Raw genomic sequence first — 131,368 nt, 5'->3', positions numbered from 1 at the left:
TTACATTATCCTGCAGTCTTTGATCGCTATTCATGTGTCTGCGCTAAGTAATCTTCCCCTCTAATCTCATTCACAGATATAAATAAACAAGTAATGCTCTAAATGAGAGAGAGCACACGAGTGAACATCCAGAGGATTATGGTAATTTGTAGATAAATAGAGGTGTTCAAAAAATGTGACTATTTATTAAGAAAGTTACTTCTTTAAAAAAAAAAAATCTGTTTTCACTCCATGAACCCAGAGAACTTAATCAGTAAATTGTATTTCACTTGAATAGTCTGCACGAGTGAAATATGAAGTGATGATCTTTTTTGGTTGATTTAGACAGCAAATACTGTTTTAAGCATTGGTGAACATTTGTTGTTTAACAAAGAATTCTCCATAAAAGTGAAATTCCCCTGGGAATTACTTGATACATGATATAGATACTTCAGTATCTGCTCACAGTTGATTAACAATGTATAAATAAAAGCCCAAAACAATAAATACCGTTCAAATCAACATGCCCAAATTGCCGATTGATTTTTAGGACATCGCTCCTTTTTTCTCATCTCTTCTAACTTGACATTTGGAAAGTCAGAAATCAATTATGTCTCCTTCCCAAATGAAAGGAGGAAAAAACTAGTATATGACTTTAAAGTCAGCCCAGCTCGCCTTTGACACGGCACATTACAAAGGGAAAGGAAAATCACACTGCATACCTGATCCATAAAAAAAGCCTTTGAAATGGATTGCTGGGTGGGATCCAGTCTGGCACAAGTCATGGCATTGATGGCACAGCCCCTGGGCGCAGGGATACTTGGCCTGGACAAGATGGTTGCTGGGCCCATATCAGTGGGCACTAGCCCATCCTCTGGGAGCTCCTAAGCCATGCCGTCTGAAGAAGAACTGATGGGGTTGGCAGCGCATATGGGCATGCTACGGGTTTTATTTCAGTCAAAAACAGCCCCGATGTTATCGCCTTCAGTCACCAGCACAGCAGCATCAGCGAGGCTGACCGAGATGATTGAGCTTCACAGGAGAAAAAAAAAAACCCTGCAAATTAACTTCAAAACAAAAATTTGCTTTTGTTCCATCTGCACTGTTTCTTTAGTTGTACACCGTGTATACATCCCAGGTGCTCAAATCTAATTTGCAAACCACCACCATTTATATCTTCCACATTGTGTTGAGGTGACAATTTGTTCCAGCTAATTGGAAATTTTGCGTTGGCCTTCCTTGCACAAAACATCAGCCAATCACAAATGACACTGATATGATAAGCATGGATTCTGTTAGCCTCCACTGTTTTTCAAGGTAAGACAGGAAGTTGACAGCTGCAACAGTTTTCAGTAATAGTTAGTTGATAACCATCCACGGGGTAATGAAACTTCCACCTTTGATGAGAAGTTGAAAAGAGAGTGTTTCACTGTTGGCTTGGCAGAACATTAGACATGGCTGCAGGCAGGCGGGAGCAGGCAAGGGATCGAGCTGTTTTAATAGGGCTCATCCAAAGGTGACGAGAGTACTGCATGCACTGAACTGAAGGTGTGAGCCGGGGCTGCCAGTACATATCTTTTGTCTTTCATTATCTTTATTTCCTTATTATTTTAAATGGCCGGTGTGTGTGTGTGTTTTTTTTCTTCACTAGAAGCTTTTTTGATATCCATTTAGATTGGAGCTTCATTAAAAAACCTCAGACAATGGAGTGACTTCTAATTAAGAAGCGCCGCATCTGGCCCCTGGCACCCTATCCCGTTGTTCCATCTATTTTGCTGGGGAGAATTCATTTGTTTCTTAATTAAGAAAAACACCAATAGCGTGAAAAATCTGCTTATGGTACCTGAATCCTAATTAGTTAAATAGTGAGGGGAAGGGGAAAACACATTCCAGTAGCCCTAGAAATGAACTCAGAGCTGATAAAAATGAACTAACTAGCCTTGCATAAATCGAAGCTGGGGAGAAAGTGTACCATCATTATGGCTAAGACAATATGCAAACTATCTTCAAAGAAATCAAATTGCCAGAATGTTTTCATTTGCATGTATTAACCATTAACATAATGAGGAGAAGTGACATTGGACCCGGATTGTGTGTCTGTTCGGATTGATAACTCTGCTGCATCTGCAAATAGTCTCCTCTGCAAAATTATGCTAGCAGTCAAATCAGTGTTGAACTGTGGCGGGAGAGGGAGAGTGATGGAGAGAGTGAGAGAAAGACAGAAACACACGGAGAGAGAGAGGGAGAGAGAGAGGAGAGAGAGTGGAGAGAGAGTGGAGGCTTTTGCTTTTTTCCGTTTTATCAGGGAGCTCTGTGCAAACCTGCTGCAGTGTTGAATCGGAGCCATCATCCTCTGACAGCTATCCTTAAACAGGAAGGGGCCGCGAGTCATTGTCTCTAAGGCTCTGCGGAAAGCTGCTGCGTGTGTATTTGTGTGTGTTTTCATGTGTGTGTGTGTGTTTGGGACAGGGGGACGCAGGGGGGTGTGCCCATGTGGCTGCTAGCTGGAGATGGACCTCGAGTGGGGCACACTTCACACTCCTCGCCCTCCCCCTCCTCGTACATATCGGACACATGCACACACACGCCTGCACACAGACTCATGCATACATGTGTCACCCCCCCCCCCCACACACACACACACACACACACACACACACACACACACACACATCTGAGTGCTTCCAGGATACCAAAGGCTCACTTATCTGTTCCGTAAAGACTCACCATGGCCCACATTGGCAAGTTGGCGGGCAACCAGCCAAATCCACTGTGTGTTCTCCTACTGCAGGCGTCATGCAAAACACTGAACTGTCTTCAATATTCAAAATAATTTTTCCAACATGCTACTTCCCAGGATCAGCCTCTTAGGTCAAATTATTCAATTAAGTGTCTGTTTATTACTGATACCAAAGCTGGGTGGCTGGTCTACTTATCACCTTTTTTGCAGATTGGTGTTCTCGCAGAATACCACCATAAAGATTGCCTTGGCTGTAATTAAAATGGCACAGAGACAAATTTGGCACAGGGCTAAGACACGGGGAAATGAAGGAGGTAGGGGGAAATTGCAAGGGCTACATTCTGTCATCCAATGAAAAAGTTGAAGCTGTAAAGCAGCAAAATTATTCTCAGCGTGCTACTGTACACCACTAAGGAGCAGGTATATGAAAAGAAAAATGCAACCTTGTGTTGGACCATAGTGCATTTATGTGCAGAAAATGGTCAGGAAACAGGGGCTTTTCTTTGTGGTTCTGACTGAAGCAAGTAAACAGGAGTCAGTGATGGTTTGTGTGGCAGAGCGGATGCTGTTTCGACGTCCTAAACGCCAGCCGGGCTCGCATCCATCCACAGGCCTGTGTGTTTGATGAGCTATTGGCAGGCTATGGGGACACGTGTTCCCGTGCCTCGTGGCAAACATACCTTTCACCGTCTTTGACTCCACAAGCCTGTGTGACTTCTCAGGGAAAAAATATGAAAGAAATCAAAGCGCCAATAAGCTGAGGGTGTTAAGCCAGAGAGAAAAAAAGAAAAGAAAGACCTGAGCGACTTTGGATTTTGACAGAATCTTCATGCGCTCTCTGACAAAAATTTGCATTGTTATCACAGATAACTGGTGATGTTTTTACTTGGTTGTACATTTTTGTGAAATATGTAAAATGTAAACCGAGCCTCTAACGATTCCCTTAATGACGCGGATCTTGCTTTTTTCCTCCGAATCGCGTCTTAGCGGGCTTCTCAGTGCAGGATGTCTGATATCTGAATATTAAAAGGGAGTTTCAAGCTCATCTGCAAATGTGATTTGCACATATCACACTTCTGCAGTCGTCAAGCTGCTTCATCGCCAAGCTTCTGAGCAAAGAAGGCTGGGGAGGGGAGGGAGAAAAAAGAAAAAGAAAGATGCACATATGGGTTGCTATTGATGTATTCCATTTCTGACCTAATTTAAATCCCTGCCAACAAGCTCATATGCATACTGTACATTTGCTAAATTACAGAGTGTAAACCTTGCCTTCTCACAGAGACAGGTGTAAACATCAATGTTGTCATAATGCACCACCAGTAAATATGATAATTGCGCCATGCTGCAATAGAGCACAAAATAATTTGGACATCATTTTGATGCCTGAGGGGCCCAGGGGAATGCCCTGCAGAACGAAGGTGGCCCATTGACATGCTATACACGCCAAGATATAATTATGGCTGCCTGTCTTTGTTCCTCCCAAAGCTTCCTCTCAGTGCACTAGTAATTTGCTTGTGATATTTTGGTATTCTTTACGATTGAGTTATTCTCTGTGGACCTGAGTATTACTAGGGTGTAAATGAAGACGCAGAGAAGCTGCTCCGCTGCCAAATCAAGTTCAGAAACTGAAAGTGTAATACCTTAACAGCAAAGTTGATGCTGGTTGTAATAAGTTATTTTGTAAAGCCAGATTTGAAAATGTGTGTAGGATCCTGACACATGACGACTCCTGTTCCTTACGATTTTTGGTGTCATCTCTTGCTATCTGTGTGGGACATTGCTGATAATAAGGGGCAATGCCAGAATATCTTTAGGGTATGCAGTGTGTCGAGCTGCGGTTTGTTGTCATGATAATCCCCTCATTTGTAATGTCGGGATCAGCAGGTTATGGCTCTCCACTTGCCTGCCATGTCAAGACTTGGGACTGGCGAGGTGGATTGTCATTTCTGAAGCAATATTTTGACAGCGCCTTCACTTTACTTGCATGCTGCGGCTCAAAGGTCAGAGCTGTGCCACTTCCATTTACTGTGTGTGAACACTCAATCCCTGAGGAGTGGAGCTCTCTATATCTCCCCCTGCAGTCTCTCTCTCTGACACACATGCACATAGTCTTTCTCTCTGCCTCTCACTATTTAACTCACTTGTTTTAGGAGATTGATGTCAAGGCTAGGCCCACACAGGGCTTTATAGTGGGCCTAAAGCTCCCAAATTGAAGGGCAATTACAACTTATAAACCTTTATAATAGAGTAAATGGGAAAAGGCAGCTCTGCTCAGTTTAGCTCACTGTGATGCCTGATTTCCCTTCCTGCCATCACTCCAATTAGACTATCGCAAAGACAGCCACCTCTTCCTCAGTCACTGCTGTTCTTACTTGCCTCGTATCACAAATACTGCTTGGTATTTTTTAAAAACATAGTCTGGTATGATTGTTACAACTGCACAATGTCTCAATGGTGTAGCTGTCATCCATTTTCCTGTGTGCTTAGTGCCACTCCTCAGACACCGAGGCAGGTTATGTCAACCAAATAAGGCACTTGTCAGTAATACAAAAAGACATTGTTGCTGGTCCATTGTTACCTGCTCTGCCAGCTATCATATAGAAGTGATGGAGTGACGGTGTTTTGGAGCGGAGTGCAGCTCCAGAGCCCCAGGGGTATTATGGGTGTAAATCTCCCTCACACAGTTCTGCTCCAGGCCAGGGAGAGCATCATCATTAGCCAGAGCAGATGGAGGGGCTTCAGCACTGTTTTCCTCTCTCTTCTGTGGAACTATACTGCTGGAATCTGGTTTTATACAATGCGAGTGGATCTGAGCAACAGCCGAGCTTAGACAATGAATGATGAAATCCACATGAAATCAGATGAAAGCTACAGTGCACACATAAGAAGGCAGTCTGATTCATCATTTATTTGTGAAGTGATGATAGTGGAGGTTTGCTTAAGTACTGTGTGTGCTCACACAGTAAGTCTGTGTTCTTTTGTTTGGGTGGCAGGAAAATATCATGCAAGCTAGGCTTTGACTAATAATGAAGGCTGATAGTGACATTAGAGCTGAAATGATCGGTCGATGAATTGATTTGTCCATTTACAGAAAATGTATGTAACTATTTTTGTAAATAGCAAATTGTATTAAGTAATTTCTCAGGTTAAAATGTCAGACATTTTATGGTTCTGAATTCCCAACTGTGAGGATTTGCCAGCTTTACTTGTCTTACATTACAGTAAATTTAATATCTTTTCGTTTTGGTCAAACAAAACCAGTAATTTGGAGACGTCACCTTGGCAGTGGTTGCACTGCTTACTGGATATATCTGAATCAATATTTCTGATGAAACAGCTTACGTTTGTGCTTATTTTCAATATTTTTAAATACATATTTTTTAACATTACCGCCAAATTTGTATTCTTTTTATGGCAGTGAACATCTGTGAAGATACACAAACTAATCTAAGTGTTTTTTTTTGGAGTAAGCTGCTTTTGATGACACAAGCTCTCTATATTCAATAGTGTGTGAACTCAACAAATTAATGACAAAATCAGTGAAGCTGCCTAAAATTGCAGGTTGTCAAGGGATTTATACAGTGGACTGGAACATATGATTTCATAAAAAGGCAATATCAACTCGATATATCAGTTTAAGCCAGATTCCAAGCAGCTAATCAGTGCAATCATTTATCAATGAGGAGTATTTATCTCCAGCAGCCACTAGCTCCCCATTGATGCAGCAGTATTTCACAGTGTGCTAGAAGCCTACTATCCAGTGTGTGTGTGTGTGTGTGTGTGTGTGTGTATGTGTGTGTGTGTACGTGCACGTGCATGCATGTGTGTGTGTGTGTGTGTGTGTGTGTGTGTGTGTGTGCATGTGCTGTCTGAAGCACTGGCAGAATTCTAATCTTCCAGCAAGAAGCTTCACATGGCCAGATCAAGAATTAGGAGGGAGGCTGATGGGGGGAGGAGGGGGGGGAGTAAGAAAAAAAGCCCATCTTGGTCTGTGTTTTAAAGGACAGTGCTTTGAATGTCATTTGACAATTTCCTTTTAATTAGAACTAATTTACAGAAAGATGCCCACCAGCTAATCTTTACAGGATAATTAACTTCTATTTTCTTTACTTTTAATTAAAAAGTGGAAAAGATTTAGCTGATCCATAAAGAATTGTTCTTTTGAAATGTTCATCAGACTTCACACTTCTTTTGGCATTGGTAATATTTAGATCCTATCTGCTGCTCACAGTCTCCACTGAATTATTGCAATGATTTTCTCCCCCTTATCCGAGGTATTAAGAAGTGGAACTATCAATAGTAGAAATAGGAACCAGAGGAAAATTAGAATTGAATTAATGAAGAATTTATTGCAAAAGGAATCCCCCATCCTTCATAATACTGGAATGAAATTGACATCTTAGATATATCCATTTCATAGAAATTCCTTGATGGGAAAATATTGTTTTATCTACATTATTTGATACAGTAATCATTTTTCTTTTTCTGAAGGCTCCCCATTAAATTCTTTGAAATGACGCTCCACTAAAAGCTAATTGTTGCAGAAGCAGTTTTAAAGTTTACAATAATGCTATTTCAGCCCCCACAGACTTGCAGGCCACTGAATTTTATGAATGCGATGATTTTCAGGCTAAACAACAGCATCTTATTAGGCACTTAAGACACAGTGAAGTGCCTGGTGCCACTACAGGATGAAAACTCTCTCAGCGTCATCAGAGCTGGTGGAGAAAAGTATTTTCTTGCCACTATTAGCACCTTCCAACAGACTTTACTTAGTGGAGATAAAGTGAGCCAATATGAGGTGAGCGTGCTGTAGACAGAGACTCCACTTGTCTGCAGACGAGCCAATGGCTGAAGATGGATGCCCCCACTTAACCATGATAGCTCCCTGGAGGAGCCTCAGTCAATGGCTTCATTAAAAGTGAACGTTCTAGTGAAAAGCTCGCTTATAAACCAGTAATTAAGACCACACATATTTTACCTGCTTTGTTTCAGCTGTCACATCCAGTGTACAGGCACATGGTTAACTTTTATTTCCTTATAAGTAAGCGAATGACACTAATAAATCATTCAGCCAGAGGACAAGCAAGTGTGTAACAGGAAACTTGAGATGCTTAAATACAGCAGGCTGAGCATTTTAACAGCATTTTAATCTCCTTGTTGCCTCTGCAAAGCAAATGTAACTCTGGAAGTGAGGTATTAGCTAAGCCCATATTACTTGAAGGACAAGCTTTGTGACTTTTATGGACCAAACATTGTACCAGTGTCCACTTGGACATGTGTCTGTGTCTCTGTAAACTCCAGAGAGGCAAGTAGAGGCAGCAGAGTGAAGCAGGACCCAGCTAACTCCACAGAGAAACTGGCTGGCATCTGCTGAAGCCCTCGGGCACACTCAGAGGTGCCTCCAGCATTTTAATGGCATAGTCAAATGCCAGCATGTTTTCATGCCATTCCAATTCAAATTCATTGGATAAAGAAGTAAGAGTGTGTTATTCCCCTTCAACAGTCCAGACAGAAACACTGGGCGCAACAACACAGAACTTAGCAACTCTGCAAACATGCTGGGATCCAACGTTGAGTCTGATTGGAATAAGATACTCAACTAAAATTATGTTAACAGTATTTGAGAAATGTGAACAAAAATAAATCTGTGTTTTAGAGGAATAAAATTATCCTGCATCTGGATAACTTTCACAAGCCGTCATGAGGAATGTGGAGAAAGCAATATTGACAACATTACATTTTCCCAGCCCATGGGTGTGTCTCAGTCTCACTGCGCGAAGCATAAATGTACAGTAATGTAAACTTAGTGGGCCATCTAAATGCATGATGTCATCAGATTGCATTTAGATGCCTTGTCATCTCTCGCACCGCAGCCTCACAGAACAGCGTGTATGTTCATATATGTGTGTGTGTGTGTGTGTGTGTGTTTTGCAAGGATGTGAATACATTTATTCATCTCTGCCCTCCCTCTTTTTCACCGCAATTTCCAGAAGAGCGTTGCTGCTGCGTTCTCAAGCAGTTTGTTGACTGTTGATTGTAAGTGCCCGAATTTAGGAAGGCAGCCATTTCTAATCACGAGAATTACATTGCTTAGCAACCGGAAAATCAAGTTAAACAATACGATTGCTTATTCTTGGTCACAGACTGCAGCTCTGAGAACACATCAGTCTCCACTGAAGCTATTCCACGCTCCTCCCAGCACACACACACACACACACACACTTACACACAAGCAGCCATTCACAGACAATATACAAAATGGTAATTTACTTTTGACTTGTGTTACAGCATTAGATCCACATTTAGTTTGATCACAGTGTACAACTTGGAAAAAGGCTTTTTTCTTGGTAACATTTACGCAGTATGAAAAAAGATGTTTGAAATGAAAAATTCCTTTGAGGGTTCCTGTAGCATATTAAGCTATTAAGAGTTGCCTAAATGGTATCCATTTCATTACAGTGATCAAGGATTGAATTAGAGGCTTGAGCCCTGTAACATATACACTAAGTCTCCTCCAAGGCTGAGGGAGCCCTCTGCTTCCCAAAGGTCATTAGAGCTGAGGAGAGAGTATGGCCCCCAGTCTCTCCTTGCCTCCCTCCACCTTCCCCTTCTTCTCCTCCTCTTCTCTCTCAGTCCTCCCAACCCTTCCTGCAAGATGAGCTGAATTGTTTTTGGTTTCTTTTATCACAGCGTGTGTTTATCCTTTTTTTTTTTCCTCCAGCTGTGGAGGTAAACACATGAACGTGTGCCTAAGCCTACCTGGCACCCAGCATACAGCTACTTACAACTTGAGACAAAGTCTGTATTTCTGTATTTCCTTCCACGCAGAAGTTTGAAGAGTCCTGCGGAGTATGTGTGTGTTCACCTGGAAGTGAGGAAGGCCCAATATCAGTGTTGGCACAAAGGGCCAGTCACAGGGAGTCGAGTTGGCAGGGGTTGAGCTGTGTGGCCCTGTTGGATTTTAGGGCTGCATTATGCATTCATGTTTAGTCTCAGGTGCTACGTTTTATCCCCAGGCCAGCTTGGACACATTTTCAATGGACCTTTTGGATGAAAAACTGTATAGGTGGGAGCAAAAATGATTTCCATGCTTATAGAGATCTGCCGCTTTGTTCTGTCAGATTCAATTACCTCACCTCTAATTAGGGAGCTATAGAGGAGGCTGGGTTTGTGATCCACACATCACACTGTGGAGCCTGCTGATAATGTGAGGTATCGCTATCACAGCCCGGCCACAAGCTCCCCACATTGCAGACGGCTGAAAAAGCATGCCATGAAATTAGCAGTTACTCATACAGTTTTGCACATACACACATATTTGTTTAGAGCTCTTCTTTTTTTTTTTTAACCATGAGTTTCTGAGGCGAGGTTGGCTCGTCTGTATGTTTTTTTCCACTTTCTGTTTTAGTCCACTGAGGAACAGACACATGTACAGAGTGTTTTCCTGAAAGATATGCTCATTCCACCACCTTTGTCCGTACGCCTCTCTTCTCCGCTCCCCTTCCTCCGTGACTCATTAATCCTCTGTCCATCATATGGTCTCAGAGTATCACCCCATTTTATAGACTCAGTGGGGGCATTACCATATCCCTCTCCGGAGCTCCACTCCGCATGGCCGATCCCTATCAGACAGAGGCCACGCCATGAACAAAAGAGCTACTGTGATCAAGCCTGCATTCAGCTACCAATGTCTCTATTAGCATTGGCTGCTCCTGCCTGCTGCTCCTGCTGCATGACTGTTTGAACAGGGCTGAGATTTCTCTCTCTAGTCGGCAGAGGAAGACTCTGATGAATGTGGATGATACAGTTCAGGGCGGAGGGTGTGGATGACAGGGCTGTGGGGGTGCAGGGATACCTGAACACTGACCCTGATTGAGAGGAAGTTCAGACAGGGTGCAGCTTCCTGAAACATCCTTTTAGAATTGAGCCGATACGAGTCTTTGTGCAGGGATGATTTTAGCAAACCAAGCCTTTCTCTCGGAAGCAAGGCTCATGAATTAGCACAAAGTCTGACCAGAACAGCTGTCAGACTTGAGGGTTAAGTTGAATATTGTAGGGCTGCACCTAATAATTATTCTCTTTATTAATGTGATGATTATTCTTCATGATTCATTGTCAAGCTGAGTCATTCCCAACCTATATGCCTTGGGACCCCTTAAAATGAAGATTATGGCTCATCGAAAGACATGAATTCTGAGCAAGGTTGATTTTTCCTTCTCAGATTGTTTCATCTGAAGGGCTCTTAGAGACCTTAAGGTATCCAGAATTTCACAAGGAAAAAGGAGCAAAAATCTGAGAAAAGTCATAATTTTAAACATGAGAAAATAATTATGCAATAGAAACATTTCTATGCAAATAAGGAAATCAGTTCAAGCCATTTTGTTAATTGGTTAATGAATTCAACACTAAAATATTTTGATTTTGCTAGTTTTTAAGATTTTCGTTAAGTTTTTTGTTCAGAAATTGGGTTAAAGAAATGTAACTGATGGATGGTTTGCAAGCTTAGATATGTATTTCAAACTTCAAAAGGGCGGCCATTTAATGGGGACTTGGTTTTTCTTTGCATGGAGCAAAGCAGGGTTTCTAGATTTTACTGCAAGGTTTCCAAAGGGTCTCCCGAAGATATACAGTTACAGCAGTTCTTCTGTGTGTTTAGATCACCTCTCGTGTAAAACTCCTTTCTTTTTCCAGAATTTTTGCCTCTCTTGTAATCAGCACGCCATTTTAAAGCAGACTGTGTTGTTTTCTGTGGCGACATGAAATGCGGACGCTCTCTCCGCAGTGTCATTGGCCATCTGAACTCTAGAGGAGGCTTGATAAGAGGGTGAAGCAGCAGACATTCCTCCGGCCCAATTCGTCAGCAGACCCTATAGAAATGCACCAACAAGCCCGGGTCACACAGTGAATGTGACAGGATTTTAAACAGTACACAACTAAATATAGCAGGAACGCCACTATCAGAAAATGAGTTAGGAGTGTGGTGCTAGTCGTTTAGAAAGTCATTATTCTTATCATTGCTGTCTCTGAAATAATTTCAGGTCTCTCCATGCAATGAATACTGTATAATAAACTAAACATGTGAGAATGTGCACAAACTTTGGTAATCTACGCAGACCCCAAGAAGTAACCATCAGACCCCCTTTAATGTCTCTGACTGGGTGGAGTATTTCATTTTTCCATATTCAGTAAGGCTTCCAGTATCCCTATCAGTCTGAAAATGCTCCATTTAGTCACTATCTGTTAGAGTGGGGAAGTGAGATGCCCTTATTGTGAGTCTATTAAACCTCAATTCTATCTCATCTTATCTACCTAATCTTTGTGTCTTATTGACCATGAAGTTTATCTTTAATCTCCCTTTACCCTTATTATCACACAACACTGTAGGTCTATTTTCTATGGTGCAATAATGCTGCTGTATTTGCCGGGAACAGAGAAAGAATCGTTTAGTTGTACACACAGTTCTTATTCAGCTGTGTAATGGAATGTGTACAGAGTGTGTGTATAGAAATGTATTTCCCTGCTTTCTTTCACACTGTCTTCAATTGCCTTGGCAGGAGCTTTTAACGCCAGTCATACAATCTCCCCTTGATACTGCGATATTTATCTCTCAGTATCATCTTAAGCGATGGTAGACTCATCGAGTCACTTCACGCCTCACTTCACTCCTTGGCGAATCAGCAGAAGGCATCAGATAAGATCATAAAACTGTATCCTAATTTAAAAGAAGCACTCTGCCTCCGCAGTGTCTATTAGAGATCTGTGTGCTAATTCTTTTCATGTCCGGGGCTCCTGCAGATGTAGGCCTCTACAAAGGAGTAATTTATAAGACTAATGAAAAGAGCAAGCAGTTTGTGGACATCAGGGGGGTCTTTTATGAGGCTCAGTGCAGGAAGAAAGAGAAACAGGAGAGGCACACCAGCTCCACTTTCCGAACTGAAATTATTGCTTTATTAAAGCTGAGGGGCTCACTCTTGCTACAATAGAACAAACACATTGAAAGGTGTCGAGAGGATATCAGTGCACTCTGTTTGAGCTCCACGATGATGCACAAGAAGCTGCAACATAGCGCATGTGTGACGGGCAGAAACGGAGACAGCATCCACATCTAGCAGGCAGTGATGGCAGCACTTTTGATGTGATTGTTCAGTTTAAACACAGCCCAAGAAGAATGATTCTTGTTTTTTTTTTTTTTCATGAAATGCAGGTTTCTCGCTTAGAGTGTATTATTTCATATATAAATCAACCTTAAACTTGAAGTGTTCCATCACTTCTTTGCTGTGTTAATTCATGTGCAGACATTGGAGACATGTTTTGGTTTGGAGAGGTGTGCAAGATGCACATTATCTTAATAACATTCAAATGCCGGGTGAGATGTTTTTCAGAACTAATACAATTCAGGTAGCAGTACAGTAATTCCATCAACGCCCTTGATTGAAGCAAAATGGTAATATGCAAATACCAAAAAAGATGTACAGCTACAAGCAAAACTCAGAAATCATTTAGATTTAAAGAAATAATATTGCACAGAGGGGGGAAAACATTAATCACACGGAAAAGTGTCTCCTTTAAGATTGCACTGCTGTATTACCCGGAGGCATGGAATGTAAATGGAAAATCAACATTGTACCCGGTGATAAGGCTAACAAATTAATAAAAGTATTTTCTTTCCTCCTCCCATGCTGATGCCTGTATGAAAAGTCTGGAAAGGGACTTTTTTTTTCCCTCCCTCCATCTGTGTGAGGTTTTGTTTTGCAGGTAGCGGGATTAAAATCAACCCTAACCTTGGTTGTATGTCAGCTTTTTTTTCAGAAAGTACACGGTCTTAAAGCACTTTTCAATAGCTATAATGGAAAGACCCTTTGAAATATTATAGTAAATTAATATTCTATAGTGGCATTGCTTAATCCTTGTATATACTGAATGTCTGAACATGGAGAGTATAGACAGTACAGTGCTGTGCAGCGCTTTGACTTGCATCTTGTATTTGTAGTATCTCAACAAAAGAAACAAAGAGAGAAGGTTTTATTTCAGAGCCTGAAGGATGTGATGAAACTGCTGAACATCTCCCTTGTGTGCGTGTATGTGTGTGTGTGTGTGTATGTGTGTGTGTGTGTGTGTGTTCCCTCAGGTCCTCTGGAGGATGGCCTGGAGGAAGAGGAGGAGGAGTGCATCTCCGAGGAGAACGAGCTCTTGGCCAAAGACGAGTTCTCGGTGGAAGAGAACTTCTCAGCCGAGTTTGAGACTGAGAACATGAGCTGTGAAGACATGGAGTACTTCTGCAACAAAGGTGAGCATCATTTACTTATTTTAAACCAAAACTTTAAAAGCTGTTCTCCACGTGGAGTGTACAGTGCTCTTTTTAATACCTAATATGAGACAATATGTTAAGCCACCCTCGTGCCAAGCATCAAAATAAGTTAAACTCCTGCCAATGCCGTCTAATAAAATTCCTCAACATGTTCAAATCAAACCTGGCAGAACTTGTATCCATATGAGAATTTCTCCCGCATCACTGCCTGCAGTTGAAGGTATCCATTTTGATATTTGATCCCAGCAATCCACCCAAGAGCAGTGGTTTGATCTGAGAGAGAGATGGCATCGGCAACACTGGCTCTCCCTGTGTGATAGTGCTGTGAAGGTGTGCTACCGTACACCAATGCACTGGAGAGCATAGCACTTCCCTTTGAGTCGGCGCTAAAGCTCTGTGAACACTCAGCAGCACCTGCTACTGCTCGGAGGTCCAGCACTATAAAGCGCCTTAGCAACGCCAAATGCGCCCAAGTCCTCTTTGAACTCCAATTCAATTAGATTGCTTCTTTGTATGTTTGTTTCATTTCGGTCACACCTTGCCATCACAGGAGCTAATTTGTGGTCTGCTCCAGGTTACAGTGTGAAGATGACAGACTTGTCCCGCCTCCCTCCCCCTACTCCCCCCCTACCCCCACCTCTTCCTACCCCCCAGTCGCGTGGCTTTCACTACCCCAGGTGTCCCCACTCTTACTGGCGCACGGATGCCATAAATTTGACTTTTTAATGAAGAACCAATGCTTTGAATGTCTGCCTCTTCCTTTTCCTTTCAAAGAGAAAATTGTTTAGAATTATTTCTTCACACTTCTAAACTGATGTGCCTCGTGGGATTACATTATTGAAGAAAAATAAATCTTTCATGTTTCAGGTAGGCTATGCCCCAGTAATCGTATCAATAATGTTTTCCTTTTGTTCTCCGGGAAAAGTTGAACGGCACAATTGTTCGGAAATTGCAATTACCAGCGACGCCTCGTTTGCTTTACCCTTTGTCTCCTTCATAATGTGTCCTTACACAAACTTCAAAGTAGAATTTATGGTCTTGTAATAACCCAGTAGCTATGAAATAGATGGTGCGGTACATATTGGTGGCTGCAGCTAGAAAAAAGTACAACTTCTGAAAATCTTCAAAGAACCTTGTCAGAGCCGTTTGATATTTCCATTGTTTTGGATAAAACCATATGAGGAACTGGGCCTCAAATCTCCTCTCCATGTTTATGAATAAAGTCAACACTAAATAGCAATCCCAAATGTCAAATACTACTTTTTGGGGACACTGGTAATCTGTTCCTTGGCATACACAAGCCTTACTAGTCAGATTTTTTTCTTTGCTATCTAAGCTTACAGTAGCTAAGTCTCCCATTGCCTCTTAAGACCCGAATGATGTACTATCCAAATTTCTTTTTTCCTAATGGCAAGTTGTGCGCAACCATCAGGTGTAGCCATTTTCCTCATGATCCCCTCCTCAATTAGATCTATTTAAAACTAATGTCGGCATGGCTTAAATTTACCCCACTTATGTGAAACTGCCGTGAATTAAACAGGACGCAATCCTGGCGGCATTAAATGGTTTAAGTGTGTTATTCCTCGACTATAGGAGGAAAAAGAGAGCCCCCTTGATTAACTAAACCCCCTCAAATGTGATGGCGTGCTGTAATTAGCCCTGTGCGGACTTGAACGTGGGTTTTAAAGCAGCCACTCATCCCATGGCCTTTATCTTCTGCTGCTTCCCGGAGAATAAGGTCTCCCGTGTAAGGTTCCTCCACTGAGCAGTGACTCTCTGGTCTTAGCTTAGCCTTGTATCTGTGTAGTCACTCTCTGAAATGGGCTTGTCAGGGGGACCTAAAACCTCCATTAAAAGTTTCAGTCTATAATAGGTATTAAAAAGCTGTAGGAACACAAAGAGGAGTACCAATTTTCATTAACATATGAAGCACTTATTAACTTTGATCAGAGTGCGGTGAAGTAGCAAAGCCGCTTAAAGGCGCAAAGGTCAAGAAGTTGAATGCCACCAAAGACTCAGTCATTTGCCTTACCCTTGCAGAAAAAGGACTCCCCAGATAAGTGCATGGAGCACCTTAGTGTCCCATCTTGGTCTGAGGCTTGGGAACCTCTAAAATGGGTGATGGTTGACTCCATAACCTGTTTAGTTAATGGTGTCTTGGCTCTCAAAGGTTTTTGATGCTTTCACAGAGGTGTTTTGTATGATGCTGGTGATGCCACATACGAAGTCCTGTTTTGCCTATAAACTCTCTGTGAGGGCAAACTGTCAGTATAATGCACTTTTCAGACAAAATGGAGATGTGACATATATCAACACACTGTCCTCCAAAGCCCCAGCTGTATTATCTACAGCAGCGGCTTCTAACCTAATTAACAGCTGTTATTGAAGAGCAACATTGCTCTCATCACTAGTTGCATATGTGCATGTGACAAGTGACAAGGTCAACAATAACATGATGACATGATTCCTGTCCTTGTGCTCTACATTTTTTAGAAGCCTAAAAGACAAAATTCTCCAGTGAGACATAAGAAATCAATTAGATAAATGTGTATAAATAAAGTTAAGTTTGTGTAGCAGAGCAATATTTTCCTTTCTGTCACCTTCCGTGTGATCCTGTCAGGTACTGAACTCGTGCAGCTCTTTACTTACATTTATTTCACTTATTAGACAAGTTTAGCTACTAGTTACTTTGCAGGTTCAGATTTTGAATACAAAACATATGACCAGTGAAAGATAGATAATACATTTTTACAAATTCAGCTACCTGACTGCACATTATGTAGTTAAAATTAGCTCCACTTAGACCAAATTCAGCATTAAAATACTGCTTACATGTCAAGGCATAAATCAAAACAGTACAGTAATATAGCATATACACTATTATTTACAGCTGCAGCACTTATGCAGCATAAAATGCACCCCGTCAGGGACACTTAACATAATGTTACGAAAAAACACACATGGGTGTGAAATTAAGCAACTTGGTAGAATAGTAGAGCCCCAGAAAGAAGGAACACTGTGTCAATAAACATGGAATTAGAGGCGGTCTGCCAACCTATTGAGAAAAAAAGCCACATATCTAAAGAAATAACCTTGGCTTTTCCTGCGATTAAAATAGAATCTTACCTCAAACAACTTCTCCTGCTCAGTCAATTTCACATTTATGGAGCTCTGCTTGTGAAGAGCCCACAGTGGAAGTCACTGACTTCACAGCAAAGATTTATACTCTATTGACACACCTGGCTCCATAATTGTAAGAAAGATACCTCTTTTATATAAACTGAGTGGCATCTTTTTTACTGAAATTGTGAAATTTCACCTTGCTGTTTTACCCCCTCGTTTATTGTTGGCTATCTGTGAAGTTCAGCACAGGGTGTTGCCACAAGCTGTTCCCTTTGTGTGTTCCAAGTGTTGTGTGATGACAAATGACTTCCTTAGTTAGCTCTGACAGTAAATTTACATGGCATTTCATGTGTCTCATTTCCTCAATGTGAAACACCTTTTAGTGAAGTGATTTTCAGCTCAAACTACCTGATTCTGATACTTTTGAGTGTGTTTATGTGTCAGGATACATCAAGCAGAACAACTGAATGTGAACATTTTGCACTCATCTGCACTGTTGTCCTCAAATTACAAAAAAATGTAGGCAGAAACATTTTATCACAGTGGAAGTGAGGAGTGAAAGCTCAAGACTGCACACGTAGGGCTTAACATAGCAAATAACAAACCCACCTTGACCCTTCATATAACCTCTGAGTGAGTAATTTGACTTGCAGCAGGCAGAGACATACAGTAACAAACAGAAAGTGGCAGAATTAATTATGCCACTCTTTGTGTAACACAGAAGTAATCAGAATCTCCAGCAACACAGGAGGAAGATCTCCTTGGCGCTTTTGCCACAGCTGCCAGTGCCCAGAATGGTAAATGTGGAATTTTAATGCACAGTTGATGCTGGAGAATATGTGGAAATGCTAATTTGTGGTGCGATAAGATGAATCGAGTCATCCCTTTAGCCCCATTTGACTCAGTGGAGGAAATTAATCATTAATGTTTGTTAAGTATGACAATCTAACTGGGCCAGATCTACATGCTCAGAGACTGAGGCAGAGTGAGATAAAGACCCAGGCTGCAGACAGGGAGGAAAACTGCCAGATTCTGTAATGATGGGAATTTATTGGCATTTAAAGAGACAGTGGCAAGGCATTTCACTAATAGCCTCCCTCCATTGGAGTGCTCTGCCTGCCACAAATTGCATGCAATTCAAACCTATTTTTCAGATAGCAGAGAAGTCTTACAGCTATGCTTGACTTTGGTGAAAGAGGTTGCTTCCTGGAATTGACTTTATCTGTTGCAGCATAATCTGCATCAACAACCAAATATGCAATATCAACTGACTAGCACTACCACTGCTGGGGGGATAGCGGGCACCCCCTAATATTACATTCTGAAACTCATTGCCGAGCTCCAATACCAGCAAGATTGTGATGGGTGTAGAAAAGTGGCGGTGGGTTAAAGTCATTGAGCCTCGAATTCGGCAACATATGGAACTGCGCAATCCCATATGAAGACTTAAAAATACTTATACTCCATTTTGCAGAAATTGCGACCTGTCTCTAGTCTCAGTGGTCAGGATTAGAGTGCTCTGAGCTCCTTAAAGTTGAACACAAGAGATTGACATTTTCAAGGGCTTCCTTGGCAGAGACAATGCTAAAAGGGAGAGAAAAAGCCAATATGACTTTGTTGCTACCTTGCTCCAGGAATTGTGTGTGTAAATCGCCTATAAGCTTATTGACCTGAATGCATAGCACGCTGCGTGTGACTGTGATTTGGCTAGAGAGCTGTCCTTTGATAGAGCAGCGATAGGGCTGATTTTAACAGCTCACTGGCTCCTCTTGCATGCCCGCCAACCCTGCACCCAGCACGCCGCCTCGCCTCCCCAGCCCTCCCCGTCCCTTCTGTTCTGTTCAGCCTTCTCTCACAACCTTAAGTATCTCCATTTGATTGCACGGGGAAAGGAACCTATGCCAGGTGTAAATTATGATCTAGGCGATAATGTAGAGGATGATCATTGACAATCTGTCTCCCTTGATAAGACAGCCAAGGGTTTCAATTCAAATGATGAAACAAGGCAGAATTTCCATTACTTTTAGTGGACCTCTGTGAGGTTCCCTTTCTCGCCCCTCATCTCCACAAGTATGAGCACTTCAATCAATCTATTTCTATACCAGAAAGGTCAAAATTCTGATGTAATTTCAAACCGTCAAACTGGTTCTGTATTCCAGGTTTATCACACCATACTGTAAGCAAAGGAGTGCTGCTCCAGCACTTATCCCTCTGCTCTGCTTTTTTCTAATGACATTTGTGCAGGAAACTTCATCAAAGCCCTGTGACATTGTTCCCTGTGAGGTTGCCTGGGCGATTGTGTTTAAAATGCATTGCAAACTGTGTTAGATAGAAGGCAGAAAATCCTTAATCACTGCTTAATTAAGGAATCATCTTGTAGCTTCATTTCCCGGGCTGTAATTAAACACTTCCAATACGTTTCGTTACAGGGCTTAACATGTTCGCCTGAGATCAAGGTAGTGCCTTTAATGTTATCTCGCCAGCTTTTTTTAAACTCCGCTCCATTGGAAGGAACTGTTGATATACCCCTTTGTTATCCTCGTCATAATACGAGCCTAGTATGCTAAAGAGGTTTTCCAGGCCCAACAATAAATAGTGGGGGAATTTAGTTGAGTGGGCTCCTTGATAATATGGGAAGGGAGAGGGAAGAGGGAAGGAATGGGGGGAGAAATCGCCAGCCCAAGCAGACACTTGCATAAGCAAAACTGGGTCATAATGACCTCATGTACTGTAAGTAGGACATTTCTGCAGACTTCCCCTTAGTATCACTTTTTTCTTCATATGCATCTCCTCTTTTAGTGCGAGGCAGAAAGCTGACATCCTTTTGGCAATGTTTGCTACCTTCTTTGAAGTGAGCCATGTCAAAAAAAGCTAAACAAGCATGGTGTGTGTGCTTGATCTGGAGATTAACCTAACTGAGGACGGACGAAGCTGGAGTGAAGTAGTGTGTGTCCTGTGGCAGTTGTCACTGAAAGTATGATAGCTAACACTCTGATATGCTTTTTGGAAGCTGTGGGGGAAAATCAGATACAGCTGTAGTAAACAACCATACGACAACAACACGTATGTATGTCCTGTCATATTTGGTGAGAGGTATTATTTTTATTACAGGCTATGTAAGCCACATCTTAACGATGTATTGTCATTGTCATCCTAATATATTCACATTTAAATCTACACATCCATCCTTTCTTGCCTTTTTGAGTGTTTGAAGTGTAGTAATCCATTGTAGTAATCCAGGCCTGTCCTTGACCATTCACTGTTGGGTTTAAAACATCAAAGGGATGAAAACGATATGGTGACAAAAGTGAGAGAAATGTTCCTCCACAAACTATCAACCACCACTACATGCCCTGAGCAGGTTTGCTCTTACTTGCCTGAGTTTGGAGAGACACTGCAACCACTCTGTCAGCCACACTGGATTTATTCAGAGCACCACACAAGGGGAACCTACTAAGCACTGATTTATGTGCCTATAAACTGTGAGTACAAACTGTGCTTACTGTAGACATGCAAAAATAGAATTTTTTACTGTAAGTGCATCCAAGTGAGCTCAACAAGAGCTCCCGTCAGTGTTACCGCTGTGTGCGTAGAGGTGGAGTCTGTTTAACAAGGTCTTTAAGCACTTACACCTTGGAGAGAGATACCCAAATATCCCTTAGCATGGCCTGTGTGAGCCCAGAGACTGTAAATCAGCCCTACATCCTATAACACACATTCTACCTCGCTCCACAATAGATCAAACGGTAATAAATAGCCACCTCTCTCCCACACATTGCTTTCCTTCCTGTTCCACGGGGCTTCCTCCTGTTCCTGCAAGCACTCATGGGAACTCCTTTTACATAAAAGTATGCAGCTGGACCTGGTGAGCTCACAGCTAATGCACATATACAGAACTATATATATATACAGTTGCACACAGTCACAATGGCTCACATGCCTTCAGAGTGTGACACACTCAGATATTACAGGAAAGGGTTATAAAATTCAATGGTTTTTTTTCTGGGATAATATCCAAAGTCCTAACAATCTACCCTTTGGAAGGGCAGCACAGTCCATAATGCAGCGCTTAATTAAATTAGGCGTCTGACCATTAAAGTTGGACTGAGTGCTGCTCACTTTGTGTCTTGCGTGCTTTATAGAACTTAAGTTTTTTTTTCTGCCTTGCAGGAGAGGAAGATGGCAACCGAGAAGCAGGAGAGTCAGAGATGGACGGGCAGGGCGAGAAGACCAGGCATACTGCCGTGGGGCCAGACGAATGGGATGGTCCAAGTAAGACAAGTCTTCATAACATTTCCCTAGATAGCCTCTTAGTGCCAGCTGACAAACCATTGTAACTAAAGTGAAATACGTGTTAGTTTGACATAAGGGATTGATTTTGGCATTGAATAAAAACAGAGCAACAGGGTATCCGTAGGAACTTCTGGGTCAAAAGTAAGAAAGCATTATGTCTTGTATAGCAACTACAGATGGACAAATGAGTCAGAGGTCTTCATGCTCTATAACAAGCTACATTAACTGAACTGTCCACACTCCACTCAATTAACAGTACATTAAATTACCAACGATAACTCAAAAGCACAGGTTTATCATTTCTTTTTTAAACCAGCTTATAATGCGATGCAGATGTAGCTTTTTTGAAGAGTTTACAATACATTTCTGTATCTTGTTTTGCCCTTTTACTAAAAGTAACTTCATCAAAGTGATGGATAATACATTGAACAAGAACGTTGCACAGCAATTACTGCTCAGCAATAGCCCGCACCCACACTGCTGAACACACAAAATATGATTCCTTTTAATGCATAAAATGACCTCAAGAATTTATTGCAGGTACATGCGTTTGTGAAAAAAAGACAGAGAAAAAAGAGGAAAGAGAGAGGGAGAGAAAAAAGTGGATTTGGGCAAGTTGTGCTTGCTAGCACGAAGCCCCCCGGGGTGTGTATTTTATACTGACAGTGAATCAGTGTTATCGCACCTATCAGATAATGCATTTATCATTAAATTTCACATTTGCATTTAAATCTGGGGAAGGAAATGAGCATTGCTGGCTAAAGATAAGAACGCTGGGACGACAGTAATAAACCATCACTGTGATCAGTCAGGAGACAGGGCTGAGGGGGTCAGCTCAGAACTATGGGGGCCATGACAAAAAGAAGGCATCACATGCGGAAAAAGGCCCTTTTGGGCGAGAAAATGCTGAGCTTAAAAATACTGCTTTGAAAAGGAGGGATGGATGTAGCATGACTAGATGTATGACTGACTGTAATTATCCTTCCCCCTTCTACTTAGCCATCAGAATGAGAATTAGAGGCTCAGAAACACACTGCTGGACAGGCAGCAGAGAGAGAGGAGGGAGCCTTCAGTTTTAGAGGAGTGAAGTGTCTCTTGCATACAGTGAGGATGGCTGAACTGCAGAGGAGGTGATGTGAGAAATGATGCCCATTTCATGTTTTACTAAACCACAGCCCGAGTGGTTCCGAGTTATCAAGTGAAATCCAGTTTGAAGACGTCAGCACTGTGTCCTAATCTCTGCTGTGTTACTAACTGAAAAAAGATGCTGTTGTATATTTGCTGTATACAATCAAGCCAGGTTGATCAAAGAAAAACTAAAGAATCCTGTTTGCTATTGATATGTTACCTCCAGTGTAATTTTCCCAACATCTCTATGATATACCAGCCAATTAGTAAATGACTTACAACCACGCAGTCATGCCCCTCTGTTTTCTCAATGGGCAGCAAAGAGTGGGCAGAAATTAATCTTGGTGCATAATAATGCCATTCACTCTCCCATCATGGCTGCCATGAAAGGTCATTTCCCTTTTTAATTTTTCCCATTGTGCTGGAAAAGTCAGATGGGCATGTTATAATTTGAATAAAGAGGGGAATCAGACAATCAGATAGGAACATTTGAAATGACATGACTTCCTGTTCAAAGCGATTAAAAGCAAATTTATTTAGTTTGAGACTGTCTACCCTTTAATCTCTTTGTAAATGTTCAGATAGTTCAGCATTCAAAAGTTCTTTGTTATTCTTTGGCTTAAGTTTAAGCAGGTGTGATTATGATCACCAACAGATAATTTTTAATCACTGAGCGTGTGCATCTGAATAGGATGTGTAATGGCCGTTACATAAAAAGAGAGTGAAGCCTTTTAATGAGGTGGGCTAACTCGGAACATGCCCACCTGCTTTGGTGATTCTATTGAAGCACCTCCATACCGTTTCCCTTTTGCTGAGTAGCAACAAAAGCCTTTACAATCTACATCCTTTAATTGAACTTTTTTTTGTCCCTGCATTTCATCTCCACTTTAGTAACTCATGTCAAGTGCTGTCCGCGATTGCCCTGTGTTCTCTGATTGTCTTTCTGTCTGGAACAGCAGAGAACCGCACAGAATGACTCACTATTAATCTGATAGCTGCCTCTTCTCTGCTGTTCAGAGTGCTGGGTCTCTGATGTGGAACACCCAGTGAGTTCCCTTTCTCTCCCCTCATCTCTACAAGTATGTCCTTAAGCAAATCGGCACACTGATCTTCTGTCTCATGTTCATTTCTCGTCACGGATGTTTCGCAATCAGCCCCTGATTTGGGAGATAGCGTGTCATGCTATTCTATTCATTTTCATGGACTAGCAGTGATAGGAATCTGACTCTGTCTCTCTCATTCTCTTCCACTTGCTCTCCTCTAGGCTAATTGGGAATGGTGTGCGTTAGCTAGCTAACTCTGCTAATGAACTTGTTCTCAGCCTTATCTAAATGCTTGTTCATGTAAACTACACCCCCTTATGAAAGTCCTGAAAATCCAGGGTTCGTTAAGAGCGATGTAATTATGATCACTGTCATTTCTTCTAAAAGTGTTAAGCCTGTAAAATACCATTTGTTTCAGAGTGGTATACAGTCATACACGTGTTAATCTGCTCTAAGAAACTCCTATAAATTAATCAGCATCTGAAGCAGGAGTAGAGATCTACTATAGAAGCTGCATATATTCTCCATATACATGTCCTCTAATATGGTGAAGTCTGACTACACATATAACAAGTAAACACTACACTTAACCTGAATTTAATGTTTAATGTAGCATGCACACATGCAGATACTCTGCATGCAATTTATTCAGTGTCATTAGCAGTATAGCAGCAGTGTGGTTAATCAAGAACAGACCACAATACAACACAACTTTACTGTCCACCCATGTGGAAATGTGTCTTTAACCACATCTTTGCAGAGTAAAACATAACCATTGTCACTCTACCAATTTTACGCTTCAAATTCAGTTTACTCATCACAGGAGGATATTAGGATAATGTCATTAGGGTTATTTCAACTATAGCTAAGAGACTTAAAATTTTAATCAAAAGACCTGAAAGCCTGTAATACAAACTAATCTGTGGAAGACATGGGTATTGAACAGGCAGCCTAACTTTAATAGTACAATAGTAAGTTGCTGGAATGCTTCTTCAACGCATAGAAAATTAGAGACAACATGTGAATCAACGTTATTGATATTTTGCATTGTATTGAATTGATATTCATTTCAGTCTAAGGTGTTAACATCCTAAATCCCACATTGGTTCAAGAGTAATCTTTAACTTCTTATGCAAAGTAATTGTCTCTGCATTATACACAGAAGTGACATCAGGGTCTAAGATACAAATACACCTAAAATCAGGCACACAGCAAAGGAGGAGATACAAAAGGAGGAGATGAGTGTGACAGAGAGGTAACAGTAGCCATGTGATCACTTTGTCCACAAACGTCTTCTGTTGGCTGTCCCTGACGACCGGCATGGCCCAGCTTGCTCAGCTCCTGCTGCCAGCTGGGCATCGGCCAGGGCGAGGCAGGGGTCAGCTGAAGGAGTGGCCATCTGAGAATCTACCTGACGGTCAGACACATACTGAGCGCAAGCAAAGAGAACCCCTCCACCATCACCTTAAAAACAATATCCATTTTGTCCACCCCCTTCCTTCCCCTTTCAAGACATCAAACACGCACATGCTGAAAACGCAGCTTCACTCAGATGTAAAAACTCTCGAGTCTCATTTTTGACTCCAGCCAACCCAGAAGGGTCTGTGGCCGATCCGTCTTCCTCCAGTCTCCTAAAAAAAAAAGGAAAAGAAAAAACAATAGCCATTTCAGGTTTAATGCACATATGTCATGCTAGGAGAATTGGAGGACCAGATGGCCACGATACTGTGGCAGGTGCCTCAACAAATGTTTGCAGTTGCCCGTGCTGCTATTTATATCGTCGTGAAACACAGACACGCAAATATTTGCAAAAGGACAGTGGGTCCTTTTTGTTTGGAGTCAAAGTGATCATCAATATAAACAGATGGGATTAAACCTTTTGGGCATCAGTCACCTGAACTTTAAATACTCCCTCAGTTCATCTAAAGAGACTTCTTGCTCTAGAGGAAAGACAAGAAAGTGTTGAAATGAAGGTGGAAGTTTTTGAGGTCTTTATTTAGAGGATTCAATTCACCTTCAGTTCTCTTCGATTGTAATCAAACAGTTCATAATGTTCATATTTTTGCATTTTAGTTGCAGAAGCTTTTCAACGTTTGGCTCCAACTGAACTCAAAGTAAACTGACCCAGGACAAATACAGCAAAAAACTTTTACATTTTTGCACAGCGACAGTCCGTTTGAGCACCGTTCAGTCAGGTTGCTCTCAGTAAACAAGGCATTTTCTAACTCAGCACCCAAGTCCATTATAAAGTCAGGGTGTCGTCAAGGAAGGAGGGGCGAGCCGAAATGAGGGAGAGAGACAAACGGAGCACCCAGATGCAGATTAGGCTGCAGAAGATGAGGGTGTAAAAGGGATTTAATGGTAGGATGGATTAGAGAAATCCTTGTAACAATGTTAAATAATTATGGTTCCAGCCGAGATCAAAGCGCCATTGATTGAACCCCTCAAGCCTTCAGCACACAGAGTCTTGGAAAGCAAAGATTGGTAAACTAGTGCTCAGACCACTCCAGCTGCTCCAGTTAAATTGGATTGGAAATATTAGGATATAGATGAATCCTTCAGGAGGCTTTCGCAAAGCTTTTGTCACCGGAAATGTAGCTTGGGAACGGTATGAAAGGTTTGATAGTGTACTGTCTCGACAGAATCATAAGACGAGGGTGTCGCAGCTGTCTCCACTGATACCTAAGCGTTTTAAGTAGACTTATAGACACACTTGACTGTTATATCAGCAAACTGAAAACTTTCAGCGCAGGCTTTCATTCAAGGTTTTATTTTTTTTCCCCTCTCGTCTTGTAATCAAGAAATTTGGACGTGCATCATGGCAATTCTCTCTCAGAAAAGGAAGGTTTTATCTCGCTCCTCCAGGGGTTTATTCAAAGTCTTCTGACAAGTCTCACAAAACATGAATGACACTGAGATTGCTGATACTGATGATGAAAGTCCATCATCAGCTTTTTCTGTGAGTCCTGGGCCCTGAGTGATGTAAAATTAAATTGCAATCAAAGTCCTATGTGTAAACATCGTCCGCCTTTTTTCCAAATATGTTTATTTCTTAAGAGATTGCTGATGAAGCCTTTATACTAAAGTATATCCATCACCTGTGTGCAGAGACAACACCCTCCCCCACAGCCACATGCACACACACACACACACACACACACTTTCACAAATTCACAATGTGTGATTATAATGATGAAATATGCAACAAGAGATTAGACAAATCACTGTACTCCTATGCTGCATCGGCTTGATGCAAATTTAGTCACTGATCCGCTATACTAAGAGGCTTTATGAAGGAACTTCATGGTTGTTAGTTATATAATCTAAAATAGGGCAAAATGCAATCACTGTTCTTATCATCAGAGGAAGATGTCACTATATTCAGTTCTAGTTTTGTGTGGATACGTGGGATATGGCACACGGAGAATGCCCTTAATAAGATAATTCACTTCCAACTATTTTGTCCGCATTTCAACTGAATTTGTGTCCATTTACAAAGCCATCTTTTCACTCTGATTACTATTTCACATAACAAGTCTAAAGAATTCAGAAGAAAACGCGAGCTGTTGCTAAATGGGAAGCTGACTTAAAGCGCGGCTGGTGGTGGTGTTTCTGCCCCCAGGGACTTGACACCCATCGCGTCTTTCTTTAGCTCTCTGAATGTGTTTGTTCTGCAATGCTTACCCTGCTAGGTGCTGTAGCTGCACACGTTTTTCTAAGAGGTATCATTGTAATTGGTTGAATATTTGATGTGTGTATTTAGCATTAACATGGAGACACTCGTGCAAGCAGCACTAGAGGATATAATGCTGGGTAAACTCTGGATTGCTCAACTGAAACTTACTCACATGTGGAAATTGTCATTTCTTTTGGCCTTTTTTAAATAAAACTACAGAGTATATTTGAGTAACTTTGGTTTGTAGTTCTTTTTCATGCATGAATTTGCAAGGCTTTTTTTTGCTAAATCTGGATGCAAGTGCTTCAGATAGTGCTTAGTTTCATATGCATGACTGTTTTACTTTCATTGAGTTTGGTGCGCTCACATTATTACTTGGCCATAGGAATGCACTCAGTCCCATCCAAACCATATCTCCCAAAACCCCAACCACCCACTCTCTCTCTTCTCTCTCTCTCTCTCTCTCGCTCTCTCACACACACACACACACACAGACACACACTCGTATACAGCCTTCACACTGATAGGTATTGATATCAGAACAGTGCCCCTGCCTGTGAAGGCCTCTCATTGGTGATGAACAGCTGGGCCCAGCTTGGCCCGCTGGTCACGCCAATTCCACCTCCCTCTTTTTTCTGTTTAGGGGTGGTGGGGGGCGGGGCCAGCTTGTCAAGTGAATTAAAATACCAAATAATAGTAATAATAATGATAATAAAAAGTTAATAAAAAATGGCATGTTCCTCCCTGATTGTGCGGGTGTTGTGGTATTCAATTATGCAATTTTCATTGGCATATTAATCATCTTTTCAACAAACAAGCCGCCGTTAATTAAAGCAAAGCATGGATAAAGACGTGTTGCCGGATCATCACTCCGTTTATCACCGCGCACAGACCCGCAGTTAAGTAAATTCAGGCTGTGAGATGAATTTCAATGGTCTCCCCGTTTCTTCCGCTGTGTGCTTGTGTGTGTGTGTGTGTGTGCATGTGTGTGTGTAGTTAACCATGTATTTATGCACATTGTGTTAGGAGGTGTGGTTAGTGACGTTTCATGTCAATTTGTGTGGGAAATTGAAATCACACGTTACTAGCAGTGAAGAATTACTTTCATTGTCTAATACAGACCTCCGATTCATGTGGGAGGTTTCTCTTTTTGTTGACCCTTTTTTTCTACACAGGTTTGAATGTTAAATGCTCTTAAATGATCTGATTATAACTGCCGCTGTTCAGATTAGTCAGACTGACTCTGGTTGAATGAATTTTGATTTTTCCTTTGCCTCTCAGCTGCCACTCTCAGTGTGTATAGGGGGCCAGTGGAAGTACATGACATCTCCGTACACACAGGACAGCTTTGCCCATTCTTTTTTTTCTCTGGCGTTTTGTGTCGCCTCTGTGCCTTGCTCATTGGTGAGAGGGGATGGAGATTATTCAGGATCTTGTAAGATATGGGCTTCTCTAATCATAGCTCACTGCCTCTACTGTCATTCACTCACTAAATAGAAATGGGGAAAATGTCTTGGTTACGGGAGCAGCCAGACAGCCATGCAAGTACTTGAGTTCCGCCAGCAGAAAAAGAACTCGAGGCATCTGTAGACATGTCGCTTGTCCCTGTCCCTCATTGTGGAGCAACTTTATCAGCACCAGCCGCTCACCCACTTGCTAAACTGGAGGGCCAGTCGCTTCTTAACTTAAACATAAGATCTTTGTGGTTTGAAGCACTCGGCTGCTCTGCGCCCAATGTGGATCTGAAAGGCAAACACGACTCCAGTGTCGCCGTCACCCATCATAAAATCACACCTCATGGAAAACTTGTTTCTGCTGTGTTAGCGCGAATCTAAATGCACTCAAACAGACTGTTGCACTGGAGCAAGGTCCCCCCCTCCCCAAAAGAAAAAAAGGGGGATGATGGAGAAAGACAGAGAGAGGGAGGGAGGGAGAGAGAGAGAGAGAGAGAGAGGGAGAGTGGGAAAGAGATGGAGATGGAGGAAAGAGGAGGAGTGAGAGAGGGGGAGAGAAAAGTCAAAAACCTCCACATAACAATGCCGGAGAAAAATCAGAACATTTTCCACCGAAAGATGGGCCATTTCCAAATCCTTGTGCCCTATCAGACAAATTAAAGTAAATCAAGCATGAAATGAAGCAGAAGAGCCCGGAGATAAGGCTCCTTTAAGTCGTTTACAGATTAGGACAGAGAGAGAGAGAGAGAGGGAGAGAGGGAGAGGTGCATCTGGTCTCTGGCAGTGAAGGAGGCTAGTTTCTCATTTCACAATAGCAGCCTGTGTATAGGATTACTCTCCCCTGTCACCGACATGAGGAGCAGTGGGGGAATAGACGTCCACAAAATGTGTCTAAATATGTCCCCTCAGAAATGTTTCAAACCAAAAACCTCTCAGTGTTACCCAGATGTGACATGTGATAAACAAACACGTTACATGCAGCGTTTGACCTGGTGCATCATTCTGATTTGTTTGTTATTTCAGTTGCCTCTTCACCTTTTCATATGCTCAAGTGGCTTCATCACTGCGCGGCTTAAAAATTCAAATGAATTCAGGATTGGCTGAGCTGCATCACGTGATTGTACGGCTGTCAGTTCCTATGCGCATGTTAAGCACGCTGCAGATCAGGTTCGGGGGAGGCTGGAAGGGGAGGCGGTGGAGGTGGTGAGGGGGTGTTGTACAAATTATATTCTCAAAATGTGATTTTGTTTTAATGTTGCATCGCTCTGTAACTGGGTTGTTTAATATGTACGTCGTACTTCTATTTTCTGTCTTACATCAACAGATTAATTGCTGTTTTATTTTAGTACTCGCAAATAATCAAAACATAATTATGAAGCGAGTTGCTCATGGAGGAACGATATTTTACAGTGTGCTCACAGACACACAGCCAGGCACACACACACACACACACACACACACACTCCCATCTCATTCATGCATGCATGCGAATGCAAGCAGGAACTAAACACCACCCCTACACACACACACACACGCTTACTTACACACACACAAGCACCCACACAAGGCAAGGGTGCACTGCTCTTTGATGCTGCCCGTCGAGCTCTCACTGGATTTTGTTTCACTCCTTTCGTGTATCTTTTCTGGGAGTGATGAGAGGTGGGCTCGGCTGCGGTGCTCAGCTCGCTCTGAGAGAGACGAGAGCTGGCCCCCGTCGCTGGGTAGCTGCTCTCCAAAGCCGCGAACTTGACCTTCCCGGCCCAAGTCTTAGGTTTAGCTCCTTTATCGCACTATCTCCAGGCATTTAAAAATACTCCTGAAACTCAATGATTTAACCCGCTTTTACGCTGTTCACATCAAAACTGGATGAAAAAAAAGCTTAATCCATCTTATCTGTTGACTGTCAAACTGCTCCGGCTAAAACCTACTCACAAAAGACAACTAGGTCACCCAGGAAAAAACAGAATTCCCCGTTACCCAGGGGAAGTTGCAGCCTGGTAATTGACTTGGGAGGAGATTCAGGAGTACTTTAAAAATAGTGTAGAATTAACTGCAGAATATCAACACTTGGAGGTAGCAATGTTTACTTGTGTTCCTTGCTAAAAACTTGTTTGTTTAGATATTTCACAGTACCGTCATATTAGGATTTTTCCAACCAGTCTCCACCTATATCTCCTTCCAAATATAACTATTTCATGTCATGTTGTGTTTTACACACTTTATTTATGACTCCACTGAACAGACAAAATAGCAACTTCTTTTTGCAGCCAAAGTCTTAGCCTTGTTATCCATCCGTCTCAAATAGGCCTACATGAATTCTCAATGCACATACAATCAATTACTCATTCATCCTGACACACTCAGGTGCAGTAATGTCCTTTTGATGGTTCTGAAATTTTAAGAAAAGCATTTAAAATAATCAGATTCCAGCTGGAGTGTTGTGTCCTCTAGATGTTGTCAGTGATATACGGTGATATCTCTCTGTGAGGACAGTCATTCTTTAAGTTTTGCTGTCTCCCTTTACATGCTATCAATAGAAATTGCAGTGCTTCTCTAAAGATGGATGTCTCAGAGATTGTTGTCAGCAAGCCTGCTGCTGACTTTGCCAGGCTTCTGATGAAACGGGGTGCTTGACAGCTGGTATATTTCAATTGTTCAATGACACCACAACCGTCTCTGTGTTGGTAATGTACTGCAGGACCAAGTTCTTGTGTGTGTGTGTGTGTGTGTGTGTGTGAGTGCGGAGCTGTAGTATTCTAAACTTTCAAATTTTGTATTACTCTAATTGGTTCAAATTCAAAGAGGATCATGGGCATGACAAGATCGTACGTCATCTTTATGTTTTCATATGAACACTGAGTCCAGTACACTTTGTGATTTACATCCACTGCCGATGTTCAATGCCAATGCAGGAAGTAGTGTGAGGCGGACAGTAAGCGTGTGGAGGTCGTGGTAGATAGGCATGTAGTCTGTCTGATTTGTCACACTCCTGCTGCAGACCTGCAAATAAGGTTTGCCTTTTCATTAAAGGAATAGTGTTTGCCCTCTGACGGAGGGTTAGATGAGAAGACTGATACCGTTCTCTTATCTCCCCATTGAATATAAGGCTACAGCCAGCAGCCGGTTACGTTAGCTTAGCACAAAGAGCTAACTCTGTCCAAACAAAAGAACCAGAACATTTAAAGGCAGAACGAGTAGGATTCTCCCAGAACACAGAATACAGAACAATATAGATTCCTATGAAATGAATCCCTCTCAATCATCACTGACGTCCCTCTAGAAGTGTGTGGCAGTGGAGAGACCCAGCCTTCTGCCTACAATTTCTTATTTTGCCATGTTCAGGAAGTTTCTGGGCATCAACCTTTGGGCAGTGGTTGTGCCGCCTGCAGCCAATAGCGACCACATGCCAGATCGTAAGTGCGCATCCAAGAGGAAGCTATGAAAATGGTGGAAACAGTGCAGAAAAAATGCAAATGTAGTGAGAAAGCAGAGAAATCTCGTTCCAAAACAGGTTTGAATCTAGGTTTGGCTTTCGCTCGCTGCTGAGAACGATAAGCCTAACTGTGGTCAGGGGGAGTGTTGATGAGCCAAGGAGGATGGGCCTACTTTGAATGTAACCAACATACTACCTTTAAAGCTCATTGATTAATGTTATATTTTGTTTGTTTAACCCATACAAAAAAAATCAAGTGCAAAAACGTCAGTTCTCCATTTTAAGGATGGAGGAGAACTAGGCTAGGTTACACTGTTTGTTTCCATGCTAAGCTCATGATTTTTAAACCATTAGTATTCAACATAATCTGGCATTTTTGGAAGCATCTAAAGCAACAGGGCTGAAACACATGGATTCCTAGCTGTGTCCCTGCAGTACATTGTTGGGTCCTTCTACAACAACGGGGTGGAAGTCCCTCGTCCAAGGGACCCCAACAACCCCAACCCCCACAACCACCTTGTGTGGGGTGTCACAGCTAAAATGCCCTAATCCCTTTGGCTTGTTTAACTCTTTCCCCCCAAGCCCTCCTCAGCCTGAAAACAAGCCTGACCTGAAGGGGAGAATCCCCCCCCCCATCAAATCATCCCTCCCTCTGTCTCCCCCCTCTTCATATGGCCAAACTCATGTGGTTGCCTGGAAACTTGCTCCCCGCAAACGGTCAACTTTCTCCCCACTGCTCAGGGCCAGAGGCAGCCACATCTAGGCAGGTTAGGTTGGGTTGGAGGGGGGGGGGTTGTGGTTGAGGAGGGCGAGGAGGAGACGAGGTGGCGCTGCTGGTGGTGGGGGTCTTCCACTGTTTTAAAACAACCGCCTTTCTCGGAGATAATAGTGTGGGTTGTGGGTTATAAATGATGCATTTTTCTCACTAGGACCTGATAATAGCGGTTTGGGTAGGGGGGTAGAAAGTTCATCGCTCTCTTATCAAAGCTCTGCGACATTTCTCCTTCAGCTGTAAAATTTCATATCACATATCTGTTTTAAAGATGTGGCACCTTTTGTTGAACCGATACAGTGCATTCCATTTCACCCCATATGCCTCTCTCATGGTATATTAATTTATAGCCCATTTGCTGGCTCTATAACAGGACCTGTCAGTGGAGATGACTGGGATTCAGAAAGACATCTGTGAATTGCCACACACAGGTTATTGAACTTTGAACAGCAGTCATTTATTTGCTTTGATTCAAAGGTACTACTTGATATCAAGAGGGATCATCTGCCGTGTGAAGCTCAAGCATATTTTACCCACTTGTCTCTATTCTTGTCATTCTTTATTTCCCCATAACATCCGCCCTTTGAGTTAATATGCTCAAGATAACTGGTAAAAGGTGAAGTAAACCGTAAGCTCGGTCAGTAATCAGGGTTTTTTTTGCGTGTGCTACAGGCAATTCCTTTTCCTTGAAGTTGGTTCTTTGAACTAGTTAGAGAAGTCAAATTCATGTTGAAAATAGCTTGAGCAGATCCATTGCTTTAACAAATGTTCATCTGCAGTAGCAAGTTGATGATGTCATTTGTCATCTCTGACCATTAGCAGAGACCTTACTCCGGGCCAGAAATTATATTAAGAAAATTCAGGCTTACATGTACATTAATAGAAACATTCATAGTGAAATGTGAATCTATCATTGCATTTCAAAGAACTTAGGGAAAGAATATTTTAGTTGCAGTCTTAAATCAAACCTGCTTGCACATTATAGCATGTGGTGTTTTTTTACCTTTAGAAATATTAAACTTACTAAACACACTTAACACGAACTTTATTCTTTTGTATATCCAAAAGCTTAACCGCCTTAAACATCAGAACAAAGTCATGCTTTGCTGAAGATTTTTCCAATCTTAATGGTAAATAAAAAGGAGACATTGCTTTGTTTAATTATAAAGTATCTAATAATGTTATTTAAGAGTGGAAAGTGGTGGTTCAACTCTAGGGTTTCTGTCTGTCAATAGTCCACACCCATTTATTGTTTAAATCATACCAGGCTGGCACCCTGCCACTGAGAAACTCATTAGTATTCAGTTGTATGCCACTGAAGGGAGAGATGAGGTTCCCTATTCCTCTGCACCATAACAGGAAAGAAAGACAGGACACACATACACACATTAAAAAAACAAAAAAAAAGCCAAACAGATGCCAGCATGGAGCATCTTGGGTGCTATCTGAGGAGGATCTCTCCACACAAAGGGACATTCATTGGTCTGCCAAGTATCTGTGGAGTGCAGGAACAGACCCTAGAGTCTAGCGACAGATGATGATCTTATCGAGGGAGGGGGTAGGGAGTAGGTGGTGGTTGAGGGGGTGTTGGTGGGTGTAGAGGGTGAAGGTGGCGGAGAGGGTTTGGTTGGGATTCGGAGGAGGGGGTACAGCTCTTGAACCACATCATGAGCTCTGTTTTGCCAAGTTTGTGGCATTTGAGAATTGGATGATGAGGAACGTTGAAGAGAGAACACAGGCACTGGGTTTGTTAAGTCTCCTAATAGCCTGTTATGAGCTTTCCTCTTGGTTCACTCTGTCACTCTTATGCAGTTTGATAGGTTAAACACTGTGACTTCTGTATTTGTACAAAATGTATTTTTGATGTGTTTAGGTAATAGAGTTGGGATTTGGGGCTTGTAAGAAATGAAATTATCACTATGGCATCAAAAGTTTTGCAGCCATAATTACAAAAGCCGTCAGTAGCCCAGTTGTGTCAGTACATTTTTGCAATGTTACTAAAGCTGTAAATGCTCATATAGAACATACAGACAATGCACGAAGGGAACTTATTATTCATCCACGGGTGTTTTTGTGGAGATCTTCCACTAGTATCTGCAACAGATGTGACAAGCCATCTGTGAGCCAAGGTCCTCAGGCAACATTTGGTGTGAGATGCACACAACTGGCACCTAAACATGGTGGACCACAAACCACACAAATTGAATCGTACCCCCCTTTTTCTTTTCCTCTTGCTCCTACACCGCCCATTGCCCCCTTTTTTTACTCCAAGCATCCCACCCAAAAAAGAAAGAAAGGGTAAAGGAAAGGAATCAAAATCGTTGGCTGGGGATGGCTTGAGCTGTTTGTCAAGCGGGGCTAAACAGGAACTTGCATCCAAGCGGTTAAAGGCCGTGGGTCTTATCTGAGGACAAACAGAATGCATCAAGCGGTGGCTGTTGCTCTCAGTGATGACGACCAGCTGTGCACCAATGTTTAATTATTTCTCTGTAATGAGCTTACCCACCTTCCACTGCAGCACCAGGAAGACAGCATGCAGCAGCAGGAACACGAGAGGGGAGGCAGAGTGAAAGAAAAGAAATGAGATAACACTATCCAGATTATCTTATTTTTAGGGCTATTCCAAAACTGTGCATGCATTTTCTCGAAAAAATATCACTCAATGTTTAGGCACGTGTTGGATTTGCAGAGATTTTGTACCTACCTTTAACAAAGATGTGGTGAAACAAGTATATTTTTATTATGGTGACATTTAGCTTTTTATCGTTATCAGACTGACCACCACTCCTGAGTATATGATCAGCAAAGTGTTATTTGCAGCGGGTAATAACACAAGCCTGATGTTTCAATCATGTTTATGCATGCAAAGGAGCACATAAGCACACATTTCCATACCAGCATAACAGACAGATACAATAGCGTGCCGCAGATACACGGCTGATATTTACACAGTAGAACAGGGCTGAATAGGTCATTATACCACATACGCAGCAGAAAGTTCAGTGATCACTTCAGCCCATTCAGCATGAACCGAATGCCCTGAATACCTATTAGCCACATGTGTGAACAAATAGGTTAAAAGACACAATGTTAACAACTCATGTAGAGTTTGTTTGAATAATAATACATTACAATTGTTTCCCTGGTTGGGTAATATATATATATAAGTAGCAGCTCATTATCCTGCTAAGGGGTCAGCCCTGCAGTTGGAATAATAATGATGTTCTGTAACTGACCCTGATATTTCACTTTCCAAATATCAGTCAAATGATCAAACAGTCACATAGAGAGAAAGTCATGACACGACTGACATGACTCGGTCCGGATGAAAATGCTCTTTGTGCAAGTTTGTTGAATCTATCATGTCCAGAAAGTTTATCGAATCAGAGAGAACTTGTAGTTACAGATGTCTGAATCATCACACTTCCTCTAACAAGACTTCTTAGGGTTGTCAAGGCAACCAGTCGGAAATGTACAGTTGAGAGCTGCATACTTTCCCTTTGTGACACACACACACACACACACACACACACAGGGAAACATCCTCTTAAGTAAACTATGTCACGGCCTGCCATGGGGTTTATCATAACTATTTGATTAATCACCATCCCGAAAAAGTACACTGAATCTAAGAGATAAGATAGTGGGGGGTGTCAGGGAGGTGAGCACCGGTAGTTCTAACAGTGCTATCCGGTTTCACTGTTAATTAACTGGAGCTCTGCACAGTACTAACAAGGGCCCAGCCTTCCTGGAACAACAGAAATAGTCCTGCCACTAGCTGCTCTCGCCAGCAAGCAAGCCTGCACTGTCTCACAGAGATTATCTCAACACAAGACACCTTTCAAGTAAGGTTAGCGCGCCATGTGTCTGAGGAACACCATCAGATGGATGCTTGCTTGATTTGCTTATCCATTTTGAAACTGCTTGGCTTTAACCTTCACTGCTTACTGTGGGGCTTTGAGGCAATAATGTGATCGCACATGTAGGTTTCAGGGGAAAGGACAATGAATGAATGTCACTGTGATTTGATGTGGAACTTGTGTGCTATATAGAGCACTATGGCTGACTGCTTTTGGTTCCGGTGTGTTTTTAGGAGAGCTGGATGCATTCCTAAAAGATGGCGAGCGTCGGATCCACAGCCGACAGCAGCTCCCGGTGGGGACAACATGGGGACCCTTCGAGGGGAAAATCGAGATGAGCACTGACAGCAATGCACTGGTATGTCCTTGCTTTGGTCAACTACTGTATCATTTTTAATATTTGCGTACCATTCTTTTGTATTAATAATCACATTTGTGAAATGAAATAGTGTAAAACTAAACAGGCTTAAAATGACGAATAATATAAATGAAATATAGGGAGCTGAAGTAACTAAAATCAGGGTTTTCTATGCATTAAAAGTGTGATTTGAGAAATTTTTAACAGTAGAAGGACCAGAACTCATCTTAGCAAATCCTATGCAGTACACTATTCCAGAGTTTTTGGGCCTTAACAGAAGACAGCCTAGCACCCATGGTATTCGACTGCTAGAGGACCTCAGGTTAGGTCAGTGTCAACTTAACAGTTAAGCGATGTAGTTGGGTGTCTGACCATGCAATGCTTAAAACATTCACAGTAACATTTGCAAGTCAATCCTAAAAACTAAAGCAGGTGTAATGTGATTATATCTCTTAGTTGCAGTTGTAGTTAAAAGTACAAAGGTTAAACAAAACCGAATAAAAGAAAGTGAATAGCATTCCAACAATATAAAATGAGACTAAATTAGGACATGTATACCAGTTTTAGTGCTTCTAGTAGTAGGAATTGTTTGAATATTTGCAATGTTCATAAGTTGGTAAAAAAAATAAGAGCAAATTCAAGTTCTGATCAAATGTTATATTAAGATTTTTAACCATAGATTTAATGTTCCATGACACCTGGATTTGGTAGTACCTGATCGGAAATATGTTGCAGGCTGTTTTGTGTGGATTTAGCTGAAGAAGAGTTGATATATGAACTGAACGTATAGCCCCTCTATAAATTATGCTTTTTTTTTTTTTTTTTTAAAGTGTTATTTGGACAGCAAGTGGTCCTTAAAACTTACAGTGAAATGTTTGTTTTGGTCAAACTTTGCCTTGAGCAGCCATTGAGCATTATTACCAGAAAGTCATACATCTAAGGACCATATTAATGGCAATTCCCATGACATTCAAACCCATTGAGGTGGCTCTTTCGGGATCCAACTGGCCCCCAACAGAACCCTTTGAAGTGCATGCATTTAACCATTTAATCTGCATATTTTATGACAAAACACTTTAATTGGTGGATTTTGAGCTCAGTCCAGGCTTCAATTGAATGAAGTCACAATCCATTATTTTTGATGTTACCCTGCACACAGCAGCTTTATATCTCTTGTTTCAAAGATCCCAGCAGAGGCTCGTGTTGACCTGCTGCTCTAGTGGAGTGACAAGTCCTCCACGGGTTTTATATTCCATTCTGCATTGGATTAATTAAGAAAGTCCTATTAAAATTGTAACCAAGCTCACATTCATCCTGTTAAGAAACATAAGGGAAAGTCCACAAGGATTTTTGGACCCCCACCCTCCCAGATTCCTTAGACGCATAACTTTATTAAATCATTTTCGGAGCAGTTTCGACTGTTTTCTAAGCTCCCCTCATGGTTTTGAAGTCATCAGTGGCTTTAAATAACTCAGGCCGTATTATAGCCATGAAATATGGCTTCTCTCAGGGTAAAGCCAGTTATCCTTGGGCGGAAAAGTGATTTGACAGAGCAACACCTCAAGTTGCCTTCCAAAGTAACACACTCCATATATTTCTCCAGCAATCTCTGCATGAATTTCCCTGAAGAGTGTCCAAAACCAACCTTCAGCTGTCCCTCAAATGACCCTCAGACTCACCAAGTGATGTCATATAAAACATCTTTTTGAATAGTTTTTTGCTTTGGTTTTTTAAGTATATACAAACTTTACAAATTCATCACGCTACCTGCTGAACTAGATTCATAAACTGATTGTTGCTCTTGGCAGGAGTGATATGTTCTTAACTAACTGCCCTCTAAGGAATTTATTGCTACTTTCCAGATCTTCCTCGGGTTTTCTATTTTTTTTTTTAAGAAAGCAGGTGCTGGTCATCACCTGTAATAGGCTGCGGAGGGGTTACAGAATATGCCAAACCTCCCTCGCAATTAAAAGCAGTGGAGGAAGATTTGGCATATTGCCTTTAAGGATCTCAACTGTGTCTATTCCCCTGAGGGCCCTTTCAATGCTTTGCTGCTGCCCCCCTCCCCCACCACCCCCTCCTAAGTTTCATCTCTCAAATGGGGTACTGGCTGTTAGCAGCTTCTCACTATCTCTCATTAAAGGCTAGGTCAACCCAACTGGCATGTTTTGTTTTACTGAGCCTCCTTTTTGGGTTCAGTGTAACTTTTTACTTTGTTTCCTAGACACCAAATAAGCCAGAAACTATGCACATCACCAGGGAATTATCTCATTTACAGTAGCGTAGTTTGATTTCTTTCTCCTTTTATTAATCAAACCTCTAGTTATTGAGCTGTTGCCTAGTCTAACATGTAGCCACTGGCAACATCCCTAATATGGTGCTGTATTTATCTCAGTTGTTTCAGTGGGAGGCGAGAGAGTTGTGCAAATCTTCAAACACTGACACATCAAGACAGGAACAAACCCTGATGCCTCACCTGGAGAGGGGAGGAGGGAAAAGTTGAAATAACAAATGTGAGTGTGACGAGGGAAAGAAGAAGAAGAAAAAAGGCCTGGCTAGTTTTGATGCATGTCAGGGCGGCCAGTGCTGCAGAGCAGGGTCAGAAGGCAGTAGAAAGCGTTTGAGGTAGAAATAAAGGCTCGTTGCTTCAAGGGTCTCTATGTGAGCTAGGAGGCACTCTCAGTCATTCTTATGAAGTATGACCTCCACAGACTATTAAATCTCCTTTTACTCTCTGAGATTTTTTGAAACCATGGAGGTGAATGAATTACCCAAAGGCAGCCAGGTATATGGCAGGAGTGACACCTCTCTCCTGCTTGAAACACATGACCCGCTGGTGAGATATTGATATACCCTCTCGGAAATCAAACATATATTATCCCTTCATCCAGACACGTCATTTAAGATATGACTTTTTAGAGGTCAAGCTATTTTTGTCGAGACACCACGTACGGTGCATAGCTCCGTTTCTCAATCCTTGGCATCACGCCCAGAGAGGGACTAAAGTGTAATGACTCCTTAAAGTGGCTTACAGTAAATAATGAAAATACAGTGAATTTAAGAAGCTTTTGCATTAACCTGGACAGGAGCAGCACTTTGGCTCATGAAGAGAGGAGGAGAGTATGTTAAGTCCGGCTGGCGTCTGGAGAGTAGTTCTGTGGAGTCTGATGGGGAGGTGGGTAAAGATGGGAGGAGGGGAGGGTTACTGGTCCCTAGAGGCAGCAAATGGGAGCAGAAGCTGGAGCTGGCCTAGCTATATGTGCTGTGGCATGGGAGCTGATGTGGGCTGGCTGCTGGTGGACGACAGGCCTCAGTAGCTGACCGCAGTGATGGATGATGCTGAGAAAGAACGGCGAGTGGAGCGTTACATGCAGTTGTCCAGGCAGGCCTGGAAAGAGAGGTATAAAGCTTGAAAAAGTAAGAATGAAAAGAGAGAGAGCGTGGGGAGAGAGAGGAAGCAGGAAAAAACAGAGGGGGAAAAGCATGACAGGAAATCTGGGCATCTGCAGGACAGAGATAGGGTCACATCTCGACCGTTTATCAAAGAGGAAAGCAGATTTCACAGCTGATGGGTCGGCCGTGGCAGGTCTGTAGACCCCAGGGGCTCAGCTTGGCATGAGGAACTAGAGTTATAGTTATTGCTGTTGCAGACCTGTTAACACAATCACATTGCACTGTTTTGGACAGCTCACATGTCAGGCCTTACTGTGGTTTATTTATGTGTTCCTCACCATTCTTCAACCTCATGTAGAATAAATACATTTTTGTCCAAATACAGAACTAGTTTCCAGGCCTAAATCAAAGAAAGAGAAAGCTCTTAACTAGATTAAAAGACAGAGCCTACAGTCTGAACTCATAACTAAGTAATAGGACTGGGTCAGAGCAGTTTGTAGCAAATGAGGCAAAGGTGAGAGAGGTTCAAAAAACGAGAGACAGGAATAAATCTTGAAAGAATAAAACACACAACAAGAGTTGGCGTTGTGCTGCTGTTGTCAACCGCTTTCTCTGCTCTGTTCCTCTTCCTCCTCCTCTCCTCTCTCCTCTCTGTCTGACTGATGGAGCTGCCAGAGCACCGTCTCATCCCTCACTTCTCTCACTGATCAATCAGACCATTAGACTCCAATTACAGCCGCAGCCCCGGCGCAGGTGAGCGACGAGCACAGTCAGCCGGCTGCCGACAACGCCTCCGCCCGGCTTCCTCACACTCTCCAAATTAACGCAAATTAATAGTGACACTCAGACATAAATGTCTGCAATCGAGGGGCTAAATTAACAGTCTGGGTCGAAGCTATTGAGTAGCAGGTGTCTTTAAAAGCGGTAATTACCTATGGTGGACAGAACCGGGAGGAGAGGGTGGCCCACGGTTTGCCTGGAGTAAGAGGCCTGGCCCCGTTGAGCCTGGCTCCCATTGTAGGTGTTAATAATTGATTGGGAGGCAAGCTATTAATGAGCAGCAGATTTAGAGCTCTGTTGTAAATGTGTGTTGATGAGGGTGTTGCCGCCTCTTGTACAATGCCTTACCAATGCTAATTACTGGGGCTTAGTCAAGGTGCACTGTAATGAGTCTGGATTCAATAGAATTCTGGTCTTTATGTGTTTTGAGGGCCTTTTAGTACAAATTACATGCTAATTGTAATGCATATGACTTGCTTATTTCCAAGATTAAGATCTATCATGCATTTTTTATCTTGTTTTCTATCTTAATATCTTGTACAGTAGCTGTATTTGCTGTAAGCATAGGTTTTAGATAAAATAAATCTACTCCTCTAATCTCTTTTTAACACAAGGGTCATACTACAAAGGCAATGATTTGGAAAGTTACAAGGACATAATAGAAGTCAATAAGCGCTATGGACTAATAATCTTTTTCGTCCTAACACAATATTTCAACATTAGCTTTGAATCATAAGTCATCATGGTCCTAATTAATTCTGTGTTATATTTTGCCAATATCTAAGGCTAGGTGGAATATTTAGTGTGTGTTAGGGAAACACTTGGCAGCATATACATATACTATATAATTAGAAAGACAACCTCTGTTAGGTTTTCGTCTAATTCTGCCATTTGGGATTGCTGAAGATACAAAAGGAACCCTATATTAATTCTTCTTGTGTTCGGTGTCACGCTGAAAGAGGGTCAAGAATTCATATTTATGCTAAAATGTGCCTGAGAACATAGCTATTAAATGTCAGTGTGCTTGTACACGTGCGCAATGTGTCCACGTATTTGAGTGTACATGCACTTAAGCGTGTGTTTTGGGTCATGCTGTAGTGTCTGTGTATGTGTGGGAGGGCATGTGAGAGCACCTCAGCAAGCGCATGCAGGCTGCTGCTTTTGGCTGCGAACAGAGAGCTTTAGCTTGTAGACTACAGAAGAGCGAAAATGTCAAGATACTGTCCTAATTTTCACCTGGGACAGAGAGAGAGGCAGAGGCTGTCAACCGATGGAGTGTGATTATTGTGTAATTTAGTACAAGGGTAGGAATATGGGCCTGTGCAACCAAAAAATGCTCCAGAAATTATTCAGCCCATCACTCAAGCCATTTATCTCACCCCTTTTGCCCACCCTCTCCCTCCAATATGTTTATTGTTAGCTACCCCTAAACTTTAACAAGTGGTGGCGGATTTTTCTGTTTCAGAAATTATATTTTTCTTCTTGTCATTGCTTCATTAATCAAGAGGAGGCATTCTGAAAAATGTTTTGTTTTGGAGGCTGCAATCTATTTTGTGTGTGTGTGTGTTGTAGTTAATCTGCGCCCGTGGCAGGTTTCCCCTCCGAAACGCAGCGCTAAGCAGCGGTATCGCAGGCCTATTGTTGTAGCCTCTGTCATAGCAAGGAGAGCCTGATGCAGGCCTGGGCTCGCCTGATAAGGAAAAGAGGATTCAACATGGCTGGAAAGGAGAATCAGTGGGACTTGAGAGTGGAGTACGGATGGGGCAGATGCGCTCGCACACACACACACACACACACACACACACACATATGTACAGACCCACACAGACATACAGAACGATGCACACATGATGTACACACATACAGTCACACATGAGCCGACACACACACAAATCATCGCCATCATCACACTGGCACATGCCCAGGCAATTATTTACAGTAACATCCAATTACATATGCAAGAAGGCACCCCAGGATAGGACCTCTCTGTAGCATAGCTGCTAAATGACACACACATGTACACACAGCCCAGAATATTTACACACGTAAACATACAGAAACAAACCATTAAACCTAAAAAAAAAATCAACAATTTGAAGTCAAACATTTTGATTTATGTTTGCATTTAAAGGTGGCCTGCGCTTTCTATCTGAAAGGCACACTGTCTTGGATATGGTTTGAGAACACCAGACATTATCAGGACTAACAGGATTTGAATTTCTGTGTTGGACACACAAATAATTTTGGCACAAAGAATGTGACTTCATCTAATGAAATAATGGGCCCAAATTTTAGGCGGAGAACCAATTTGTGATTGCATGCATCAATTATTTCTTGGGTTTAAACCAATATCAGGGCTGGGGTCTCTTCAGATGGGTAAAATGGTAATTATCTGGCCTGCTTCCCCTTGCTCAATGTCATCCATATATTTATCGATGGCATAATCAATGGTTTTCATGTTCATACACTAAAAGGCAGAATCATCCAACTAAATCCTTTTGAAGTAGCCCTTTAAAACTGGGCTTTTTTTTTTTTATCACAGATCAACATGACACTGGTGTCTGTCTGTTTGTGAGTCAGATGGAGGATGGATTGTAGGCTGTGGCAAAGGAAAAAAAGCAGCTATTGTTTTTGGTTATTGCTATTTACATTTAATTCCCAAACCTGCGCTTTCAAAGTTTCTGTGAGCATGGCTGGAACTCATTGCCGCCCACAACTCCATGTATTAGCCGTGAAGCACTCAGTCAGTCAGCTAGTCAGATCTATTATGGCCACAGCTGAGCTCCACTGTTTGAGAGATAATGCATGGTTGACTTGATCTACAAGTGAACCTGACATTTTGCTGTCCTTACATCACAACACAACTACCCAAACTGATATGGCAGGTCCCCTGATAAGCAGAGCAGGACTCACTGATTTGCTTTGTGCTCATGGCATGCAATGGCTGCATGGTATCCTCAAACATGCCAAGGATACAGTGACTAGATCAAAACAAAAATCTAAAATTCTGTGCGTTAGTTTATAAGTTTTGCTACAAATAACAGACTGTTAGTAAATGTATTCATTCATATCTATGAATATATCATCCTTGTTGTGCAGCAAATGGTACTGAAACATAAACCATGGTTGAAGATGACAGCAGCAGTATTTTCTCTAAATGAAGAGCATATTTTTCATAAATCCTGTTGCTCATATCATGAAGATCAAAGCTTTTCTCTTTATTTTCTCAAAACAGATAAACAAATTAAACACTGACGGTGCTTTTTTTTTTTTTTACCGTATCCTTTCGTTCCCTCTATCATCTACCGCTTTTGCTTTCATCAAATTAGAAGCACCTTTATGCTACTTACTTCTATTATTTTAGTACATTTCTGAGGGGAAATATTGTGCTTTTCACTCAAGTAGTTACTGGTTACTTTTCAGATTAAATTTTGAAATAAAAATCAAATGACTTCTAAACAAACTTTTAAGATACAAAGTAATTATGTAGAATAAACTATCAAACATTATATAAACTAGCGAAGACGAGCTCCACCTTGACTAGCCAGTATTAACAACCATATAAAAATGAGCAAATGAATACTTTTATTTTGATACTTTAAGCATATTTAGCTGATAACACCTATTACTTAGTATATACTTTTACTCAAGTAGGATTTTGAATGCAGGACTTTTATTTGTAATTGATTTTTTTCCCTCTAACCCTGCTCTTTTCCTCTGTTATGCTGTAAAGTAATGTGTTGAGCTGCAAAGGAATTGCAAGGAATTTGGAATTTGTCTCCAAATCTGATTTGGTTGCACTCAGAAAATCGTCTCATGTACAGTATGCTGGAAACATTATAAAATTTCTGTTTTTAGTTTTCCAATTCGTGTCACTAGTTTTATAATTCACTGTAGATCATTTACAAGTGCTAAAATGCCTTTATTCTGTAATTTATTTACTGTCTTTCTGCGGCATGTAGATCTAGATAAAATGAATGCGTGATATTCGGCAGATTTTACACTTATCAAGCAGAGCTCATGTCTCTGTTATAACATGGCTCCATCCTCACGGACACTAGAAGATGTGGCCATTCTGCTGTAGTAAACAGACAGGCATCGGTCTTTATACAGCAGTGTGCTGAGCCATTGCTCAGCAGCAGCAGAGCAGGACTGGTGATGACTGAAAGCCCCGGTGAGGCTCCAGGTCCTGGGGGGGGCCACACTTCACACCCGCAGTGCTTAAGGGTGAGCTGGGTGTCCCTGTCCCCCTCATAACTCTCTGGCTGTTTGCTGTCTGCCAGTGGCCAATCAGAGAGAGACACAGTCTGGGTAGCAAACTGGCACTCTGAAGAGATGCAGAATCTGCATGCTTGTGTTTCCTGTAGGTCACAAACACACACAAACAGCTTGATATGAACATTAACATTCATGAACAACTGTTCCATTTGGGATAGCAAAACGCTTATATGAGTCACACATTATCACTTACAAGCGTATCGTGAGTTTAATAAAAGTGAATGACTTCTCGCTTAGGGCAGATTTGGGGAGATGCTTCTTTAGCAGTGATATAACTTTCAAACAAAATAAGCAAAGCTATGGTTTCAGTCTTTACAGAATGTTAGTCTGACAGGCAACAATAGTCATGCTCAGATCTCCACACACACACTCACACATATCGCCTTGTTTTACAGTAGGCAATATGTCTTCCCAAATGAATGATTATCCGACACTTCAATACACAACAGACCCCTGTTGCAGCAAAGGCGCAAGAGGAAGAAGAGGAAGAAGAAGAGGCAAAAAGAAAGAAAAGTGAAACAAAGTTGAGTGGTGCCAGCTGCTTTGCCATCTGTCACTGTCATGGCTGTACTTGTGATATGTTGAAACAACTTTCTTGAGAAGTGGTGGAGATAATCCTCGGTTGTTTCCATTTGCAAGCCCCTGATAGTCCTCTTGGTATTCAGCACAATGTGAGTAGTGCTAGTTGTAGATGGCTGACCAATCCCTCTATTAGCTGTGATTGTAGAAATATAAAGCTGCTCTCCTTATCATCCCTTTTAAGGAAGTTTTAAGATAGAAAGTGTGACTTCTCCGTGTTTATCTACTGGTTAGGAAGTGAGGAAATGAGACTTTAAAACATCACCAAAATCCTATATTATTTACAACAGCTTTTTACATTTATATTGCCACTCTTAGAAATCCAGCAATTTTTCACCCCTCTTTTCCTCTTGGTCACATTGGCGAGGGAAGTGGAGAAGCACAGAGGCTTTGCTTGCTTCACCTCCTTCAGTGAAAGAAGGCTGGCCACCCTACAGGGAGGCAAACCCCTGCTGGTAGACCTTGATAAGTCCTCGCTGTCCCCTGTCCTGGCCTTAGCCCTCTGATCCTCAGCCTAGTTGGCTCTGGGCCTACTAAAGACAAAGCCCTGTCAAAATGACTCTGGACGGATGAACAACCAAGCAGAAAAATTCAAGTCTTCTAACAAAAAAGGTTAGCATTGAAGATAAGAAAGCTGATAGGTGCTGGAGGAGATGAAGGTCTGGACAGTGTCCATTCTCTCCCCGGTGGTCCAGCAGTGCCTCATTAGATGGATGTCTATGAGGCTGTCAAAGCAGGAATATTATACCACGGGGTCGTCAGCAAACTAATTGGGTAACAAAGACCATTTGCAGCTTGGGAAACCCATCTTTTAACAGTCCGTGTGCTGAGACTCTGATAAGAGAGTTCACGTCTAATGCATTTAGTGAGGGGCAAGTTCACCATCTTTATCTTATTTACTTAACTTGGTGTAAATATTGTTGGTCTTTTACGGTGGATTTAGTAAGACCCCATTTCTCTGAAGTGCACCCAAGGATCAAACTATTGAACACTGCAGCAATATGTAGATGATCATGTGGTATGCAAATCACAGATACCTTTGCTCAGTTTGTTCGTCATTAAAACTAAGTTACATTTGCAATGCATTTCATGCGTTTCTTTCCTTTATTCTCTGTCTCAAGTGATAATTGCGCTGTGTTTATTGTAATTATTATTCTATTCATGTAAATATGGGCAGATTGGCTGCACAGACTGAGAGAGTCTCCTGAAATATAAAATCACATACAGTAGATGCTATTCTAATGCGTCATGAAATTTATAACTCCACCAGAGAAGAGAGGGGAGTTCAAAAGAATATTAAAATCCAATACCTAAAGGGGGGCACAGAGGTTTATCTAAAGTCAGAGGCTTTATTCAAGCATCATGCCTACTATTTTATTGTTTGTCTTTATTTACTGCCTCTGACTGATCCTAGTCTTCCATGTGTGGTTATGAGAGCAGGGATTTGTTGTGACCCCATTGACTGATTGACTCTTGAGTTCGCTTTCTTCCTCTTTGAAGAAATCCACCATCCGCATGTTTATTCCCAACAGAGAAAGAGTGGATCTGTCCAGAGAATATGCCACCTGCCACCTTGACCCCCAGGGGCCATGGTAATATCCATACAGGTGAACATTACTGACTCCGGGTTCCCTATTATGTTCTCTCATACAGCTTCTCGCTGCTCGGGGAGTCAGCCCTAACTTACATGCAAAAGATCAAACAAGTCCTTCCCAATTGAATTCAAATGGGAAATTTCGAGTAATTCAAACAGTGAGTAGTGAAGCGACAGGGCTGTTCTGTCCCCTGACCAAAGCCAAACACAAGAAGTACATGTGTATGTATATATGTGAACTCTACCTCCAAGACATGATAAAGTCCTGGAGCACATGCATTACAAATTCAGCTTTCTCTTGTTTACAACTTCAAATGGTTCTCGGGACATACGCATTATACAGAGTTATGACAGTACACAATGATTTACTTGTGAAGTCGAATTAAGCATTCTCCATTACAAAGAAAGTTGGGGACATTGTTGTATGGCGCTGAAGGGCTGGAAAGGAAGGAAATGAAGGGAAGATGATTCATAGAGAGGTTTTGCCTGAATCAGTCGAGTGGTATTGGTGAAGAAAAGGGGAGATGAGAGAAGATAGGAGGTACAAGGGGGACGGGACAGGACAGGACAGGACAGGAATCCAAAGGAAATTAAAATAAAGGAAAAAAAAGGAGGAGTGAATAAGGAATGAAAAGGAGAGGAAAGGAAAGGAATAGCGAAATAAATAAGAGGAAAGGGGGCAGGGGTGGAGGAAGGGGTTGCTTGTCTTCAGGGCAGGTACAGCTTACACTAAACTGTTTGGCTTTAGAGTTGGAGCACCTCAATGTGCCTGAAGGTCTTGAAGAATGGAGTATGGATAGAGTACCCCCTCCTTCTGAATCCCTATTCTTCTCTCTTCTCCTCCCTGATTTAGCGAGCAGTTGATTCAGTTTAAAAAATAAATAAAATAGCAACCAAAATAATTTCTAGATGTGTTAATAATTAAGCATCGCTCAACACACCGAACCGCCAATCACTAGTCTGCCATATTACCACTCTGTTATTTAACAAGCAACTGAAAATACAGTAATCATGCAATGCCACCCATAGTCAATATAAATACAACCACTGTGATTCAATGGAGTGAAATAAGTAATAGCTAATGCAGCACATGAACTTTGATGCTTACAGTCCAGTCAGCAGGATAAAAGGTGATTTAAATGAGAAAATATTTATTCCCCATAGCGCCGCCATGATAGCAGCAGCCAAATAAAGGCACATGCGCACAGTGATGGGTGTCCCTTTAAAGATTCCGGGAACAGCAGTGACTTTCTCAATTTAATCGATTTTAAAATGAAAAGTCAATTTAACAAAGTTGAAAAGAGAAAGATGGGCTAAGGGAAGAAAAAAGCATTCTCTTGCACTCAAGCAGTAAACTAACTGCTGCACAGAGCAGGCAGAGATTTCAGCTGAATTATCTCCCACCTCACATTTGCTCTTAGGCAAGCAGTTTAAAAGCCAAGCGATTGAGCCAGTGATCCAATTTGAAATGCAGAAATGATTAGAGCAGCTTGCCTCATTTCATATCGAAATTCTCTGATTTATGACAGGGCACCAGCCAAGATCTATCTCTAAAGGGAATTAGTGTGCAATTCCTGCATATTTCTGTTATTTAGTCTCCCAATAGCAGATGCTATAGCCTTAGAGAGAGAGAGGGAGAGAGGGGGGAGAAAAAGGAATGAAAGCAGTATGTAGGTATCTTTTCATTTCAGCAGATGTAACCATGGCCATTTAGAAGAGGAGAAATGACACAAAGGCAGACTTGAGAAATGAAGGTATTTCACACTTTATGTAGGATGTTGACCGAGAATCTTATTTCAGGGTGCAGTGAAAAATATGCAGCACCTAACTAAGAATATACACAGCTCTCCCCAGCATGGATAGTGGTGGGAGAACACAGACTGTGAGGTTGGCTCTGGCCATTTTATTCAACAAAAAAAAGACCCTTGCAACCCATCCATCCTTGAGGCTAAGAAAATATTAATACGCAGAGCGATAACGAGGGCTAGAGGAAAATCTCCCTTAATGAAATTTCCAGTTGACCACATGCAATTTGTTTCATCGCAGTGAACAACTAATTGCAAAGGACGTTATCAAGGTGTGAGTGTGCTGTCTGCTGTAAACTGACTGGTAAAACAGGTACAAATCCTTTATCCTCATTCCCATGTTAGAAACAGAGAACATATAAACTTGACATAACCCATACATAAGCTTTTTTTGTTATATTTACACTGCTAGTATCATCTAAAAAAGACACTGTACTTAAAAATTTTTGGCACATTGTGCTAACACCGGGTCAAATATATTGAAATGAGTTGAACTCAAATGTATTTATCAACAGATTCGAGTGGAAAAAAAAGTAATTGTGGAAAGCAGTGCTATATTGGTGAAAAAGGGAAAAACATGAAATATTCAAAAGATATTAAGACCATTATTTGACTGTAATATTTCGACTGGTGTTTTTGTTTTAAAATGGCACTACTTCATACTGAGTGGGTGTTGAAAGCGGGATGTATAAAGCCAATGAATGTCTTGAGATATTCAGAAGGATTGGTTTTGATCTCTCAGTTGTCTAAATCCTGCAGCTGTGGGATCAAGACGGATACAGTGCCAGTCAGTGACCTTGGTGGAGGAAAAAAAAAAAAAGCGATGAGGAAAATAATCATTCCCACCAAGGTTTGTATCGATTTCACCTGCCCTGACCATGAAGCGGGTTAAGAGTAGCCAGTGGTGGTGAAATGGTCAGCGGTGATATCATTAGCTTGTTGTTTACACAGGGAAGCAGGGAGTTAGAAGAAGGCTGAGTGTCACAAGCCACTTTCTTCTTCACCTCCTTCAGCTGATCAGAGGATCATGGTATCAAGGAGGGATTAGTAGCGACTTGGGATTTGTGTGATTGGTTAATTTATTGCGGTGATGGCAGGTCTTTCATCTATGGCAACATTTAATCAGCGCAGCCACAGAGGCTATTACAGGTTAGCTCCTTTCTGGAGTCAGTCCGGCTGTGCCATCAGCTCTATCACAATTCCCCTGAAATTTCCAAATTATCTGGAACAGGCTTTAGCTTCTCAGTAATAAAAATTAGAACAGATTCCTGATAGAAGCTTTTGCTCACACAGGGCCAATTATAAATAGTACAGCCCTGCCTTGGAAGAGGGAAAGGGGAGGGAAAAAAATCCAACTCTGAGAGATGTGCACGGAACTTATCGTTCAGCCCCTACTCCGCTCTGATCCAAATCCGTGTGGCTGAAAATTTATATTAGATTTTATCACAGAGGCCTAAGTCTAGAAAAATCAATGAAGGTTATCTTTTATGTTGCAGCAACTTGTGGAAATATTGATTTTCATTTTATAGCGAATTTGGAGCATCAGTTTGTAATCACTTCCTCGCTGACTACACTGTTTTGGTCACTGTATCTCTTACACGAGGAACGGTAACAGAGCTCAGAGAGAGAAAAAAAAATACCGGGAGAGTATTGAAACCACTGGAGTGAAGGCAGAGGGTGGATAAACCATAACACACTACATAGACGGGAAGGCCAGAGGGTTTTTTTACAGGGTCTGACAGAAATGATAGTCTGTAAACTGATATTAAACACCATATCTCTATAAATGAAACAGATATTCACTTATTTTTTGATTCCTTTTTTTTATTTCTATTTCAAACACCTGCAATTAATATGTGATACTAAAACAATAATATATATTACGTTTTTTACGTCATGAAGATGAAATTAAAATAAAGGCTTAGGTAAGATTAGCCACTTGTATGTGCATATTCACAGATTTTAAGCAAGTGAAATATTTAACCATCCAATAGGGGTCAGCACATGTTACAAACTCCCCTCAGTTTTCTGTTTTGGACAGGAAAGAGCTTCCATACGTCACATCCCCTGGTTGTGTAGGTAAAAGAGGAGTTTGTTTTTATAAAACCAGTTCATCATATACCCCCTCGCTCCAGGGAAATCAGAATGTTCTGGCTGTCAGTCTGCATTTCTTCTGGCCTCGGCCACTTAGGCCAGCTGATCCGGTTGTACAAATGTTTTTCATTTGCATTTGGAAACGCTCCCTCCTGCAGTGACGCCACTGTGTCTTAATCCTAAATATGTTGTGTGCAGTTGCTCTTCTGCATTTCTTTGTCTTTGTGACGGCTGGTACATGCAGCATGCTTACAAAGCACATAGGCCACTATTGTCACGATCAATGCATTATGTAAATCTGCACAGAGAAACTGTGGTGAGCTGTTGCTGTTCTGTTTCCAACAAAAAGGAAGCATAGAAAATAGCAGTAATGGACGATGAAATCAAAATAATGCATAATAATCATAGTTACAATTTTAAAAGTTTTCATCTTAGCAATAACTAAAGAAACAATAGTTTTTACTGCAATGACTTCTAATGCAGTTCTCATGCTCTCTAACAGTGGGAAGATTGTTAATATGGCATTTTCTCCCTACTGGCTACATTAAGAGCAGCTGGAATATCATGAATTCCCAGAGGCTCAGAGGGACGGCAGAGAGGCCTCACGCTGCTGAATAAGAGATGGCTCCAGTCTGGAGATCTAAGGAAGGGTTAATCTGATTCCCATTTCAGATAGTCGTCCTAGCAACAATCGGCCGGTCTGCTCTGCTCCTTTGACAGGGGTGTGAGATTTTCAGGTTAGCCAGATAGAAGACTTTATTGTGAGGCTAATTTGAAATGTGAAATCGAGGATGACTTAAATTACAGAGGTCCTCTCTGTCTCATCTGCTGCCAGGACGGGATAAGAAGATGCCAGCAGAAGGAATAAGAATATCAACAGACACAATTTACTCTGTGTTTGATCACTTTGGCAGTGTAGTTTGCCAATGTGCAGATATATGTGCATATATATATATATATAAATATATATACGTACACATACACACACATAGGGATTATTTAGAAATCTGTTTTTATTTAGTGTATTTGTTTTCTTAATTTGCAGACAAAATCCAAACAGATTGCTATCATTTCACTGAGATATATTTGCTATTTGTAAATAATGCTCTCTAAAAAATCAGTTTGTCCTCCAGCCTCAGACGAGATAGAGTTCATGGAAAGAGAAATGGGCGGGTGGAGGAGGAGGAGGAGGAAGAGGAGGAGGGGGCATGCAGGCGCACTGCCGGAGCACAGTGCTCATCTCTTGTGCATATCTGTGCCAATTCAGACCTTTAACATGCTCAAGTGACATTTGCATTTATCCTTGAAGGTTGTTGCCTTTTGCGGGGGAGAAATAAGTGAAAAGCACGAGAGGACTAGTATTTTTCTGTTGCATTAGGCAGATGGACAGTGTCCTGTCGCTGCCTGCCTCAGATGGAAAAAGAAATGAAGTGTCGAGATTGCACCCCAACCCATTTTCTCTTAGCTAAACTATTTCTGTAACATCCTAATGAAGGAGGGCCCCGGGGTTCAAAAGTAATGGCCTTGAAATACTGACATTTTGCCTTTGAGTAATAGGCTACTGTACCCTGCTGCCTGAGATGTTGCTACCACCCCCCAGACACACACACACACACACACACACACACACACACACACACACACACACACACACACACACACAACACCAACACATATTTTACAAGAAGCAAAAGAAAAAGAACACCAAAATAAAATAAAACAGAATAGAAAATCATATGAGGATAAATAGAGCAAGCAAATCTGGTGACACTGCGCCATGTGAATCTATTATGGTGGATGTTGCACTCTATCTCCCTGTTTTATTTTTTTCTTTCTGAGAAATAAAACTCCACGTTTGACCTCTGACCAAGAAGAAAAATGACCTTACACATTCAGAATAATTTTCCGGCATATTATAAAAACTCTAACCTCAATCGCCCTTTGAAATGGATACTGATTCTTTAAATTCTTCCCTGCTTGTTTCAGGAAATAGTGAGATCCTGGCGATAGCGAGGCACAATGTGCCCAAAGTTCACTGCTGAACACTCGCTTCCTTCTCTCTGAAAGTCACCAGCCTTTTTCTTTCTTTCCTTTTCATAATTCCCGGACACCTTAGATGTGCTTCTTAATCTAAGAGATCTGATGCTGAATCATTGGGTTCAAATCTGGATGATTATTCTTTCTTTTCGATACAATACGGGCTCTTGCACCCATTTGTCACCACTCCAACTACTGTACAGCCTTTGTCTGTAGGCCACCACACACACACGCACGCACGCACGCACACACACACACACACACACACACAAAACCTGCCCTCATTCAAGCAATGTAAAAAAATGGATTGGGGTGGACTTGAGTTGCATGCTGTATAGTTCCTGAAATTGCCTGTTTATGGCCATTCAGAGCAGCAGAAGAGCGTAACTCAGTGGTTATTAATGTTTCTTTAATCACCAAAATAAGCAAATGATTAGTGTTTGTTATCTGTCCCCGTCCAGAAGACGAAGAGCACGGTCCCAGTGGTGCTGAGCGCCGGCCCCAGGTGGCTGCTGGATGTGACTTGGCAGGGAGCAGAAGACAACAAAAACAACTGTGTGGTGTACAGCAAAGGTAAGCAAGCAGCGCCGGCATCCTGTTATCTCTCCACAGCGCAACACACCACACCACAGCACCTCCGCAAAGACACTGACAATCCTCCATCCACTCCACTCCTGCCTGTCTTCCTCTCTGTTTGTCTCTCTGTCTTTCTTCTACTTTTTCCTCTTCTTTTTCTTGCACTCCTTGTTTCTCAAAGTCACAAACACACACAAGTAATTGTATGTACACAGCTACAAGGACATGCAAAAAGACATCCATGCACACACTCCCGCACCATATCTGTTTTACTCCAAAGAGTAATTTATATCACTAAAACTCTGATTAGGAATCGAGAAACATCACTTGACACACAAAGTTAATGGTCTTTAGATTTCACAAGGTAATTAATGCCCCCTTTTTTTCCCCTGAATTCCTATCACAGTGCAGATAGCGAGCAAGTGGAGATGGCTTTGCCATTTTGCTTCATTTGTTCGCGCACTAATTCAGCAAAGCTTTAGCTGTATATCTTTAATAAATCAGACATGTTCACAGAAGCTGCAGCAGAAATGGATTTATGTAAATATGTAGAAAGAAACACACCATATCTGTCAGAAAATCCATGTTGTTTATTCAGCCTTGACCCTAAAAGCACAAAAACCCAAATGACCCACTGTCATAAAGATAAACTCCTCAATCTGCTGCATTGTGTCCAGCAAACCCTCATTAAAACAGCCCAACATGGATCTGGAGAGAGTCTGGTTTGTTGCAAATTGCATGAGAAGATGCTTCAGCTGTATACAGCCCTGACACTACAGTTTTGTAGCTTCACTTCTCATGAAAGCACAAGGCTTCTGCAGCTATAATTGGGTCTTGACGGGTGTTAACCAGAGAGACACAGCAAAATAAATACGCAAATAAAGATGTGTTTTGGATTCCAAAGGGTGAAGGAAAGGGGCTCCATTTATCACTTTTCAAAAATGATTACCCCGTGACAATACCCCCAAAGCTGAAATGGAGCTTCTTCTCCCTCAAAGTGAATAAGTGGCAGGAGTGGGATTTGCAACCCGGATTTTCAGTCTCCCAATTCTCATCTACTAATCACTAGACTGCACTGGGGAGTTATCCTCTTAACCGGCTACTTAACTTTGTGCTCTTTATCACCAAATCATTAAAGTTTTGATAAGCTGTTAAAGAAGATTATGCACTTCTTTAAAATCTTCTAATCTTTTTGCTCGGAGACTGACTGTATGAAACAAAAAAAAAAAAGGGGCAATAACAGGATTTCTCACTTTTTTGTTAGGTCTGGAGAATTTCCCCTGCCTCTCTTCATACATGTATCCTCGAGATAGCATCACACACACCACATGCAGCTCCATCACCTCAGCTGTTTGTTGCTGACAGTTCCTTTGTTTGCCACTTTCAGTTTGACCTTATTAAATTAAATACAATAACATCTCCAGACGTCCCCTTGTGAGAGTTGTTCTGTGTTGTACTCTATAAGTTCATTACAGTAAATCCGCCACAAGAATCTTCACACGCTTGCCAACTGATGATAAATGATAATAGAAAGAATGCTGAATACAAAGAATTAATTTAAATCTTGGCGTAGAAGTTAAATATCTCTTGTCACCTCATAGTCGCTGTGTCTGAGCCGTCACTAAGCTGAAAAATACATCAAACACAATTTCATTCTGTTTATTTTATATAGCTTCAGCATGTTATGGGAGTATTTGGGGTTTTTTTTTCAGAGGGATTGTTAATTAAGATAATGATGTCACAAAGAGTTTTCACATCAGGAAAACTTTTCACTTTTAACTCAATGCTAGAATAAATATAAAAAAATTCGATACTAGTGTGATACCACGAGGTACCAAAAATCCAGGCTGTGTAATTCCATACTTGACTCCAACAGCTTTGTAGCAACTTTGCCACAAAGCTTTGGATAAATTGGTTGGGTGTCCGTTTTACTCGGCTCTCTTTCCAAAATTGTTCCACATTTTTGCTCCTGGCCACTTTTTTTTTTGGGTGGACTGAGAGTAAGTTGAAAAAGTGGTGAAGTGTTTGATGCTGTTCAGCCGTTTGACACTTGCGTCTAGACTGTGACTCGATTTCTGCCGCTCATTCTTCTTCTTCGCCCTCTTTTAAATATTCCAATCTGCATGTGTGGGCACCCTCTGGAGGTGACATTGAAATTGAATGTCAGCATGCTGAAAATATCAAATCTTTGTCAAATTCAATTTTGAATTTGGCCTTTTTTCTTCAGTTTTGAAGCACACTGGAATTGTGTTTATCATGTCGACACTAGCGTGGATTGACCAAAGGGGAAAAGCTTCAACAGGAACTTTATTCCCACCTCTTAAAGCTGAGGCCAAGATTGTTTATATCTTCACCCCTCTGCTATTTCTCCTCTGTAGGCTGCTTCATTGCTCCCTGAGATGCGTTACTTATGGAAAACAGTGAATATCTCAATACACAGTATGCTTGCAAAATATGCTTTGGCTCACGTTTCAGTGGTCTCGGCTTTCTTTATGGCTGCCTGCAAAGATAGTAGCAGTTCACTCTGGATGCTTGCCAGTGTGAATCTATGGGGGAGTATCTCTAAGTAAGGACTGGTGATTGGTTTGAGTGGCTGTAGCTTACTGTTGGGTGTTCTGTCCTATGATTTCTGCAATACATTTTGTACGACTGCACATCCTCTCTCCCCGAAACTTGTCATTCAGGAAGTCGGGGAAATATGTGGAGAGGGAGAGAAGACAAGATTCAGCAAAATGATTCCTCTGAGAGTTGTATTCCAGCAGTGTGTTATGTATAATACATGCACTGGAGTTTGTAACAAGCAGCAAGGTGGTATAGTCAGGTCCCCCACGGGCTGCCTGTGGTCATCAGCACTAAGACAAGCTAACCCTATAGTGTCAAATATGGAGTTTGTTCCTTATTTTTAGAATCCTACAATTCCTGTTGCCAGCAAAACTATATCTCCCCTTACAATTTGTACTCTGCTTTCGTGTCTGTATCATTTTATTCAGATGAACAGAAAGACAGGAGCGTTTTATTCATTTAAAGAAATTAGAAGTCAAAGACCATGGGTGATATTTCAGGCTTTTAAATGTCTCAAATTAGGATTCATAGAGCCATTCGATGAATATAAATTCTTCTTTGAATTTGTGTTCTTAAAATGAGGGGTAGGAAGAGCCCTGAAGTAGAAGTAGAAAAACGCAATATCTGTTTTTCCCAGGCTGTCAGCACGGCCCTGTTTGTTTTACATTAAACTCCCAGGAAGAGCCTTAGCAGCCAGCCATTACTAAAACTCTCAACTCTACTACTGCGCTAACTCATTATCGAGAAATCCACCTGGAACTCCCACAATGCTCTCCTCCACACTCCGACAGTTTCTTTGAACCGCTGAAGTTATAGAAACAGGCAGCAAGTCTGCAGAGTAATTATATGTTACAGTAACACTGGAGACCAAGGAGAGAGAGTGAGAGAGAGAGAGGGAGGGAGAGAGAGAGAGGGAGTGACAGACAGGGACCCAGAGAGAGAGACTGATAGAAACCAGTGGAGAATTTTCTCTACAGATAAACAACAGATTGATAAACAATACAGCTGGAAGGTAGGAGAGATTTAACAGGGAAAAGATATCCAGCTCTATTTCAATTTTTCTTCTTACATCTCCCAGTTGAATATGTTACAAATAAAGGCTCTGTTCAAATGCTGCAAACCTTCCTGACTGGAAGAATTTTAGAAACTGTTGGGAGATCAAATGTGACCAAGCCTAACTGTGATGCATTCACTGTAGTCAAACAGCGTTTTAAAGTAAAAGTCTGGTGTTATTCTTAATTTTTCTCATTGTAAACAAATCCTATCTAAAAAACATGACCATCTGCTCCGTGAAACTTTGTGACGTCCCTGTCCTGTCTGTGGCACTCGAGCCCATTTGTTCCTACTAAAATATAAATCTTTAAAAACGGAGCATAAGTGCATTGTTTCATTTCTGAATCAGGCTAAATAATTTCTTAAAGCAGCCTGGTGGTGTAGTTTTCAGCAAATCTTACTCAACTGTGCATTTGTTAGGGACTATTTTCAGCAGCGGATTAATACGCATTCAGTATTTACGGCATTAAGATGGTGTATGTGGGACTGAAAAATAAAGGAACATGCCACCCACATGCAACGCAACCCGCTGTAATGACGTGGCTGAATTATATTTTTAATGGTGTTTGACAACAATGGAGCTCTATGGCACAGAAGAATAAGATACATCCAACTTTAGCTACGCACGCAGTTCATTTGTTCTGTTCATTGATAGTTTGGATCTTTTATTCTTTTTTTTTTATGGGATTTGTTCAATAGCAAAAATCTAAATTACCACCAACGTTATACTGTAAAATCTGTGCATTTACAAATTTGATTTTAACACTTTATACTCTATATCAGTTGTGTTTTAACATATCTGCAGATGAAATTTTTAATTCCAGCAGTATTCGACCATTAGGTAAAGGCAGTGTACACTTACTAAAATCAAGCACAGTCAGATCTGAGTGTACGGTTAAAGACGGTACAGTTACAGTGTCATTTTTAGGTCTGAAGTACAATATATGACTTCATTTATTCTCAGTGAGAGCCTTCATTGTGCTTACCCCATTGTTACCTGATATCTGAGTCCATTGAAACTATACATGCTCAATGTGACCACATTATGTGGCATTATTCAGAGGTCACCTAAACTTTTCAACTGTAAGCCTCTTAAGCCAGACCACATTCAGATACAGCATGTCCAATAAGTCTCCAGAGCAACTTAGCCCATTGTTCGTGCAGAAATTGACCAATGTAACTAGGCCGTTTTACATAAGCCCGGACAGTGCCGAATTAGCCAACTCGCTGTGTCTTTGTATTATTTCATATTCTCTATGTCCTCACAATCAGATCCTTTTTTATGCCTTCATTTGCTCTTTCCACTATTCCATAGCTGTAGACCTCTAAGGCATAAGATGAACTAGCATGACCTGGCTGGACAGATGTATTATCTACTTGACTCTTTTTTTGAAAAATAAAACCAGCCTTGCAATGCACTTGCAAAGACATTTTGAGGTTTTCTTTTTTTTATATACCAGAGATGAAAGCGTAATTTCTGCACTGTTCTCTGGCAGCATCCAGCATTGAACATTGAGAGGAGAGGACTCTTACAGTTCAAAATGTAATTGTTCATTTCAGCCCTCCTCTTTTAAAATGACTGCGGCGAATAGGAGGTGCGAGGGTTATTATCTGTTATCTGGGAACATAGCGAAATAGTGTGACTGAATAATAACTAAACAACTGACACAATGTAAAAATTTCATTATCAGTGTATTAAAACAAAATTGTACCCTAAAGGAGTCCCCACCACAGCTCCGAGCAGCCGACTAATTATGTTTAATTAAAAGACAACAGATCAACAGAATCGTTTTCATTAGGAAATTATTAATGATTCCACTGCAACAATAATTGATTGCACTGAGCCACGCGATAACTCGGTACGGTCAGGATGGAGTGAGCCGGGTGGAGAGGAGTGGCTGGTTTAGGCATTTGGCAGCTGTTGAGTAGTGTGTTTTGTAGCTGAATCTTCCACATTAGCAATTGAGGAGAAGTTGTAAAGCTGGCTTTATGGGGGGGAACGGAAGAGGAGGAGTGTGTGTGGTGGGCTAAGGACAGCAAAATCCAAATCATACGGTGATCTTAGAGGACTTAACCATCCCACACATGTATTTAGGAGCAAAGGCATTCATGCACATACAATCACACACATTTCAGTACGCATGACTAAGGCAGGAAAACACACTCTTATTATTTTCTCCTGTCTCGGTCTACAAACAAATTCAGGAGGGCGTTTTCTCTCTGTTTTTTTTTTTCTTTCGGTCTCACTCACAAGCATATAAACTACATGCACACACACACACACACACACACACAAACACAAACACACATTTTGCTGCTGCTCCATTCAGAGCCATGTGAAAGACGTCAGCTCCAGACGCTTCCTCCGACAGCCTTTTATGTGCATTGTTCTCCCGCCGTGCAGGCAGTTTCCCTGTGCTAGACAGTATAGCACAGGCACCAGACACCACACTCTGCCACAGCACCCACATTCACTGCAAACACACACACACAGACCAAACGCCATTACTGAACATTTGCATAATGGCTCCTGACACATATATGTCCATCTGCATTCAGCTTAGACTAAGCCTTAAGACAAAAACAACAATACAGGGAGAAAATGCTAAAGAAGTGATGGGCACTGATGAGGGAAAAGATTGCTCTTTTCATATATCACCATGCAACTTTAATTTTTGTGGCTGTGGTCTGCATGCACATTTTTGAGTATGTGCTTGTGATTTGTGTTGTGTGTGTGTGTGTGAGTATAGCCGGTCGTCCTTGTATCAATGCCACGGAAGGTGTCAGGCTAATGAGCGTGGGCTGTCCTTAGAGCAGGAGGGTTTGGGTTGTGCCATTCACTCTGCATATTTAAATGCCTTGTAGAGCTTAAGTAGGCCCACTTTTCCATGTCAGGGCAGCGTTCAATCCTGCTGCGACCATTAATTATGATACCATTGTGCTCCAGTGTGGCTAATAAGAGTGATGTATTGCACCCTCGTGGCATTATAATCATCTGAGTGAAGTACCTGGGCTACACTGAGCTCGCTTTAAGCACCGCGTTTAAAAAAAAGACGACGAAAAAAAACACTGAGTGAAGAGGAAGCTTCTTCCCTCTTCCCTCCTCTCAGTCTTGGTTAATGCTTCTACATGAGAGTGTGTCACAGGTTTAACTTCTCTATAATTGTATAATCAATGATGAGAAATGCCTTGGTATTGATCATGCAGGAAGGCTGATTATGTGTCTGGGAGTGAAGACACACATACAGTCAGTTGTGCTCAAAATACTGCAAGTACACAGGCATCAAAACCAGCTATGAGTCACTGCTTTTAATTTTTTTTTTCCACTTTTTCATCCATGCATGTGCACTCTATCTGTCTGCACAGTATAAGAATGTTATATGAGTTATCTGCAATGCTTTCGCAGATGTCTTTGAACACAGAACTGGTTAAGTGGATTTTGAGGAGCTGCTTCTTAATATTTGGAGCATGTCTCCTCAGTACTGAATGTGTTCAATACAGATGGGGAAAAAGATCACATTTTATTACATTAATCACTGCAAGTTAATGTGATTATATGTACTTTATATTTCCTTCTTAACTTCCCTCCCTTAACGGCATAATCAATGACCATTTTTATATTCATTGAAAAATTCTGCGGATATGAAAATAAGCTTCTGCAAGGTTTTTTAATCTACTGCGGGATCTTGAGTCAGTAATTAAAGAGTCCGTTCTGTGTGTGTCTTCTAAAAGCCCTTAGCCTGCTTTTAGGCCAGGGTATGATGCAGCCCACCGCCCCCATCTCTGCTGTGGTAAGTAGGTGTGAAAAGCATTGTCAGTGTGCTTCAGGATAAAGCCCTGCTGTTGGATGCCATTGGTCAGAGTCACCCCCACCACCCCCCCACCCCAACACACATGCACACAAGATCCAGGAGCAGGTTGAGAAGGAGTGTGTGTGTGTGTGTGTGTGTGTGGGAGAGGATGTAGGGGGTCGTGGAAGGGTATGTGAGTGTGTGTGTGTGTGCAGGGATAATCAGAGACAAAAGCTGAGAGCTGGAGAGAGGGGCCTTTCTGCACATCCACACAGCTTTTTTTGGAGGGGGGGTGCTGCCTTTTTTATCAGGCTTGAGGGGGGTCACAGTGTGTGCATGTGTGTGCAAGTGTGTGTGTGTGTGTGTGTGTGTCAGAGAGAGTGAGCAAGAGAGATGGAGGGAGAGAGATAGAGGAATCACTGGGGTGGAGGGGTGTTTAGATCGTCAGTCAGCGTGATGGAAAACCACACGGTTAAAGTCTCTCTGAGGGTTGACACAGGACTGCAGCGAGTGGAACTAAACAAGTGAAACTGAGTCTAGGTGAAACTCTGATACACTGAGGGAGAGAGAAGATGATCATACCATGACAAAAAAAAGCCCACAGTGAAGGAAAAAAAGAACATGACAGTGGAAGAAAAACACTGATGCAGCCTTGAAAGAAAAAAAATACGACACTGCCTGTTAAGTTGATACCGGTGGCTTAGAGAATACAGTTAGAACAATTCCATTCAAGCCTTATGGAGTCTGGTGGAACGGGACCCATTTCTCCTTTGATAATGTACACCCCTGCAAATCAATTTTTAGGTTGGGCAAAACATAATCAGATTTTCTCTGAAGAAATAGCTCGACACATTACAAAATTGTTTTGTGGGGTCGCCGCTGTGTTCATGCAGGAGAACCTGGCGATAACCTTTATACATACCTTTGCAGCTAATCCATTTTATTGATTGTACATCCACCTGCATGAAAAAAAACACATACCCCATAGTCTTTAGAGCACCGTATCAGTGTGATATCACAGTTTTTCTTTTCTCATTGCAACACACAGAGGAACACAACTGCAAGCCACCTCTAGCATTAGTACCTTATCTGTCGGTTGTTTTATCATGCTATCTGGTCAAGGGATCTTAGCTATTCTACCCCTCTTAAAGTCAAATGCCATGGGTAAGGACACAGGTAATGCATGAGGTGGGTTCAACAATGAGCTCTAAAGGTGCAGTTGTAGCAATTTGGAAATTTGAGACGTGGTCAGCTTGTGAATAAGCTAGAAGCATCACATATTTCATCTTTGAATCATGTGGAAATTCTGCAATCAAGGTAAGTTTTGAGCAATCAAGTTTGGTTCAGGATGGCAAATTTTAAAGTCAAAGACCCCAAAGGACCTGCTTTAGGTGCCTTTGAATAAAAACCTGCATGAGGTTTTTACACTTAATCTACAGACTGAGGTTCCCAACATGTCCCCCACCAACAGTGGAGCTTTGTTTTAACCATGACCACAGTCTTTCTCTACTCTCATCCGAGCAGTTTTTGTTTCCTAAACTTTACCAAACCTTACTAACTAACCTAACTATTTGGTATGATCACCTGCTACAATTCAGTCGTGTCGCTATTGGATAATTCTGCAAAAAGCAGAGAATATGTCCAATGTTTTTAAAATTCTGGCTTTCTACAATGTGTGTGTATCATCATACGGTACAATTTAGTGTATCTGTTGTCACTTTAAATTTCGGAAAAAGGGAACATTGGATTGGCAGATAACCTGAGTTCAGGCGTTGGAATCAGTATTTGGGGAGAAAAAGTTGGACGGAAAGGTGTGCTTACAGCTCGGCAAGGAAAAGACTTGGTTTGGGTTGGTGGTTGGGGTTTGCAAAAGGGCAAATGTTAATTGCATGTCTGTGTCTGACACAAACACTGGTCTCCTACATGAAAGTCTTGTGTCCTACTCAGTTATATGCCCACCATCCTAGCCTCTGCACCATCACTTCCCTCCTGACTACATACAGGAAACACTACTTCCTGCGGTGGAAATGAATATTAGAAATGGATAATGGATGAATACAGATGAAATTGTGAGGGATACTGGGCTGCTGATAGGGGTCCAAATCAGACAAAACTCATGTGGGTTCTGTCAGAATAACAAACAGTCATCTAGGTATGAGACCCTCTCGTTCCGATTTCAGTAATGCAAAGTTACAGTTACGGTAAAGTAACAGACTTATTTTTACATTTCTAAGGTTGGTTGTGTCTGTCTTCACCATGACAGTATTATTAGCTGCTTATGAATTAAACCCTACCTCCTCTACGTTGCTTCAGTGCCTGAGCTCTGCTGACCTCTGCCTGTCAGCACTGGGTGACAGAGATGGGTGTCCCTGTTTCTTGTGTGTGCTTACTGTGTGTGTGTGTTAGAGAGAGAGAGAGAGAGAGAGAGAGTGGACAGAGCAGCGAGAGACTGGACAGTGCGGCGAGAGAGCAGACAGGCGTGCTGTAGGTACAGTAGTGTGGAGGACTAGACATCAGTGTCGTCCAGGTCAGACAGGGCCATCCATTCTCTAAGCCCCAGGGAAGAGAGAGAGAGAGCGAGAAAGAGAAGGAAAAGGAGAGAGAGTGGAAGAGAGAAGTGTGCATGTGTGCGGTACAAAAAAAGAGAGATGGAGGGGGGGGGGCATTGATGCACTGTTTCTCTTAACTCTGTCAAAGCCACTCCATTGTGCTCCCCCGTGCAGTGAGTGGAAACCAATCTGTCATCGCTCCACTAGCCAGCATACTAGAAGAGAGCTAGACCGCTGGAAACACAAGTCTATTCAATGTGAAATGTAACTGGAATCTGAGCCCTTGGATAGCTGGGTTGAAAAAAAAATTGATGTAAGATTTTTGAACCCCGCTCTCCCACAGACTGTGAAATGGAAACCGTGAGTACAGTATTTGGGTCTGTGCGAGATAGGTTTCAGTCTCGTATCTATCCCTTTTTTCACGGAGAGGTGATTGACATGTTTTGTTGATGGAACTCTATCCAAACCATGTGAGGTTTGCATAGGCATGAAGGGCTCAGTTAAAACCTCAGACAGACATCCTTGCTCGATATTACCCAGCGGAGTTGGCCTCCTTTGTTTAAGATTTGATTTTTTTTTTTTTCTGGCATTGACAATATTTAGACAGTCACAGTCACAGAGGGGTAACTGAGTAGTGGAGAAGTTTTCCAGTGGGACTGTGAAGATTTCAGCTTCTTCTTCCCTGCCCACATCCATGATTCCTTACACCTGTCACCTATAGGAACTGAGCATCACCTGACCACCACAGAAAACATGGCCACCCCACCTGATGCCCTGAGCTCACTAAGCCTGCATACTGTGAATAGTAGCTTCTAATGCTATGTTCCGATGCCATTTGGAGTCACTTCTTCCCCTCTTCTCGCAGGAATCCCCCTTGCGCCATTTTCCCTGTAATCTCCCCACTCCTCTCTCTTATGGGGTGGCTCACCCGCTGCTCCCACCACTATTTCACAGCCCCTCTCCTTCTTACAACCAGCACCTCCACCATTTTAATCCCTTTGACCCAAACCCTGTATGTTTCCCTGTATCAACAGCTCCCGGAGATTACATCCTGTCTGCCTCCTCACCGCTGTGTGCTTCAGTCACTGTGGCTGTAGCTGGCTAGTGCATGCTAGGGTCTTAGTCAGACACTGCTGGGTGTGATAGCCACTGTGGCTAGTTAGCTTGGCCCGGCAGGCAGAGTGCGGGCAGCTGGAAAAGGACTGAAGGTGGAAGAAGATGCAGTGGGTACAATAGCGCAGCAGCATCAGGTGGCCCAGAGGACACTCCAGAAGAGCTCTGGCGTCAAGCAAAAGTTTGCTCAGGTGGAAAGACACGTCAGACACTGTGGGAAGGTTATTGTGCATTACTATTTGATTATTTCTCTCTGCTATTTGAAGTGTTTCTTTGAGCAAATGGCTAACCTACATCTGGCCAACAATGGGTGGCTGAGACACTTCGAATAGTTCTATTGAGTGTAATACATGGTGCATCCACCAAAACACTGGGATACATTTTGATATTTCACTCAGTAAGGAGCATTATATAACTTCAAAGAAGTGTTGAAACAAGATATAGATGTTTCCATACAGTTCAGAATTTTGTTTCCCCAAATTTAAGCTACTTTGGAGCAAAATTATGAAGAAATCAGGGTTCAAGAGGTTAAGAGTTATCATGAAACAGCCTGTCTGGATCCTTTATTGCTTCTGCGTAGCTTGTCAGAAAATGAAGCAGCCGTCAGGAGAGTTAGAGCCGGTTCTGTCGTTATGCTGAGGAGCAGTCACTGCTCACAGAGGGCCCCTCCTCTTTCATGTAGTGTTTCTAGTAATGGGTTAGGGCTTTATTGATGTGAACTTATGTGATCATTGCATAAAGAACTACCATTTCACTCTCTCTCTCTCTCTCCCGCTCTCCTTCCTGCTCAGTTTTCCTGTGGGCCACATTAAATCAAGCCTCCGACCTAGACTCTAGTTAAATTAAACCCTATCAGCATGTTGCCCTCTCATATCGGAGAACAGGCCTTTATATAGACGGCCTGTAAATGGTGATTAGTGAGTGTTTTGATTAAAATTCAACCACATGTGTGATACTCTGGTGGAGCCAATCACCTCCTTTTCTCCCTCCCTCCTTCTGTCTCTGCCTCTCTGTGCATAAACATACACAGAGACATACATGCACACATACATACGCACAAACCCCCCCACTCTCCCCCCCCCCCCCCCCCCTGTCTCTGTCTGGCCTGTTCTCATGGCTCAGCAGAGTGCAAGGCTGATTTAAAGACCCTTACAAATGGGAAGGTTGCAAGTGAAGACAAAAACCAGAGACAAATCACAGCACAGCAGTCTCAAGGTTTCTACTAAACCTATTCAACTGGAGGGGAGCGGCAGAACAGTGAAAAATATACACACACTCCATCCTGTCAGAACGCTTTTGGCTTATCTTGAGTGACTGTCAAGGCTGGGAATATCAGGGAATGGACAGAAATATATAAAATTAATAAGCCGCTGGATGTTGTCGGGAGTTATGATGCTTCATAAATCCTGGTTTGATCATTGCGGACAAGGCTTAAACCCACAGCTTCCTAATGCGCACAGCAGTGTTTTGGACTGGATTTTATTCTGTTTGGGAGATAGAAGCCCTTAGCTGGCAAAAGTAAGATTTATCATCTCCTTATCCCCCCCTCTTTCTTTCATGACTGACAAATATTAAAAAGAAGGCCTGAGGGAAGTTGGCAGCCATTACCACCTTTAATAGAAGGGCACAGGCGTAGCAAGGTGAAACTGGGGCCAAAGGCAGAGAAATGCTATTCAAAGAAAAGAGAGAGAATGAGGAGAAGAGGGAGAAATTGGTACTAACTTATCAGTTGTACTTCCTTTGTCGGGTCAGGGGTCTTGTAGCTTTTGTTTGTTTGTTTGTTTCTTATACTGAAAGGATGGATGCTATCTCTCCCGCCATCCAAGCAGGTCTGCTCTGTCGAGTGCTGCAGGTAATATTTCATGTCAGGAATTAAACAAGCTCACCCACCTACTCCTTTCTACATTTAGTTGGTCAACACATCCATCACCGTCCCCTCTTCCTCTTTAGAGTGCTGGCTTCAGTGGTGGAATGTAATTAAGTACATTTACCCAATGACTCTACTTAAGTAAAGGGTAACGTAAAATAAAAAAATATGTTGCACTAAAAACCTAGTTATCTTTTACAGAAATATAAATGTTTAGACAGTCAGTAGATTAATCAATTAGTTGATTAGTCAATAATGAACAAATTAATCAGCATTCTGCAACTGGGCATTTTTCATGCAAAAATGAGAAACATTTCATGTTTTCAGCTCCACAAATGTGACAATTTTCAGCATGTATTTGTCTTAAATTACAGCAAACTGAAGCGTTTTGAGGTTTGTTAGTCGGACAAAACTAACAGCAGCAGAACTTTTATTTGTAGAGGAGTATTTCTACAGTCTGGTATTAGTACTTTTACTTAGTGAAGGACCTGAATACTTCTTCCACGACTGGTAGGCTTTGTCTGGATCACTTTCCTTTCAGGGGCTTTCGGGTGTGTAAATACGACAGTGGAGAAAGACACTAATTAGACCACCATGTCTAATCTCAGGGGATTTACCTGTCAATAAAAATGTTGTCAGCGACGATGAAGTCTCTTTAAATGAAAGCCATGGCAGTTTTGATATGTAAAACACATGTCATAGTGTTTCAGTCAGCAACATCCCGATGAGACAAGTTGTCAACAAAAGTAAAATGACAACAAAAACATCTTTACTGGACCAAATCAGAATAATGACATTCTAATTTGAGACTTGTTTTTTTTCCCCTCTTGTTCTATTTGGGAGAGGTCATGCTTTTTGAACACAAGTTGTTGTAAGTAAATTTATTCCACTTATTTCTTGTAACAGCACGAAAAAGTAATGAGGTGTTGGAGATAAATATATGAAGACAATAAGCCATGCAATCCTTTTCTGTAGCTGCTTTTGAGTCAATTAGCACATTTCAGAGACTCCGAAGAATATTGCTGCCTTATGTAGCTTCTCAATATTCAGCATCTGACTTTTATCCAATTAGATTATGTGAGGTCTGTGGGCACGCCGGGCACAGTGCACATAATGGAGGATGCCATCTTTGGTGTGATATTCTCCAACACTTTTTCCATTGCATATGCCTATGGCTCTAACTATGAATTATTCAAAGGCTTCATCCACACAGAAGAGAGTGAGGAACTCGGCTCCATAGTAAACAGATTTTCTGCTCGCCATCCTCACAAATCTGAAGTGTAGGACATTGTAAGTGCCAAATAATTACACGGTGCCCCCCTTTCCTTCCTGTCTGACTTCACCTGGCCTCAGAAATGCATTTGGATGGAATAATAGTTTGTCATTGGTGAATTAATTGAAGTTTGGTTGCTCGGGACCTCAAACTACAGATGCATGAAGCTGATGCATGAAGATCCTCGATGATTCATCTTTCCATGGAATTCCATGTAAAATAATCCCCTATTTAAATAATTTTTTATCCCATTTTTATCTCATCAAACATATTTGGCTCAGGAGATTCAAATATGGTTACAGAATATTTGTGCACCCTGCTCTCCCTCTGTTGATTTATTAAACTATAATAGATAACGGCCCTAGAGTTTGACTCTGGCTATGTATAATCACTTTAGCTCCTCACTGGCTATTGTGCTGTGAAATAGAAAATATGAATATTACATGGGTTTTAAATCCCTACAAAAATTCTTTTTTCCAGAACAAGAAAATTGACATATCCATTGCATTACTGCAGCGCCCATCTTTGGCTAATGGAGATTTCACATTATAGCGTTCACACTGTAGCACCATGAAATATGCTAAGCATTTTAGAAAAATTAACTTTTTAAATAGCCCATCAGTGTTAAAAAATATGAGGGGGGGGGGGGGTGTCGTCTATGAGATTTTTTCCTCTCTCTTCTCTGCTTTGGGGATTTGCCCTGACCTTCAACTGGTCATATCTTCCAGTGCAGATCTGTGGCAGTGACACATGTCATGTGTTGGAGAGGATTGAGGAGGAAGCAGAGGAGACGAGAGGGAGTGATCTTGGTCTGTAGCCCAGTCAGAGTCGGAGTCCGCCCTCGTGTCAAAGGATGGGCATGTTTGGCCCAAAACACAGACTGCACCTCATCCACTAATCTCAGCACAAAAACACCTTTGGGTGGCTGATGGGGAGGCGAGCACGCACACATTTTACAATGTCGAAGAACACTGAGAGGGTTCAAAGCTGCCCTTAAATTCTTGGGCTGTGGGGAGGGATGGCTATACGGGGGAGAACAAGAGAAAGAGTGAAGGGGAGGGGAAGAGGAGTGTATCTCCAGATTCTCCTCTTGTAAAGCCGACCTGGCTGAAGCAAAGCCAAGCCTCCCTTTCTCCTTCCTATTCTGCTTTGTAGGAAACCCTCCACATTTTCTGCCACGCTTGTTGTCTCCCACTCAGTAGGAAAACACAAAACTACAAAAGAGTAGACGCTCTTCATAAAGAGACGACATCTTAAGGATCCCCCCCTCCCCCGCTTGACTCTCAGGTTCGCTATCGTGTAGTTGAAAGCACATTATCACATGTGAATGAAGTTAACACACACATCGACCTGCGATGTTTCTTTGCGTCAGCGCAATGCTTGACTGAACACTCCCTTTTCACTCAGACAGATTGTATGAAGGCGGTGGAATAATTTGTTATCGACTCACCGAGGCTCTGAAATTGAGATCAAAAATCTGCAAACCCCCCAAAGATTAACATCTGTATCTTACAAAGATGGCTAATGTCACACGGTTGACAACTATCATTATGTCCTGGTTACTTTTGAAAGTATTTACCTTTAATCATCAAAAGGCAGCGTTTCACCTTTTGTTAGGAGCTAATTGATAGACTGAGACCTTGATGTTTTTATGCAGTGTATCAAGCAGACACCGTGACTTTCAGCATGGCTGTAAATAAATAAATCATAAAGTTTGTTTTTCTCCGGAGTCAAAAGAAACCTTTCCTTTGTCTTTGTGTTTAGCGCCTTTTGCGTCGACATGAGGCTAAAACCCCCGAAGACTACAATGTTTAGGAAAGCTCCTAAATAGCGGCTCTGAAGCTAGGTTTGAGCTTTGTCATCACGCTTGAAGAACTTCCTTTTAATGTACTGTAATGTGAAATTCAGTGGGGACAAGTTTAATTGAGTTTTACACAAACCAGTTGGGAGTAGCGCTGGAAGGTAGGTGATGTTGAGGTTTTTAATCTCTGGCTCCGGAGAGGCTTGTTGACGGAGTGGTTCTTTCTCTTTGTGGAGAAAAAAAGAGGAAGCCTAAGAAATGATACATCCATGGATAAAACCAATTGGCAACCCTCAAAGGGACGGGGGGTGATAAGGCAAATCCAGCACTTGTAGAGAAATAAAAGAATCCAACTGTTCATTAAAACGGGAAACAAAACAGGCGATTGAGAAGGAAGGCAGACTGCTCAGTGGAGGAGTGAGTGAAACAGACAAACAGAGCCAGAGATATCAGAGGAAAGGATTGGAAAATAATCAAGGATTTGTGAGGAGAATTAATAAGGAAGATAGGCACAAATAAGCATTTTTTCTTACTCTGTGCAAAATTAGGAGGGATGGACTACAATTATCAAACAGGGGAAATGGCATAAGCTACATAGACACCTAATTATAAAGGATAACCTAGATATGAAGGTTGCTGTCTTTTTATTTTACACACTTTGACTGTTAGGCAGGGTCTTTTGTACTCAATAAACCAGATATTCATTGGATAGAGAATATTCAGAGACTGTTTAATAAAGTAGTATTCTGTTATTCTTTGCCAGCGGTCCACATTCTGTTAACTACTATATGATCTACTGAGCAGAGAAATGATTTTAGCTCCACATAAAAGTTTTTTGTCAACCACTGGACCAGCATTTGAACACGGAGAAGGCCAGATGATTTTCTGAGCCAACAAACAATCAAATGAAAAAAATAAATGATTATAATTAATATCCCCTCACAGTGTTCACAATGTGTATTAACACTGGTTTGTGTAGTAAATGGTTTTAAAAGTCACTGAAGGACATTTTGTAAGAAAATGTAATTGGAATTAATCAAAAATTGACTGAGGTTTGGCCTTTGTAAGGTTGCATTCACCATCAAACCATTACTGACACAGATTTTAACATTAGATATGGTTTGAAATATCTGTGGCTGCTTCCCTTTGGACTAAGGTCCCCTCGCAGACAATGCTCCTGGGTATCTTTTTGCAGGACAGGCGGATATTTGTGTGATGTTGCTGTTGGACTGTTTATTTTTGACAGTTATTCACCTCCTGGAGGTTAGTTGGCTCTATCACCTGATCCAGCTCTCGGTAATGAGGTTTGGAGTCAGGGACTTAAGGTGATACAAACAAAGGGGTAATGAAAGACTCAAGAGGAGAGGCTGAAGGAAAAGCGAGGTGGGAGGGAAGCGAGGATGAAGGAAACTGGCAATGAAATAATCAGCACTTGTATGATCGGCCACTGAGACATTCCATAGGTGTTTTGTGTGAAAGTGAGTCATTCATCAACGTATCAATAAAAATATAGAGCAGATTATTATTGTGTTTACTTACCGTGGACCCCCATCGTAAATAATGGGTCTGCCGCTGCTGCCTGTATTAATTATAATTAGAATGCTGATAATGTGTATGCTCTTTTATTACAGGAGCTGAATCAATTTTACAGTCTTATTCAGCCCCACAAGGTCACACAAAGTTGCCAGGGTGAGAGATGGCTCCTTGTAAAGCCTTTCTGTAATCAGGGCTGGGGGAAGCAGGATAGAGGAAGACCCAAACTGGTCAGATAGATGTCTGCGCATCTTCACATAGCAACCATGAACTTTTCAGGGTTTACAAAGTCATAACTGGGAGGAGGCCTCTCTCGTTTTAGCCGCATTCATTGATATCTAATGATTTTAAGCATTCTTTATTTTTTTTCATCCGCTCAGGAGCAGAACCCCAAAAATCCGAATAAGACAACATGGTGTTACTCTACAAAATTGTTAGAGCTACCTTGTTAGCAAACAATTGCCTATTAACACATCCAGTAACACTGAGTAACATTAGCATTCGTTTTGAAACAAGGGTCTGGCCATCAAATATTTGTCGTAATATTTGCTTTCTTTTTTATCTCTGTTTTGGTATATTTGGGTGTTTAGCTTGCCAGCTTCTCCATTACATTACATTTACAAGCTAGTCAGTAACTTTGTCTGTCATTTTGGCCTGGACCTGTAGCCTACAATGGTTTTATAGGAGTTTTTTGTTGCTGAAAACAAGCTGAACTAAACAAGCTTTAAAAGAGACAAATCTATGGGACATAAAACCAAAACTATGAGCTACAAGAGGCTAAAAAGCTATATGGAGCTCACAAGACTGTGAACAACTCCTTTCATATTGCACACAGTTTTATGTTTCATTTTGAATATAATATTTAAGATATTCATTAATGCAGCTTTAACGCTAGTTGGAGACATTTCTGAGTTTCACAATTCTGCACAATTTACATAGATTATAGCAATGGTAATGTTACTTATTTTTCTGCATATTGTTACTTTCATTAGCCCCAGAAGCAATTCTGGCATGTGTTGTCAAAGTGGCCCCCGTGTAAAACTGACAGATTACAAAGACACAGTGGCAAAATGCTTTTTCACCAGTACGGTTCTTGGTGGGTTTGGTTTGCATTTGTTGACAGTTCACAGGAGAGAGTGTGTTTTGGCCAAATATTGAATCTCAACTTAGTCTAAATTCATAAGGCACCCCACTGGCTTGTTCCTCTGTTTCCCCCTTCCTCACGAGTTAGACTGTCAGATGGCCCAACAACAATGGATCTCACCATCCTATCAGCCGGCTCCTACCTTTATAGCTCTCTGTGTGGCTTTAAAGACTGGATTTAGCATGGCTTGGCAAGGTTCAAACCAACAAACCATGCCACAGATTCTTTTTTTTTTTTTTTAAATCTACATATCCGTTCGCCCTATTATCACATTTGAAATGCATTACGTTCAAGTTGCCACACATTAAACTGGTCTCTTCCCACTATGAGTCCAAGACCACAGTGGTTTGTTTCTAATGTGTCTTCACAGTGAGTCACCTGTTAGAAGAAATAAGCTCATAATCTTTACAATAAACATGATCGTCCTAATTAATGTTATGCATACACAGGGATTTGTCCAATTAGAGACGCATATTTATATCCATATAATGTCGTGTCTCTAAATAGCTACACAGATATGTTGCTATTAAAAGCAGCACACATATTTGTATTTAGAGCTAAATTTGCATTTTATGAATGCTCTGCTATCTGTGAACAAACATTTGACATATTTCATTGCCTCCTTTTGCTTGTTAATAATTGGGTGTGCATTTCCTTTCTAGGGTAAGTTGTTGTATTTTTTGCCTGTGAATGTTAAAATGACCTTGTGTTCCCCTGTGAATGCGTGCATCTGTCATGAAATTATACATTCCATCAGCCCTCATTGAACTGGGCATTGACTCAGTGCTGCAGACTCAGGCTCTGGCAGTGAATCTTGATTATGGATTCTGTGATATTGTAAATGACTTGAGATTCCTCTGAATGTTTCGGATTAATCGGTTTGTGCAGATGTGGTTCCCTTTTTGGTAGGCGCCATCTTGAACAGTTGCTCATTTCCATTCCGCCATCACATTCTGCATACAAAGCAGATTTCCAGATAGGTAATCCTTGTAAGGTTTTTAGAAGACAGGTTATTAGAGGATTGAGAGCTGTGTGTGTCTGTCTGTGTGTGTGTGTGTGTGTGTGTGTGTGTGTGTGCGCGTCTGCGAGGAGGGAAATTATGTACATTTTTTAAGTTGGTGACAATGAGCTGTGTCTCAAGGCAGGAGACATAGTAACTGTCTCCTTTCACTTCTCACCTAACAACATCCCACCCCCTTAAAAATGAGCACACTCCAGGTACCCAGACACACACACACACACACACACACCCACAATCCCCTCCTGCTCCCCCTTCTCCCACTCCACCACCACCACCCAGAATTCTTTGAAATGCCTGAGGCTAAAAAGCTGGTTACTCTCCTCTGGCTTGCAGCTCACAGCTCCAGATTATTCCTGAATGCCAGAGATGGTCTGCCCCCATCATCCTGCAAACCCAGCACCCACCTCCCCACCACCCAACCCTGTCTTAAACCTGGCTCTACCTGTCACCTGTCAAACGCACCCCACCTTTAAGTGGCCAGTTATTTTCCATTGGTTTTAGATGTCTTTCATATCATGGCTCATTAAAGCGCAGCACAGTAGGCAGCATATTTACATAGGCTACTGGGGAGGTTTTAATTTGCGTCGGTACAGAGCATGACCGGAACTGAAGAGTGCAGCTCCAAAATGACTTTTTCACTTGACACCCCCCTCTTCTACCACCACCCTCCCCTTCCTCATCCATTCCCATATGAAAACATGTCGCTGGGCGTAATTGCTTGAACAGGGCACAAAGCAGGGACAGAGCCGTCACTGAGGGGACCGAGGTTTCTCCCAAGCGGCAGACCGGGAGGCCAATCAAAGCCAGCAATGAACAGTCTGTGGTTGTGATCATTCTACTGAATATATACTATTAGTATCGTCAGAAAATTCCAACTCTTTCAGCCACTGTGTAACTTCCTAATTTTTGCTCACTTTGTCTGGCTACAATATTCATGGCTCAGTCCAGAATCAGACTGTCCTGCCATCTGCAGCTCCACTTTCATCCCAGTAATGGCAGTGTTTATATTTATTTAGTTAATTAGAGGATATTTTTCACTGTCAAATTGATACTTAAATCATTGCAAGTTTAAGGTGGGTTTTAAGTGTATTTAAAGCTGTTAAGAGTTCATTTGCATCAATAGATTTAACAGCATATAGTCAAAGTAAGTCTTACATGAATCTATATTCTGTGCTAAACTTCCAAATAAGGTTACAGAGTTAGTGCTTTGCTTGTGCAGAAACTATGAAAGGGGTGGTTTCTTTTTTTGGAGGGCAGGAGGAAGGCCCCTCTGCTGAATTATTTACATGACAAGATAGTCAAGCTGCCAACTTCTGCAATTCTATCTCATACTGCGTATAGCAGAGCAATAACGTAATTTCCCTCAGACAAGATTTTCAACAGAGATTCCCCCAAAACAGCAGACCCTTCCCAGTTCACAGCAGAGACTCCCATATCAGTTGGAGATACCATTATCGGTCTCCGGTTCAAGATTCTATTCAAAAAGACAAGGAGGGATAGAGGCTAATATTGTCATAAGATGCTCTGTGTCACTACCAAAATACATGGAGCACTGGGAGATTCAGCAGTTGCAGAGACCGATCCTCAAACATTTGCTCTCCTCCCACATCTCTCTAAGGACCCGGCGCTACAAACTGGCTCCTGCAGATGCACTCCAAATAGCAGGCTGTTCATCATGCATTGTCATAGATTCATTCCCCAGCCACCCCACCCTCCCCCCCCTTCCACACCCTCCCCCTCAATCCCCCTGCCCATGTACCCCCCATCTTTTCTCCACGTCCACCAATGCTCCTGCTGGCCCTACATCCCATCGCAGAGCTCTGATATCAATCAACAGCAATGAGGCTGGCTCTGGCTTCCTCATCATCCCAAACAACACCGCACTGCCCCTGCCCAGGCGCCACACCCCAGCAAAGATGGCTGGGATGCCATGCGGGACGGACTGACAGACAGACAGGCAGGCAGACAGACATGCAGCCATGTGATTTCAGTGTAATTTTGGAAAGCATATTGTCTAATTTTGCCATCTGTCCGGGAGGGAACGATGGCAGCGTGGAGCTCATTTGCCGTCTGCTTGCTTTATTGCGGCTATACAGAACAAGTTTTTGGAGCAGGATGCAGGCCCGGGTGTGCAGCCCACTGGAGCTGAGAGGCGTGTCGATACAGGCACCAGGTTCCCACCACTCCATCATGGGCTACTGTGTGTCTGACACCCAGAGACACGCTCAAAATACCTCCAAATGCAACCTCAAATTCAGGCGCTGTTGTTTGACTCGTAAATGTAACAATGAGAAAGTTAAAAATGCAATCTGAGAGCAAAATCTTGAGTGTTTACTGTTCTCAAGTTTTTTGAGGACAAGTTGGAAAAATGTTTCACACTCTATGACAGTTTTGAGTTGTCTCTCATACCACCAGGCCATTATGAATTTGGTCCAGTTTGCAGTGAATGGTCATATAGACACACACATACACACACGCACACACACACACACACATGCATCGCTGTCACACATTGTGGATCACGTCTGGTTCAGCTGCTCCTTGGCTCTGACATTAATACAGAGCAGATTGGTGGAGATCTGCAGCCCTTGTTGTTTGATCTTTCCTCCTCTTGCCACATTTCCTGGCACTGCCCCCCTGCCACACCGCGTGGCGCAGGCAGGACTGGCATGGCCTCAACGTGCCTGCCAGGTTTGTTCTCTGTCTTCTTCCCCTTCCAACTTATTCCCTTATGCCCGCTCCATGGATTCAGTTCTGCAAATTACAAGAGCTCCCCCACCCCCAGCGACAGCCCGGATTCAAGAGACCTTCAATCTACCAGTTTGTCTTCTTCAGAAAGGAGTGATGCTACCTCGGCCTGCGATGTGTCACTTGATTGGTTTTTTTACATGGTAATTGTCCTCTGCACTGAATTAGGTTATTCTTCTCATTCTCTTTTCCAAGTTTAGCTAAAAGATTTTTTTTTCCCCAATAAATTATTCCACCAAATATTAGACGTATTATGCTGTGGGGCCATGACTAAACGTTAGATGTAGACCGAGCTTCACCTGAGAACAAAAGACCTTTGCCGACAGTAGCCTCAGACTCAACTTGAACAAACACTGTATTCTCTTATCAAGACCCCATCCCATCCCATTTTCTATTTACTCAGGACTGTCATTTGGCCCGTAATGCCTTGTGTCTCAATAGAGAAATTGTTTAAAATGTCACAATCGAATGTATGAATTAAAAGCAAATACATCATAGAAGTAAAGGCAGCATCAGTGCCTCCTGTATAATCTGAAGTATTTGTTCAAAGAATAATGTCTGTGAGTGCTACACAGTGGTGTCTTTTCTCTGCCTTTCCTCCCAGGGTTGTGATCAGGATGGGCGGGAAAAAAGCGTAAGCTAATTTGGTAATAACATTGCCTCGTGATGTCGGCACCCAATTTGCACGGTCTATCTGCCATTTTACAACAATCTGCCTTCCCTCTTATGAATCGGCATCAGATCTAAGCCTTATCTTCCCTCCTTTTTTTGCGTTAACCACTTCATTTGTGACTAATGGCACACGCGCGATCGTTATCGTTCTAATTTATTCCAAGTTTAAGATGAAGGGTCGGATAAGGTACGAGAGACAATAAGTTGAAAAAGCCAGTGTGATGCCTCAGTTAATGAGGCACATCGTCTTTTTTTTTTTTTTGCGCCGTCGGGGTCAAAAGCAGAACGCATGCTGATTGAGAGTGAAGAAGGGAAAACTGAGATGGCAATTCAGAAAAAGAGAGAGCTGAGAAGGAGGGTGAACCAGGGTTTTCTTCAGTGAGAATTAGCTTTTGAAGGAGATATAAGATCATCAGAGCTTTGAAATAGAAGCTCACTTAGCACCTGGAGATGAGGGTCAGCTAAGGCCCTCATGGGAGACACTACACTGTACATTGCTCTACATGGATATTGCTGATGTCTAAACTCAGGTAGCTGCTCCTGCAAATGGACAGTAGTGAATCAGAGCTATAGTAGAGTTCACAGCGAACTGTCGTGAGACTTTTTAAACATTTCATTTATTGGCCAAAGGGTCATTTTGTGGAACATGTGCTCAGACAGCATTGTGTCTTGTTATGTGGCCTTGGTTGACACATGTAGATAAATGTTCATGTTGTTGTTTTGAGTCAAACTTATTAGGCTAGCAGGGTTTCAAAAATCACACTTCCATTTGTGTATTTATAGTTTGCCTCAATGTCTTTGAATCAATTTCTTATACATCAAGGGCTCCATATTTAAAAGAATGTATTTTAAATGAAGGCATAACTAATGATGAACACCATTTACTGGTTTGGCTACTTTTCATTCTCCATCCACAAAAGAATGAAAAGCTGCTCTCAGGAGTGAACATAGTGTCTCCTAATGTAACACACGCAGGATCAGTCTGTCTCTCAGGCCTCCTGGGCAACATATGGAGCCCTCCAAGTTAGTGTTCAACTTCCCAACGGCTGTTGTGAAAACTGCTGCACTAACTGTGGCCCTCAGAGAGCTAATTAGAAACCCTTGTGCATAAACCTTGCTTGGAAGTTGCTGTGGGCTGCACCAGCCCAACCAAGGCAGGATCTGTGCTGCCTGCAAGATAATAAACAAAATTTGCATATAATGTCAACGTTTGGCGTTCTTTAGCGATGGCCCAGACACTCTAGTGGCAAGCTTTTGAAACACATCGATCAAAAAAGTTTGGGCAAAACATCTGATCATTTGCAGCATTTGTATGTGAGAGAGATGTCTGGATTCATTCAAGTGTTTTTCTATTAGGATTCTGAATGCCTAAATCCTCACTAATTATTACTCCTACCCTCCAGTGGTTTAAACTTGTGATTTGTAACAGATAAAAAGCCCCACATAAGGGATCCCTACAATACATATTTAGCTGCGGAGTAATTAAGCTGTATTAGACTTCATTCATACCTGCCAGAGTGTAATACTGCACTGTTACACAGTGACGCTTTCAATTAATGAAAACGTCTAAAGCAGCATACATCTGGGATCACTATGCAGGGTCTAGCTCGACTGTATTTATCATGCGCTGTAAGCCAACACAATTACACAGACCTAACATAGTAATTGCTACGTAGCAGTTCTTACAATGGTGGAAATGGAATTACCTTGACAGAAAGCGTTAGTAGGTCTAGAGGGAAATGGAGGAAGAGGAGGAAAGGAGGAGAAAAAAAAAAAAAAAAAAAAAAAAGCACAACCTTTTACCGAACTGTAAATCACGTTTCACTTTTAAGAGGTGGGAAAATAAATAATGTCGGAAAGTGCAATGATTTCAGTGATTTAGGGGAGCTTTTGAGAAGCGTATTACTAGAGGTGACAGCTTGTGGGAGATAGGCAGGTTGTGTTAAGAGGAAAGGATAAGAGGCTATGACATTATGTCTGCAGGGTTAAGGTGTCAGAGTCAAAGCGTGAACCACTATTACTGGATCAATACTTCTCAGTTTTGCACTTATCTCTGGCCCGATGGTTAGCAGCAGCTTTTCTGGATATACACAGGGACTAAATGCCACTACTGAGAGGGGGACTGCATACCTGCTCCATTTTCTACAACTGGAGAGGAGTATTGTAACAGGAAATGTTAAATATTTGAACTTTTTTCGCAGGAAATGTTAAATTCTCCGCTGACTTGAAATGAGCTCTCGGACTCAGTGAGGAATGAATATAGACCAGTACTATATTTTATGAAACAGTTCTTTTGATTTTGTAAAGGTGTCAAAAACATACAGTTTTTGTTTTATTGCTGTACACTAGTCAAGTACTGCTGCTGAAATGTGTCCTTAAGGAAAGTGAAGTCTGTCTTTTATGCTTTATAAGGTATAAGGTATAAAAACAACAAGTTGTACTCATGTCATGTCCGCTCTCGCTCAGGCAAAAGAAACATTGTCACAGCCAGGAACAAGAAAAAGTGTGTACTTTCAAGTCTTTCATTAAACTTCTGAAGCCTTCGGAGTTAATCCTTGCTGTACATAGAACAAAAACTCAGCATTCAACAATTTAAGAAAGCCAAGAGAGAAAGAGAGAGAGAAGGGAAGAGAGACAGAGAAAGAGAGAAAGAGAGAGAGATGAGGAGGGAGGGGGGGGGGGACTGGCCTGATCGCTACATATTCATATTCCTATGCAGGCGTTATCACTTAAAAGGCTTTCTAATTACAACAACAAGACAAAAACTCCTTGGATTCCTTCCAGACCCGCTAAATGATAAAATAAGCTTGCACTCTCTCTCCTTCTTAATCTCTGCAAAGCACCTTGGAGCCTCATCTCCCAAATACAGGCGAATGAATGTGAAAATGCCATTTAGAGATGCAGGTGTGACATTTGATAAGAAACTTCTGGATTAAATATGTTCTGCTAATGAGGAACCCAGCTACCCCATCAGGGCAAACTATTGGTGGGATTGTGTGCGAGCTGATAACATTCCACACGCAAACATCCAAATTCATTATTAATAAACAGCTGCAGTCTCTCTATCACACAGAAAGTCTGGATCCTTCAGTGGAGAGACAGGGATGTTGCGTCTCATTAGGAGAGGCTAAGGAAAAGAAGGGGGAGGTACGGGCGGGGTAGGGGTGTATGTGGTGGGGTAGGGGTATCAACTGTTTTCATATTTAGCTGTTTGGGGCTTTTTTGGGGAAGGGGGGGGGGACACAATTTCAAAGGGTATGTTAATGGTGCATTGAATGTTGGAACAAAAGGGTTGAAAGTTTCAGGGGATCTGGCAGTGAATGTAATTCTCTGGCTATAGCTAATACGGAAAAGAGGGGATAGCAGGCTAAGCCATTGGTGCAGTAGACTGGGAAGTCCCTGGCCCCAGCTTGACATTTATAACGATTTGGAGAAGATTAAAGCCGTATTACTGCTGTAGTCCATAATGTGGCTCTGTAATGAGGTGTGAGTGCATTACCGTCCTGTGCAAGTTAGCGGCTGTTTCAGACCTTTAAAGGAAAGACACAGAGAGACGGTTTCAAAGAACACGGATACTTGACTGTACTGTGGTCATCTCCAGTGAAAGGCTCAGAGGCTGGGAGCCAGAGCGAGAAAGGACTCCAGAGGCCTGCCAGTGGAAGCTGAGGCTGCCACCGTTGAAGACTTGTCAGTCTAAACCAGCTTAGTTCAGCCAGCCAGCAAAGTGTCTCAGATTGACAGGCAGCACTTTGTTATTCGGACCAGTAACTGGAGGTCCATGTCTGCTGCCTGGAAATATTTTATATTCAAATAGAAATTAGAAATGGAATGTGTTATTTCAGGCACATCATATAGCAGTGCACTTTTTAGGGTGCATACAAACAGCTTTAGAAATTCTGCCAGCTCTCTGTTTTGACAATTATTATTTTTGGCCTGGTGGCTTTTTTACAGTACATAGTAAAAAAGGACAGTGGTGCCAACTCTAAAGCCAGCCACGGGAAAATGAATATTCTAAAAGGTGTTAAAAAATGCATGCGTTATCTGCAAAAATAAAAACACAGGTAATTTTGCGTTAGCGTGTGCAAATGAAGGTTGCAGGTGTCGTCCGTCCATTTAAACGCTCTTTATGATGTTAATTAGTTGTTAGCGTAATTTTCCAGCCTCCGCTATCAAGCGTGAGAAGTTCAGAGACCTGCTGTTAACTGAGAGTCAATGCCATGGCACCGTTTCAAGAGCTCCCAAACAGGACGGCCAGTGATAACGAACAGGTGATGGGGCCTGATGCCTATGGCAGCAGGATATTGCAAAGACAATTGAATTCGTAGAGAGAAATGAATCTTCTGGACAGCATATCAAATGTTAAAACAACACACATTGCATGCAATTTGCTTATGCAGGAGGGTGATAAAGTGTGCTTATTTAAAAGATAAACAAAGGGGGGATCTAGTGCAGTAAATTGTGCATGTGTGTTTATTCCCTATGAGTAACGCCAGAGGTTTATAGTCCCAGACACAGGCAGCCGTACTTTATGGCTCCTCTGTTTGTGTGATAGCAGTATTTATGATATTGGAATTTATGCTGTACTGTATTCACGCTGTCTGTGTGCTAGTGGTGGTCTGTATTTAAATGTACTCAAGTAGATTTGGTGTTTGTCTTGTGTTTGAGTGAATGCCTTTGAATGATGTCAGTTTTAGCGAGAGGTCGGATTCATTATCCCCTCCGTGCTTCTCACAGGAATCCGGCCTCCCAAGGTTAAATTCAACATTCCAAGTTTTTCTCGGGGAATGAAAGCCATTCGAATAGAGAGGAGTTTCATCTCCTCAGCCCCTGCTTCAGCTAATCTTAACCCCTCGCAATAACATTTCCACTCCGGTTCCTCTGACTCCAGACATATTTGCGCTCCCTTGCTGCTTGTGTCCTGTTAAGATTTAAACAGCAAACATAAAATGTGGAAGATAACCTGCGAAAAAGCTTTGGAGAGACTTGACTCCGAACATTATTTTAAAGACCAGATCTGAGAGCTCCGGCGCAGCAGTCGGGAGCGATTATCTGCTGTGATCCCTCTCCGATGCACCAAAGTCATTCATCTGCCGATCCTCCACCCCCCGCACACACACGCAGCCCTATGCAAAGGCAGACCCCTAATCATGTCGACACCGTGTGTCAGTGCCGTGGATGAGCAAGGCCTAGAGATGAGAACGGCTCTGTAAACATGGGCAGGCAGCAGGGAGCTTCCCTCTCCCCCCACGCTGCTCAGAATAAGCAAACGGAAAGATTTAGGGATTTTGCCGGGGCCCAACTTTGTAGTATCGGCTCAGGGTCTTTTTCGACGTTTTCTGGGGTGCTGCCTATGGGATATTGTTCTTAGCTTATGAAGTGCCGCCCGCCCGTTATAAGCTGTGTCTTTTGTCAATAGTATTACAATTTTGGAGCTGAATCTTCTTCTTTTTTCCTCTGTACTCCTTTGGATTTAACTCTGTAGTGTCTGCTGTGGCCCACATATTGTCAACATATTCTGTCACTGACCTTTGCTGTTGACCTCTAACATTCAGATAAACCAGGGGAATCTTTATGAGGAACTCGTATTGTGCTGCTGCAGCCATTTTTCATTCGACCTCTATATTCACTGAAACTTTTTTTTTTCCCAGCACTGTCGATTATGAACTATCATGACAGACTAGTAAATCTAGTGTGCATCAACTGTGTGCATTCCATAAACAGGCTAATACAATTGGCTGTATCAAATGGGATGTATATTAACAACAGTCAACTGTGCTCTCTCTCCGCTGTCAGGATTCTATTATGGAGCATGCTCCCGCCCCTTGTTTTGATACAGCGGTAATTTAAAGACCGATCTTAATTGACTTATTTTTTCCGCATGTCTGTCGGAGCTTGTGCATGCACTGCAATAAGAGTCTTGTTTCTTTATTGGGCCACACACAATGTACTGAGTTCAATTTTACCATTCATAATGAATGCAGCCTCGCCATTCAAATGCAGCCATAAGCACACAGCAGATAAGAATTTAATTAAATGTAGATTAAAACCAAACAGGAAAACACACTGGCTGATAATTTTTTATCACGTCCCCTGGTCATATTTTTTTCCCTCATACTTTCGACTTGTTCTTCCTTGGGCTACATCTTTTCAGCTTGCCAAAAGTGGCAAAACACCTCACACATCTCACCGTGGCGCCGTGAGATTGTGTAAAATGCAAAACGAGGGGCGGTCACACGATTAATCAGAATCCTCGTGTCTGGGGAGGATGGAGGCTGGCGGAGGATTGAGGGAGGGGGTGTACAGGGGTGCATGGAAGGAATTAGTTGCTTCATCCCAAATTTGCATCATATTCCAAAGGACAATCCCAGCACTGTAGGCAAGGGGAAACATATCTCACTCTCTGCAGGAACAATTAAATATTTTCTACAATGCTGAATAAATGTCACCTTCAGTATCAAATTGTCCATACTTGCTAAACATGGTGTTACAGTGAGTGCCTCGAAAGCATGCCTGAGCAGAGAGAAACCAGTATTTTAGATGTGGACCACAGCCTTAGCTAACATACTGTAACACACATTCAGGAGCTGTTCACCTCAGGCACTAATAGTGTGTTGAACTCCACTGGGGATACCAGTGAGCAAGAGACAACTGCAGCCTTGTCAGGGATTTCCCACTATTGAAACATTACGCTTAGGTGCTCAGTTACATATTAACCACATATTTTTTCCACTGTGAGTTTTCCTTTGTCATTGTATTTTAATTTTGAAAACTGACAGAAATTACTTCTCAAATATCAGAATGCAACCCTGGTGTTTATGCTCAAGTATTATGTTTTTTCAGAAGAAATACATTAATTCCCCACCATCTGGTGTTCTTCTCATGTAGCATATTTCACTTGCATCCAGCGTTTCTACGTTTCAGACAGCTGTTAGCTTAGACATTTACCTGAAAGACTTGAAAGATAAATTCTGCTCTTCAAATGACAGATTTTTAATCAGAGGTGATAGTCTCATCTTCTGCATGCATACACAGACTCCCAGTGATGTGCTCAGGGTGGAAAACCGAAAACTTATACATGATTGTAAATAATTATTTGGAAAGATTTTGTGACTGTGATATTACAAGTTGCTGCCGTTGCCTGAGCAGAAAGGTTACAAATGTGATCTTGGTAACATGGCAGTGGACTTTAGCACTCATGCCATCCCTGCCACCTCCACAGTGGCTGACATCGCCGTGCCGCTGCCTGCCTGGCTGTGCCCACACCCGCCTGCCCACCGCACTGGTGCTGCATCTCAGTTCCACTCTATTACCCTCACGCAGGCGATTGGCCTTTTCTGTGGGGAAAAGAGCAATTTCCTGTCGCAGTCTGTTTGATCAAGTGCTAAACCCTTGTGATCAATAGAGAGACAGATGTCGGCTCCAGATGGCCGCGTGGTGATACCTGGGGCAGCGCGGGGGCTTGCCAGGACGACAGAATGGCAATGAGCAAGGGCAGCGGCTGTGCTCCCGATGTCCCAGCCACCGAGACACAATGTGACAAACGCAATTAGGCCTTTTAGCTGCAGATTATTTATTTCTCTTGCAAACCGACAGAAAATTTAATTAGCACATACTTTAAGCAATATGTAGAATTACAGGGGTGCAGAGACAGAGGGCATGCTGGGATGTAGCACCGGTGACTGCTGTGTGTGTGTGTGTGTGTGTGTGTGTGTGCGTGTGTGTGTGTGTGTGTGTGTGTGTGTGTGTGTTCTTTCTGTGTATTGCTGTGCTGTGAACACCAAATTTGCATGTTCATAATTAAGGCACAGACACACTTTGGAAATAGGAAATGTGTTAAGGTACAAATCAATAAGTATCCATGAAGAAAAATGCGCAACTTTTCAAATTCCATTCCTCACGACCAGATCAATAATGTAGAATTTCAAAATGGATGACAGGTGCATCTCCCTGGCTCTCTGTCCTTCTGGAGAGGAAAAAATAACTGCCAGCACCAGAAGGCCAAAATAGACCTTTCCAAAGAGAAGAGACAGAGGAGGAGAGAGGCTCCCATTTTTTAAACGACAAGCATTTGCATTAGGGCTGGCATCCACCATACACCCCCACATACACACACACACACACACACACACACACACACATACACCCACACAGTTAAAAACACAGACACACAGACCGGCCAGCCAGCCCATGTGGTGTAGGGCCGGAGCCATGTTGGAGGAACCACTGAGGCGCGTGGCAATGGCGCGCTGCTCTCCCAGGAAAACCGAGCTCACCGGCGTTGGCCCTCCGCCGTTCACCTGCTCCCGCCGAGGCATGATGGGTAGGGGGACATGGGCCATGAGGCCGCAGCTGGAGGGGAGGGAGGGGTAGGGTCTGCTGCAAAGCTCAACACAGCGGCGCCCTGTCATGAGGGGTCTTCTGGTCCCATTAGCAGGGCTTGGTCAGGACGGGCCCCCAACCAGCCTGCCGCCGCAGCAGGGGCCGCAGTAAACACATGTCGACCGGCCACAACCAGGACACAGGCAGCATTACCCGCAGAGAAGGATAGCTAATAGAGTGCTCAGTGGGACAAACCTGTCCAAATAAAGAATAAAGCAGAGCGGAGCGGAGAGGAGAGGAGAGGAGCCAGTCAGAGCTTTCCTTTAATAGTCTACTCCACTTTACTGTGGACAAGGAGGAGCTGACTGTGTGTGTGGCAGCTAATGAGGGAGAACAGCTTTGTACTGCAGGAATTTGTGGCTGTTATTGTCCCAGACTGACAGCACAGAACTCACCTGCGATCTAGAAAGTGTAAGATTTTCCCAATGATCATTTACTGTGTGCAGGAGCACATTTAATTTGTTTGGAAAGAGATGAAATTGTCAAAAAGAAAATTTTGAGACGGGATCTTGTGCATCTTAAAATTTGTTTAAGAATAATTGTAAAACAGCAGATTTTTTGATGTGTTAAATATTCCACAATTGAGGACATTTCAGTAGAAAATCAATACATTTGTATAAGTCATTAAATCTAAATATTCAAGCTCAGTCGTTGCACTCTAGAGCAGAAATAACTGCTAATTCACATTTCTATTTTTTTCTCCCTCAGAATTATTACAACACTATTAGCAGGCAAACATCCCCCCGCCAGTATCTATCTCACTGTATTGAAAAAGCTACATGAACCTCTAGAGACTAGCCAGAGAAATGTCTTTGAATTTCAAAGTGAAACATTTAATTTTTACTCAGTAAAACATCTGCTGAATCACATCATTGCTATATTTTTTAAAAATTGTTTTTATGATGTTCAAACAATTCATAAATGTGTGTTGGATGACATTGTTCGGTGTGCTGTGCTGCTTTCATGTCTTTGTTGCCTGTGAATGTATACTATTGAGAGAGCGCCGCATATGAGGCTCCCCTGGGAGGACTTTTTAATTTGTGGATTCTGACCCGAATGCCATTCGCTCGAGGCCATCCATGAGCTCTCGGTACTGGCTATATCTGCAAAAACACTTGATGCTAAAATTAGTCTGGATGCTGTAGTGCAAAAGGAGGGAAATCTGGAGGTTTGGGGTGTCAGACAAGACGAGGCAAGTCAGGGCTCTGTAAACACATATTTACTGAACAGTATTTATTTCCCTGGAAAACAGAGGATTCTTTTTTTCTGCTACAATTTTACAATTTTAGAAGTAAAATATAAAATGTGTTAAAAAGTGACAAAAGCATTCTGGCATGCTTGACTTCATCTACTGCTGCAACAACAGAAAAACAGCAACAACAAACAAAAGATTATCAAACGTAAAAAAAAAAAAATCATTGAACATTTTAGTCCAACATTTACCCTTACTCAGTGTAATTTCCAGGTAAAGACCAAGTCAAAATAAGGTCAGAGAAATGCCTCCTGATCCCAATACATTTCTCATGAGAGTAAGATCTTTAGCACCTACCTGCAAGGATGTATAGGCAGACTGGCGTCTATGCTGCTCTGCCATGTCTGAGGCGTCCCTGCATCATCGCAGTAAAACGTCCACCGGCTGCAGCTTGAGCATGAGCAGAGTGCCTCCTAGTGGCCGACATGAAACATGAGAAGAAGGAGGTGGAAGAGGGTGAAGTAGAGAAAGAGAGGGAGAGAGTCAATCTGTGTCAGTGCCTTGGTGAAATAATAGTAGAGTCAGCTAATTCTAGTTTAGTGTACCGTCAATAATAGTAAGCTTGTTTGACCCTGTGAATGATGTTCCCGCTCGGGTCTAACTCAGCGTTTTCCTTTCTGCTGCTTGCTTGCTCCGGACAGAGATTGTGACAGCGGGGGTTGACAGCCATGAGTCATCCTAATGTGTTCAACTCTGATGATCCAGAAACAGTCCAAATATTTACCAGTATTCATGAGGAGGATTTGTTTAGTGTTTGTCGCAGCACTGTCTGCTGTCAGGTGCAGATACAGATATTATTCATCCTCGATTTGTGATAAATATTTTCACAAGACCCAGGGAAGTTGACTGGGAAGTTGTTTTGTGTGTGGTGCTGTCATTTACTCCGCCTATGACAAAGCTTTGTTAAGTAAAGAAGTGGTGGTTAACAACATGCAGCTACTTGATATTCGTCTGTGCGAGGAGCGTGTTCCCATTTGACCAGGAGGAGTTGGAGCTGATTTGAAGACAAGAAGAGTAGAGGTCTTTAATTACAACCCTCTCTGTGGCTTCAGGCACCACTAGCCTCACTTCACAATTAAGACCAGCAGTTACCACGGAGCCAATGGACAGAGGGGCAGATTAACCAAACCAGGGAAAATCAGCATCACGTTTAACAAGGGAACATTTGACTCACTAAATCTTGTAAAATAGATGAGAACTTTTTGCTCTTTGAAATATTTAAAATTGGCATCTAGCACGTCTATATGAGCGCGTGTAACACATCTGTAACCATTTCTCAAAGTGCATCATGTTGCTTTAAAATACACGACCCCACCAAGCATTCAGGTAATGCCAGTGGGCCGCTTTTACTTTCCCAGTAGCCCCATTCAACCCTTCCCATAATATGTGGCTGTGGTGCAGTGGGACTGTACTCCCCTGCTGTAATGGCCTCTGCAACGGTAATGTGTTTGGACAGATGGGAGAGGCAAGTGCTGATGTGCTTAACTACGCATTTTACAGCTAAACTATTAAAGAGTTGTGCTGTTTACACACCAACATTTGAATACCTGTCTTCAGGCCAGTTTAATTATCCGGGCCCTTCTGTTATTTCTGCTGCTTTGTTGTCTCTCAGCTTTTGCACGAGGCATGAGAGATTTGTTTGCAGCTTCATTAAGATATGGTTCTGGTAGCCGTTTGCAGGGAGCAAAAAAAAAAAATTATTCCTGCTCAAGTATCTCATACTCTATTCTCCCTGCCTCCCCCATACGTATACAGATACTGTACACATCCGTTTTCTTATAAAGTCATTTAAAGTGAGAAAATTAAAAAATGTCCTGTGATGCCTGCACTTTGAAATCTCTCGGGGCTTTAGGCAAAGGGGAGGGGACACACGCCCTGAGTCGCTGCGATTCATCCTGAGACATTTGATTAGTTCATAAGTACTTATACGGAGAAAAGGGTTTGCGTTATAATTTTGTTTCATGAATTCCTTCATATGTTCATCTTCAACTGCATGTTCAAATAAAGCATTAATCAAAGGGAAGAGAGGGAAGAGGGCATTTAGCCAGCAGAGCCATAGTCTCAGGGCCTCAGTGAGCTGGTGGATATGGTATTGAGAGACTGTAGGAAGCAGTGGTTTTTAATTATCTGGACTACGTACAGGATGCCGTTTTTGATTGTTTTAATGAGGCAGCTGGCCTATTGTCTCCCCTTAATTCCTCCATTGTTTTTAGAATATGTCATAGTTCTTTATTCTTTTATCAGGTGCTCTGCAGGAGGATTTAGACAATAGCCTTCATTCCAACTGCATTGGCCACTGCACAAAGGCGGCTCACTGCAGACAGTTAGCAGACAAACAAGTGCAAATCACAAGCTGCACTTTTCCCAGCCTTTTCCCCAGTTTCATGACTTACGGTTTTGGTCCTTCGCTCTAACTCTTGACCCCCTCCGCCTCCTGCCTCATTCACACGGATCATGCCATTGTCATAGGTGGCTCACCTGTGTTTCTGTGATTTAAATCACCTGTCATGAAAAGCCTGTCAGAAGGAAACAGCCACGATAATTCTTTCGAAAGAGCTCCTTCATGGAATATGGTTTTTTTCTGTTGCCCACCTGACGCCTCTGCGCTGTTGGTTTTCTATATCTTGCATTTCCATATGTGCGTTAAAATGGCATGCTTCTGCACAATAGTTTGTATGAAATGGTCAGTACATACATGCACCATCGGTATGCATGTGTAGTAGCATTTGTTTGTGGCTGCACAGTCAATTACACATTTGTATATTTATGTTTTTTTTACCGCAAGACTGTAAAATATTGATATAAAGCAGCACAGACCTGGGATTATGGTGCGTTACAGAAACCATTTAAAATACAGAAACATAATGCACAACACTGTCACAAATCTGAGAGAAACAGTCGTGAATCTAATTCTGATGACAATTTAAATGTAGTTTAAACCACAATCCTGCAGCCAGAGTACATGTATCTTACTACCCTGTCTTGGTTGAGTGACTGTAACAAGTGCTGCCTCAGTGTTTTGTGCAGCTCAGTAAAACTGGGACATGCAGTCCTAAAACTCATTTCCAGCATTCTCACACACAACAGATGGATCTGTAGCATTCTTGGCTGAAGGGATGCAATCTGAGTGCATATTCTGCTGTCAAAATGCAGTTAAACATTTTTATCAGACTCCATATAATCTACTTCATTTCAGCTGAGGAGGGCATACAGTATCTTTGATTTGGATTGATCCAAAAAACACTGATTTGTATCTGAGCGTCAGGGCCGCGTTCATAATTCTCTTTGTAAGCTGAGCGCGTCTGAACTAAAAGATCCATTCAGAGGAGAGAAACTTTTGTGGCTATGACTGCGATATATTCCCCGCCATTGTCAGTGGCAGTTTGTATCTACCTTGATGGTAACTTGGGCAGACAGTGGAGAGGAGTTTTGTTATTTTAATTAGGAGATAAAAATTCAAAGGGCCTCTCCAGGCAGTGTGTGGTATGACAGAATCAAAACGATGAAGTGGAGCGGCCTGAAGTGTGTGTCTCGTCACAGCAGATTGGCCGACAGATAGGCACTGCTCTTTAAAGTGGCGCTGACATGCACAAGCTCACGCAGGCACACACACACACTCATGGGGAGGAAGCCTGCACACAAATGGGACTTTGAAAGATAGCATATTTTAATACTATTTCACTCCTTTGACACGTTTGTGCTGGTCTAATTTTCAGTGCTTCACCAGCAGATAGGAAGGGCTAGAAAGGTTTTAATCAAACCAGTGATGTGAAATCTGAAATATTCAATTTTGAATTGAAATAATGGGGCAATTCATTCTTGCAACTTAACAATGATCTATACATAATGCATGACGTAGTAGTGCAAAGTCACTGTGGCTGTTTCCACCCTCTAGTTTCCATTTCTAATAAATCCACAGAAAAGTGGATTGTTTTCATACAGAGCCTTGCTTGAGCACCTTCAACATGTCTACAGGGTGGTTTTAAACCTGGTGATTCATAGGTTTTGTGTAAACATGAGTAATCAGTGTTTCACATGTGTGGGGGCTTTCTAGCTGCCTTCACACCTCTCCTCAGGACTCTTTTTATTCCACATCAGCCAGGGCTCAAATCACATGTCCCCTCTCAGCCTGACACTCCGTCGGTATGTTTGCACATCTTTGAAAGCTAACAGCGTGCTTTAATTAATTGTCCAGCTTTCCTCAGAAACAATGTCCTAATTCTGCCATTTAGCAGTAGCGTATCATAGTTTGTTGTTATCTCCCCAGCCAGATTTCTGTAAATAGTCATATTAAAAACTTTAATCTCTTCAATGGAAAATGAAGTGCAGCTGAAAAGCCTGTCATGTGCTGAGATAAATATTATCTAAGCTAAAACCTTCACTCTCTCCTTCTACCCCCCGTTTTCCTCCTGCTCCCTCCCCCTTTCTCTGACTTAATGAATATGTTCAGAAGATTTCAGAGGAATGCTTAATCCCAAAACACAACAATCTAATAATATGGAGGACCTGTCTCAGTGTTCTAGCTGACAACAGCACTGTAGGCTACAGTTAACCCCAGAGTGAGGTTGCCTTGCTTCTGGATGTGTGCATCAGTAGCCTAAAAAGACATTTGAGTGACAGTAAAAAGAAAGAAATTACCTTTTAAAACGTTTGTTCACCCAAATTACAAAACAGGTTTTCTCATCTACCTTTAGTTATATCGTTTTGGTTTCATTCTCTGAGATTTCTGCCTCAATGCCAGAACAATGGAGGTGATTGGAATTTCATTGCCTTTCCAGAAACAATGTCTCCGATAGTCTGCATAATATATAGACCTCACTGTGAACAGTTTTCCTTGGAACGTAGAAGAAATAGCCCATGAGAAAACTGTTGACAGAATCCTGTCTATTATCCAGAGTGATGTGGGCACTGGTTTTGGAAAGACATGTTGCTGCTGAAATTTTTAAATGTCATTTTTTCAGTTCTGAGGAGAAAATGAAATTCAGCTTTACTGTATCAGGGTGGCAGCAATAATCTGAAAAAGTAGTGGGAAAAATATGGATTTTTTTCATTTTGGTGAACTGACCCTTTATTTTTAGAGACTTTTTACTGTTGTTTAATATTTATCCTATTTTTGAGTCCTGGGAAGATACAGTACATTTCTATACACACCACTTTTTCACTTTCTGCCATACCTCCCATCCTGTTTCTATTACACACTGTTATGCAACACGGGATTGAAATATCGAGTCTTTGAGATGTTGTGCATGAAATCCAAGGTGTACACAAATGTAATTTCTTATGTTGCGTAACGCCCTGACATTTAAGTGCAGAATTACTCGTTTACATGCAGCAAAGCTTTTTCCTCTCTCGCAGCAAGCATTTAAATGTCTCCTCTATCTCTGTTTTGTCCAGGTGGCCAACTGTGGTGCACCACCACCAAGAACATGATGGAGGGCGAGGAGCTGGTGGCGTTTGCGGTGGACTTTGACTCGCGTCTGCAGGCGGTGAACCACATGTCTCTGAGCGAGGGCATGTACCCAGCCAGGCTGCTGGACAGCATCCAGCTCCTGCCGCAGCAGGCCGCAATGGCTTCCATCCTGCCCACTGCCATCGTCAACAGTGAGTGTCTGCGCACTGACACGAGCGCACGTACACAGAGCTGGAATGAGAGGTGCTTTTGTTTAGACACGCACAATCACACATGCATCCTCGTGGTCTTTCTCCCTTTTCTGCATCACACACACACACACACACACACACACACCAGTCCATAGCCTGCACTCAGTCACCTGCTTAACAAGGAGCGTCGTCTCCGCCGGGCGTAGATTAACCCAGATGAGTCTCTGCACTGCAGATAAGAGCCATCGACCTTCAAGTTTTGGGTTCACATAAACACACTGAGGCTCGAACTAATGTGTTAATTGCAAAATACTCGCCTCATGCAAATAGTGTGTTTGTTTACTTAGCGAGGGCTATCTGGGTTCAGCTCAACAGGGAGGCTTCTGTAAGCAGATGGTCCAGTGTTCTTGTTTGCCCTTGAGAAAGGGCACCAACCCAGTGGTAGCAACACAGCGATATGCAGCAGCTGAGGATTTGGTGGAAAAGCCTTTTAACACAGGCTTTGAGAGTCAAAACTGTGGAAGTAGAGAAGAGTATGTGTGTATGCATGTGTGCAAGCTCTTTATCTTTATTCTTACGCATAAATATGAAAGTACTGTATAGTTCCTGATATCATGCCCCCTTTGTCCCCTTCCTTGTCCCTCCAGAGGACATTTTCCCCTGCAAGGCATGTGGAATCTGGTTTCGGAGTGAGAGGAACCTGCAGGCCCATCTGATGTACTATTGCAGCGGGCGACAGAGGGAGCCAGAGACGGTGGTGGAGGAAAACGATACCGGCCCTCACCAGACCACCAGTATCTGCCCCTTCCCACAGTGCACCAAGAGCTTCTCTGGAGCCAGGGCCCTGGAAATGCACTTGAGCACTTCACACAGTGGTAAGAGACAGTGTCATGGATCAAAGAGTTCGCACCTAAAGTAGATTTTAACACACCAGATTACATTTTTTTTTACACATACACACACATATATATATCTATATATATATATACACATCTTGAAGATGGCTACTTTCGATAAATTTTTAAAAGAAATGGGGTTTGAAAAGTAAAGAAAAAACACAGGGACACAGGGATTGAGTTTACACAGGTTAGAAAAAAATGACTGTCATTTCTTTTCAGAAATATACATATCCTGCTGTCAGGTAGCATAGTTGACAGTTTATCCTTGAGCAAAAAAAATTCTAGGATGGGAATAAGCTTGGCATAATGCATGAGCGTTTGATGGTGTCTACAGTTAACTCTAAAGGAGAAGTGGGAGGCGAGATTCTGAGCATTTCTCCCTTTTATCTCCTTCACAGGTGTCAAAATGGAAGAGAGCCTCCCTCCTGGCACCAGCTTGAAATGCACAATCTGTAACTACACGGCAGATTCTCTTATTACATTCCAGCATCACATCATGTCTCACCTGTCACAGGCGGCCTTCAGATGCAATCACTGCCATATCAGCTTCCAGAGCCACAGGGAACTCTTACAGCATCAGGACTTACATGGGCACGGCAGCAAACTTCACAGGGAAGGCGACGGCACTGAGCATTCCCCCAGGGGGCCTGAGGAAAGCCTCCAGCAGCAGCAGCAGCAGGCCCGTGCTGAGCTGGCCAACAGGAAGGATGCTCTGCTGGGAAGTCCCAAAGGGGCCCTCAACAAGGAGACCAGCACAGACGGAGAGGCTGACAAGGCCGAGAAGAAGCCCATGCTGTCTGTTCAGAAGGGAGACGCCCACCCAGGCAGCAAAGCCAGTTTTTCTTACACTAGGATCAAGTCTGAGCCCTCCAGCCCCCGGCTGGCCTCCTCCCCTGTGCAGCATAACATGCCTACATTTCCCATGGGTCCCTTCTTGTCTCAGTTTGCTTTCTCCCAAGACATTTCAGTGGTCCCGCAGGCTTCTGAGATTCTGGCTAAAATGTCAGAGCTAGTTCACCGAAGGCTGCGCCATGGAGGGAACAGCTACCCCCCAGTCATCTATAGTCCTCTTATGCCCAAAGGGGCCACCTGTTTCGAATGCAATATCACCTTCAGCAACCTGGACAACTATTTGGTCCACAAAAAGCACTACTGTAACAGCCGCTGGCAACACATGGCAAAGTCCCCGGACTTCTCTGCCCTCTCAGACAAGGTCCCTGAGGCTGTGAGCCCCAACAGTGGTCACAGTTCTGTTAGCATGTTGGCCAGCTGCCACCCTACAGAGGCCGACAACCACCTCATGCAGTCTGCCTGTATGAACTCCAGTGTGTTGGACATGATCAATGCTGGGGCTAAAGGGTCTGATAAGGATCTAGCAGGACAAGTGAAGAAGGTCTCTACCCCAACTGGGGCTGAGGAGAGGCTGAATGGCAAGCAAATGGAGGGAAAAAGCCCCAGTACAGGTTTGGTGGAAAGTGACAATGACCCGAACAAGACAACCTGTGAAGCCTGCAATATCACCTTCAGTCGTCATGAGACCTACATGGTCCACAAGCAGTACTACTGTGCCACCCGTCATGACCCACCCATGAAACGTATGTCCACTAACAAGGTACCCTCCATGCAGAGAACCATGAGGACCCGCAAGCGCAGAAAGATGTATGAGATGTGTCTCCCTGACCAGGACCACCAGAGGCCCCCTATGGGTCAGCCAGGTTTCCTTGGGGTTCCTCCTATGAACCCTTGTACATCCCAGGAAGCTGTAGAGAGCCTAGCAGACCGCTTCCACCCCCGATGTGACATCTTCCCAGGTATGGTACCCAAACACCTGGAGGCCTCTCTGACTGTCACTAAACCTATTCTGGCTCCCAAATGCAATACAGTGGAGCAGCAGGAGTTGGACGCCCCCATTGATCTCAGCAAAAAGTGCTCGCCAGTCCCTGACAAGACATGTAGCTCCCCTAAAAGACTGTTAGACTATCACGAATGTGCAGTGTGCAAGATAAGTTTTAACAAAGTGGAGAACTACCTGGCGCACAAACAGAACTTTTGCCCCGCGACAGCCGCCGCCGCTGCTGCTGCTGCCGCTCAACAACAGCAACAGCCACAACAGCAGCAACAACACAATGAGACCGGCAGCCTGGAGCCAACCATGTTCCCAGATGTGAAGAGCGACGGCAATAACAACCCTGATGACGTCTACGATAAGAGCCCCGGCAAATGTGAGAAGAATGGCAATGGGAAGGTGATGGTGCAGAATGGCGGCATGTTCCCTCCTCACCTGGCACCTGTGGCAGGACTCAAGGCTTTTGCTGAGCCCCAACTCATCCCATCAAAAGATGAGAACAAGAATATGTTTCTGCCCCACTGCCTTTATCCTGGAGCAATAAAGAAAGTGAAAGGTCCTGAGCAAATATCGCCGTACTTTGGGATAAAGCCAACCGATTATGTGACTGGGGGAGCAGTGATGCAGGGAGAGGCCAGCGAACAGGAGCAGAGCGTTAATGGAGGAGGCACAGGAGGAGGAGGAGAGACAGGAACAACCAGAGAGCAGGCCCAGCAGCCTGCTGCTAATGGCTGCCCCCACCCTGGCAAAGAGCCCCTTCCCCTACTGCCCAAAAACCGAGGCATGGTCATCGTCAACGGGGGGCACAAGCCTGAGGAGCGTTCGGGCACAGCTCCACCGCAGCAGGAGAACCAGCCCCAGCCAGACGGCCAACCACCCAATCCCTCACCTACGTGGGCCACTGAGAACCAGGCCGACTCCAACGAGAACATGTCGCCTTCCTCCAAGTCTCCAAGCGAGGAGGCGGCACCCACAGCCAACAAAGGTGTGAACGGCTCTGGAAGTGGCAAGTACTGCCGCCTCTGTGATATCCAGTTCAACAACCTGTCAAACTTTATTACCCATAAGAAGTTTTACTGTTCATCACATGCTGCGGAGCATGTAAAATAAGTTGAGAAGAATAAGACATGTTCTTCTTCTCCTTCCCACACCTTTTCCCCCCCAACTTTTACCCTTTTTTCTCCTTTGTTTTGGTACACTGTTGTGTCTGGAATAGTGCATCATGCAGTGCTAAATGCTGCTTGTGGACAATCAAGAGAAGCTTCTTCTTTCATCGTTTTAAGACTTAAAAATGCAAAACCATTGGTTAAAAAAGAAAAAGAAAAGAAAAATGAATCAAGAATAATATTGGTGCCACTTTCACATTAATTTATTTTACAATCAGTATTATTAGGAGTAGTGATCTTAATTTAAATTCAAAATGAAATTTATATCAGAGTTGTTTGTAATGTTATTGTATAGTCATTCTTGTGTAGCACACATATTGTTTACACTGTAATGTAGGCTCAATGAAACAATAGACAATACAAAAATGAGATGCATTTTAGACACAAAAATAGCTACTGAGGCACTTGTGTATTCTTATTTGCTGTACCAGTTTCTGTATATGCCCAAAATGTCACTTGCAGATTGCTTCTATTGACTTGTTTGCCTTAAAAATCACCATTTGGGGGTGATAATCAGGCACAACCCTGCATCTCACATTTTGGCATATACACATGGCTTTGCATACATATGTGGCTGTTTGTCCCTGTCTCTTTTCTTCAACTCAGATGTGGATGTTTTCATGAGGATGGCAGCATTCTTGTATAGTACTCGTATTTCTGTTTGATGATACACTTTGGTCTCCCTTTTTGAAATTTGCTCTCAATGCAATACTTTGTAAATTAGGGAACATTACTGAAAGCAGTATTATGAAATGGGGACTGTGCATATAATTATTTGTAACCCCATAGGGAAAAAAAAGAAGTTGTACAAGAATTAAGTTTATTGCCGATGAACAAGATGGGTGGGAGGTCAGTGGGAATACTGATGTAAAATGATCATTCCAATGTCCTGATTATGGGAGAAAATGTTTCTTAAAACGTTGTTGCTATGCATGTATATGGATGGAATTAAATTCCAGATCTGTTGGAAATTTTTATTTTGATGTGGTGTCATAATTAAACTTAAATCCTCAGGATAAACTAATGCTGTCTGGTCTTTCTTTATACTGCTGTATGCCAATTAAAACAGTTCATGTCTGCCACAAAAATAAGCACAGTAGTACGGCTAAAAATAGATGCAAAAGTACGAGTAAAAATGTACTCACAAAAATGCGAGATTAGTTTTGTAAACCAGACTCATCTGTTTGCAAATTACAGAATGAATCAACTCAAGTCCAAAAACAGAGGTCTACGTCTGGTTGTGATGTAACTCAGTTATACGCAAGCAATAAATGACTGAAGCTGATGCAACAGAGACAGTGGAACTCAATGTACCTTCCCCTGTGGCTATAATGTGGTAGAATATTGAGACAGAACTGGAGACGATAAAAAGTCAGAAAAAAATCATGTTGAGCAATGACGTGTGTGGCCTTTACATTGATAAGAAATAATGTATTAATTTTTGGCACTAGCTAATCAGGTGAAGAGGCAGAAATAACAACTTGAAAGATAAGATTTTCTAAATCTAAGACAGCAGATATTTCATCACACTGAATACCCTCCAGTTATTTTCAATTAAAAAAAAAAACTTCAAATGAAGCAGAGCTCTGCAAAAAATTTGCTCAAAAATTGACTTCTTGCTGAACCTTACCAGACATGTAGACAATCTCTACATATTGCTGCAGGGAAAGGTAAAAAGATAACTTGAATATTTTATTGAATATTTAAAACATATTCAACAATCACCGTGCATGTCTGGGATATTGTTACATGTTGGCCATGGGTCACTCGCTCTGCTGTTTGGCTTGTCGTTGGTTGACTAGCTTCCTCAGGTGCTGGCTGATGGCAGATGGCTTCTTGTAGATCATTCGCCGGTCTGTTCCTTTTATGTGAATGTGATTGGCTGATGGGTAGGACTCCAGAAACTTCTTTTGAAGCTTAGCTACCATCTGGTGCAGGGAAGAGATGATTTACTGTGGGCTACTACAGTATTGTTCTGTCACTGTACAAGAGTAAGAAAGCATCATGGAGTTGTGCAGCTTCAGTAAATATTCTCACCTGGTTTAGGTGTTCTGGTATTTGCTGGTCAAAGGAATCCCCGGTAATCACACTCACGGACGTCCTGCTGGTGAGGGGCTTAAACTTTGTGATGTCCCTTTAAAAATAAACACTCAATATTTCAATGATCATTTTTACTTCCATATTAAAACATGAAAATAGAGGCTTTCTTAGTGTGTTCCATACCTTACTTGAGCTGCACTCTCATTCATAAAGTAATGCTCATCGACGGCACTGCTCTGGTGGGCAGGGTTACTTAGTAAGTATTTCTGCAAGAGACAGAGAAAATAAATCAGTCACAGAATCTAAGCTGAATGACTGAATCTTTTTTTATTCATCTGTCATTCACATAAAGGCTTTCAAGACAGCTACAGCAGCAAGAGAATACAAGGAGAGAGCAAGGACAGACCGTGCTGTATATGAGTGTAAATAAATAACTTCACACATGAAGCTCGGCTCAGGTTAAGGGTGACATATTGGTCGGGATGGTAAGTGGCCTCAACAACACCGTATGTTCTCTGGTTTGTCAGAGACTTAAATCAACTTACACTACAAGGCAACGTATTCATATGCAACCCTGGCGACCAAATTTAGAGAATAGCTGAAACATCCCTTGCCCATGGTTAGTTAATTGACCAATTCAAATAAAAGATTTGTGAAAATTCAAACGGCAGGCATGTTAATTAACCTATTACACAGTCACAGCATGTCCCCCTTTTGCCAAACTTCACACGGCTACCATCTCATACGACCACATACGGACAGTTTGGGGCCATTTTAGGCACACTCCAAAAACAAAGCATAGCTCTGTTTTGCACTTCATCACTTTTTGTTCGTCTCCAATCACCCCTGAGCCCTGCAGTGTAATCCAAACATGGACAAAACAAGCAAGATCTTCACAAAGCTTAACATTATTTGGATCGGGCCCCCCCCCCCATATTATTTATTAGAACTACACTTACAGTATGATTGAATATGCAAACGTCGAAGATGTAATACTCTAAAATGTACACTTTCAATAGGGAAAGATGGGAAAATGAACCACAACTATTACTGTAGGATGCCAATTTAAATGCAGTGAAGTCAGTGTCCAGTTCATTCAATGAAGCAGCTCCAGACAGAATGCTCTGACATCTCTCAGTTTTGGTTCTCTGATTATCCAGTTCAGGGCAGTGAAAGTTCACATTGCTACAAAAATAGATTCTCAAATTAAGCAGAATTCCCCTTTAACTGTATCCATCACTCACACGTGATGTGACCAGATAGCTTTGGTGCCGTTAACATAGCAGCAAACAATTCTGCTCCAGTTCAATTAAGCAGTGGTTACAGAACATGCCCTTGAGAAATGGACTGCATGCTCTATTGAATCAGGCGAGCTTGTGAGTGTGTGTGCATGCTGTAACCTTCACTAGCCTGCCTACAAAACCTTTCTCTGTCCTTGGAGAATTCAAGCACAATGATGTCCTTATCTCCTTGGCAACAACTGTAATACTTGAAAAGCTGAAATAGGTCCCTCATCACTACTGCCATCAAATTGTGGGTGGCTGGCAGCAGAGAACAAGGAGTCTTAACGAACAGTTCGCATTCATGCTGGAGCAGGCGTCATCGCATCATTCAGACAGCTGCAGAAAAAAATAATGCTGAACAGATGTTGGAAACGCCGCTGAGTGTTCATAGCGGGTCAATAAAGTGTAAGTTGTTTCTCCTACCAAACATACGAAAGCATTTGAAGAAAGACTGCATGGTTTAAATGCAATAGGCATCTACTAAATGAGCTTTCCTGCATTAATCCCACTTTCTATGTACCCTAAATGCACCCAACATGTTTGCCTCCCTGCTATGATGAGGTGTCAGTGTGTAGAAAGCATTATCCCATGTTACCAAAGACACTGGTTGTTGCTCATCACTACAACCCATTACAACTCCTCTGCCTGAGATGTTTTCTACAGCGAGTGAAAAAATGACTACAGGACTTCATGACAGGCAGAAGTGTCACCGCTGTATGTGTGGGTTTTTTTAAACAGATTCACAGCAGATCTGAGTGCGGACAAGAGCAAAATAAAGAGAAAAAAAAAAACCCTCCCCCATAGAAAGACTTCATCTGCAAGACACAGCAAAAAGCTTGTAGCTTATATTAACAGCCTTTTCCTCACAAACTATATGACCTGTCAAAAGGCTGAGTTTACAATATAACAGGCACCACAAGATACATTGCAATTGCAGTGTCATGTCAGCTCCAGGAAAGGGTTCAATTTTCATTTATTTTAAAATGACGCCTGGTGACATATCATGCCAAATTCACAGTCTCTGACGATATGAAGACAAACGCTCCTGCAATCATCATCCACCCGTATCTCAGCTGTGGAGGACACACCATTATTCTTGCACTAGCACCATCCTGTGGCTGTACAGGAAAGATGGGAGGACCATATTGTAAATGTCTGTAACATATCACTTTTACTTCCATGTGTCTAATTAGGTTAACAAAAGCCCAGAAATTGTTGGAGCAGAGGAACAGAGCCAAAGTCTTTTCTGCAGACCATAAACGTTTCAACATCTATCGGGTGATGGCACCTTTCTACACTATATTTATTCAAAAGCATCTCTAAATCACTCCTCACCGGCTGTGTCACAGCTTTTTTAAACAATTAACGTCACATCCTTTGGGGCATATTTTATTGTACCGAGTGTGTGTGTGTGTGTGTGTGTGGGGGCATTAGCCTGACCTGCCGCTGGATGACCTCCTCTGAGACATTTTCGCCTTTAATAGTTGGTTCAATCGCCCCGAGGATAATCAGCATGCGGCTCAGCCCTGTAGCTGCTGAAAACTGCTTGGCCTGGAGTGACGGCAACAGCTTGCCATACCTGAACAAACACACACAAACATTCACAACCATAAAACTTTAGCAAGAGGCAAAGTTTGAAGTCTAAATGACTGCATTTGTTGATTTTTGGCCACTTGTTGGCAGCAGAAGAAGCTAAAAACACTGTGATGTTATAGTGTTATAAAGGCACCTTCTCCCCACCTGAAAATTTCAGTTCAACTCTCCATTCAGCTCTTTTTGGTCAACCAACTCCTGTAGGAGAATATTCAGCCCTTTAGCTCACAATAATCACCAGCTAGTCCCTTGCAATGCTTGTTTGTAGCGCAGTAATGTTAAGTCGGTTCATCTGTGCTTTTTTATTGAAAACAGGCAGCAGCTATTGTTGGGAGCAAAGCTGAAGAGAGTGCGTGGGCTGTACATCTAAAACAATGTCTTAGAAGATGCTAAATGGCACAAAGGAGCAAGGAGAGACAGCAGAATTGGGTGATGGTTCTCTACCAGTGACACCTTTCAAATTTCACTTGTCATTTGATCAATGGCTAATATAAGAACCAGTGCAGCTTTAAAGTGTAACTCAGTGCCAGAATAGGTCTCTCTCACTCTCTCTAATGGTTTTCCGATAGTCACTTGAATCTTCAAATGTAAATTATCAAGTTTGTCTTAATCTTTGCTGCTCACCAAAATGCTTAAGTTCTAATCAGGTCTATCACAACAACAGGGCTGATTTTATAATCACAACAACAGCGAGTCAAGCAAAGTCATACATAATATTTGCCCTCCTCCGTTCTTTTTCAACCCAAAAACTTAAACTTTCTCTGGGAAAACATTTGCCTAGGGAATGAAAAATACACTTTTTCTGGCAGATGAGAGAAGAAGAGCAGTGGGATTTTGTAACTCAGGAGGCCCAATCGGTCTCGGCTCACTGGTGCTCTGAATTGGCTGGTCTCAGCCTGTGGAGCCCAATCAATAGTACCGTGCGCCTGCTGCCGCCATCGCCGCGCCGCGCAGCCTGCTCCTACATGCAGCCAACAGCAGCACCAGGAAACACTCGTCTTACTCTGACTCCTGATCAAGACTTACAGCACTGTGCCCCTGCCCACTGTCCTATCACTTTCTCTCTGCTGTATTCACTCCAACAGTAAATTTTAATTCCTGCTAATATAAATGAATCACCTTTAAAATTGATCAACCTAAGTGCTACAGCCTTATTAAAGTAATCTTAATAGGAATGCAATTCATGCCTATTTACTCTACTGATTATTTTGTTGATTTTTTTTTCTAATTGCCTAGTCTATAAAATGACAGAAAATAATGAAACATGTACATGACAATGTTCAAGAGCCCATTTTACCTATATTTGATAGTGGCAGTGGAGATACAAACAGGAAACGTGGGGGGAGAGAGAGCGTTACGGCAATCAAGGTCCTCCAGTCAGGACATGAGCTGGGGACGTTGCAGTTATGTGGTATGTGACATTAAGCAATGGTCTACGTGTTTGGTGTTAATTAACAAATGATAGCGTGGTGATGTGCAGAACTAATACAGTGAACAGAGCAAACATTGCTTGATAAACATCACCATGTTAGCCTTGTCACTGTGAGCATTTTGCCTCACATTTAGCAGCCTCACAAAGCTGCTGCATAGATCCTTGTCATTGATTTCTTTTTCTATCAACTGACAAATCATGTCAGCACTAAATCGTACTAATACAGTATGTTACATCACAGCACAAGCCAGCAGTGCACGTTACAATGTACTGCATTTTACAACAGGCAGGCTTCAGCGCTGCTTCACTGCCATTGTACTGATCATATCGACCCTACATCATAAATGTGCACTTTTCATGTGTAAAATAACCTATTTCACCTGTTGTTGATGTTGTTGACATGTTGCTACCCAAAGAACTGTAGCCTGAAATATCAAGTTCTGCTCCGGCAAAGCATGTCAGCACTGATTGGTCAGATAAAGCTCATACAAACTGCAGAGAATGTTGTTCAGCAGCTACAAATGGCTGTGCAAAGATAGTGTGTCTGCCATATTCATAGCAAAGGAGACAGTCCCTACGGGTCAACAATAGATAAAGGCAGAAGGGGGAAAAGACACAACTCGACTGTTCTAATTTTCAGTCTTCAGAAGACAGAAAAAAACTTTTCAAATCAGACCCTCCGGAGAGTGACATTTTGACATTTTCATCTTCTTTGCCACACTTTTCCCCTGAAGTCATTCTGGCACCATAATTTAGAACTGACTCTTCGACCTGGCTCTTAAGGGACTTCTCAGTCTCTGCACATTTTCTACCTGTCGCCCCTTTCTCACCCCTTGATTCCAAAAATAAAGGGGAAAAAAAAACCTCTTTCAGTATCAGACCCCTAGTTCAAATCTGGTCAAATCATTCGCGGGTCTGGCATTGAACATTATTTCAAGGATTCTCCAGCCACCTGTCCTATTCCCTCCTCTTTTTTCCATTTTTAATTCTGCCCCGGAGTGAGGATTATGCGAAGCAAGGCATGCGTGTCAAAGGGAAATTTAGTGGGTAAAGACAGCCAAGATTGGCGGGATGAATTAAACAGATAACGGGAGGAGACGAAGTGGGGGAACCATGTAGAGCAAAACGCCTCACCGATGTTGGTCATTTCAGAGGGGCTCTTTTTTTTCCTCCCCACAGGAGCGAGGAGGCAATATCTAAATTAATAAAGTGATGAAATGAGTTTGTGCCGTGGACTTTCTGCTGTTTGACTTTCCCATCTGGATTAGTGCAGGCTGAATGGACGCTCTGTTACTTTTGTTACAACTGCGCAATTCACTGTCGGAATTTGGCCCTGTAGTGATAAGGCTCCCCTCCTCCTCCTCCTCATTACCATCTCATTTCATATGCAGGGCCTCTGTTACCTGAGAGCCTGCTCGCACACAAAACACGAACTATTACACGAGCTTCTGCCAACTATTACAATGAGCAGAGAACATTTAAACACGGACTATTACATGAGGCTCAACTAACTATTACACCGAAGGAACATTTTTTTAAAAACTGGTTACTGCAAAGACATTCAGAGACTATTACAAAAAGGAGGGCATGTCGACGGGGACAGGTACATGATGAGACCTTCAGCTCTCAGACAGGCAGGACAATTTGACCACATTGTGAGGAATTCTAAAGTTCGGTGACTTGTTAGAATCACAATTCATCCCAGCAAACAGTTTAATAGTCCAATACGGAGCATTACACAAGGCCGTAATCGAAATTTGCATCCGTAGTGAATAAGCGTCACTTTCACACAGCAACATATGGTCTTGAAGTTGTAGTTGTGTTGAAACCGAGACACGACTGTAGGTTTTAAACGTGTGAAATAACTACATGACGAAAAATGAGTGACCTTTCAGAAGCAGAAGGAACCATCCAGTTAGCACTACCCACAGGCTTTGTTTGAGTACAGCTATGCTTCGAGAACTATAGTCTGACTGATTTTATTGATGATGATATAGGTATTCATTGTGCTGTTTGGTGATTGCATGGCGTCTTCTAATCACCTGCATTTTTGCTGTTTTTACATCACGGACAGCAAAGTTGGTCCTGGACTTTAATGTATTATGGTTAACATTTTTGTATTTGTGGGATTTGACGTCCTTCTTGTACAGTGAGCCGAAGTAAACTGCACTAAAAGCACATGAATGTGACACAGTACCCACAGAGAGCCGAAGTGAAACAGAAGTTACAAAACCTCATTCAAAATCCCAATAAAAATTGTAACTATGCTCAGCCTTTCTCAACTATGTTATGTGGGTCACTTTATATATTTCAATAAGGTAGTTTATTTATTTATTTTTTTTTAAATGGGGAAATTGTTTATTTAACATATTTACCATTTCCCAGAACACCTATGTTTTCTGACTAAACATCAGGGCTGCAACAGAGAGAAGTGAATGCAGCAGAAGGTATTAGACAGCAAGTTGAAAGTTGAAAAAAGGCTTTAGTCTGTTGGTGAAATTTATGGATATTGCCAAAATGAAAACATTTACAATTTCTTATACCAACTGCTGTAATTGAGCCGATTTGTCTTACGATATGGAAATAAAATCTGAGGCACACCTTTCATTTTTTCTGAGAGATTGTGAAAGAAACGTGGACATTGTAAAGAAGGTAGTGGAACAGATCACAACTGGAACCTGTCAGAACACCCAAGTTCTGATTACCTGAACTGGGGAGAGCCATTCACTATTTGAGAAGGGGCTGGAAATTCAGAGGTGTGGAAACGGGCTTTTTCTGAGATGTAATACTCTGTATAAACACAAGGTGTCATTATTGCACCACAGCCGGCGTCAGGCTGATCCCCTGCCTGCTCTCAGACCTCCTCCATGCATCAATACTATAGATTACACTGGGGTAAATACACAGGGGCCGCAGCAGCCCTGCTTCATTAGTGGAACGTAACAGCAATAGTTACGCTTACAGTGGTTCTAATTACAATTAATTGGCATTCCTGGCTTGTCTGGGAGTCTCAGGATGGGGGTGGGTTAGCTGAGTCAGGGGAGGGCTGAGGGAGGAGATCGACACACTGGAAGCCATTGCAGAACCACATTGTGAAGTTTAAAGAAGGCTTCGCTGCTGCGAGGCTGCAGGGTCATGTGTATACAGTATGAACAGTTTGGGGAAATGTTCTAAAATACACTACAATATATGTGTACTCATTTAACTTAATTTGTTTGTAAAGGTTGACATAGATGAACTACTTCAAAGTTTTTTCCCCCATTTTCATCAGTCAGTAGAAAGTACCTGCATCAAGCTTTTCTCAGGCTGCATCTTCTACTGCAATTTCTCCTTTTCCCAACCTTCCTCTGTTTCTCTCTCTTCCTTCATTCCTCCTTCTCCCTCTTTCCCTCCCTCCCTCCCTCCCTCCCCCCCATCAGCCCATTGCCGGATGATTGCTGCCAATCTCAGCTGAGGATCCCTGGAGGGGTTTAGAGCAGGGCTGTGCTCCACTGGGTTATTGAACACAGCTCGCAGTGAGAGCGAATGGGCTCTGAGGGGGAGACTGGATATGCCATCACTGGCTGCACTGTTTACCAATGCAGGCAGACAGAGAGCGAGAGAGCAAGCAAACAAAATTACATAATTCTACTTCTGATGTTAAATTAACTACTGTAGCATCCAATGATTGACTTATAAATATCATATATAGAGGAGAGGAGAGGAGAGGAGAGGAGAGGAGAGGAGAGGAGATGAACTGCTATGTCTGTAAATATATCTACTAACAAAAAGCTGTGAGGAAAAGTAGAAACACTCGTCTTGTCCCTCATATTAAACCCTGTCTGGATTATAAATCAAACCAAACGCAGCAGTTGTGAGACTCGGAACAGTCGTCAGTCAAAGTGACAGTCATACGCTGCCTGTCATACTGAGCAGGCTTCAGGTGAGCTGCAAAACATGTCTATCTGCCCGACACTGCTGGTGGAGTGTGTGCGATATACATACATACAGCGTACAAATGTTTATGTGATCATCGCCGTGTGTGTTTGTGCCTTGCTCTGCATATTAATGACAGGTAGGATGATGTATGGGACAGAGAGTGTCGTTTTCATTTTGGGACAGACAACTCAATTAGGCTTCCACCCAGGCCTGCAGCTACAGCTGTTAGTCCCACACTGAGGCAATCATCACCCCACACGCTAAAGCAAGCCAACTTAAACAACAGCTTCAGCTACATACCTGAAAAAAGACCCTAGTTACAGATTTCAATTCAAATTATTAAAATGATCAAAGTTGAAAAAAAAACTACATATGGGCAACACTTAAAAGAAGGAAGATGCAGAGGAAAGCGATGAGGAGATGTTCCAGCAGTGCTCCTGTGAGGACTGAGTTGCACTAAACACACTAATGGTACATTAAAACCGAGAGTTTGCCAATCAATCAGCATTCATTAAATTGTAAGGCCCATCCCATTAGAAGAGCGCATTCCCCACTGTTTCTGCTCTCTGAGCAAATATATTCCCCATGGGGTAAATTAGTTTTATACTCACATACACACACACACACACACAAATGGCTGCAGAAAGACGGGAGACACACACATTCTCAAACACACACTGAGTGTGTAAATGCACGGCTAAATTCCTTCTGTTAAAAACAAGATGAAAGAATTAGAAGAATAAAGAATGAATTATCAGTGTAACATTGTCAGTGGAACGTTTCCCACAGCCCGAGGTGGTATCTTCAAAATGCCTTGTTGTGTCAGACAAAGTCAAAAACCCAAAGATATTCAATTTACAACTATAGATGGCAAAAAAAAAGCCACACGTGAGAACCAGAGGATTTAGGTATTTTTTCTTAAAAAAGAAAAAATTCTGTCACCAAATTATAGTGAGCAACTGCAACCATCCAGGCCACGTTGGCACAACACAGATGGTTTTCCACAGGGCAGCACCAAGATTGATCACATGTTACAGGTGTGCTGGATCACACGAACCACAGCAAAGTCTAAAGTCAGCCACTTCTGTTAGCTACAACTCCTCACTGCAATATTTGCAACTGACTTACTGGAAAAGCAGAAAAAAAAAAACTAACTTTCTAAGTTAGCTATCAGTTGTTTGAGACATATTATGAGTTTTGTAGAAATGACAGGACATCAGGACTAACGGTCAAATGGTCATTTCCTACATAAGAAAACGTAAATATAAGAAAAGCTTTAATGTGATGTAGCAGCAGGCAAAGTTCGTTTTGCACCAATATGGAGGAAAGCATTGAGTAAACAGTAACAAGGCTGATATTTTGTGAGAAATAAAATCAAACTCAACACCACAGACACTACAAAACTACTGAGAGCTGTGTACTGGTCATCGGTTCACGTGCTTTAGGCCGTGTAGTGTTTACGTGTCGTCCAAGCAAAGAGACAAAGTAGCGACCAAAATGGATGCTGTGCATACATAGCAATGAGAAGATTCCTTTCACTGTTCAAGTGGAAAGATGCATAACTTTCACTGCTTGAGCTGGCGAAACAAAGACTGACAGCACTGAGTGACTCAAACTATGGCTGTCGCCCAGAATGCAATTTGTCCAGACGTACGCTGGGGCTTCTCCTAATCTCTGATGCTAGAGCCACTGCTTGATTTTTCATCAGGAAGCATTATCTCTGCCCGCAAGGAAATGAGACACATGCTGCGACGTCTGCAGAGGAAAATCCCAAATAAGAAAGTTGACCCCTTACAACAAGTGCACACGAGCAAATGCCTCCACACAAAGACAGGGACATACTCGAGCAGGCAGAAACACCATTCTCAGGAGATGGTGGCGATTCATTTTGTAGGATGTAACGGAACTAATTTTGGTAGTGAGCCTCTGTTAATGAGCAGGTCTTTGATGTGTAAATCCTCCGGTCCCAGTGCAAAGCTGATACGGTCTCCCCGCAATCCTGCTCAGGTGCAGCCCCGCTCCCTTCTGCATTACTTATCTTGTGTACCAAATACTGTAAGACCTCCGACAGCTAATAAACCCATGTCTAAGAGAGAGAAATACAAACCTACATGCAACATTGCTGGATGGAAAAAAAAACAAAACAAAACAGAAAAACAAGGAAGAAGAGCAAGCATGCCATGGCACTGGGATGTTGTGATGCGTTGGAGCCTCTCATATCTTCATAGTGTATATCCCATTCCTGTTTCTATTTTTACTGCCCCATGGAAATCAGGCACCGATGATCAAATTATTCTTTATGAAGTAAATGTAAGTCTTTGCTTCATTTCATCCCTCCGTTGCTTCTCCACAGAATAATTGGATTGTGGCTGCACTGTCATGTACTCAGTGAAATGAATGCCTATTAATCAGAGGATAATTGGACACATACCCCTGATAAATGGTGCTGCTCCACTTTGAGTCACGTACAAATTAGGCCATTTTCAGGGATCCATTTCTTATCAGGCTTGACTCATTCTTATAAAAGCTGTGAGCTAATATTGGAGGACGGATATATGGATGCACAAAGTCACGGAGTCATGCCCAAAATGAGATTACTTGATTTTACCGTACGTCTGTAATATCCAAGCACACATTGACTCCATATTGGTGTGTCTAGATGACATCACAAAATATAAAGGTACAATGTGAACAGAAATATGGTTTTGAAACTTTGAGACATCAGCTGCAATAGAGGATAATGAATATACCGTTTCTTCCTCTCAGAAAAACAGTTGATACCATTGACTCTGGCTTACTACTTAAAAAAATATAAAGAGATGGCAGTGGAGGGGTTGCACACTCCTGGTTGAGTAGCTACCTAGACAACTGACCAATACACTCATTATTATATCATATATAATATAATAATAATTCCATATCTATGTATATTATTAATATCATTCAGACAGCTGGATTCAATCGGTTTTAAAACAGCACAAATTGTGTATAAGGTCGAGACTAATTACTACCTGAAAGTATCCAAAAGTTGTTTAAAGTTAGAGAGTGTTGATGATTTCATGTTGAAGAAACAAAGGGTCCAGGACCACTGTATGAAAAAAGGGGTTTATTTAGGTTATGTGAGGAATGTATAGCTGTTTAGCACACTTTAAGTTTAAGTTTAAATAGTGTAATAGGATAGTGTGCTTTTTAAATATAGTAAAATAGGTAATGTTTTGCTAAAAATAGTGGCTATAAACTGTATTTCACTGGAAGTAATGTTTATTCATTTGTTTATTTGTTGTCTGACAGTTTTGTCCCAAATCGTTTGTCTTATCGTTTCCAGAGGAAGATACATTTCAACTGATAGATACTACTTCTTTGTGAGAAAAATATCTGATGGGACTTGCAGGAAAAAAGCCTTTTGATCTGCTCTGTTGGTGACGAAAAGCAGATGCACGGATACGGATGCACTCTGGAGATTTGTATATTATGTAGTCATCGCTGCCGGGCTGTCAGCTATATCGAAAACCTCGACATGGTTTTCTAAATTATATAACTGATTAATTATAGTCAGCAGTGAAATACCTTTTAATGATTACACATGACACACTTAACTCGTAAACAATCTGAGATACTGTTAGTGTTGCATAATTGACACGACCAACGTTCCTCCTCCACACTCTCGATTATCATTAATAATAACCCGCCCCCCCCCCATATGATAATTAATGCATAATGAGATATATGCTGTGACAATGACTACCACTTGACATACATCTCGCCTGGAGGATTAAAGCAGTGTTATTACACTTGCTGTCACTCAGTCAGGACCACCACCACAACCCTCGCCCTCCCCTCATCTGTTTCATGCTAAAAGACTGCGATCAGCTAATGAGTTTCTTTGGCCCTCAATTAATCATGCTAATGAGCCCCACCCAGCAAAGATAATCAACTATCCTCACCATAAAAGACAAAGAATGGAGTTTGGAGCTTGACTCGTGAAACGCACTGGCATCTCTGCCTCCACTCTCCTCATCCTAATCCTCTTTTTCTTGATACGTTTCCCCTTTTTTCTTCTCCTCTTCCCTGCGTCTCGCTTTTTATCTGCTCCTCTCTGCCCCTCAGAGCTCCTTATCGTCCTCTTTGCTCCTTTCCACGCTCCTCTTTTCTCAATCTTCTTTCCCATTCCGCTTTTTCACATTCCTGCCTAGTTTCTGCTTCTTCGACATCTCTCCATCTTCTCCGCCATTCTCCTTTTCGTCCTCTGCTCGATCCCCCCTTCTTCTTCATCCTCTTCCCCCCCCCCCCACTTCTGTCCTTCCTACGCCCCTGACACCAGCTATAAACTCACCAGTACTCTTTCCACTGGTCCTCCTCAAAAACGTCCTCTGGGATGGGATCAACCAGCACCAGGTCTGACACTTGCCTGAGGGCAAACAGAGGACACACACACACTTAGATGAAGTCAGACTACACTTGTCCACTTCATCCTCCTGGCCTGGGCCATAATGAGTGTGAGATGGATGGCGTCATCCGGTCTGTCTTCTGTCCCCACAGACAGATGACCACACGTACACCAGATCCAGGGGCAATATTTCCATTTGGAAAGGTGTCATCCACTCACCACTACTTAATTTTCTCCCTTAACGGTGGCAACATCGGGCCTGATTAAATACTAAATCTTTCATCCCTGGTATGGGCTATTTGTCACGTTAATCACTACGTTGTCTCTGAGATGGCTGAGTTATGGGGGGTGATGGGAATGGGCGTGGGAATATATTTTGTTAAGTGTGAGTTCGGGAGACACTGCGTATCTCCATAACATTAAAGCAAGATTAACTATTATCAAGTTTTATCAAAGATTTGTTAGAATCTGGTAATATTCTATTTATGCTTTTATGTTATCAAAAATACTCTGATCCATAGAGCCAGAGATCTCCATTGTGATTCAAAAACTATTCTAACAAAATTGATAGCGAGTCATTAGAGATAATAAATTGGGCTGGAAACATATCAAAACATTATTTAATCCAAACCAAAAATGTCATAGTCTTGCATATAATCAAGGACTTATTCAGTCAAGCTTCATTATACTTTTTATACTGCATTGCTCTATTATACTTGATATATTATACTACACATTACGAGGTATGAAGTACAAGGATATACATAGAAAACAAATCCAAATCTATATCTATATATATATATTCTATATTCCTCTTAAGAGAACTATATGAACTGTACACAATAATATTATAATAATATTAACATTAATATTCCCGTTTTTTTCATGTTGTACATCCTGTGTGCATGTTTTAATTAGTACTTAACAATATAGCGTGTTTTAATGACTTTAATATTCTCTTAACTTCTGATATTCTTTTCTTTAGAGACAAAATATGAAAGGTAGCTCTTTTTGGCAAACCCTGGTTGGTATTTACATACTTACACATCATGAATGTGGCTGTAAAACCTGCCGTTGAGTGCGCCAAGCTCAGAGCCCACCAAGATGAAGGGCTTGGCTATCCCGGCCGCCTGCAGGAGTCGGTGTAGATCATCCACCATCCTGGAAGACAACAACACTCGTCTGTGTCTGCACAAAACCAGGACAAACTGCAAACTGGGCCAGCAGGTTTATTTATTCAGCTAGATGGGAGTAAGACTCCCAGCATGAAAGATGATTACGACAGGTCATCATTAACCTCATTAATCTGTTATCTGCTTGTTAACAGGTTTATTAAGAACCCACTGGAAAGTCAGTTTTCAAAAAGAAAAAATAACCTGAGAGTGAAAAAAAAAAATTATGACTGTAACAACTGAATGAAAGTTGAGGTCAGCCATATTTTCAGTTTTCCAATCAGTCTCTTTCCAGACATGGTACTAAAATAAACAGCACTGATGAAACCCAAATGACAGCACAGAGGAGGAGTCTACTGGCCCCTTGTTATTGCAAGCCGCAGAAAAAACAATACTCAGCAAACTTATATCAGCAGAGGGAGCATCATCGTTAGATGAGATGCAGCAGCTCGTCTTTGAGAGCCGTCTGCTGTCCTGGGTTTGTTGTGCAAATAAATTAAACCTGAGGTGTCACACTGAAATGAAGAGTTTTCACAAGACTCTGAGGGTTAAGGTTAGGTAGTCATCAGACTCCTTGAGATATTGAATTCTGGGAAATTGATTGCTTGCATCTCAAATGGGCTGCCGCCAGCTTTCCGGGCCAGATGCCAAGGTAAACTAGACTGCTGACCGTCGGCGAACCCTGCCTGCTCATCCCTTAGGCAGATTTAAGGCTCAACAAACGCGTTATGATGTCAAACACAGGACGATTACAACCCTATCCCACTGCAGCATGATGAAGGGCAGGGCAGGGCTGTGGCGTGTTCAGCAGGGGAAGGCACGAGGTGTCCATGGACACATCAGTCTATGCTGGCTGGAACATTTATGAGAAATCCCAAACAGCTACTTTATCTGAGAAGTATTGATTCCCTGTGGATAATTACTCTCAGATGGATAAATAATACAAAACTGAATTTGATGTCTGATAGTGCATTATGTGTAATGTAGCAGGCTTTTTAGCTTGGCACAGTGTAACTGTCACATTTACCAGTGTACAGAATCTGATAGTGATAGTGATGAAATGATGAAAGGGAAATGACCCTGCAACTACTTTAAACAAATTACATATTAATTGTCTAATTTAATTTAATTTAATTTCCAAGCAAAAGCTCCAAATATTGTGCGACTCCTTTTCTCTGAGTCATATTTAAACAGATCATCTCTGGGGTTTAGCTCGTTGGTCGAACAAAACAATCAATTTGACGACGTTACCTTGGGCGTTGAGAAATTGTGATATTTTTCACTGTTTTAATTGTGATGAAAATAATCAATAAATAATGATCATTAGTTGCAGCCCTGATTTACTTTATAAATTATCAAGAAACAAGATAAGAGTTTACAGCCATGCTGGCGGCTCTGTGAGGCTGCACATGGGCATAGCAGTGTTCTGAGCCAAAAGCAAACATCAGCGTGCAAACATACTCACAATGACAATGTTAACATGATGACATTAAGCAGGTATATGTTTACATGTTAGCATGATAACATGCTAATTAATAAAAATAATTTTATTTAGCACTAAAGATGCACAGTAGAGCATTGGTCAGATTGAATATTTTACCTGATAAACGTGCTAGGTAAAGAATTAAGAGATCACCAGAGTCACTGGAATTGATCCTCTGTGAATCATTTTGTGTCAATACATTGCGTAGAAGTCAGGAAAACTCTGAACATAAGGTTATTAAAAGCTGCCGGCGCTACAGAAACTCTCAGGGGATCACACAAGTAATTAGGATTCACCCACTGGGGAACATAACGGTTTATACAAAAGCTCAGGGCAATCCAACCAATAGCTGATGAGATATTTCATTCTGGACCAAATGTTGGACTGACCAACATCACCAAAATTCCAAACATTTGCTGCATCCAGCCTCTCATATGTGAGGATTTGCTGATTTATAAACCAGTTTGTCAGAGAAAACAAGCAACATGAACACATCTCTTTGTTTTGTGAATTTCAATGAGCTCTTCTAACCGTTTTCTGACATTTTTAGACTAAAAAATTCATAGTTTGGTAGAAAAATAATCAGTAATAAAATAATAATCGTTAGTTGCAGCTCGTACCTGACAAATGTCTGGCACAGTCCTAAATTATTTTTCTTCCTATAGCCTTAGGCAGCAGTGTCCTGAAAGTGCCACAGACATTACAAAGAGTCTGTGTCACCTGACGAATGCTCCAAAGTAGATTCTGGCCCGCTTCCCACAATTAGCACTTATCTGACCCAGATTCACCTACACCACACACACACTACAGTACTGTACACTTGACCCAAATCTCATTCAAATTTTCCACAAGTTTTACAAACTCAGCAACAACAGATAAATGAGACAGATGGGCCTGCAGGTGTAAAACAGCCCACTCACTTATTCAGAAACCACTCAACTCCAACAACAGAACTTCTTTTGAACTCTAACGTTATGCCTACAATGTAGACTTTGTGCACAGTAACATGTTGTAAATGAAAATGTCACAAGCACTCAAAATGATAACTGAAGTAGTATATTAACCTTCCAGTCGTTGACATCCTCCAAACCTTCTCAGTTCCTGTGGTTTCATTCTGCAGCAGCCTCTTGCTGAAGCCCAGTCCCATTCTGTCATAGGTACAGACCTGAGTATTGGACACAACAGGGACACCACAGATTCAGAGGGATTTTTAAGCAGCACCTTGTTCTACATACACACGAGATGGGTTAGGGTCAATAAGGACTCAGCCCCAGTCTAGCCTGTTAATGCACTTTATAAATGCATGAAAGAGTAACACTGAAATGTAAGACACAGATAAAGGTGTAAACAGTGTACATTTGTTTTTGTCACTGTTTATGTGATTTAGTTGTTCAGATGTATCTAGGCCCTTCCCCAGCAAGCCTGTGACTTCATTTGGGTCACATTTCAGACAAACGACACAGGGCATGCTGTCAGCCCCGACTTTCTGCTGTACTGAGCCCGAGTTGAGCAGAGAGGATGTGGCAGAGCCACTGCAAGGACTGTCCCTACATGCCCCTGACAACAAACAACATGGCTGCATTAGTAGTAACTGATTACAGAGGACGTTCACCACAGTGAATTTCCTTGGTCAAAGACAAAACCAAGGTCAGCATGCTAGCTCGCCCTCAGTGAAACTTATGACTATGGTTCATCTAAGATATACAACATATTTCAGTTCTGTTGAGCCCACTTGTTTTAACATAGTAATAAAAAAATCTGTAGATTGTTTGAATATAATTTAAAAACACAGCCAGTAAATATAATCCACAGTAATGTGTGTCATTTCCTCACCTTTGTTAGTGTGGCCACACTCTCTTGGACATGCAGCCAAATGTCTGAGGACATTCCCGTTGGTGCATCAAGTATGACTACAGAAAAAAGGGTTTGGGTAGGACACAAAAAAGCCACGGACACGACACGGAAACGTCAGAAAATGTTAATCACTTTTCATATGAAAGCCATTCTTTGCAGATCATGGAAAATCCTGATAGGATTTATTACCAACTGGTGTTCCTCGTCCTTTACACAAAAGATGCATCTTTTGACCCAAACCAACATCAACAATCTGTCCATCTGAATGTAGGAGGGAAAAAAAGAGAAAGAAAGATTAGGTTTTACTGAGGACTTTTCATTTGGCTTAAAAAAAAACTTGATGGAAAACCCCATGACAAACTTGAACTGAGGGATGTCTGATCAACACATTTAATAAATATGTTAAACTGTTTTGCAGGTTAATGTAAAATTACACTACAGTAAAAGGAACAATGAATTTGTTAGCCAAAGATAAGAGAACCTTTCGGTAACAGCATCTGTCCTTCTCTCTGAAGCGATGCATAGTTGAGGAACGGAGGGATGATGATGATTAAAAGTAAACACTTCCCAATGTTCGTGAGTACAGAGCTGTAAGACACTCTGCCTTCAGCTTCAGCTTGGCTGTGCAGTCTTTGATCCGGATCCTAGTTTATGTAGAGAAGAAAATGCAACTCATAAACGAACCTAACTTCAGCATTCTGGTAAGAACAAAACATATTGCTATGTTTTAACTTAATAGATTTTTTAAAACTATACATGTAGGATATTGCTTTAGCTATTTCAGCAGTAATACCATACCCTGCAGTTATATTTGACTGTTATAAAAAAAAAAACATAGTTAATTCAGGGTATCAGATTGAACAAAATTGTATTTTAATTAAACATTTGACTCCAAGGTAATAGGCAAAGTGCTGGCAAATATTGCTATTACTTATTATTGTCCTGAATGCATGCCGACTTAAAGAACTGTTGCTAATGACATGTTAAAGATGTATTGTGAATAAAATTAGAAGTGGGTAGGTTATAATAAGCAAAGGAGTTCTAAAATCGCTGTTTTTGAAGAGGGCATCTGGCTCCTCTTCTCTGTGCATAACTGAGGGACGCTAAAGTTATATGGAGAACACTCCATATAACTTCAGCAGTGTGAGAGCAGGAAAACGTCCATAGCAGATGACAACATTTGATTTTAAAGGGCCAAGACTGGCGAGCATGTTAACTGTTAGCTTTTGGAGTCAGTCAGCTAATGTTAGCCAACAGAGACCTGCTGTCACTCACACAGTAACTATCAGCAGCTAGCTATCGTAACCGTTGCATTACCTTTCTATCAGCATTGGTAGGTTCATTGTTTGATGCTTGAGCTTCGGTTCTTCTACGCATTTTGAAACGAAGCGCTGTAACATAACATGCATAAACTGTACAGATTGAATGAAACTGTAACAACTTCCTGGTGAGGGTACGGAAGCCGACGGGAGACAAACTTGCGCGTTGCATTAATTCGCCTCTCACTGTAGCACAGTGGTTCTACTTATTATGTAGTATATTCTGTTTCCATTTTACCTTGTTTTGCATTATTTATTCCTCACAAACATATTAAATATCAATCACGTGCTTTTGATTCGATTTCCATTGTGACATTTAATTCTACTGCTATTAAAGTGTTTATTTTTTCTACTACTAAGGTCATTTGAATTATTTCACTAATGGAACTAATATTTAAAGTTGTTATCCCAGGAATTAAGAGCTTTTCATATGTTCTTACTCACTCTATGTGTATCATAAATATTTGTATTAATCTCCATATTAATATTGTGCATGTTAATAATATTGATATTTATGTTATTATATTATATATATTATATATATACATTTTGTATTTATTTGCCTTGGGACATTTTAATTTGATTTGTTTTGGTTTTTACCCACAGTAATTCTCTGTCTTGTGTTTCAAGTGCAGGATTATAGCAGTACAACTGCTGGCCTGTGGAGGTCGCTGTATCCCACAAACCCATCCTGTAGTCTCCATCATGATGTATTGCTCACCAGCAAAAGCAGCGGGATTAACATAAAATAGGCTCATAATCACCATTTAATGTGACTTTGTTTAAACATCTCGCACCCTCAAATGAAACAGGACCCTAATACAAACTGAAGGTCAATGACTGAACATATGGAAAACTTAGATCTCAATATCATCTCAATATAACCAATACTGTAGATGAAGAAGATTAGAAATTAGAGCTGTAATTGCATGTCCCCCTTCTCCTCTTGGAGCAAATCAAACCCTCATCATGTATAATAGCACAGTTATGGTGGGCAGGACAGCTGCTTCTAAGACAAGTAATATATGCAAATTGCTGTTTTTATGCAGTCATACATGTGTGGTGTGCCAAAGAGCGCTGGTTTGCGTCATTCAGGGACTGTGACACCCATACTGATGGATTCTGCATCGTTCACATAGCCTTTCACACGCCTTTTGTTGTGAAATGGGCCTGCAATTTGGCTGTGCTTCATGACTGTAATCATCTTGTACATTTCAGACACCAGAGAGACATCAGATGATGAAGCCTAATGGCTTTAGGAGAAGATTAAAGTTTTAGGCATCCCATGACGTCAGAAACGTCATCACAAAGGGACTATGAGACCTTATTTTTCCTCTCATTTAGAAGAAGAAAGAAGAAAGGAGTCCAGCAGCTGTAAAGATGCCTTCCTCCCATACTTTGATATTTACCAAAGACAGAACAAAGACAGACAACTCTGATTTTTTGTCCACCAAATAGTGCTTAGACAAAGAACAACCTCAACAATAAACTCTGCTTAGATAGCCGGTGAGTGGTGAGTGGAGCCATGTAGGGAATTCATTGCAGTAATTAAAAAGCCTGGCTGCACCAAAATGATGAACGTCAGGTATCGACTCACTGTCAGGATAACTGTGTGTGTGTGTATTGTTATTGTTTCGGGGTATCCAGGGTTGATTAAGGCTAATGACGCAGGGCCTTCTCAGCTTCTTGGTTCTGGTCCAGCTCCACATAATTAGGACTGAGAGAGGGATGTTCTAATCAGACAACTGTGGCTTTGCCCTACAGTTTGTGAACGCCATTCAAACAGCAGCCCCCAGCCGTGGCTACTGTACGGCCTGACAGTCTGAGCACACAAGTCTGCCTCCTCCGGAAAATCAAAGATAACTCATTCTATCACAGATTTATACTTAATAACACAATTGGCCACAGTAACAGGAAAAAAAACCCTTAAGATGTATGATGTCCTTGACTGCCAGACTAAGGTTGGTGTTTGTAGTTTGTCCCTTGGATACCGGTGCAGGGTCCACGGCTTTACACATCTCTGATTGTTGGCAAAGCTTTAAATCAAACCCACAGAATCCAGCAGTGATTGAACTGTCAGACTATCAGATATGACCTGCAACGCTTTTATATGATTGCTTTCTTCTGAAATAAACATTCTCTCTTTATTTTCTTGATACAAATGCTGATGAAAAAAATCTGTAATATTGCTACCATATCCCTGCAGGGACTTAAAGTGCACTTGCTGTCCTGTTGTATTTACAGAGACCTTATCAGTGGTATCATTTTAATAATTTAATCTGTTAAACACAGCTACAATGTTATTTATGTTTACACCATAGTTCTGAGGGTTGTAAGTAAATAGCAATAATATAAAGAGTAGCGTAGTTTCTGTTTGTTTGGGATTAACATGAAGCTTTTGTGTCCTTTGGCGCCCACAGAACAAGAAGAGAATGTTCTTTACAGCTTATTGCTTTGCACACCCTGCTCTTCTAATTAGATATTGCATAAATAACATCTGCCCTTAAGCCACATGTAACATGTTCACACTCCCGGTGCACAGAGATGAGGAGCCATTCCTCCAGTGCCAGGTCACCTTGACACCATCTTTGCCATTTGTGCCCTGTCTGGAGGCAGCAGCCATTTTTAAGGTGTTGCTTCTTCCCCCCTCAGCCCTGACATTCAGCACAATGCATTTCATCCCTAGTTACAGGGCACTTTTCCCAAACAACAGATATAAGATAGGACAGCCACTAAAAATGGAGAGCACAGCAGAGTCTGAGTGCAAATAATAACCTATTATTTTGACATTTCTCACATGCTCACATGCCTCTGCTCACATATTCTTTGGGCCAGTTTCAGCGATTTTCCCAAGTGACACTCATTTTTGCTCTCAGCTTGATCTCGAGCCTTAAAAATTGATTCCTTAAAAAAATCACATCGCACTAAGGCACCGACACAAACGCAGGAGACCTCACTACATGTACATGAAATCAAATCGTAATTGAGATAACATGGCAGGTGGATGGAGAGCCATTTCCTGTTTGTCTCATCTGTTTTGGCACATAGAGCGGGTTAACTGGGTGACATTTCCGCTCTGGGCTTTCTTTATCATCAAAGGCCATCACCTAATTCTTCTGGGGGATTCATATGTCACATGTTGACTTGCCTTTATTAAATGCAGCTGACTGAATGGTGGTATGATGTTCCAATGCACCGGCTCAAAGGGAAATCATTAGTTGTTGAACATTTGCTGTGGTTTTTAACCAGTCTAGCCTCATGGCTCCGGAGAGGCAAAGTTAGCCAAATGGAAATATCTTAACAAGCGTTAAATGGATTGTCATGAAATATTGAACAGACATTTGTAGGATAAATCCCTATGATGTTCATGGCCCCCTGACTTTTAAACTGTCATCATCAGGTCAACATTTCAATTTTCCAATTCTTTGGTTTATGAACAAAAACAGGCATCAATATATATGATTTTCTTTGTATGTTGTTATTTCTATATTCATGTCATGCCTACTAAGTGCTTTTACAAGACACCAAAAGTACAGTTGTAGTGGTCAAACACTTCATTTCATCACAAAATTATAGGTTATATTGCAGCTCAGCTTTTAAACAAAATATTCTGCCTTCTCTCCCAAGTTTAGCAAGTAAGATTTGCTATAAAAAAAAACAAAACAAAGCACAACTCTAGTTTTTCATGATCACTACCCAGGCAAAAGAAATCAGCATAAACATTTATCAAACATTTTACTAAAAAGTACACCCCTTATGTCCATGTGGACAGGACAGCAAAACAAAAAATGAAACTCAGCCTCAATTTCAGCAACTGCAGCTCACACAACAAAGTCTATCCTCCTCTGGTCTCCAGGGCTGGTAGTAATATTCCTGAACATAAGTGTGCACATTGGGGTCAAATTGTACCTCACATAAAGGTCTACATCATCAGCTTTAGCTTTAGTGGATTGAGGGACCTATACCCGAAAAATAACCTGGTTGAGCAGGTGTAGAATGAAAACTTTCTATTAGAAATGGCTTCAGTGTACAGTGAGAACATTTGGTCATCTTTGGTTAATGTTAAAACGCACTATGGTGCTTTTTACTGTTGGTGAAGATTGCTGTACATCAGCAGCCTACCACCCCAGACAGTTCAGAGACAATGTCTGTGTTGCCAGTATGTTGCTGAGACAGAGGCAGGTCTTAAGTTGATTTCCTCTCTGAAAAATCCATTTTAGAGTCGGAAAGTTAAGATTGGTGGCTTGTAAAAAAATGGGTCCTATATTTACTTTGGTGACTATGTGGTGAAAGAATCAGTCATAATCTGTGATCACGTTCAGTTCTCCCATTAGACTCAATAGATTCAGGCCCTACCGCTAGTCTCCTAAAGAAGCGAGGCAGAGGTAAACCCCCATGTGACACAGATACAGGAGAAGTCTTTAGTGGGCCGTCACTCCTCTGAACCACCGTGATTTAACTCAGACTCAAGTTCATACATACTGGCTCTCAGTAGTTCTCAAGTCAAATCAAAGTATGCAGCTGGTTATAGTTTTATGATGGGTGTGAGAAATATCACACATGCACACACACGCTAAATGTTATTGCTGCATTGAAGTGCCTCTTTTATGATGACTGTATTTTCTGTTTTGTGAAAAACAGAACTATATTGTGTATTTGTGGAGTGAAGAATATCTAATATCTTAATGGGCATTTGTCTGTTTTATAGATGATAAGGTATACAGGCGCACCTCTTCTGACAAAAAGAAGCTAAATCTCAGGAAATGCACCATCTCCTTCATTTATTTATGAGTGAGCTCTGGGGCGTTCAGGAGGGTAGGCATCACAGGCATCAGTCTTCAGCCCTCAGTCTTTAGACTCCATGTGGCGCTCATCGATTTTTGCCCCTTGCTGCTGAAGTGCACCATCAATCAATACAGTAACAAGTCTTCATTTATACTTGAGAAATGCAGTTTCCAACTCAGTGGGCACGGAGTCTTGGTGTTGTCAGCGTGGTCAGGAGAGAGAGAGGCACTGGTCTGTATTTGGCCTTGGGCCTCATCTGCCCAACAACCAATACCTGACTGTATATCACCATCCTGACACAACACATGCAGCATCAATATTAAATGCAAGCACAGCCATGAGCAGCGACAGGTCGATGTTTCCAGGTGTTTATGTGGATGTTTTTCTACAACCTAGAGTCCCAGCACTGAACCACTTTGATGTTTCTATTGTGTTTTGTCTCCTTTACACCCACAATGACAACTGTATAGTGCATTAGGTCGATCCTCTGGAAAGAAAGCAATGGTTTATATGAGGCCGCGCTCTCGCAAGGCCACACATTTAATCTAAAGCAGCGGCCCAAGGTTTTTTCAATTCATCACTGCTGGGATTTTTATTGTATCAGCCTATACAGACATGGCTTTGCAGAATTTATTTGCTGGTGGTAATAATATTCACATGGATGTTACCTTTGATCCATATATAATAGTTCATACAGATTTTCTATAAGCTGATATTGTGTCATTTGGCCAACTTGGATATTCAGTGATTTAGCTCATGCCACTGATAATAAATCAATATCTGATCACATCAGCGTGTCTGAGTAACTCATGCACATCTGACTAAATACAGTTATGAGACATCTTTGCTACTTATCACCTTATACTCAAGTGGTATTCTGTCAGGTGGTATGGCATCTCTGTAGGGCCTGTGAGAGACATAGTTTATATATAGATGTCAGATTAAAATCCTACAGTGACTTACACTGCGTAACTGTTTTTGAGTGAGTTAATCGTGCCCTTTTACCTACTGTAACATTTTAGTACACCAATATACCGTTGTGTACTGTACATACTGTGTGTTTAATAGGCCTGTAAACAGTCAGGTGATTGCATTATGTTTAATTATGTTTTTTTCTTTTTACCCTGTAGAATGGAATTCATTTCTATGATGGTCCTGATGGGTTTTATGCTGTTAAGCATCCTTTTACCATCATGGGAGTTAATGTTTACTGAACTGTAGAGTCAAAGGTCACATATAAACAAAGTGATAAAAAAAAAAGTGTAAATACAGAGAGTTAAATAGTTTACTGTGAATGATTTCTAAAAATGAATTGCCAAGGTCCTTTAACATCTAAAATCAACATCACTTTACCACAGTTTTCTGGTCTGGATTGTGGCGGCATCCTGTGTGTGACTCACTACTATATCAGCTCAGTCCAGTTTAACTGTTCATTTCTGTTTTCTATTACAAATGTTACAAACTCATCACGGCAATGATTGCATGAACCTCCCTAAAATGATGGAGGAAGACTCATAATGCTATTTGCCTTCTCATTTCTAAATCTACTCCTGTTAAGTGTTTTAAATATTTAAACTCTATGCCTCACAGGTCCCGTGTTCATGTGTGTTGTATGTGAATGTTGACTGTATGTTTACATTACACTGCCATTATGATCAGGTCCCTTTTGTAAAAATGATGATACAGTACATCTGGAGGGACTTCCTGCTTAAAAAAAAAAAAAAAAAGATCAAATAAAACGAATAAACATGACGAATTTGATATCTCTTCTCTGAAACCTTCAGCTGGAGTAAAAATGACATTCACTGTCAATATTTCAGCATGACATTAACAACACCTGAACAACTATAAGAGAAGGTGGAACCTCTAGCCACAATATGGGATCATTTGAGACACTGAAGAAACAATGAAAGTAAATGAAAGTGCCTCATCCTGCTGTTTCACTCTCTTTCCGAGCGACAGGACCACATTTTCTTCCATCCTTTACTCCTAATATTGTGTCACATAATAATAGAGTGTCATCTTTGCAGTGCAGCCCAGGATGACAGCTCCCCCCCACACCCACACCCACACACCCCCCTCGCCTTGCTGGGACGCCTGCTTGGTATGGTCCGCTCCTCCCCTATCCTACGTCTCACCGATGGTAGTTTCTATTGGGAGAAGGTCAAATGACTCCGCATGTCTGCCTCTGTGTACATTCCCGCGATGCTGCACGCCTGATGAAGAAACACCTCTAACACCAAACAGCGGCTCTTCGCTTTATTCCCTCTGAAAGTAAGTACTGACGTGCGGGTTATTTCCGAAACGGTTCACCCGGCTTCTGTTTCTGTCATGGCCGGATCGGTCGTTTCCTTATAAAGCTTTAATGTTTGTAAAGTGTTGTGTTTCCGTGCAGCTGGTGCAGGTCAGGGTGGTTCAGAAATAGTTCCTGTGGGATGCTGATTGTTGTGATGCTTCCAGCCGGTGCAGGTGAGATTCCGGTGAAGGATCGCTGCAATTCTTCCTCAAACTCGCCATGGCGTGCTCTTTACGTCGTTTAACTGTAGTTGTACTACTATCAAGAGGCAGTCTGTCCATTTTACCTTTCAGTGTTACTACACACACGTGTATGAGCCATCTCTGTGTCCTAGAATACATTTTAGAAGCTTAGTGAATAAATAACCGAGCAGAAGTAGGCTGGGACTCCCTGCAGGAATATTCTAGGAACATTTAGAGGCACCAGAGGAGAATAAAGATAGCATTGAGTGCAATAAGGTTATATACTTTTGAGAGAATATTACAGAGGTAAAAGAAAAGCGTATAAATACAAGAGAAATACCAGGAATCAAAACGAGGCCATTGTAACTGCAGTCATGTCAATATAAAATATCTTTTCCAGTAACGTTTGTGTTGTAGTGAGTGGATGATTGGCTGTGAACCTTCTTTACTCTACTGTGAGAGGCATCTGAGGCCAGTGTTAATGTGGGGGTGTGGAAAGTTCACTCCTCAGCAACTAGAAAGCTCTGAGGAAGGGAGACTTAATGAAGTGAGTCATCAGAGTCGGCCCAAAACTCCCCCCTGCAGAGAAGCATGTAGCTAAGCCTATTACACCATTGCATAATGCAATAAGGTATAGCCCCATAAGGTGCACAGTGAGCTGCCTCCAGGGGAAGATTGGGCTGTGGGCTGTATATTGTCCAGGTTCCTTAAGCTCTTCTTATACATCCTAATAAAACATATCAGTCCAGACCGGGGTCAGCATGTTCAGGCGCTGTATTACCGTCCAGAGACTCGCTGTGCTCTGCTGATGCTCTCTGTAGTTTGTTCAAGGTCGATTCAAAGCAAAGTGAGTTGGAGAAGTTGACAAGTGTTCCAAGGAGTCGTGTTGGTGAAGATGTGTCACAGTATGACGTGTTTAGTGATGAGGAAGGCTGGTGTTGCTTAACACGCTCCACGTTAGTTAGAAAACAGTGACTTTCCTCACATTTACAGCTCACCAACGCTTGTGTTGATTTTCACATTTTCCTGTTGGTGGATCTGACAAATATTTTCTAGATTTATTGTTTTGGCTGTATAATGTTGGAAAGTTTACAAAAATGTCAGTTTTCTGCGAAGATAACATGTTCAAATAGTTTGTTTTGTCCAACTAATGGTCCAAAACCCAAAGATATTTGTTTTTTCTATTTGTAAGATAAAGAAAAGCAGAAGCTGAAACAAGGGTGTTTTGGCATTTTTGCTTGTCGCAACAGTTCCAGATGAATTTTCTGGCGACTGGCAACTAATAAACAAATAGTTTCAACTCTAACTCCAGTGTTTTTCGACATGTAAAGACTTATTTGAAAGTGAAAATGCTCAGTAATCTCCCGAACCAACCTGTAGTCATCAGCTAGAAATTTGTATTAATCCTATGAAATAAACTTCCACTTGTTGAGAACCTGTCATGTTGGAGATAACAGGAACCATCACCTCTGTCACTACTGTAAAAGATGGCCGTCACACACACATATGCACACACACACACACACACACACACACACACTTTGAATGATGACTCTCATGATCAAATTATGCATGGTCCTGCTGGCTTCGATTAATCCCTCACCCTGCCGTCATCAGTGAGCGCTTGCTGTTACCAATTGATTACTGCATTGAGATTCATGTTGATGAAACTGAACTATATTCACTTAGTAGAAATGATTATATACATGGTATTTTAGAAAGCAACAAATTCAATTAGCGTTCGTCTAATATAAATGTATTTCAAATATATCAAACTGTGCTTTCACGCTTTTGATGCTTTGTTTTCGTGCCGATAAGCCGAAGCTGTAAGGGATGAGGCTTGATCTTGATCAAGATGGCCACGACAAAACCACGATATCTCTCGGATTCATCTGTGAAAGGCTCTAAAGTCATGTGGTGTTTTAACAGCTGCAACTATCTCATCTATCTCGGCAGCCTCATTAATGCGCACACACACACACACACACACACACACACGGCTCTCAGGTAGAGGCGGGAACCTCTGCGCTACCCCGAGGAACACAGACAAACACTGAATTGCTGACATCAGATCTGACTTGTTGCCAGGCAGAGTCTTTTCCTGAAAACACGTTTGCTGAAAAAAATAGTTTAAGTGTTAAGCTGCTGCTGTTTTTATACTCGTCAGTGAGGTGTTTCCTCTGATGATATCCAGTAGAGACTGCTTTTATATTGAGCTGATGCTATTTGACCTTCCATTAGATGAAGGTAAATTAGTGGTTCTGTATAACCCTGACTGGCTTCATGGAGATATAAGTGGTTCCATAGGGATTCTGTGGTTTCTGAGTACTGCAGCTTTATGTGGAAAAAAAAAAAAAAAGACTGATCATGGAATAATGTTCCCTTTGTGTCATTAATGGTTCTCATTTGTTCTGTAATTGTGTCATGTAGCCAGTGAGGAATTGTTCCTATTTGTAATACATATGGTTCTCCTGTGGTTCTGTGAGAGCCCTTAAATCAAACAGACCAGAGGAACCAACCATCACTGGTGGGGACGGAGCTTTAAATCTGCCTTTGTTAGTTCTCGTTCAAACCCGACTTCAACTCACAGAAAGCTGTTGCGAGGATAAAGAATAAAGAAACGTTTGAGGCCAAATGATGCTGTGCACTGGCACGTGAGAATGATAATCTTAAATAATAAATCTCTAAAAGAGGGTTTTGTCTGCAACCGAAATCACCTTCCGTCTGATCGTGGGCCAAAGTTTAAGTACTTTGTTCAAGCTTCAAAAGAAGCTTTTAGTTGCCCAGTCTCCTAATCTTCTATATTACAGGCCAAAAAAAGTACTTTGCTAGGTTCAGTAAATGGATATGTGGCAAATATGTTGAAATGAGTGACCATCATTTATTTACCAGCCAAATCAGCAGCTGGATATATTGTTTTTCCCTCCTTCCATCACTTTTATAGAGACAGCCTGTGTAGTTCTGCCCAATATTCTGCCAAAGCTGATTGTTAACATTAAAGAAAAACCTTGTTGTAGAGCAAAGAAAATGAATTTGGAGCATTATTGAGTACAGTTAAAAAGCCCTCGTGGAGTTTTCTTGGAAACAAACAGAAGTTAAGTTTACAGTCAATGTTACTCACCAGAACTCGCGGTGTATCCCTGAGCTCTACTGAACACAGTGAATGCTTTCCTTTCCTTATTAAACACTTAAAAAGCCCAAGTATTATTATCAATTATTGTGTTTTTTGGGTTCTCTCTGGGTACTCTGGCTTCCTCCCACAGCCCAAAGACATACAGGTTAGGTTCATTGACTCTAAATTGCTCGTATATGTGAGTGTGAGTGGTTGTCTGTCTCTACGTGTCAGACCTGTGATTGACTGGCGTGCAGTCCAGGGTGGACCCGCCTCTCCCCCAATGTCAGTGGGGACTGGCCTCAGCCGCCCTTGTATAGACAACGGATGGGTGGATTGTTTACATCCATGTTCACAAGCACCTGCTGGCACATTACTGCCACTTGGATCAGTGGAATAGTGTGAAACTACTGGCAGTATTGTGGATTGCATCACACATGCATTTACAATGCATTGTGGGTGTTCTTTTACTGACTCTGACATATAATAGAGTTGAATTTAGGTCTGTCATTAATTTATTAATTGTTTTGGTCTATAAAACATCAAAACCAATGAAAAATGTCCATTGCAAAGTCCAAGATAAGGTCATCGAATGCCTTGTTTTCTATGACTAACAGTCCGAAACACAAACATATTTCAAGTTTATGATCTAAAACAGACAAGCAGCAAATTCTCATGTTGCAAATGTTGCAAACAGAGAATGTTTTGCTCAATTAATTAATTGTGTAATTATTGCAGTGCCACCTGAAATTATCTAATTTGTTAAAAATAAATGACTGGTATTAATTCAGAATGTGGTAAAAATAAATGTCCTCCATAACAGCAAGCAGCTGCATGTGCATTTCAATTCAGTCCTGGCGCCAGCAGTAAAACTGCTAGCTGGCAGGATTTATTCAGCTTTTTTATGTGTTTGCAATTAGTTTTTCACAGATTGTACTTTTTTGGTGATGCTGATTTTCTTTTCTTTTTTTTAATAATAGAAGTGTGGTGTTGCAAATACATAAAGCCAGACAGACAGACAGACAGACATAGAGGGAGGAGAGTGCCTTGAATCCACAAGAAAGCAATTAGATAATGACAAGGGCCTTGACACAGTGATTTGTTGCCCTCTGTTGTAATGTGATTCCAAGAATCCAGCTGAAAATTAATTTTAAGGCTTCCAAGAAATACATCCTTTCATTATGTTGCTTTACTGGTCCATACCGGCTTGAGATTCCCAGACAGGATGATGCTTTTATGCCACCGATGTTTTATGTGTGCTGTGGTTTGCTACAGATGACTTATGTTTACATGTAGCGGTGTTGATCCGGAGTCCCAGAGAGGGGTTTCACTTCTCTGTGATGATTTTGCTTCGTATCTAAAGAAAGACCACAAATCTAGGCTGCAGGCCATTAAGCAGCCCCCTCCAGCCCTCATTTTAGTGTAAAGACCCAGACAAATGTTTTGTTTTCACAGCCCTCTCTGTGTGACTTTCATTTCTTTTGTCTGGCTCCCTCACTGTTATCCCGTCGTCTAATGATGATAATCTCCAAAGACTTAGAGGATAAACATCCTCAGCTGTCCTCTTTAAAAGAAGAACAGGTGAACAATAGTGCAGGACCAGCGGTAGCAAATGTGGGATGTAGCTTACATGGTAGCAGGGCAGGCTTGGTCTGGCTCCATAATAGCTTTACCTACGTACAGTAAACAGTGCCATGGGACTGGTTGGAGGATTACAGAGGATTTTCCATGCTAAGCCACAGGAACCCAGCCCAGTGACCCCTTCGTGTCTCCTCCTCCCTTCAGCACAGCAACAAACCACCATCTTCCTCTCTGGCCTCTCAGTCTACTTGGCCCACGATGCATTGGGGGGCAACCATGTGACCCAAATCGCTGATTATATGGATAGGATAAAGGATGGCGGAGGCAGTCCTTAGATGCTGATGTTTCGTAAAGTGATTAAATCTGTTTTCCTCAAATTGGTTTGAGATTGATGAATCTGCGCTCATTTCCTCTGTTGTGCCGTTTCTGATAAATCTGCAAATTTTACTTAAATGGCAAAACTTATCATCCAGACTGCTGTCAGGGTAAATTAAGGACCTGTTTTGAGTGCACCCCCCCACCCCACCCGTGAATGAAGTGTTAATGTGATAGCCAGATGACATACATCACAAAACCGGTGCCATGTAACATGAGGGGAAGAAGGCGCTGCTGTCAGCAAACTAAAATCTGATTTGGCCCCATCACTTGAGTTGAGCTAACATTGCCTTTGGTTCCACTTTGGGACACTGCTTGCAAGCTAATTGAATCAAAGCAAGGGGATGGGGTCATTTTTGACTGACACTCCACGGGCATTTGTCTCTGTCAGCCTAATATCACACAGTGAAGTGACTCAGCAGAGAGCAGTCCCCAGCCCGCCTGTGTACGTGGCCCTAACTCAAACTGACAGTGCTCTAGCTCCCGTACATACCTTGCCATGAGCTACTCTGCTGGAAAGCTGAGGTTTTCTCTTTTTTTCCTTCCCCCCCCTACCATTGTCATCATCATGTGCACCCTCCACGCACATAGAAACCAGAAGAACACTCACAGACAGAAATAGATCAACCCAGGAAGGCAGAGGTTTATTTTGAGAGAATGGCGAACTCTGAAGAAGAGATTCTCAGTAGTTTTCTTGGCGTAATGTAATCTCACGGGGATGTGTAGTTCCTGAATGGAATAATGTTCTATTCTACAACCAAGCAGGAGAAGAGGATCATCACTCCTGGTGTGAGGAACTTTGTTGCACATGTCCAGTGTTGGGAAGTGATCATTTATCTGATCATACTATTTTAATTACTTCATCAAAGTAATGTCATTTATATTCGATTACTAACAAATGTTTTAAACTGGGCCTTTAAGCTGAAAAGTGGTTAAAAAACAGATTTGAGTGGATACTACCAAAAGAATAGAGCCTCTCTAGATGTGGAGACCTGAGGCTCGTTCTAACCTTGATGGTGTTGCACTCAAATTTGTCCCAACAGTTTTGCTGACCTGCGTTGGCCAGAAATATGTCAAAATACGGCATTGAGATGTAAAGCAACAGAATGAAAGTTATGTTCTACATTTTTTTTTTTACCAGAATGATATATTTGTATGTAACCTTTTTGTAATGATATTTGATTACATAATTTTTCTCAGTAACTGGAACGAATTCCCATTACATTTTTGTTTGTAATTTAATTACATAATGCTGTTGCACGTTAGTCTACATCTCTTTAAATGATTCATTTTTCACTGACCCTTTCATGGATGCCTTTTTTAACAGCACTACAGCATGACATGTTTTTATGTAGTAGTTGTTGTAATAATAGTAGTAATTGTACATTTCCTCATGAATCTTTTCTTAACTTTAGTAAAAGTGGGGACACAGTTGTTGGAATGAATTATTGTGATGATTTGGAGTTAATTAAGGCATATTTTGACATCGTGCCATATTTGCTTTCTTGCTATGAGTTGGATGAGAAACTTTAGACCCCTCATGTCTGTATGCTAAATATGAAGCACCAGCAGCAAAAAAAAAAAAAAAAAAAGAAAGAGAAAGGGCCTTAGTAGAATAAGTTACAGCACATAACTCATGTAAACCCACAAATTGTTGTTTTTACATTTTGGTTTTTGTACTTATTAAACAAATGAGATGCAGTGTGTTAATTAGAGAGTTCTAAAGCGAGCTACCCGTAGGTGGATCTTTAACAGAACCAGGCCACGTTTACAGGCACAAACAAAAAACTGTTTTGCAGGATTTCAGGCTGTGTGTTCTCTGTATTTCCGTTTCAGTGTGTGCTCATCTCTGAAACACAAATTGGTGAAAATGTTTGTGTTTGTGTATTTCTGTAATATCTGGTCTTACCAGCTTAATTCAAATGTTCCTGTTCATTGTATCTATTCATTTTGTACTTGAGCCTACATCTCTGTCATACC

General features: G+C 41.9%; 2 protein-coding genes across 2 annotated transcripts; one reads left to right on the top strand and one right to left on the bottom strand.

Moving 5' to 3' along the window:
• Positions 1–13,652: 13,652 nt before the first annotated feature.
• On the top strand, positions 13,653–96,520 carry zfpm2a (zinc finger protein, FOG family member 2a). The gene is made up of 8 exons (XM_070834793.1): positions 13,653–13,668; positions 13,851–14,009; positions 21,324–21,425; positions 37,046–37,170; positions 54,192–54,303; positions 92,459–92,665; positions 93,313–93,540; positions 93,963–96,520. Exons 1-8 carry the CDS (start codon positions 13,653–13,655, stop codon positions 96,518–96,520), a joined length of 3,507 nt encoding a protein of 1,168 aa, XP_070690894.1.
• Positions 96,521–96,670: 150 nt separating this feature from the next.
• LOC139205521 (uncharacterized) lies at positions 96,671–117,150 on the bottom strand. Its single transcript, XM_070835766.1, has 11 exons — positions 117,056–117,150; positions 116,220–116,382; positions 115,928–115,999; positions 115,718–115,794; positions 114,949–115,049; positions 112,274–112,390; positions 111,176–111,250; positions 101,340–101,478; positions 98,800–98,882; positions 98,614–98,710; positions 96,671–98,504 (listed from the first exon to the last, which is right to left on the bottom strand). Exons 1-11 carry the CDS (start codon positions 117,113–117,115, stop codon positions 98,340–98,342), a joined length of 1,149 nt encoding a protein of 382 aa, XP_070691867.1. The 5' UTR covers positions 117,116–117,150; the 3' UTR covers positions 96,671–98,339.
• Between the last annotated feature and the right edge of the window lie 14,218 nt (positions 117,151–131,368).

The sequence above is a fragment of the Pempheris klunzingeri genome, chromosome 8 (assembly GCF_042242105.1).
Source record: "Pempheris klunzingeri isolate RE-2024b chromosome 8, fPemKlu1.hap1, whole genome shotgun sequence".
Classification (NCBI taxonomy): domain Eukaryota; kingdom Metazoa; phylum Chordata; class Actinopteri; order Acropomatiformes; family Pempheridae; genus Pempheris; species Pempheris klunzingeri.
Note: the sequence above shows the minus strand (reverse complement) of the source record. Positions and strands in the feature narration are given on the sequence as shown.

What these genes read in the sequence shown, in the direction of transcription:
- zfpm2a (XM_070834793.1), top strand. An exon ending in GGAGTACTTCTGCAACAAAG is followed by an intron (nt 14,010 to 21,323) that starts GTGAGCATCATT and finishes TCTGCCTTGCAG; the next exon opens with GAGAGGAAGATGGCAACCGA. An exon ending in CTTGAGCACTTCACACAGTG is followed by an intron (nt 93,541 to 93,962) that starts GTAAGAGACAGT and finishes TCTCCTTCACAG; the next exon opens with GTGTCAAAATGGAAGAGAGC.
- LOC139205521 (XM_070835766.1), bottom strand. Translation starts at nt 117,115, where the DNA reads ATGCGTAGAAGAACCGAAGCTCAAGCATCAAACAATGAACCTACCAAT. An exon ending in AGGATGTCAACGACTGGAAG is followed by an intron (nt 112,391 to 114,948) that starts GTTAATATACTA and finishes GTTGTCTTCCAG; the next exon opens with GATGGTGGATGATCTACACC. An exon ending in TACCAGAACACCTAAACCAG is followed by an intron (nt 98,505 to 98,613) that starts GTGAGAATATTT and finishes TCCCTGCACCAG; the next exon opens with ATGGTAGCTAAGCTTCAAAA.